Source organism: Trachypithecus francoisi, unplaced genomic scaffold (assembly GCF_009764315.1).
Source record: "Trachypithecus francoisi isolate TF-2019V2 unplaced genomic scaffold, Tfra_2.0 Lachesis_group5, whole genome shotgun sequence".
NCBI lineage: Eukaryota > Metazoa > Chordata > Mammalia > Primates > Cercopithecidae > Trachypithecus > Trachypithecus francoisi.
Window position 1 is genome coordinate 111,160,952 of NW_022681470.1, and position 144,179 is coordinate 111,305,130.

The 144,179-nt window shown below is 43.8% G+C and overlaps 3 protein-coding genes across 7 annotated transcripts; 2 read left to right on the forward strand and 1 right to left on the reverse strand.

Annotated features, from left to right (window-relative positions):
* Positions 1-17,786: 17,786 nt before the first annotated feature.
* LOC117075902 (lysine-rich arabinogalactan protein 19-like) lies at positions 17,787-21,516 on the reverse strand. Its single transcript, XM_033198698.1, has one exon. It carries the CDS (start codon positions 21,163-21,165, stop codon positions 20,752-20,754), a length of 414 nt encoding a protein of 137 aa, XP_033054589.1. The 5' UTR covers positions 21,166-21,516; the 3' UTR covers positions 17,787-20,751.
* KCNA3 (potassium voltage-gated channel subfamily A member 3) lies at positions 21,286-40,025 on the forward strand. 2 transcript variants are annotated; one of them, XM_033198691.1, is made up of 3 exons: positions 21,286-24,828; positions 27,950-28,071; positions 36,774-40,025. In XM_033198691.1, the coding sequence occupies exon 1, from the start codon at positions 21,504-21,506 to the stop codon at positions 23,229-23,231; it is 1,728 nt and encodes a 575-aa protein (XP_033054582.1). In that variant the 5' UTR covers positions 21,286-21,503; the 3' UTR covers positions 23,232-24,828; positions 27,950-28,071; positions 36,774-40,025. The 2 variants fall into 2 exon arrangements, with proteins under 2 accessions (XP_033054582.1, XP_033054583.1); XM_033198692.1 differs by having other exon boundaries at positions 27,953-28,071.
* On the forward strand, positions 27,958-103,285 carry KCNA2 (potassium voltage-gated channel subfamily A member 2). 4 transcript variants are annotated; one of them, XM_033198693.1, is made up of 6 exons: positions 27,958-28,071; positions 64,897-65,090; positions 77,305-77,419; positions 85,480-85,619; positions 91,170-91,505; positions 91,948-103,285. In XM_033198693.1, the coding sequence occupies exon 6, from the start codon at positions 92,109-92,111 to the stop codon at positions 93,606-93,608; it is 1,500 nt and encodes a 499-aa protein (XP_033054584.1). In that variant the 5' UTR covers positions 27,958-28,071; positions 64,897-65,090; positions 77,305-77,419; positions 85,480-85,619; positions 91,170-91,505; positions 91,948-92,108; the 3' UTR covers positions 93,609-103,285. The 4 variants fall into 4 exon arrangements, with proteins under 4 accessions (XP_033054584.1, XP_033054586.1, XP_033054585.1 ...); XM_033198695.1 differs by lacking the exons at positions 27,958-28,071; positions 64,897-65,090; positions 77,305-77,419; positions 85,480-85,619 and adding an exon at positions 88,960-89,294; XM_033198694.1 differs by lacking the exons at positions 27,958-28,071; positions 64,897-65,090; positions 77,305-77,419; positions 85,480-85,619 and adding an exon at positions 89,457-89,637.
* The last annotated feature ends 40,894 nt before the right edge of the window (positions 103,286-144,179 follow it).

The window sequence follows — 144,179 nt, forward strand, 5'->3', positions numbered from 1 at the left end:
ATTTTTTAGTAGAGACGGGGTTTCGCCGTATTAGCCAGGATGGTCTCGATCTCCTGACCTCGTGATCCGCCCGTCTCGGCCTCCCAAAGTGCTGGGATTACAGGCTTGAGCCACCGCGCCCGGCCCGTGTGTCTCTTTTCACACATACAAGAATTTGTATGTGCTTTTTCACACAACAATATATCGTAAGTATTTTCCGTTTAATTACATTTTATTCTAAACCATGACTATATATCAGCCCATTTTGTGGGTGCATACACAATAATGAATTTATCTACTTCTATTCTTGGACATAAAAGTTGCTTCCAACTTTTCAGTATTGTTAATAGTGCCAAAAATTATCCCTGTAGCTAACAATACTTCATACCAAAAGACCCTCTTGAAAGATCGTGCTAATTTCCCAGTAACAAGTCAAGTATAAGAGTGCCTGTTTATCTAAAACTCTTGCTAACTATGAGCATTTAGGCTGTGATATTTAACTAGAAAAAAGCAAATCTAATCAACTATACTGTATTTTGTATCTAATAAAAATAATTATTTTCAGCATGGGGATGGGGGTTAAGGCACCCATAAACAGGATGGTCAAAGATAAAATCTGGTGATGCATCTGAGCCCATGAACACGAGTATTCTGTTTGTACAGCAGGAACTTTCTGAAGAAGATGAATGCCTCAGGGTCACCATGTTTGATGGTCCTGCCTCTCATGATCATTCACTTTCTCCACCTTTGGTCTCTGCTCACCTGGCTACATGCAGCCTCCAGGAAAAGCATAACCTTCTACTAACAAGAGCCTGATGGTCTTGTTAGGCTAACAACAAGATAGTTCTCACCGTCAATTGTCACTCTGATCCATGTATCAGTCACATATGATAATTGTGTTAATGTGAGTCCATCTCCAGAAGACTTATTATCTCTGGCAAGGAATTTTCAGGACCAAAATTAGAGGTAAAACCTTAGATGGTTCCCAAACTTGCTGCCCAACAGTATCACTCAACCAAGAATATTTTGGGTTTTTTTATTTTTTATTTTTTTTTATGTTGACTTCCAAGACCTGTCCCTGGAGATTCTAATTGGGGAGGTATGGGATAAGACCTAGGAATCTCTATTTTTCAAAGCTCCACAGCTGATTCAGATGTAAGTCAAAGACTGACAACCATGGACCTAGACTGTGAAGACCTAACCAGGGTCCTTATCCTTCAAAGCTGGTCTAAGAGAGCAGCCGGTTTTCTCTAAGTAATAGCTTTAGTTTCTCTCTATGCCATCCTCAAATAGCAACAGGTTAAACCTAGGATAATAACACCTAATGTGTCTTGTTCTTACTGTGTTCCTCACAATAGTTCTGAGTCCTAAGGCTCAGTTTCCTCGTCTGTAAAATGCAGTAACAACCTACATGTCAACACTTATGAAACAAAATAACTACTATGACAAGAAATATTATTTTAGTCAGAGCTTTCCTTTTCATCACAACTCTAAGCCTGGCTCTAAGCCTGAAACACAACATAGACAGAAAGTAGTAGTAGTAAATGAACTTTTTTTTTCAATGGGCCAGACTCAGATGTTGAGTTTACAAAGCAGTTGGATGAGCTGTAGCAACTTTTGGAAAATGTAGTCTAAAATTCTTGTTAAAAGTGGAGAAAATCTCACCTCTCCAGGACCTTTTCCTTTACTCTGCTTTGCCCCTGTAGATCTCCTAGGGATTTTGCAAAAGCTGCTGTGGCTGTAACTCCCAGCTGCTTCTCTAATGGCGAGAGTATGGCATCCTCTCTGAGGGTGGGACTTGGTTGGAGAATCTCTAAACCAGGCCAAAGACAGCTGGGCTCTGCTGAAAATGAGGAAAGCCCAGTCAAAGCCTAATATCCAGCTACCACTCCAGCTCCAAGCCCAAGTACTCACAGCACCAGAAATAAAGAGAAAATTCAAAATAAATTCCTGCATTTTTGTCCTAATCAGAAAAGGGGTCCTTACGCCCTTGAAAAGATGGGGAGTTCAGAGAGAAAAGGGGGTGCTAGACAGCAATTCGGCAAGTAGAGAAAAGCAATGCATATGACTTTAGTTCTATCTTCGATCTACTTTGTTATTTTAACTCAAAGAACAAAAAGATGGTCTGATCATCTTATTATGGCCATCATTAGGCCATGTGGTGGGACCCACTGCTCTTGCCTATACGATGGCAAGATCTTCTTTCACATTAGGGTGCAACCAGGACCACTTCATACATTCTAAAAGGAAGGTAGAGGATCCTAGGGACCAACCCAGGGCATACCCATATGCCAAAGAAACCAGAGCACCCAAAGGCTCGAGATGGGGAGAACTAACCTACCATCCTGCACAACATGCTCATCCTCAGGATCAGACCAGGGCTGGAGCAGGCCTGCCACCTGATCTCCTTCAGCTTTGCTCTTACCTCAGGCCTCACTCTGAAAGGTCTTAACAGCAAAGAAGTTTCTAAGACTAAGAGCTGGGCACTGGAAGGTTCAGCACAAGTTCATGGAGAATACAACTCAAGCCTGAAGGAGAAGCCCTGCCTGCAGACAGCACAGTTATGCTGCCTCTCACAGCTACCCACCAAGTACCGGCCCTCCTATAATGATCCCATAGCAGTGGATATCAGAAGGCTGCCTTTTCTTAGGGTCCTGGGTTCCTCCTTTGTCTTCCCACATCAGCCCCAGGAAGGCTGGGAATGCTTGGGGACTAGAGTAGAGTCTGAAGAAGAAGGGTGGGGAATGAATATTCAGTTGGGGAGAGATAAACTTTTACAGGTGAGCAAAAAATTGTCAGTGAAATATCTGCTCTCAGTGGGCCAAGGTGAGCAGATTGCTGAGCTCTGTCTGTGACTAATGATGGCTGGAAACATAAAATCCAGATAATTTTGAATTTGTTTTTCTATTTCAATAAAGAAAAATATATATATGGACTTTTTTTCTCCCTCTCTCTTTCTGGACGTAGCATTAGCTGACTTCCTCCACAATAAGCCCCCAAATAGAACACATGCGTGAGAGGTGGGAGCATTGAGGACAGCCCAAAGACAAAATTAGAACCAAGTCCTGGGAGGCAGCAGAATCCTAGACTTTTCACAAAATCTGCACTCCAAATCCGGTTCCAATAACACTGCTCTTTTGCAAAACTGGCAACGGTTGCCACTGAGAATCTCAACAGTATATCATACTTGTCAATCTGGGTTCCTTGGCAATGATTCAACCTGTTGTGAAATTGGTATTTGCTGCTCTCCTGACACCCACATTAGCCATCTCCCCTAGATCTCTTTGATTTCTTGTTTACTTCTGTCTTCTTCTGTTTGTCACATTGTTAGGAGGCCACAGCCAAATAAGGGGAAAAGAAGGCAAGGCAGATGCTGCTTTTATTTTGCAGCTATTGATTATGTGAAACACACCATCTCTGGGAAAAAATGGGGCTAAATAACTGAAATGGGCAATTTGTAGAGACTAACCCTGTGTGGGCAGGGATACATTAGTTGAGCTCTAGTGTGCTCAGATCTCATTTCTGTGCTCAGTGATTCTCTTCATGTAGTGTGCCAATAAGTGAATCTCATCTTTCAAGACAGGCTATAAGTGTCAAATTATTTTTCTCTTCTTCTCCTGATAGGATACTTATCAGCAGCCAGCATCCTGTAAGTGAAGGTGACCTCAGCTGGGATGAAAAGTTTTCCCTGTCAGTTCCAGCCCTGTAGATGGATCTTCATCCCAAGTGGAACTGGATGCGAATGAACTTGTTTAGCTCAGCAAATCCAGGAAACTCAGCAGGTGGGAATGCTGCTATGGAAATTAACACAGTATAAGAATCTTAGTAGTAGACAAAGTGTTGTATGGGCACTTAATCATTGTCTCAAATACAAATAAACAGATCCAGAGCCAATCATTGATATATGGATGTCTCTGTCCAATGGCTATTTATTCCATTCAAGTGAGAGGTGATGCTGAGCACCAATTTTTTACTTCCAGCAAACCTGGGCAAACACTTTTAGATTATGTCAAATTAAATATATACTAAGCACTGCTAGGTATTCAAAGTATTTTATTTCATTTAATCCTCACAGTTGCCCTGTAAACTAATTATTGTTACCCACTTATCATAGATGAGGAAACTGAAGGCTCAGAGAGATTTAGGAACCCAGGGACTTAGAATTCAAACATGTGTCTCCAGACTTAGAGTCTTGAGTTCTCCCTATTACCCCAAAGCTCCTCCAGACTTTTACCTGCACATACACTGGGCGGATTTGACTATAAAAACTCAGAATTAGAGGGCAATCCAATGAAATAATCTGTAAACAAGTCAATGTCAAGGACATAAGCATTAACTAAGAGAACATATAATATTTTTCTGAAACATTATATTAGGCAAACTTGTGAATATGAAATTCTATATGTTTTGTTTTAAGCAATTTATGTTACTTCGTAAAATTAAAGAGTATGTTGTGGGAATTAATGATGTACATTTTAGAGACTTTTTTACAGTTTCAGTATTTTTAAAAATAAAAAACATTTATAAGAGGAAGGCAATTTTAAAGAGGTAACTTCAAAAAGTTCATAGAAAAATTGAATTAAAAGATAAAAACAAAAAATATAAACTTTGTTTTCAACATAAGCTCTTTCAAGTTCAAGACACTTTTGTTAAGCGATGATATCAGCCATTTAGTCCATCCCTAAAAAACTGAAGATCCTGGGTATTTGACCATCTCAATGCAGTCTTTTTTACATTATTTACTGAAGAAAAATGGGTGCCCTTTAAAGATTTTTTCAGATAAGGAAACAGAAGAAGTCAGAAGGAGCCAAATCAGAACTATAAGGTGGATGCCTAATGATTTTCCATTGACACTCATAAAATTGCCCTTCTTTGTTGAGAAGAATGAGCAGGAGCATTGTCAGGGTGGAGAAGGACTCTCTGGTGAAGCTTTCCTGGGTGTTTTTCTGCTAAATTATTGGCTTTCTCAAAATACTCTCATAATAAGCAGATGTTATCACTTTTTGGTGCTCCAGAAAATCAACAAGCAAAATGACTGGAGCATTCCAAAAAACTATTGCCATGACCTTTGCTCTTGGTCGGTCCACTTTTGCTTTGACTGAACCACTTGAACCTCTTGGTAGTCATCACTTTGATTGCATTTTGTCTTCAGGATCATACTGATAAAGCCATGTTTCATCTCTAGTTACAGTTCTTTGAAGAAATGCTTCAGGATCTTGATCCCACTTGTTTAAAATTTACATTGAAAGCTCTGCTCTTGTCTGGAGCTGATTTGGGTGCAACAATTTTGGCACCCAGAGTGGAAAGTTGCTCAACTTTAATTTTCCAGTCAGAATTGTGTAAGCTGAGCCAATTGAGACATCTATGGTATTGGGTATTATTTCTGCTATAATCATCTACACTCTTCAATTAGTGCATGAACAAGATTAATTCTTTCCTCACAAATCAATGTCGATGGTCTGGTACTGTGGGCTTTATTTTCAACACCGTTGCATCACTTCTTAAAGCAAGTTATCCATTTGTAAACTGATTTCTTTGGGGCCTTGTCCCCATAAACTTTTCATAAAGTATCAGTGACTTCACCATTCTTCCACCCAGGCTTCACCATAAACTTGATATTTGTTCTTGTTTCAATTTTAGCAGAATACATGTTGCTCTGATAGGCGCCCTTTTCAAATGTATGTCTAATCTTTCTTAGTGCCTCCAACTAGATCCTGTTCAGACATGTTATAACAAGTTAACATCAGGGTTTTTTTTGTGCAGCAAAATTTTGAAATCCATGTATATATAGTGTTTTCATTTTCCATGAACTTTTTGAAGTCCCATGATCTATAATTGGGAGTGATGATGTTGTGGCTAAGACAGTTAAAATATGAGAATATTTTAGAAGGTATCCATGAAGAAATGTACTGGAGCATAGGCAGATGTGTCCATTAGTCCAGACCATGCCACTTGATTCAAAAAAAAAAAATCGTGAAATGGAGTTTATTATACAGGAATTCTCCAGAGTAGAAATGTCACAAACACATATGCAGAAAAATAATTGTTGTGCTCTGGCAGAGGGGATGTATCAAACGTGAAAACTAAGAAACATCAAAGTAAAACCAGTTGTCTCTAGAACAGAGGTGGCTGACACACCCTTTTCAGTGCTTGGCAACCAAGGCTCTGCACTGCTCTGGGATCAGTTTAGAAGGTCAAACACTCATCATATCATTAGGAAAGGTTTATGCTAAAAATAGAATACTATAAATGCATTTGGCTAACAAGAATCTTGAATCAAAATGATTTAAGAGCTCCAGAAAACTATAATTATTACTGCTATTATTAGTAATCATCTTTTTAAAAAGGCTCAAAATATATACATGCATATATTATATATAATTATATAGACACATCGGTAATCATCTTTTTAAAAGAGCCAGTATTGCATAAAATACTTCAGTGCTTTACGTATATTATCTCTAGTCCTTTACATTTTAAACAACTGTTTAAGAATGTTATTAAACCAACTTCACTCCAAAAGTAGCTCTAATGTTCAGGTCAGTTTTCCCATTTATAGGATAGAACCTCAATCCGTCTAAAAAAGCGAGTATTCCCATAATCCATTACCACAACTTTTAAATGAAAAAAATATAGATACATTTTATATGACATACAATGTACAATTAGTACTTTTTGCTAATTGCCCAATTTTCAAGAGGTATAACGAGCAATACATTTTAAACAATCATTAACTAATTTAATTAATTCAGTTATTTACTTACTTATGGTATTGATTTTTGCGTTTGTAACAAATTACCTATTCTCACATTCTATTTTGATACATTATGCTAAATATTTGGTAGGCGTGTAATAGACACATAAATTGGTCTCCATATAGCTGGCCAAAATTATTTCTGACATCTCTTATACATAGCAGAACTCTCCAATAATCTGTTTTTGGAGTAGGAGACAACATTCAAGAAAATAAATCAGATAAATATTGCAATTTACAATGGTTCAGCATATTTACTGTGGATATTGCTATTCTTAGCATTGATCACATTAATACTTTCAGGCTGTATGAATTTATATTAGTAAGAACTAGAAATATTTAATCAGGATTTTTAAATCTCTTGTGCATCTTTAAAACATCATGCAGAAATGTGATGATAATGAGCTTAAAAAAACACTATCAGCAATTAGGATTATTATAATATTAATTGAAGTTCCATTCCTGCTATTTAATGCAGTCCTAGAAGAAAAAAGAAATGACCAAAGTCAACCCACAAGAAGTAAAGAAATCACTACTTAGCAATATTATGTCATTAGCCAGATAAAGATAGGCTAAAAGAGCACATTTATCTCCTGCCAGAGGCAGCCTGTTTGGCCTGTTCGCATCCTAATCTAAATTCTGTCTTTGACTGTATATGAAGGTTCCTATTAAGGGTCAGGTGATTCACATACACCAATTGATGATGTAGCTGAGGACGAAATCAGCCCCATAATATGTTTGTGTGCTACTAGTCTCTGGCTGACAAAGTGCAGTGGCCCACAGGAGTTGCAGAGTCGTGCATCATGATCCCTCATGCTTTTCCTATGTCTTCTTATCACTCAAGTAGAAGTGGCAGATAATGCCTTTCTAGCTGGTGTCACAGGTCCAGAAACCTCAGAATATTGCATCTTCAACGGGCAGTACACCAGGGACAGTATTGCAAATCAATTAGATATATTTCATATTTGAAATTAAGTTGTCTGATTTCCAACATGTCTTCTGTCTTCGAAGAATGATGCATTTATCTTCTTGCTTATTTGGCAGAAATTGGGCTTACTGGAGTTAAAGACTGTTTTCTGACTCTAAAGAATTAATCTATCTCAGCAACTGAAACTACTTTATATTCCAGCCTCAGAGCAGAAGGGTCCTGCTTGTCTCTGCCCTATATTATACAGCAGTGTTATGAATTTTATTGCATTTACACAGATCCGATATTATGTGAAAGATGCATCTAAATCAGTAAATATCTTGCTAAAGCTGCTATGAGGCTTGGGGAAGGATGGGTGGGGATAAAGCTGTAGGGAAAATGATTTAAAATATACATCAATCTGGCTTTATATAGTTGTCACATTGAAATACAAGTTTGAAATCCACAACTTTATTCTCAGGAGGGTTATATTTGTGTGCAAAAGAAGCATTAACTTTGCACTTTATACTCTGCCTCAGAAATTTCATAGACCTGGGACATAATACAAATTACAAAGATGTTAACATGGGAGGAAATGGCATAAATGGTTGCAGGCTATGACCAAGACTGCATGCAGGCAGCAAAAAAGTTATGTTAAAAATTTATCAGTGCAATGGCTTCTTTGGTCATCATAGAAAATGAATAATTCATTAAATGCTCAATTAATAACTATAGAGGCCTACTATGTACAAAGCACTATACAAGGCACTAAGGAAGGTAATCATGAAAAAGTTATGGCCCTGTTCTCATCATCTAAACAAAGAGATAATAAAACCAATCTATTTTGGATTTTCCTAAACATGTTGCTTTATTAAACCAAGAGATCATCATTCACCAGGTAATTTAAAAAGAAAACCTGGCAAACGGAATGTTCTACATTTCATTCTCATGCCGTCAATTTTCTGTTGTTATGTTTATTATTTTAGGAAAATGATCTCAGAAAACCCCACTTATAATAGATTTTATGTGGCATAGAGTTGAAGTTTTTTTGACCTCCAAAGTCTATTGGGATTTAGTAACATCTAACCACAAAGGAATATTCCAGTATTCTAATCATCCTCAACATTTCCTCTGACTCAGGCACACAGCATTATAAAAAGTAAGAGCTGTTTGCTTATTAGTGTCTCAATATCCAGGGTTGATAATGTAGCTCAACCATTTATGATGCACTAAAGTACTCAGATGCACTTAAAACACTCTCAGATTACATATTTCAACGTGAGCATCTGGAATATTCCCTTTAGTTGGCACCTTTGATTCCATTCTTCATGCTGAGGTGGGCCCAGAGCCCTTATGTTTTAGAATTAGAACTAATTAAGTTTCAGCCCATTTGTTTAGAAATCAACCTTGCAATGGGTATCAGGAGTACTTAGCGATGCATTATCTCCCAAAGCTACGCAGCCAGTGTTATCTGGGCACAAAAGGGCACTTATCTCCATTAATAATACGTACTACCACAGAACAGCCAGTTCTCACATCTCTTGGATATTGACATTTAGGGATTGAATCTCTCCTTTCAGATTTTGCCATTTTGTTCTACTCCATGCAGGAAAGTGATGTTCCCTGTACCTATCTCTGAAGACAGTAGTCTTATAGTGTCTAACCCAAAAGGGCATCTTCTCAACATGATAGCAGAGGAGGAGAGGTCAGCTACATCCATAGTGGGAAAAATGCCCACTCCCGTCCACACTGGGGTTGGTATAGCAGTAGAAATCAGGAAGCTTGACATTGGGTAGGCAACGGCTCCCTGGTTTCAGGACTGTAGCCCTTGAAGAGCAAGATACAGACAGGAGTTGGTGACACAGGAGCAGGGCTGGTCTCCCAAGGAGGATCCCGGTAGGAGCTGGTAGGGAGGTAGTCCAGTTTAAACAAAAGGAAAATGAGGCAGAACTTGTCTTTAGTCCAGTTTAAACAAAAGGAAAATGAGGCAGAACTTGTCTTAAGAACTAGTGGGGTAGGACAACAGGTAGGGTAGCAAATAACTTGCTAGACATGCAGATACCTTCATGCTTACACGGGCATATCGAAATTAAGACCTACTCCAGGTCTCATTAAGCTGGTGTAGCTGAGGCTTCTGCCCCAGTTAGAATAATTTCGAGAATCACATACCATTGATCTTGTCAAGTGCAGACTCCACATGCAGAGGTTGAGGAAGGCAGTGGAGACATGTATTCTCCAGCAGGGGGCCATCTGCAGAGCCACCAAAAGGATAGAATTTCAAGCTGTGTCTAAGACCTCCCACTGCACTGGGACACCACAGTAGGATGTAGGGGCCCAAAGGAGAGGAGGTCTAGGTAGGAAATCCTGTAAATCAAGAGGTTGAAAAATGCTTGTGAGGGTAAAAAGGCTAGAAGAAAAGGAAGGCAACCATAGATCTTGGCAGAGAAGTCAGCTAGTAGCAGTCAGGTAGCCATAAGCAGGCAGGACTGGGGTGGGTTCAGAGAGGTCAGCTAAGGCAGGATGTCTCAGGCATGTGTAAAAGTAGGAAACATGTCTTGTTCATTTTAGATTCCCAGTATGTAGGCGGCATAGGTATTGTGGAAAGGAAAGCAAGGAGAAACAGAGAGAGGGACAGAGAAAGGTCACCACACAATGAGTGAAAAAGAAAAGAAAAATGTAGAAATAGAAGTCAATTTAACTTGGCTGGAAATTAGTAACATTAGGTTCTATCCTGACTCTGCTACTGACTAAATGCTGGACTTTGGATATAAGTGACTTAATATTTTGAGACCGTACTTACGCCATCTCTGTAAAATGAATGCATAGACTAGATAACCTAAAAGTAAAGTTTACTGCAACAAATCTTTTTTGAATGCCTACTAACTGCCAAATACAAGTTTTGAAGAAACTGAGATAACAGGAGTAATAGGGCCGGGCACGGTGACTCACCCTTTTAATCCCAGCACTTTGGGAGGCTGAGGTGGACGAATCGCCTGAGGTCAGGAGTTCGAAGACAGCCTGGCCAACATGGCGAAACCCCATCTCTGCTAAACTTACAAAAAAAAAAAAAATTAGCCAGGCATGGTGGTGGGCACCTGTAATCTCAGGTACTTGGGAGGCTGAGGCAGGAGAATTGCTTGAACCAGGGAGGCGGAGGTTGCAGTGAGCCGAGATTGTGCCATTGCACTCCAGCCTGGGCAACAAAACTCCGTCTCAAAAAAAAAAAAAAAAATAGGAGTAATAATCAGGAAAGGCTGGAGTTCTGATTCTAAAGCCTGTACTTTGTTCTCTGACTAATTTTGTCAGCGCTGCTAAGTGTGGATGCTCTTGGACTATATATTAATTAAAGTCATAAGAGGCCTCTCTTCAAGACACAACAAAGATGAAGGATTTGCATTGCATATGGCCTTTTGCAATCAGAAGTATGAACATCTTAATGCATCTCACCCTCCCCGTATAATGCATTTATGTTGTATAGAAAATATAAGTGAGCAAGCAATTATTGAGCACCTATTGTATCTAAGGCAAGGAGTTGAATACTTCCACTTCTATAATCTCATTCAACACTCGCAGCATGTGGCTTAGATATTATTTTCTTCATTTTACAGGTGAGAAATTAAAACAGAGAGAGGTAAAATGAATTTCTCAAGGGCATTTTAAACTCCAGAAACAGTAGTCTCCCTTATCTGTGGTCTTGCTTTCCATAATTTCAGTTACTCTCAGTCAACTGTGGTCTGAAAATATTAAATGAAAAATTATAGAAATAAACAATTCATAAGTTTTAAATTGCATGCTGTTCTGAGTAGCATGATGAAATCTCTTGGGCTCCCACTCCATCCCTCTTGGAAGGTGAATCCTCCCTTTGTCCAGTGTATCTACACTGTATATGCTACCCACTCTTCGGCCACTTAGCCCATGAGTTGCTTAGTAGCCACTTGGTTATAAAGTCTACTGTTGTGGTATCACAGTGCTTGTGTTCAAGTAATACTTACTTTACTTAATAATGGCCTCAAAGTGCAAGAGAAGTGTTGCTGGAAATTTGGATATGCCAAAGAGAAGCTATAAAGTGCTTCCTTTAAAAGTGAAAAGGTGAAAGTCCGAAAAAACATCTTATACTGAGTAAGAACAAATCTTCTGTCTGTGAAATTGTGAAGAGGGAAAAAGAAATTTGTGCTAGTTTTGCTGTCATACCTCAAACTGCAAAAGTTATAGCCACAGTGCATGACAAGTGCTTAGTTAAGATGGAAAGGCATTAAATTTGTGGGTGGAAGACATGAACATGTTATGATTGACAGCAATTATATTCAGTACTATCAGTGGTTTCAGGCACCCACTGGGGGTCTTAGAATATATTCCCCATGGATAAAAGGGGGACCACTATAGTTTGAATCCAAGGCTAGAACCCTTCTAGTACACTACAGCACATCGTTACATTAGCTTGTTCTGAATAACATAATGGATAAACATGCTCATACTGTAAGCTTTTCCTGAAAGCTAATCTTCAACATAAAAGCATTTGGCAGAAAGTTCTGTTCATGTGCATGTTAAGGCTGGCATGCTACTGGTGGATTCCTAAGTTTGATGGGGGTGGGAAATCAAGACTATATATATATATATCCATTTATTCATTATATAGTTCACTTAAATGACTACATAAACAAGGAACCTCAGTGTAAGCTGTTTTAGTGTTTCTAACTGTGCATGCCAATATACATAACTCAGTCATGAGGCGTACTAGGACTTTAATAAGTTGGGAATGATGAGATTTGATGCTAGGAGAATGAATTTAGCTTTAGGACAGGTCCCCAATGGTGGCCAGCTTCTCAAATTATAAAATCCTAGAGGGAAGGATAAAATTTGGATGCAAGTTGAGAAAGCCTCATCACTCATAAGGTCCAAACCAGTGGAGGATGCAAGCCACAGAATGGCCATGGCAACAGCAATACTGGTAGTCAGGTGGGTGGTGGAAGCTGTGTAGCTCCAAGAGATTCACCTGGCATAAATAAGGACTCCAGCCCACGGCAAGGTTCAGCCTTTGAGGAGTCTACTAAGGGCTAAAAAGAAAAATGGAATCTCAAACAAGACAGTTGAGGTTTCAGAATAGGGCTTCAGTATCAATGGAGAGACTAAGGAGAACAGTAACAAGCTAAGACAGAGTCATGGTCTTATTGTCACGCAAAAGATGGTGAAAGCTCAGAACCAGGATGAACGTTTATAGGCAACAAGGGGCCCACTTCAGACACAATGAGCTTAGAGCAGCAAGAAAGATTTTAGATTTTCCACCAGGGATTGGGGTGAAGATCAGATTTTCTAATATATTCCCATAAGTTTGTTTAGAACTGGCTCTAGAATTAAATTGTCCTGAGCCTATAAATGAAAGCTTTCAATACTTGCAGCTGTGCCTGGGTCAGGCAAGGACAGATGTATCATAACACATTGAATTTTATTTGCATCCATTTTATAACTAAGTAATGTATCCATTGCATCATATCTCAGGTATGATGAAATCCCCAAAGAATTCTATTCATATTCTTTTGTTATTATAATACTCAGTATTAACTGGATCATTATGGGCCTTCATATACTTTCATTAACATTATTACCATTGTAATGAAAACTCAATAAAATTGTAATGCTATTCTACAGACATGTTCTTGAATTGCTTTATCAACATAATTACAAAACCTAATGACAAAGTAATAACACTGTAATACGATGCCTGCAGATTAATAAGTTTTGGGTTTCACCAGATGGTAATACAAAAACCTCAATCAAAATAAATCCTTGACCTTACACTGTTTCAATAATTTCCCATAGGTGTTTGCTAAAGCTTTACAATTTCATGTTGATTTATGTTCAACAGTTCACATTAGTGTCAACTCAATCATATAACTGAAATAATCCATTTTATTTCTTGAAATTAATTTTATTATGACTTACAACAGCCTTACAACAAAGTACCTCACAGAAGGAACGTGAGGAAATAAATTAATTTTCTAGATATTTTAAAACATTCTTGGCCAAATCCACTTTGAGAAAAATCATGGTGAAAGTATTATTTGTAGTGTACATCTTGCTAAAAGAGAGGTAATATGTTTGCTAGTGCTCCAAAGCCATTCAATTGTTTCTACAAATATTGAGAAGTTTCCCATCTGCAAATAAATAACTGCCATACATGGACTTTACAGCTTATCTCATCATTAATTGTACATCTTATCTATGATTAGAGGTGTGACTGTGCCTGCTTTTTCAATAAATTCAGTACAACCCAAAAAGGCTATGCAAGTGGCTCAGTGTCTGATTGCTGTCTCTTACATATAGAGGCTCAAGAAGAAAGAATCAGGCTTATGTAAATGCTCAGTCTAACACGATACTTTTAACTCTTTGGTTGGCATACTTGCTGATAAGAGTTCCAATCTTCCCTAATATTGTTTTTCTTTTTCTTTTGATTTATTTTATTTTAGAGACAGAGTTTCACTCTGTCACCTAGGCTGAAGTGCAGTGGCTCAATCTCAGCTCACTGCAACCTCCACCTCCCAGGTTCAAGTGATTCTCCTGCCTCAGCCTCCAGAGTAGCTGGGATTATAGGCATGCACCACCATGCCCAGCTAATTTTTTGTATTTTTCATGGATACAGGGCTTCTCTGTGTTGGCCAGGCTGGTCTCAAACTCCTGTCCTCAAGTGATCTGCCTGCCTTGGCTTCCCAAAGTTCTGGGATTACAGATATGACTCAATGTGCCTGGCCTAGAAATGTTTTTCTGAAAATCACTCTGCCATGTGAGAACAAGAACTTAGACTGCTGGGTCATTCTGAGGACATGGCAACACTGGAGAGCCATCTTAGTCCTAGTCAGGACCTATAACTGCATCTACTTCTGGAATAACTTTCTCTTTATACCTTGCATCTTTCTTACTTCTTAAAAAAAAATGTTTTTTTACTTCTTAAAAAAAAAAAAAAAAAAAACAGATTCAGGAAAGCCCATGTATATAGCCCTTGTATTGAGGAACAGGACTAATTCCTTCATCATGGTCTATCAGTTTTTTAGCAAATAGCTATTATGCTTCATAATTTTTCTTCTGTTATACTATATGAAAAGTATTTATCATATAGCCACACAATATTAGAGACTGGAAATACAAAGATGAATAAGACAAGCCCTCTAATCACCACAGAGGGCTTAAGGATGTGAACTTCTTGGTTTGAATCCTGGTTCTACCATTTTCTAGTTGTATAACCTTGTACAAGTGAATTCACCACCCTGCATTCAATTTCTTTATCTGTGAAATATTACTACTACTATTATAGTAGTAATATTACCTGCCTTACAGGGCTGTTGGAGGTTACTGCATATAAAGTGGTTAGCACCATGCCTGGCTTAGCATAGTGCATTCACTGCTCAATATGTTAGCTATTAGTATTATGAAGTTCACATTCTCATAGGGAGACCAATCATATCATACACACCTAAATATAGTACAATAAAGCCCTCTAATGGGGCTTTAAACAAAATACCATAAGAGCTCTGATGAGAAATAGTGTCACTGAATTTATCATTTACACTGAATCTTCTTTGAAGTGGTAATCATGACTGACAAGAAGGTGAGGCCCTCAAAAGAAGTGGTCTCTAAGCTGGGACTTGAAGATTGAATTTACCAGTGGGAAAAAGGTGAAAGGCGTATCCAGCAAGCTAGAGCATAAGCAGCTAGCATGAGCAATGGCTCAGCAGTGTGTAAGTGGATGACCTGTCCAAGGACCAGCAAGTAGTATGGAGATGCGGCCAAAATGACAGGTCAGAGCCAGGGTTTGGCCATCATTGCAGCAGTAGAGAGCGATGTGATCAAACCTACGTTTTACAGAAATAACTCAGCTATATCCTGGAGGATAAAATACATAAAAGAGAGACTGCAAGCAGGGAGCCTGTTACGAAACTGTCATGGCAGCCTGAACTGGGACAGTGGCAGTGAGAATGGAGAGGTATGGACAGAATTGAGAAGGGCTTGGAGGGGGAATGGAAAGCACTTAGTGACCGAATAGATGTGGGAGCAGAGGAATGATGCAGGGATGACTCCGTAATCTAGCGCGCGCACACACACACACACACACACACACAAACAGGAAGAGAAACAAGTTGGGGGGAAAAGATAATGAGCTCAGTGTTATAAATATTAAGTTTGGGGAACTGCAGGAAGAATATCAAGTGAGGGAGTTTAAAGTATAATTCTGGAGTGCAGGACAGACCCCTTCAGGATGGTTAGAAGGGAAGGTGAAAAAAAAAGAGGGGAAAAAAAGGGAGGAAGTGGTACTTAAAAAACAATCCTTGTGTATATATATATGTGTGTGTGTGTGTGTGTAGCCTAACTGGTTCTATGAACCAGAACTAAACAGATACTTCTTCAGAATAACTACTCAGCACACACACACACACACACACACACACACACAGAGTACTGTCACATGTCTGTATGTTCATTCTGTACCTTGTCTTTCTTCCATTAAGCATCTACCATGTGCCTGGTACTCTTCTAGATCTGGAGCATACAGAAGTTAAAAAGTCCAAACCCTGCCATCAAGGAGTTTTTTTTTAGTGCAGGAGACAGACAATAAAAAAGTAACCAAATAAATATAAAATATAATGTGAAGTAAATAAATGCCAGAAAAATAAAGCAGGTAAGAGACTAGAGAGTTACCAAAGGAGGGCCTGGAAGGATGGCTATTTGAAATAGTGTGGTTGTGGTCAGAGAAGGCAACTTCCCTGAAACTGACAGTTTTAATGGAGACCTAAAGTGATGGAGAGAGCCAAAAAAAAAAAGAAAAAAGAAAAAAACCCCAAAAACTGGAGGAAGAGTGTTTCAGGCAGAGGGAAGAGCAAGTATGAAGACCCTGAGATAGGAACTCATTTAGTACAACTGAGAAACAGCCAGGCATCCAGCTTGGCTAGAATAGACAAAATAGTCACAAGTAACATTTCTAGTACTCTTGTCATGTATTGTTAATAAATAACACTGTAAAAATTTTCATGGATTTATATCCTATCTTTTCAACTGCATGTAAGCCCACCGAAGGCATGATCCATGTTTAAACTCCATATCCCCAAAGTATCTGGGACAATGCTGTGCATGTACTAGGTGCTCTTTCTTTTTTATTATTATTATTATACTTTAAGTTCTAGGATACATGTGCAGAACATGCAAGTTTGTTACACAGGCATATACGTGCCAGGTGGTTTGCTGCAGCATCAACTCATCATTCACATCAGGTATTTCTCCTAACACTATCAGCCTGCCCCAGCCCCTCAACCCCCAACAAGCCCTGGTGTGTGAAGTTCCCCACCCTGTGTCCAAGTAATCTCATTGTTCAATTCCCACCTATGAGTGAGAACATGCAGTGTTTGGTTTTCTGTCCCTGTGTTAGTTTGCTGAGAATGATAGTTTCCAGCTTCATCCATGTCCCTGCAAAGGACATGAACTCATCCTTTTTTAGGCTGCATAGTATTCCATGGTGTATATGTGCCACATTTTCTTTATCCAGTCTATCATTGATGGACATTTGGGTTGGTTCAAAGTCTTTGCTATTTTGAGTAGCACTGCAATAAACATACATGCGCATGTGTCTTTATAGTAGCCTGATTTATAATCCTTTGGGTATATACCCAGTAATGGGATTGCTGGGTCAAATGGTAATTCTAGTTCTAGATCCTTAAGGAATCACCACACTGTCATCCACAATTGTTGAACTAATTTGTATTCCATGCTCATGGATAGGAAGAATCAGTATCATGAAAATGGCCATACTGCCCAAAGTAATTTATAGATTCAATGCTATCCCCATCAAGCTACCATTGACTTTCTTCTCAGAATTAGAAAAAACTACTTTGAATTTCATATGGAACCAAAAAAGAGCCCATATAGCCAAGACATTCCTAAGCAAAAAGAACAAAGCTGGAGGCATCACACTACCTGACTTCAAACTATACTGTAAGACTACAGTAACCAAAACAGCATGGTACTGGTACCAAAATAGATATATAGACCAACAGAACAGAACAGAGGCCTCAGAAATAAGGCCACACATCTACAACCATCTGATATTTGACAAACCTGACAAAAACAAGCAATAGGGAAAGGCTCCCCTATTTAATAAATGGGAAAACTGGCTAGCCATATGCAGAAAACTGAAACTGGACCCCTTCCTTATACAGTATACAAAAATTAACTCAAGATGGACTAAAGACTTAAACGTAAAACCTAAAACCATAAAAACCCTAGAAGAAAACCTAGGCAATACCATTTAGGACATAGGCATGGGCAAAGACTGCATGAGTAAAACACCAAAAGCAATGGGAACAAAAGCCAAAATTGACAAATGGGGTCTAATTAAACTAAAGAGCTTCTGCACGGCAAAAGAAACTATCATCAGAGTGAACAGACAACCTACAGAATAGGAGAAAATTTTTGCCATCTATCCATCTGACAAAGGGTTAATATCCAGAATCTACAAGGAACTTAAACAAATTTACAAGAAAAAAAACAAACCACCCCATCAAAAAGTAAGTGAAGGATATGAACGGTCACTTCTCAAAAGAAGACATTTATGCAGCCAACAAACTTGAAAAAAAGCTCATCATCACTGATCAAAGAAATGCACATCAAAACCACAATGGGATACCATCTCACACCAGTTAGAATGGCGATCATTAAAAAGTCAGAAAACAACAGATGCTGGAGATGATGTGGAGAAATAGGAATGCTTTTATACTGTTACTAGGTGTTCTTTCTCCATTCATTTATCTATAATTGTGGATCAGGATCTCTAACCCTGCCTCGTCCCACTCTCAAACACTACTGAGCTAATCCTAGATACTACTTACCATCTGGCCAACAACTGATGAACTATTTCTAGGATTGATGTGGTCAGTAGGAAACACAAACTATGCCTAGAGCAACATAGAAAGGCCAAACACCAAGATTTATTTACCCTTGCTGTTTGTAGACCTGATGGTTTTTGTCATGCTCTAGCATTGCAGACTGAAATATGAGGAAATCCTGCACATGCTCAGAGAAGCTGTTGGCTTTGCCACAGTTCTACGCCTAAACATTATAATAATATTATTATCCCACAGGGGTGTCATGAGGGTTAATGAGACATTTTCAAATCACTTTGAGCTACTCTGTTGGGGGTACTAAATAAACGGTATGTTTTCCTCTTGAAATGCCATTTTTGGCATTGATTTGTCGTGATGGGTTCGGCTGTCCAACAGGGCTAGAATGAGTCCACCAACTCATTTTCTATAGACAACAGACTAGCCATCAGAAGGAGTGGTTTTCAGTTAAGATAAATATGAATTGAAGTGAACTAGTCGGCAATCAGAAGCAAATAGGCTGCTGTTAGAAATCTAGTATATTAAGTACTCACAGTGATCAACATAAGAGTTGCACAGTGTGATACAGTAAAGCAAACACTGGATTTGGAAATGGTCCAAGATTTTAGGCCCAGCTCTGCTGCTAACTAGCTATGTGAGCTTAAACAAATTGCAAAATTTCTCTGGGCCTCAAATATAAAGTAAGGGCTTTATATACATCCTAAGAAGCTCCTAAGAAGCTCATAATCAAAGTCTTCCAGACAAGGCAAATACATGAGAGGAATGGAAATAGTCATTTATGAAGGAAAGATATTTCACAGCTGGAAGAAGCTTGTGACCATTCATCACAGGACTATCCTCTGCTCTGGTCTTCCTTGCCATTGATTAATATTAATTTCAGTACTAATTCCTGCAAAAGAAGGAATAAATCACTTTCTAAGTCAGACATAGAAGTACATGAAACATCTGGTCTTTAAAAATAGGGTCTTTGCCTTTCCATGAGCTATCATTGCAGCAAGCAGTCTGTCTCATTCCAAGATTTAAATATATGAATGATTGATTATACTGCTACTCTAATCACCAGCTCAAAATATATATGCAAAATAATGAGGTGGCTGTCACATTCCAGTGTTCTGGAGTTTTGTAAGAGAGAGAGTTTTACGTGGTTGCCCAGTTTTGCCATCTCACCACATAAGTGACTGCCTGCATTGCCTGGCACTGACCAGGAGGTGAAACGGAAGATGAAGGGACAGTAAAGGACATGGGTGCCTGTTGTGCCCAGGACAGCCAGCGGTGGAAACCCTATGGAATAAATGAGCAGTGTTTTCTATGGTGAGCTCAGTTTTTCCTCACTCCTCATTTTAGGAATCACAGCAGGATTCTGGGCTCAAAAAGAAGAAATGTTGACACTCCAGAACAGATAGCAATGCAAAGAGCCACTCCTTGGGGAATTCAATTTGACAAATATGTACCGAGTCCCCACCATTTACAAGGCACTTTGGTAGTTGCTAGAAATATAAATTGGCTAGGACCTACTCTGTGCCCTAGAGAACCTCATGGTTGGGAGTGGTGGTGTGAAGTATTGACCACAAATCACTTACTTAAAGTTGAATTGTCAGCTAACTTTGGGTGGGTGATGGGCTGTCTAGACAATAGTTCCTCTTCTGTAAATGATTTGAATGATACAATAAAAAAACGGACTTTTTAAAGCCTAGGGTTGAGTTATATTAGATTGCTAAACTTTCTGGAAACAAATTGCGTTCAAAGTAACCACAACAATTTGGAAAAATAAGTTTAAAGAAGATACATATAAGTTATCTCGGGACCCAGATCAAGCAAGAGGTACAAGGTGCAGAATGAATGTCCTTCCAGTTTAACAACTAGAGCGTTGCAAATTCCCTACCACAAGGGCAGTGCCAAAATATGAAGTAAAAAGTCTAGGTACAGGTCCTGCTCTCATCCCTTCCACGACAGGCTTGAGTCATAAAGTCGGACTTCCTAACCACACAACTTAGACTTCGTGAATTTCCTTTCCCATTTTTCCTCTTACTTCCCCGCCGATAGGAAATCTGTGTAGTGGGTAAAGACCAGGCACTGCTAATCCCAATCAGAAATTTGGTCCTTGATTCTTCCCAGTGGCCGAAATCTCCGCTGCGAAAACGGGTGAGAACTATTCTCTAAAGCAGCAGGGCCCGAACGCCTTTAATAATCCACTTCCTTCGGACTCCGTTTGCGAAGCCCATCAGCACCCATTACTCCCTTCGGCTTCGCATCCTAGCAGAAGCTAAATTGTTTAAACCCCCGCTCCTTCCCAGGGTTTGGCGGTCCTGGACCCTCAAGGGAGCTTGGGATGCCGGCGCCAGGCTTGCCTCTGGCCCAGGGCGCCCGCCTGGCCTGCACTCCCTCCCTGGACACTGGGCCCGCCTGCCCTCCCCGAGCTGGCCCAAGGGGTGTGAAGGCCAGGGGGCCGGCGCCCGCGGGGCAGCGGTGGAGCTCTCCAGGCTCACGGGCCGAAAACCCTGGCGACTGGGATGCGGCCACGCGGGCCGGGGGCGGGGGGCGCTGACCAGAAGCGGGCGGAGCCTAGGGGCCCGGGCAGGCAGCCGGACTCCCCGTGGGCCGGCTCCGCTGGGTGGGCATTGCCGCGGGGCGCCGAGGTACAACATGAGGGCACTTCGCTGACACGGAGGGGCCGTGAGGGCTGCAAGAAAGGGAGGCCCGGCGGCTGTCCCCGGGAGCGGGGCGCGCGCCCGCGCGGTGGGCGGGAAAACTAGGGGGACGCGGAGGCGAGCGCGCGTCCCGCAGGGGAGGGGGCGGAGAGCGCGAGGAGGAGGGAGGAGGCGTCTCCGTGCGGGAGCCCGGCTGACCGCGCCAGACCCAGACGGAGCCTCGCGGCTGTGGCTGCAACAGGCGGCGGGCTCGGTTCGGGGGCGGAGGCGGCGAAGGGGCTGGGAGCACCAGGAGGAGCGACCCGGCCCGACCACAGCCGCCTCTTCCCCGCCGCATGGACGAGCACCTCAGCCTTCTGCGCTCGCCGCCGCCGCCCTCAGCCCGCCACCGCGCCCACCCTCCCCAGCGCCCCGCGAGCAGCGGCGGCGCCCACACGCTGGTAAACCCCGGCTACGCGGAGCCCGCCGCAGGCCCCGAGCTGCCGCCCGACATGACCGTGGTGCCCGGGGACCACCTGCTGGAGCCGGAGGTGGCGGATGGTGGAGGGGCCCCGCCTCAGGGCAGCTGTGGCGGCGGCGGCTGCGACCGCTACGAGCCGCTACCGCCCTCACTGCCGGCCGCGGGCGAGCAGGACTGCTGCGGGGAGCGCGTGGTCATCAACATCTCCGGGCTGCGCTTCGAGACGCAGCTAAAGACCCTTTGCCAGTTCCCCGAGACGCTGCTGGGCGACCCCAAGCGGCGCATGAGGTACTTCGACCCGCTCCGCAACGAGTACTTCTTCGACCGCAACCGGCCCAGCTTCGACGCCATCCTCTACTACTATCAGTCCGGGGGTCGCATCCGCCGGCCGGTCAACGTGCCCATCGACATCTTCTCCGAGGAGATCCGCTTCTACCAGCTGGGCGAGGAGGCCATGGAGAAGTTCCGCGAGGACGAGGGCTTCCTGCGGGAGGAGGAGCGGCCCTTGCCCCGCCGCGACTTCCAGCGCCAGGTGTGGCTGCTCTTCGAATACCCCGAGAGCTCCGGGCCGGCCCGGGGCATCGCCATCGTGTCCGTGCTGGTCATCCTCATCTCCATTGTCATCTTCTGCCTGGAGACGCTGCCGGAATTCCGCGACGAGAAGGACTACCCCGCCTCGCCGTCGCAGGACTCATTCGATGCAGCCGGCAACAGCACGTCGGGGGCCCCCGCGGGAGCGTCCAGCTTCTCCGATCCCTTCTTCGTGGTGGAGACGCTGTGCATCATCTGGTTCTCCTTCGAGCTGCTGGTGCGGTTCTTCGCTTGTCCTAGCAAAGCCACCTTCTCGCGAAACATCATGAACCTGATCGACATTGTGGCCATCATCCCTTATTTTATCACTCTGGGTACCGAGCTGGCCGAACGACAGGGCAACGGACAGCAGGCCATGTCTCTGGCCATCCTGAGGGTCATCCGCCTGGTGAGGGTCTTCCGCATCTTCAAGCTCTCGCGCCACTCCAAGGGGCTGCAGATCCTCGGGCAAACGCTGAAGGCGTCCATGCGGGAGTTGGGGTTGCTCATCTTCTTCCTCTTTATTGGGGTCATCCTTTTCTCCAGCGCGGTCTACTTTGCCGAGGCAGACGACCCCACTTCAGGTTTCAGCAGCATCCCTGATGCCTTCTGGTGGGCAGTGGTAACCATGACAACAGTGGGTTACGGCGATATGCACCCAGTGACCATAGGGGGCAAGATTGTGGGATCTCTCTGTGCCATCGCCGGTGTCTTGACCATCGCATTGCCTGTTCCCGTGATTGTTTCCAACTTCAATTACTTCTACCACCGGGAGACAGAAGGGGAAGAGCAAGCTCAGTACATGCACGTGGGAAGTTGCCAGCACCTCTCCTCTTCAGCCGAGGAGCTACGAAAAGCAAGGAGTAACTCGACTCTGAGTAAGTCGGAGTATATGGTGATCGAAGAGGGGGGTATGAACCATAGCGCTTTCCCCCAGACCCCTTTCAAAACGGGCAATTCCACTGCCACCTGCACCACGAACAATAATCCCAACTCTTGTGTCAACATCAAAAAGATATTCACCGATGTTTAATATATGATACAAGTGACATGCTGTGCTCAGTATTGTGTGGAACATGCCCCCTTGGTCTGCCTATGCCCTTGTTTTATACATTTCCAGACCATTCATCAAGGAAAGGACCTGAAGAAGTGGAAAGCACACTTCATTCTCCCTCTCCCTACTGCTTCATACTGAAACAGATGCCTGTTTTGCAAGTGGGCTGCATTCTCTCAGCTCTCCTTTTTCCCCTTACCCTCTCTCTCTTAACATTGTAAACAGCAAACTTACATTAAACTGCATTTCTGGTACACGCCCTATTTTAAAAAGAGCAGTACATCCTGGGAGGAAATGAAACTAAAGAACAGTTAGAGTAACTGTTTAACCTCAGAATTTTAAAGGCAGTTGTTTCTTTCCTAAGTACATCAATTCACAGTAAATGATGCTTCAGTTTGATGGACCTTTCAACGTTATTTCCTGAATATGAATTTCGGTTGCCTACCCTGTAGATATGTGGATGAAGAGTCTAACTAGATAATGACTTGTAAACCCACCATGAGTTATTTGGTTTTTGACTGAAATTCCTATTTGAATCCTCCTTCCCGGAATTTTAAGGGTCTCTACAACTTTGAATAAAGGGAAGTGCCCAAGATGTCCTGATCTGACTAATCAGTTTAATTCTTTCGGGCTTGCTAAGCATTTCTAAAGCATTAGACTGACAGATTCCTGTGCAGTTCTGTGCATATGTCCCAGCCCCAATATCTATCAAAGTCTAGAAACAGATGTTTTCAGTGCTGCTGAGAGAAACAAAAAATTTCCTAATGTATCTGAGAGATAAGCTTCGGCAGTATCACAAGAAGATTAAAGTGGCAGACACCCCTTCCAGCGGAAGTTACTAATTCGGACCTGACTGATGCAGTTCCCATAGCAACCCATGTTTCCTGGGAAACCCGAAAAAGGTTGTCATGGCATCTCTTGCTCTCTAGCCCCACCTCCCAGCCCCTGCCGTTTCCACAGTAACCTTTCCAGATGGTTCCTACTTACATGATTTCATAAGGAAAACCACTGTTTGAATAAGCCGCACAAAAAAAGTTAAGTCTGAGACTCTAAGGAGGTGAAATGAATCCCAAATGCATTTTTTGACTATGAAAATCATTATGTCATTCCATAATGACTGAATCAAGAAGGAAAATATGGTGTTTGGAATGTTAGATATTAACCACAATAAGGCATGATCTGGATTAAATGCCATTTATTAGGCAATAATTTTAAAAGATGCTTCTCTACAGTTTATCCAAGAACCTTCAAGCCAACAAATGAAATTTAAAAGCAAATGTAAAAGTGTTCTGTACATAAGCAAATGAGAGATTCAATCAGTGTGCCTGAAACCTTACTACAAGGGACCTTCAGGCTTTCTCTTTAAAAAAAAAAATACAGATCCCTCAACAGCTCTGTCGTCATCACAGCACTTGACAAGCTAAATAAACTTCACATAAATAAAGGATGCACGTTTTAAACTGAGTGAATTGCAGACAATCAATTAAAAGGAGGGACAGGAAGTAACCAGATCTCAGGAGAACACCTGCAAGTTTCAGCCATATGCCAAGGGTTGCCAGAAGACAGACAGAATCAGGTGAGCACTATGTGATCTACTGGGAGCAGTCCCTTTTCTTATCCAGAGCCAGGGAACTGTCATTCATGTAGAGACTGATGGTATTTGCCAAACCAACAGTCTTATATTAGTTGCATGCTTGGTGTCTTTTTAAAAATAATTTTCACCTTTCTTATTTGATTTGTATGTTGTTAACTGTCCTTTAGTTTCCATTATTTATTACAAAAGGATGAAAAAACAGTCATTGCTCTTCAGAATAACCTTCACCCAAGCTGAACTGAAAATTATTCCATTCCTTTTACTAACCCACTTGGCCTCCAAGCAACCTGTTTCTTCTTATAAAAGGATAAATGGCAGAATCTACTGCTGTTCGATTATTGGTCCAATTTTAATTTACATAATTATTTAATAGTAAGCAGTGGTACAGTTCTTTGAAACAAAAAATGTTAAACATAAAATAAGAGTAACATTTTATTTAAACATAGTCATTCTGTTTTATATATATTATATAAATTATACATTATCCACAATTGTTTTTTGGTTTTGATGCATATAACTATTCTATCCTTCCAGAGTAAATGAGAATAACCTTATTTTTAAAGCCCCTGAAGTATTTTCAGTTAGGAGCATATTTATGATGCATGCATTGAAGAGAGTGGAAAATAATGATTGAGACTGTAAGAGAGAGCTGAGGAAGGAAAAGTCCAAACAAATAGAGGCAAGAAATCTAAATATACCTGGTCATAGATTTGTTGTTTGTTTTTATCTGTGAATATCTAACTAGGACTTCATTATCTAGTTTTCGTTGCTTTTTGTTTGAGTTAACCTTTGACATTGATCTATCTCTTGACCAAACTTTTGGTACCCTTAATGACCAGAAATTATTTTTACGACACATTTTGATAATATGTTAGATACATTGTAACAATTACATTAAAATAATTTTTGTGTCTGTTCTTAAAATAACATAGAGGTCAACAAAGTGCAATGACAATTTTATTCACATTTATTCAAGAGATGTAGAAACCTTGATTAGTTCTATAAGTAAATTATGGTTGTGCTATAATTCTTATGGTTATTAAATGGCAGTAATTTAAAGGGGACCTTTGTTCTTTAATCCAGAGAAATATCCTGGCTTTTGACTCATAACTTTGAGGTAATAAGATTGCTTGTAGGCACCACATTGTAAGTTCCCTAAAGGCTACAGGCTCTGTGTCTTGAAGGTTTTAGGTACTAGTGCCTAGCACAGAATGTGTGCCACATTTGTTGAGTGAATGGCTGTTATCTTACATGAATGTTATTTCCAGGCTTTTAATAAAGTGGCTAAAAGCTTAAGCTCTGCAGTCATATTGCCAGGATTTAAATCCTGACTCTGCTATATGATCTTGAACAAATTACTTAACCTCTCTGTGCCTCAGTTTCTTTGTTTGTTAAATGGGGTAATAAACAGTACCTCATAGGTTTATTGTGAATAGTAAATGTTAATATAGGTAGAACACTTAGAAAAAATAATTCCATGACATGGCATCAGAGATTTTGCTAAGAGATTATACTGTGATCATTACTCACAAACATTGTATAATTAATACAATGCTTTGTGAATATGAAATACATAAATAATCAGTGTCTTCCTATTTCCTTTCTATAATAAGAATAATAATAATTACCATTTATTAAGAGTCAACCATGTCCTGGACAGTCGTCAACTCCGCAAGGTAAGTGCTATTAACCTCATTTTAGGAGGGCAAAAAATAGATGCTTAAAGTTAAGTGATTTCCCTAAGACTTCACAGCTAGCAGGAGACTCCAATGATTTAAAGCCATGTTATTCTGGCTCTGAAATCCGTGCTACTTTTATTAGGTGACTTGAAAAACAAAATAAATCTCTTATGCTTTTAGGCTTGGCTTCAGCCTGTGTCACTAATTAATGAGTTCATGTAGATAACATATCTCCAGAAACCTGTTTCATTTCAGTATACTGAAAATTAACCTGTTTAAAATAATCAGATATTTTAACCAAATATAAGGATCAAATATAAGTTATTTAAATAAGATGAAGAGATTGACTTTTCTAATAACAAAAGATTATTTTCTTATGTTGGTTTATCTAAATTTAATCTTAGAAAGTATAACCAGTCGTAGTAGTGTTTAATGATAACTGCTACGACAATGGGTATTTTTCAGTTTTAGGATGTTCTGTTTTCATGTGTTTTAATCAACAATAGATGATAGAATTATGCAAATTATTTTTCTATCTCCTTATACTTTGCTTAAGTTACTGAAGAACCATACCAGAAAGTTGTGTAAATATTTTGACTCTCCCTTATTAAGAGGGAAGAAATTATTCAGAACAGAAGTATTAAAAGCAGAATGAGATCGCCAGTTCATTGAAACTTGTGACATTATTGCCTTACCTAACCACTCCATGGATCTTTAAGGTCATCTGTGCTCTAAAAAAATTAAAATATAATTTTTCCTACATAATAGCTGCAGACCCTTCTCTAAGTTCTTAAATCATTTATGAAATGAAAATGGATAGTGATTTGGGCTTAGAGCAAAATTCTAATGAGCCTATGTTTGCACATGCCAGCTACCTTTGCCAAACTACAGGCTTCACTGTTAAGCTTAGTTGCATGTCTTAGGTGTTGAGGAAATATACAGATGTCTGTGTACAGCAAGAGATTCATGTGAGGAGGTGTGACTGGATCAGTTCACATCCATCAACCCCCTGGGGAAAAATGTATATGCCCTACAGCTGATGAATCCAGATAGAAACATGGTAGTTACCATTGTTATTATTTTATTTCTTTTATGATGTTTTAAAATGACATGATGCACCAACTATGGTGACATAACCACAGACACCTACACGTAGGAGGAAGCATTATGTCAGTTTTTTCTAAACTTTGAAATAAACTTTCAGTATTGAAATTTTAAATGCACAGTATGAAGACATTTAAAGTTATAGTTTGTTGCCATAAAATTTGTTATTTACCTTTTTGGCATATAACATACTCAAGTATTTGTTTTGCTATAGTATATACATACAATGTATATAATATATCCTAGTAGTCTGTTCCTTTGAGAACCATAACTATAACTTATTGACTTCTATACATTTAAAATTTCAACATTTTCTACAGCAGTTCCAAGTCCTTCCCACCTCTCAGCTGTGAATAGAAGTGATAACCCTTCCCACTAAGAAATGCAAAGAAGCACACGTGCCCCATAATCTGAAGACTTATGGAAACACTGTGAGATAGAGGTGAGGAGCATAAGAATGTGGAAGAGGATATTTAGGGATGCATTTTTAGGGTGGGAGCTTTTTCTTTCTGTCTTGTATTAGGCCTTTTAAACTGAGGAAGATACAATTATTGGTTTTTGTACTATTCCGTATGGGTTTGGGGGGCAATTCTATATATATTAATGAAATCACTTGTTTTTTATATACCTTTAGGAAGTGGTTGATAGCCTTTGAGAGAAAGTAAATCAAAGAAGGCAGGAAAAGGGGAGCAGAAGCCAATCAGAGCCCAGACCTTTACTATTGTGACTCAGCTCTTAACTTTCTGCCAGAAAATGGCCATTGCTATATAGCATATGATAATAGTATTCTTTATGTACTCATATTCAGTTTGCAAGTATAATTTAAATGGTTCAGACTGGTTAGAAAGCTTTCAGATGTTTGTCTTGATTTTTAATGACGTCGTGAGCTAATTTTCAAAATTGTGAAGAAAAATACATTTTGAAAAGAAAACATTTTCATGATTTTACTGGGTTCTTTTGTGCCAGATGTGTTTTTTCTTCTGTTTTAAAATTTGCACCATTAGCCATCAAATGCATATTAAAAAGAGATCTGGAAAAGAGCCTCCCATCATTTTCTTGGGATCCATGTTGTTATTGTTGTAACCTAAATAGTGTGGAATAGGAACTCTGCCCTAAAAAATAAAGCCTGGAATTCTGGTTGCTAGCAATACAGCACTTAAATGGAGAAAAAAAATGATATTTCATCATGTCTAAAGAATGTTATGAATAAATTTGTTCATGCAAGACTCTGACTTTGCAGATACAGGGGTCATACTTTCCAGTATGGTGATAGTGATTGAAGAGAAGCTTTTTCTCTTACAGTGAGCTTCCAACTTCACACCCACTCCTAATATCATAACACAAAGGCTCTTGGGAATCTCTATGGAGGTCCCCACCAACTTTTTAGAATGAAAGTTAGCATCATGCCTACATGTTTTATATCAGACAGCACTGTTATTTCATTTGTCTTCCATTGCATTTATTTTAAACTTCCGTTCATTATGGAAGTCCCTCTGAATCCTAAGGTTCTTATTTTTATACATTTAAACATGTTCTTTAAATTAAACATAATTAATTTGGAAGAGAAGCAGTGGGGACAATTTATTACACACACACACACACACCCCTTACCTGTTCATAGATTACTTCCTATCCTGCAGTACATTTACTTTCTGTCTGTTGATCTAAATGTTCTCATTTTTTCTGAAAATTAGTGAATTTCCAAAATATTCGTTTTCATTCCATATGTGCAGCATAAATATTTACAAATCATTTTTCTTTTTTTCCAGCCTTACTTAAAATGCAGGTTTATTGCCTAGTGTTCTCAATGCATTTATTAATGAAATAATATTCATAGAAATAGTAAATATACTCAACCTATCACCAAATTTTGTCATTTAGCCTCCCAGATATCTCTAAAACCAGTTCACTTTACTATGGCACTGCCAGGACCACTCTAATCCACACTGTCATCTCTATCCTACATAAGCGTGAAGGTCTCTTCATGGCATCCTCACATTTCTTGTGGGCACTCTTTGACCCTTTCTCTACCTGGTAGCCAGAATGATTTTTTGGGACCACAATCTGATTACATAACCCACCCCTGCTTAAAATTCTTCAGGGTCTTCTTGTTTTTAGGATAGAGACCCAAAGGCTTAGCATAGCTTTTATGGTCCCACATGATCTCATATCCAGCCTTACCTCCTCTTTGCTTATGTTTCTCCCCTCCTCCTTTTGTGCTCCAGTCACCCTGGTCTTCTTCCAGATACAGGATAAGCTCCCTTTCCCTCTTAAGCTAATGGGGATCTTTGCAATTGTTTCGCTGCCAGCCTCCTCTTTCTCTCCTCACCTCTTCTATTTTTACTTCAATACTCCTCCAAGGCATCTCTCATGACACTGGTTTTTTTCAGTTCCCCTATTACAGTGTAGTAGTTCATTAAATTTAAGATGCCCTTGATTATAAGAAATACTATTATTTGTGTACTTTTTTTTAAAGATTTCCAATTGTAAGGATAAAGTACCAGTGATTTTAAGGTGCATCCCAATTTGATAGATGCTCAAATCTAAAAATGTATGTCTTAGAATACGTTAAATATAGTATGTTATCTTGACATAACTGTAGTTTTATATTTATTTGTGTTATATGATTAATTTATGTTTCTTCTATGAGAGTGGGAATTATATCTTTCTTTGTTCACCACTGAATCCCTTCCCACTCTCTCCTGAGTCTGCTCCAAAAGGCTGTCACCCCCCCATCACTCCACCAAAAGTGTATTTGGCAAGGTCACTGATAACCTCATATAACAATACCCAGTGGTCATTTCTCAGTTCTCATTTCAATTTGACCTATTAGAAGCATTTGGCATGGTCGGCTACCTCCCCATTCCTAAGAAGACTGTCTTCGTTTGACTTCCAAGATAACACACTGTGGATTTTCTTTCTACCTCTCTGGCCTCTCTTTAATCTTATTTACTAGTTCTTTCTCATCTTTTCATTCTTCATTCTGTCTTATTCTAATAGCTTTAAACTATCTATGTATGTACATTTGTATCTCCCACCTAGATCTCTCCCCTGAGCTCCTGATTGAATTTCCACCTGCCTACATGACGTCTCCACTTGGATATCTAATAAACATCTCAAACTTAGTATGTCCAAAACTGAGCTTCCCTCCTTCCCATCAAGCCTGTACTTCCTTCCCTCTTCCCCACCTCCACTACTGGCAGCGTCAATTTTCCAGTTGCTCAAAATAAAATCCTTGGAATTATCCTTGATTCTTCTTTTCCTCTTACACCCCTTATTTAATCCACTGTGTTGACACTACTTTTAAAATGTTTCAAGAGGCTTACCACTTCATACCACTTCTACTGCTACCACTTGATCTAAACCATCATTATCTTCACCTGGATTTTTACAGCAGCCTCCCGATTGGTCCTCCAGTTTCCATCCTTCCTCTTATTTGAGTCTATTCTCAACATAACAATCAGAGTGATTCTTTTAAAACATTTATCAAATTGTATTACATCTTTGTGTCAAAACCACCGTTTGGCACCCCATTTCACACAGAGTACCAGCTAAAGGTTTTTTTACAATGGCCTGCAAGGCCCTGTCTCGTTTTGCCCTCCTTACCCTTTTGGCCTAATTTCCAACTCCTCTCCCCCTTGATCCTGTGCTGCAGCCACATTGGCCACCTTGATCTTCTTCAAATACATCAGGCATGCTCCACCTTGGGGGCTTTGTATTTATTGTTCTTGTTTTCCCTGCCTAGAATGTTCTAGCATCTGATAGCTGCATGGCTGCCTCCGTCACCTCCTTCAGGTGTCACTTTCACATTGAAGCCTTCCCTAGCCACACTATTTAAAATTGCAGCCTCAAAACACTCTCTGTATCCTTTCTCTGCTTAATTTTCCCTCTAATGTATTAGGTATTTTATTTATTTTGTTTATTGTATGTTTTCCATTCCCTTCCCTGAGGACAAGGAGTTTTGTCTGCTCAGTGTGCTGTATCACCCAAGACCTGACATAGTACCTGAAATATAGTTGGTGCCCAATAAGTATCTATTGGAAGGAGCGATGAGAGGAAGGAAATTACCTTCCAATTTGAGGTGTTTTAACCTATACACAAAATTTTCATGTCATGCATCTATGCTTCATTTAATCACTATGTGGTTTACACTCCTCATCATGCTCTGAAGGACAAAATTCCTTGTAATCAATTCACTGTAGAAGGCTTGCATTTGTTAAAACATGCTCCAGCAAGTTTTCCACAAGAAGTATTATACCACCCAATTATGGGGATGGAATCCCTTAATGTAAGTAACTTCACTGTTACCTTATATGAGATATCATTGAGGGTACCTAGTCACTAAGGATACCTGGAAGTTATAATGCGTCACAAAGACCATGTTTTTTCATACATAATAGCTAATAGAGTGCTTTTTATTAATGATAACATAAACATGTTGACTAATTCACCAGGATGGCACAGCAAAATCAGAACAAACAAGTGATATCTCCAAAGGACTTATCTATCTAGCAGACATTCTAAGAAACTTCCCTGTAAGTTCAGTCTCAGTTTCAGTTAATGATGAGTCCTAAAAATCCATGAAATCTTCATTACTATGGAAGCTGATTGAATCAAACATTAGATTTCACTAGTGAATCACATTACAGAATTACATCACTGTAGATATGGCCTGACTGGGTATCTTTTGCAAAAGAACCTAATTTTAAAATGTAATGATAATTTAAAACGTAATGATAATTACATTTTAAAATTATGACATTTAAAAATTAGCTATTTTTTCTAATAAAAATTAGCTGTTTTTTGAAGTGATTGTTCATACATGAAAGGAGATGGGGACATTTAAATCACTTAATGAAAAGTAAGAGCAGATTTTTAGAGTGTTATTTATAAAATGGTAAAACTTAAACTACTTCTAAATAATTAGATGGAAGGTGAAGGCAATCCAGCAGCATTTGGTTCTTAGTATTGGGAGATTCCTAGCGGCATTGAAATACCAACACATATAGTATGGAATGACTGAAACTGATTAAAGCATTGATATGACTACTGCAGATATTACCATGATTTTTTTGTAATATTGTAACCAAGGCACTTTCCTCTGCAGTAGGAAATGAGGATTCTCCTAATAAGAATAGAGAGGAACTTTCCCCACACCCCTTTTGAATTTCCTCCTTTCCCTGGATTTCTCAGGCAAACCAGACCAGAGAATGACCTGACTGTTGCCTCTGCATACCCAAGTGGCACAATTTCCTTACCAAATGTGTCAACAAATTTGAAACTCACATATGTGCCTGAGTTTACATATGTAGATCAGCAGAAATTAGAAACTCTTTTCTCCTTACATCACTTTACACAGTTAAGCTCACATAGGATAAAGATCATTTTTCTCTTCTGAGAAAAATGTTGTGAGGGATTTTTAAAGAAATGACACAAAATATAGGATTGAAATCTATATTTGTGTTTTTTTTTTCTGGTTTGGATGAAGGATTGTGATACTGTTTATTTTTATGATTTAACTCACTATGGATTTTACTGGATTTTCTATTATAACTTTGTTTAGTCAAGGTATTAGACATTTAAGAGGCAGCCTTATGTGCCATTACATTTTGTATTTACCTCATGTCTGACTACAAAACAATAAAATATCAGATAGTCATGAATAAATTTCTTCTATAAGAAATTATTATGAAAAGCATGTTAAACAAGAGTGACTATGTGTCAGACTTCTAAAGAGCAAAATTTACTGGGTAACCAAAAAGTATAGAGAGAAATATTTTCTTCAAGTAAGACCTGTTTGAATTGCTTTATACCTAGATTCTGTAGACCTTTTGCCTGCAGACCTTTTAACTGATTTCAAAAGAGCATTTTACTGTGTGACCATATAAATTGAAGATACTTCTTATTAGTGGACCTAAATATTGCTCAAAGTAGTATCAGTTATACCTCACAGTTCATTTTCCCATGACTTTCTAAATTTTTTTAAAAACTCACATCTTAACATATTACCAACTTTAATTACTGAGTGAGATTAAAGGTTTTTGCTTGCTAAGAGTACATAATTTTCAAGACCTCAATCAGAGAATTGTATATAACCGAATAAGAAATCTTTCTAGTCCTTGAGCTTATTCATTACCATTTACTTGGTAGAACTGGTAAAACTTATTGGTGTGCAGCTAACGCTAAGTAATTTAATAGATGTCAAAGTATATAGACACATGAAAACAAAGTTCCCATAAAACTACATGCTATAGAACGGCTTCAACTCTTCTCTCATCAAATATAAGTTAATGAGACTAACAGTTAAGTAAACTAGGTTTCTGTACTTCTTTCATTTAGGCCTTTTGGAGGTATTAATTACTTCTTCATAAATTTGATAATTATTGAAATTTGACTATTCTTATTCTCTATTCTTGTTCTATATGTTGAAACATTTGTTTGGTAAATTATCTTCAATTATAGGTAACTATCTTCTATTGTACCTCCTTTCTCTCTTTTTATAGAATCGATTTTGAGTCCATTCTTCTAAGCCTTTCAACCCACATCTTAACCAATAATATAGACATTATGATTTTGGGTTTTTTTTTTTTTTTTTTTTTTTTTTGAGACAGAGTCTTGCTCTGTCACCCATGCTGGAGTGCAGTGGCGCGATCTCGGCTCACTGCAAGCTTTGCCTCCCAGGTTCACGCCATTCTCCTGCCTCAGCCTCCCGTGTAGCTGGGACTACAGGCGCCTGCCACCATGCCTGACTAATTTTTTTTGTATTTTTAGTAGAGACGGGGTTTCACCCTGTTAGCTAGGATGGTCTCAATCTCCTGACCTCATGATCTGCCCGCCTGGGCCTCCCAAAGTGCTGGGATTACAGGTGCGAGCCACTGTGCCCGGCCGACATTATGATTATTATCCTGATATCACTTTTATTTTTGTTTCTGTTGCATTACAACCCCCTCCACACCTATACTTTATTAGGGTGCCATGCTATACCATTCTTATTTAATAATCTCAAGAGCCTTGAGAGGCAGGTTTTAATACATGAGGTTTTTTTTAAGGCCCAGCCTTTTACATAAAAAGAATGTAACAGCAGCAAGACAAGAATAGCTTAATGCAGACCTCTCAAGGTAAACAAAGCTGCAGTAGCATTGAGCAGAGCCTAGGTACTTAGGAAATAAAATGGATGCTAGGTCATTCATGTTACTTGTGATTTCTTATAATTAGTAGTCATTAATAACTATTAGACCATGATAACTTTAAAACTCTGATAATGAAAATTAAGCATACTGTGAACATACTCTTTCTTTTTGCCTAAAATCAGTGTTAAGACTTTTAAAATCACTGATGGGCAGTGATCTGTCTGCGAGATCCAGGGGATGAAGTATATAATCCAGGCCAATAAAAAATTTTCAATAGATAGATAATTGATTGCCCAGCACACAGTAGGCATACAGTATTTAATTTAGCAAGTGAATGATTCTTCCATCAAAAGCACACTCAAATTCCAGATCACTATCTTTGGGCATTTACCACTGGTTTTGGGCACCTGCTAAAACCAGGAGTATATATAGGAAATAGTCTTCTCTACATATTATGATGGATGATATTCACATATGCAAATCCAGAGCTAGGTTTATAGCATCTTTTATTTTTGTCTTTATAATTTCTGTCTTTGTATTATATAGTTAGTAAATTTCTAGAATACATAAATCTAATTTTTATATATCCATTTATTTACTGAGTACCTCCTATGTGTCAGACACTGCCCAGGGTGATAGAGATTTATTCATTAATTCAGCATATAAAGTGTCTACTATATGCCAAACACTATTCTAGATTCTGGATGTAGGAAGTGAATAAGACTGTTATATTGCTTTATCCTCTTTTTAAGAAATATTTTGCATTCAGAATTTCTCAATAATTATTTTGGCAGTTAGGAAAGGGAAGCACCAAACATTTAACCTTTGTTTCTTGGTTTCCACAGACCCTCGTCAAGTGGTTATTATTGTCTTAATTTGAGAAATTTTAAAGTATGCAGAGTTATATTTTAACTATGCAGAGTTCATATTTTAAAGAATCAATGGACTTAAAGTTAATTATAATGAAGAGATCAATAATAGGAATGACATCCTATTAGCACATAGAACATGGTTTTCTCAGCACTCATTTGATGTCTCTTTCTCTCTCTCTCGCTCTCTCTCTCGCTCTTGCTCTCTGTCTGTCTTTTTCTCTCCATGACACTTAGCGTTGGATTTTTATTCACTTCAGGAGTTTACATCATAGATTACCACAGTAAGATAGCCAGCCAGGAAAAAAAAAAAAAAAACCCTTGGAAATGCACTGAGAAAATTAACACATACATTTTTCTAAAAATCAATAGGCACTCAGAACCTTTCAGATGATTCTAAGGCTGAAGATAAATTTTCTGCCCAAAAGCAAACTATCACACTAGTTTGGACTAAATTTCAAGATCATTATCAGTAGAAAAATGTCTATAATTTCAGCATACTCCGAAACTTTTTCTAACTTACAAATTAAAAGAAATATGTACTTAATACATTTAGACAATTAAATTGCTTGAGCTTTTCAGGGTAACAGTTTTTAAAAAGCAACATTTAAAAAATATATAATGAATGGAACATTTTCTATTTTTTTATTATGCTTTAAGTTCTAGGTTACATGTGTACAACGTGCAGGTTTGATACACAGGTATACATGTGTCATGTTGGTTTGCTGCACCCATCAACTCGTCATTTCCATTAGGTATTTCTCCTAACACTATCCTTCCCCCAGCCCACCACTCCCCAACAGGCCCCGGTGTGTGATGTTTTCTGCCTTGTGTCCAAGTGTTCTCATTGTTCAGTTTCCACCTTTGAGTGAGAACACACGGTGTTTGGTTTTCTGTCCTTGGATAGTTTGCTGAGAATGATGGTTTCCAGCTTTATCCATGTCCCTCCAAAGGACATGAACTCATCCTTTTTTATGGCTGCATAGTATTCCATGGTGTATATGTGCCACATTTTCTTAATCCAGTCTATCAATGATAGACATTTGGGTTGGTTCATGAATGGAACATTTTCTATTGACATAAAGTCTATAGTTTTTAAAAAGTTAAATATACCAGTAAATCATTGTGTTTACTCTGTCTGACAGATCCCTGAAAAGCCCCCCACATAAAGAACTGTAGAGCTGCACTGACCAGTAGGATGCTGCATTTTAAATTGCCTGGATCAAGAATGCAGTAGCAGTTATATCACTGATGGGCAGTGATCCATCTGCCAGCACATGTTTTTATTTCAGTTGACATTAAATAATATGTCTCTAACAAATGCTTTATATAAAGGGAACAACTCTGAAGTTGGAGGATTCGCTTCATAATGCATGCATGTAAAAGATATATTTGATCAAGAGATGAAGAATGCTAAAAATATTAAGGTATCATTGCAACCTTTTGACATTTTGATGAAATCGAATCATCCAAAAACTATAATCAGTGCTGCAGATAAAGAAAGCCTAAAATTTGTTTCTAACAAGCCAACTATTACTTTTTTTTTTTTCAATTAAGTAGTGGACTGTGTTTAATCATGAGATATAATCATGTTATATTCCATATTCTGGGTTATGTGCAACTTTATTTGTGAAGGTGTGTTTTGTACCAAAGGCTCTCATACATAGATTAGCCCATTTACATATAAATAAGTGAGTCTACACTGTGCCCAAATGAATGGTATTAAAGACAGACTTGCCTAAAAGAAATGTGCCTTGCTTGATTAAACATTCTTTTATTTTTTAATTCAAAATGATAGATTTGCAAATTAGTCTCATAGGTTTTAGCTGAGCTGAACTTGACAAAAATATATTAGTACTTATTACATGTTTTAGTATTCTATCTTAATTAAAATTGTAACATTTAGTTATACTTTCAACAGTTCGTATGTTATATATTCATTTAATTTTGTTTTCATGGGATGTTTGATGTGTTGAGACAAAGCACATTCTTAAAGATATACATAATATTTCATCTAATGTTTATAGCTTTTCCTTAAAAATTATATATGTAAAAGTTTCCTTAACTCATTTTCTATTTTTATATTCTTTAAGAAATGGAACTCTTTTTCAATTAAAAAAGTTTTAGTTGGAAAAGAGATTTAGGAGGTCATGAAGATGGTTTCCCATTTGGGGACATTTCACTTCTGTGCCATTAATGTATTTACTGTGACATTTCAGCAGAATGGTAGCTATTTGTATATTATTTCATAAGCCTTATGGAAAGTCAAACTGTGAAAATTTATTATATAGAACCCTTTTTTATTTCCATATTTTAGTTTCAAAATATACCTGAACAAATGCATAAATAACCAATCCTCTGTTATTTAAATGTATAACAATGCTATGTTATAAAAAGAGCACTTGTAGCATTTTAATTACTATAAAAATATTTCAGTAGCAAAGCCAAGATTATAAATTTTTTGATCCCCTACAGAATGGAATACAAGTGATGAATTGCCTTGTAGGAGAATCAGTAACTAAAACAGTCTTATTCCTGCAGCAAAACAGATAGATAAATTAAAGATACAATCTAGGTAACTTTCTTTGAGGCAAAGTCTACAATGAATTTCTCACAAGCTGCTGGTAATTTCTTTGTGTCAAAACTTTGAGACCAGATCACTACAGGAAGAATGAAATAAAAATCTGACAGCTATCTCAGATTCGAGCTATGTGAACTTTTAGTCAAGATGATTTGTGATTGAAGTGAAAATATGGCCACTGCCTTGTCTTTGTTCTACATTAGCCCATTTAGTAGAGACATGGGCCTGGAGAATAGTCAGTCCATTGCAGCCAACATAATCCTTATAATTAATTATCACAGCCTGGGTAGCGGTAAAGCAATGCACATCAGCTACTGGGATGATTGAAACAAACTGATCAACTGTGTTACAGGAGGTCTTAGATATTCAGATGTTTTAGTAAGCATCAGTAGGTGTTACAAAAATAGACACAAAAACGACCTTTATAAAACACCAATGAGACAACTGTATGCATTATAGTATATTTAATATCTGAATTATTGTTACAGATTACAGTTGCAAATAAAGACAAAACCTGGATTTTTGTTGTAAAAGCACAGGATGGTGTCAGATGAGTAAAGTGTCATACTGAATATGGTTCACAGAAAGGATAGTAAAAATGGTACTGGTTTAGATAACAGTAGACCAGAATTTTTATCCACTTTCTACCTGTGGGACCTTAGGTAAATCAGTTACATTACTAGACTTCAGTTTGCAGGCTTGAATTGCAAGATGCATGTGCTGGATTCAGTGATCTCCAAAGCCCTTACCAGTCCCCAAATTCTCATTATACACATTTGAGAAATGCTTTGAAGAAAATTTAGGGCTAGGTGCAGTGGCTCACGCCTATAATCCTAGCACTTTCGGAGGCCGAGGTGGGTGGATCACAAGGTTAGGAGTTCGAGACCAGCCTGGCCAACACAGTGAAACCTCAACTCTACTAAAAATACAAAAATTAGCCGGGCCTGGTGGTACATGCCTGTAGTCCCAGCTACTCGTGAGGCTGAGACAGGTGAACCACTTGAACCCAGGAAGTGGAGGTTGCAATGAGCCAAGATCACACCATTGCACTCTAGCTTGGGCAACAGAGTGAGACTTTGTCTCAAAAAAAAAAGAAAGAAAGAAAGAAAAAAATACCCAGATTTTCTTATGCAGGAAAGAATACATGAAGTAAGATTTAAGCCTTGAAAGTATCATAAATACATCATTCTTCAAATTGATTATGATGAAAGAAAATAGGATTCTTTCTCCTCAGAATTTTCATTGATCTATAATGGGATCAAAAAAGTAGAAAAATCAGTCTGCAGAGTAAAAACAGATTAATTGAAATAGAAAAGAGGGGAGAGCATTTGTTTAATTAAATGTTAAGGTAACTTGAAAATTGTCTATGAAATGCTAAAACCGTACCACAGCCTTATTGCACGCTCAACATTTTAAGCCTGGGAGCAGGGGACGGTGGGAAAAGGCTGGAGTGATAGAAGTGTTTGCCTTATGATCTCTTGACTCCTTTTACACAAGAAGCAGATTGGTAGAGCTTACGCAGGTGTCTGTGCTGTGGTGCTGGCTCTGCCAAAAACTCTCATGTGCCCTAAGAAAGTTCATTTAACTTCTCAGAGCCCGAGTTTATCTGTAAAGTGAAGATGTTTTAAATTTAGTAATCTGTATGTCTCTTCATCTCAGAATTCTATAACGTTTTCAGATTGTTATATGTGCACATGTACATGTTGCTCCCCTCTGGTCACTAAGATGCCACATATTTCTACTTGAGTGAACAGATTGCAAGTCCAAATGTTCTTGTTTCTAATATTAATAATTGACCTCAGCAAGACCTAAAAAAGTAAAAAAAAAAAAAAAAAAAAGTAAAAGTCTTACCTTTTATTTTGACCTTGGCTTTAAATTATTATGATTTACCATTTCATCTTTGAATGCTGAGTGAGTTACCTAAATAGAATGTCTGTTCCAGTTAATCTTCTCTTTAAATTTTTGTAGTTTAATAAACATGTAGCAAATCAGAAGCAACTATATCATGCTTATCAATGAACTGTAGCAGATTGTACGGTGCATTTTTGTCACATTAAAAAGTTAATGCCCTTTTGGTCCCAGAAGCAATGACTATAATTTAAAATAATATTCACAAAATTTTGTGAATGTTTTTGAATACAGAGGAGGCCTAATCGAGCCATATTGTAGTTCATTTTGCTCAGGAGTGAGAAACAAAATTCAGGGATAACCCAAACATGTCTGTTTGGCAATAGTGGATAGTTAGGTAAAGAAGGGTGATAGCTTTTGCACATCACAGATAAGAAGTGACTATACCTATTGAAAAACAGGAGTATATTCTGGTTCCTGGTTTTATGATGTAAAGATATTAGAAGGATACTAAAATTTGGACGCTTGGGAAATTGAATAATACAGAAATATTTTGTCATACTGAGATTATTTGTCCAGAAGTTTAGTCTTATATCCCTTCCATTCAGCAAAGGGGGCAGTTTTTAAAGGCCTCTGTCATATAGGAAATGTATATTTTGACTAGTGGAGCAATTAGTTAAAACATTTAATCTGATCATTTTGGTTTTATGAATCTGAATTTTCACTTTAGGTGTAATTGAGTCACATGTATTACTGTGATCTTTGTGAGAAGTGATTTCGTCCTTTTTTTTTAAGTTGATGAAACTTGATAAATGGTGATTCTAGCATATTGTGTTAATACTGTATCTTACAATAATTTGTGAACTGGCCATCATAAACAAATCATAGTAGTATCTCTTCTGGTAAATTGTTTCCATGGTGTGATCTCTTAATGCTGTGTTTGGGGGTGGGGATGGGTTTAAGTATTTTGTTGACTTTAAGCTGTCAAAGTGTTTTTCTTAAATGCTATAAAATTGTATGACTATAAGCCAAATAAGAATATTCTCTTTTTTCACTTTTAAGGGCACTGTATAGATCATTTTGAAAAACTATCCCACAGAATGGTATAATTTAAGTTTTAAAGCTCTTACACACATACACACACAAATATAAATATATATATACACGTACAAGGGAAAGCAAACAGTGTATGTAGTATTTCTATGTGACATGCTACATGTTACAAGAATCCATTTTCGAAATCTTACACAGATTATGCAGAAGTCAGAATAACAAATACAACACCTCAATTTTTTATAGAGTCTAGCATTAGTTTACTTATAAGATTTGCTTACATCATACTTCGCAAAGATCATTTACATCATTTATTTAATGTTGAAAATATTTATATGAAGTACTAATGTCATCTGAAGTTTAGAGATTAAACAACCAAGGTTTAGAAAGATCAAATGACTAGTCCAAGATAATATGGCCAATAAATGACTCTAAACCTCCTATGTTCTTTATACTATTCACCTTTTGTCATATTATTTTTATCCTGTCACTGCCATTATCTTTAAAACTTTGACAAAAATTTACTTTTAAAAGATACATTGGGAATTTTCAGATTTTAGTGCAAAGACATTGTTGCTGTTCTTGTCAGAACTTTTCAGATACTTCCAGACTATAGCCCTTCCACAGGGTGATATTCAAACATTTTCCATCTAAAACATGTTAGTCTGCACACCCTGACCACAGACACTGAATTCACTTGATATCAGAATGCTAGACTAAAAGTTGATCTTCTTGACTGACATTTCTAATCTCCCTTTTTAAAAATTCATCATAATGACTGACTTCTGAACAGCTGAATAAAGCAGTAATCAACCCAAGAAACTGCATCCATTCTGATTCAGAGGAAAAAAAAATCCAACCTAGTAACCATTTTTCAGCATATTGTATTTCATCACATTTATTCTGTGATTAGTGGAGGACAGAGAAGAGAGACTGGGGAGAAAAACTGCCTTTATTTTAAGAAAACTCATTTCCTGTAACTATTCAAAAAGAATTGATTATCAAGTGTTAGATAACAATATTACTAACATTTATCATAGTTCAAATATTTAGTAAAATTTCTCCACGTATTTAAAATTTTACTTAAGAATTTTCCCAGTTAAAATGTCATGACTGCTTAGTTTGAATAAGGAAGATATTCGTTTCAATTCATGACACAATATTACATTTTTATTCTTTTCTCAGACAACAGAGAGACACTGTTACTGCTTTCCCTTGTAAGTCAACAGTCTGTGATACACGCTGTACTTTTACTGATTAGCAATGCATTGTTACTGTGAATATTTAACTAGAACTTATTATATTGGAATTTAAAATTTTCTAACATTGAATTTAATTCTCTTCATCAAATAAATAAGCAAGCATTATTTTTTATGAAATGAAATCATTCTTAAGCAGTGATAATAATGGAATTCTGAATAAGATATAAAATCAAACATATTCTATTTTTTCTATGTTTATCCTTTGACATTGAGTTGTTTTAACTTATCACATATTATTGTTAAGTTGAAATAAGCTTTATGCCATGTTCTCTGATGTTCTTGTCATAATAATTTTGGCCTTTGTTAATTAATATCAGAAAATATCTGTGAGTTTTGATTATGTGATATTTTCATCTGATTCATTTTTAAAATTTGTCATTGGATTTAAAATGTTTTCTTTGCTAATGTTATATAGAGAATTCAATAAAAGACCAAAAAAGGAAATCCTGTTTCACATATTACTAATTAGTTCCAAATGATTTCCTTCCCTTTCTTTCCTTTCTTCCTTCCTTCCTTCCTCTCTTTCCTTGTTTTCTTTTTGCAAAAGAGGAAACATCAAAAGCTGGGCAGTTGTCAGTACCTCAGGCATCAGCTGCCTTTGAGACTAGCTCTGCAGACTCTTACGTATTCTCCCACATGACTATAATGAAGACTTCTGTGTATTACACTTTGCAAGCCTTTTGAAAGCCAACATTCCCTAGGTTTCTTCCAGTATTCCCTATCTTATACTGTTGGAGACACAGTAAAGTCTCAAGGAAGGAAAAACTTATTCACAATAGTCTGTGCCTTTATGCTTTGTGTTAGTTATATGAGGAAATTATGGCACAGCAAATGTACATTATTTCATGCAGAAATAAGTATTGGACATCAATTGCGTGCACTGACCTGTTCACAGCAATGTCAGGGATATGAATGTCAATATGTAGATGACCCTGCTCTCAGATATATGCATGTGCATGCACACACACACATATGTATATATACATATATACACACATATATACACACACATATATATATGTATATACATACACACACATATTCCCAAGCTAGTAGGTTAGGATCCTCTTTAGATCCAGAATTGGTCAAATATTAAATAAGAACATTCTGTTTTCAATATTTATTCTCTGTGTATGCCCAGTGTTTTTGTATCATAAGAGAGTATAATTTCTAGCAATCACCTTTTACATACCCATTGTTCTCATTTTGTGCTTAGCAATGTTGATCCTAACTCTTTCTTTTTCCTAATAACAGCTAGTTACTCAAATGTGTTTTTACTTTTGGAATGTCAACAAATGATACATCATTAAAACAGAGGTCCTCTCTCTTGTTTCCACCTGGAATTTTACTTTGTCTAAAAAAACTAAGTGCAGATTTAGATGGCTTTACACATGTGGTGATTAGTTATTAGAGACAATAACAAAACATATTTTTCTAATCCTCCAATTGACATGAGAAATGACTTTTTAAGCTTTCTTGTCATAGAATTTTGGTAGTGAACTCCATTAGTGACTATTTGTAAAGTTTTTCTTTTTTTTTTTTTTTGAGACGGAGTCTTGCTCTGTTGCCCAAGCTGGAGTGCAGTGGCATGATCTCAGCTGACTACAACCTCCACCTCCCAGGTTCAAGCGATTCTCCTGCCTCAACCTCCGAGTAGCTGAGATTACAGGCATGTGCTACCACACCCAGCTAATTTTTGTATATTTAGTAGATATGGGGTTTTACCATGTTGGCCAGGCTGGTCTCAGTCTTCTGACCTCAGGTGATCCGCCCACCTGAGCCTCCCAAAGTGCTGGGATTACAGGCGTGAGCCACCATGCCAGGCCTAAAGTATTTCATTTTAAGGGACCAAATCTTTAAGTCCTTTGGAAATGGTCACAGAGTAAATTAAGAGATGTATGTTGTTTCCAAGGGATTACCTGTATCCTCTTTGAACCATGCCTCTATTCAAAAGAATTCACACTTTTCTGCTGGATTTCAACAGAGACAAATTAGTATATAATTATTGCTGCACACCTCCTATGAGTTAGGACCCACTCAATCATCCATTCACTTTTCTGTACTTTCCTTTGTACTAAAAGCCTTATCAATCTTGTGATTTTCTCTCCCTTAGATCTACTGTTTATAGGTTTCATTAATCACAAATTGGTTATTTTGTTTCAAAAAATCCTTTTTACTTTCAGTGATATCTGATAACTTGAGTCATAGAGGAAGAGACTATATCATGGAATTAGAAAAGCCAAATGAGGAGCTAAAACTCTAGTGACAAATACTATCTTAAAATGTAAGGTCAGTGAAGTAATTTTTTTGGAAATGGAGCCACAAGAGAAGGAACAAATAGAAATCTGATTTCAAAACACACAATTGACAAGGAAATGAATAAATGTGGCACAGTCCCTCACCCATGCCTGGTCTGATTTGGCATAAAAAATGCTTCTAAATGAAGGTGAAGAACACAAATGAATTCATAGGTACTATTCATTAACCTTTGCAATGTAGATGCCAGGTATTACTAGTTCATACCCATATGCCAGCCATGAAAACAGACAGTTGTTTCCGTATAACCTAAATCTAAAAGTAATCAGAGACAGCATGATGTAAGTTAGTCAGAAGGCCTAGTAGGAATCTGGAATCTGGAATAAACGATGATAAATATATCTTAAGTCTATTTTTCATTTACCTCTATAGAGTAGCTGAGGACTTCTGCAGAGGAAAAGGCTTGTGTTGTGTCTTAATTTGTGGCAATAGAGATGGAAATAAGAGAGAGGAAAGTGACATTCATAAATGTGGATGTAAATTTTTGAGGTAGAGTTAATTTTTGCCTTTATTCCTGGAGGCAATTTATAAGGCTATTTTAACTTCGTATGTCCTAGTCTCGAGAACGTATTGAATTTGTGATTTTAATATGCTGCTCCCTGCAGGCACTTTCCATGCCAGTAGGAATCTCTACACTATCAGGCCAAGCTCTCAGCATGTGTAGTAGCCAAGAAAAAACCTAGCAAACAGAACTCCAGGGGCATGCCATACATGTATGTATAGTTAGACAAGATTAGACAGCTCTACAGGGCACCCCTCAGAGGCAACCCACATTCTCAGAATGGCTGGAATATACATTAATGGGGCATTATATCTGTACTGTGCTTTCTAATATTTATAATATTTTAAGTAGGTATGTATAGTTCAAAGCAACTCTATACTTAAATATATAAAGTATACATATATATATTCTCTGAAATAGGCAGAGGAGGTAGTATCACATGCTTTTTATAAAAGAAGAAATGATGCACAGTTATGCAATTTACCTAAGGTCATGTGGTCAGCAAATGTCAGAAAGTGACTAGAATACAAGGTTTTCTGACTCCTGATCCGCAGTTCTTTTTGTATAGCCACATTTCCCTCCCCCCAACACCCCTCTTATCTCAAATTCTGGCTTCCCTAAGAAGTGAAGAAACTGAGAGCATTATTATCAGAAAATCTTAAGGAAGAGCAGAAGCCCTTGCCGTTGTATTTGTCTTATACTGTGTTCACATTGGCGAGCCTAGTCCTGCCTCAGCAAGTCTCAAGATCCAATCCCCTTACCTTAAAGTGAGACACCAAGATAAACAAAAACCCAAGCTCTTCAAACTGAATCAACCACCATTCCCTTCGTCTATTCATTTATTCTTTCAAAAATGTTTGAGTAGCTCTTACATGCAATTTCTCCTTCTCACTTCGGTGGAAAAGTTATCCCAGTCTCTGGAGCTCTGTTCCATCCTGTTCAACCTCCTCCAGAACCTGACTGTATTAAATATCATCTGCCTTTTCCTTATCCTCAGTATGTCCCCACCTCAGAATCTATGATCGGTGGATATGTTTCCTTGACCATTGTTAGCTCTCTTTGCCCCCTTCCACTCAAAGCCAAACTTCTTAAAAAGTCTCTACTTCCTGACCCCTCATTTATTTGACATTCTTCTGCAGTGTTATTCCTCTGTAATCTGGCTTTGGTCTCCACTTCTACACTGAACATTTCCTTAATACTAGTTTCTTTCTCATACATCAATTCTCAACTTCCCCCACTCTGTAGAATATGACACTGTTGATCCCTCCCTCCTTCTTGGCTTTTGTGACATTTTCTCTCATTTTCACTGACTTGTCTTTCTCTTATCACTTTTTAAATACTGCTGCTCCCCAAGATTCTGAACTCAGGCCTCACTTTTTCTGAGTCAACACTTTCCCTAGGTAATCTCATCCAATATCCTAGTTTCAACTACTTCCACAAATTTTTATCTCCAGCCCAGAGCTACAACCTGACTGCTAGTCTTACCATATTCCAGGTACCAGTCACTTTCTCAGCCAATCATTTCTGCCCTTTTTACCTTTGAACCTGCCAACCCACAGTCTAGAAGGGACAATCCTAAAACCCATGTCAGCCCATTCTCTGTCCACAGGTGGTCACCTAACTCAACTGGGCCAGGTGATTCTCTCCTTGGAATTTCTATTGAAACTTGGAGAGTTAGAAGTAGAAACAATTAGGCAAAGAGCTATGAAGTTTTAGCAAGTTGAGCCAAAGTCAGCATCATAGCAACCCTAAGTCCATGTAATCTATAATCTGGTGAAATAGTAACTAAGCCTAGCAGAGAAGCAAAGGGAAGAATGAAACACAACGCAAAACAAGCACACTGCTCCTGTGAACGATTATTATCAGAAAATCTTAAAGAAGAGCACAATTTACAGACAATTTCTGACACAAGGGAGGCCCAACTCTACTCCCTGTCACTGGGTTCTATGAGATTCTTCTAAACCCTCCAAAAATCCATGATTGCATTAGCCAGCTTGATGGAGTCTTCTGGCCCACACAGACAACTTATCTTTTGTGTACTAATCACTTTGCCATAAATGTCCTTTTGGATGGTCTCGAAACTATTTATGATATCTCAAACCCAACATGTCCAGGACAGAACAACTCATTTCCCACACTCAGCAATGTCATCTCAACTGTATTTCTTGTCTTGGGTAATCATACCACCTCTCTTTAATGCTACTGTTTGGAAATCTGGGGACCAACTAATCTCAAACTTCTCCCTCACTCTTCACAGCCATTAAATTCTTGATGCAACTTTAGCTGCCTTCTTCACCTCTGAGTTATTTTTGTATCTTATTATTTCTTGCCTATGTTACTAGAGTAGTCTTGTGAATTTTTCATACTGCAAAGTGATCTCTGAATCACAAATACACTAATAAGTCTCCCAGCTAAAATACTTCAGTGACTCCTCCTTTATCCTTTTAGAATAAAGCCCAAACCTTTTAGTATGACATCCAAGGATCTTCATGGTCCAGCTTCTGTCTACCTTTCTAATTTCATCAATTATCACTCTCCAGTATGTACTCTCTGCTCCATTCACCCTGAATTACTGTGAATCCCTTATATACAGTATGCCCTTCCATATACCTTCACATTTGCTGATCTCTCTGCCCAGAAATATCTTTACACCTTAATTTTTCTTCCCCCCTTCACTCATCCACATTGTTCTTCTACTCAGTTGGATGATAGCTACTTATCTTCCAAAACTTACGTTTTCTCCAGGAAGATTTCAGTTAAGTATCTATCTGATATTTTATACCAAGGGCCCTCCATCAAAGAACTTGACACAAAATATAACTATCTACTCTTTTTTTTCTTTTATAAAACTGTGAGTAACTTGAGAGCTGACTCTGTGTCCTTGTCATCTTTGTATTTACAGTGCCTGGCATATAAAGGATACTCAATAAATATTTGTTGAATAAATAAGACACTGAGAAGATGTAACTTCTATCCTCAAATATCTCATAGAAATAGTGGGAAATTAGAACACCTATGATTATGGCATAGTGACAATTTCTACACCAGGTAGGCTCAGGGAACTGTGAGAAAGAAGGAAGAGAAAATTAGCTTAGGGGCCTTCAGGAAATAAGAGAAGGATTTAGGCTTGACGACTAAGTAGAAAGGACTAAGCGAAGCCAATGAGATGAGGAAGGATTTCCAGCTCCTTGTAGCTAGTGCCAGTCTACTTTTATAAGTTACAAGAAATGTTGCACATTGATATACCACTGTTAAGAGGCTCTCAACACTAAATTGGTAAAACAAATGCAATCTGAGGAAACTAGCTAATTGTTTTAGCAGTGTAAAACCTTTAAAAATGTTTCAAACTATTGCAGCACTTAAAACTATTTTGGGTTCAACATGACCTCAGATATGTCTCTCTCTTGGAAATTTTCCCTCTTAATTTTGAAACATGAGTAGTGTTGAGAAAATTAATCTGTACTTTCTAGTCAACCACACTTACCTCATCCAGTTGCCGTTTTAGAAGAGTTGTTTATTATTCCAGGAACCTTCAAGGTCCTTGTTGTAAGCTTTTTGACTTAGAAACAGGAAATCAGATTTTATCTCAAGTGTAATTTTAAACCACAGTATTTAAACATTTCCAGTAGTTTCTAGACTTCATCAGAGGGCTACTTCAGTCTCCAACCCTTTGAAGTATTCCACTCGGATAAGAACTCTTATGTTTAAACTGTACTGGATTTGCCCATTTACATCTCTGTAGATCCCAGTCAGAATGTCTCCCAGTTCAAAAACATACACACATTCTCTCATTCTTATGGAATCTACTGGAAATTAACCTACATGAGGCTGTGGGCATCAAACTTTAGATCATTATAATCATCAAGAACAATTGACTAACTTAGAGTAAGATTTTAATAATTCTAGGCAAAATTCTTATCAAAACTGAAAACATGAATTTTCCTAACTGCATTAATAGATAAAAATGTCAATTATTGGAAAGTAAAACACTAACTCCAAAGGTTGCAAATTGTCTCAATCCTTATTCATCACAATTCCTTTAGGTCTATTAAGGAGAAATTTAGGGAGCTGAAGAGTAAGATATAATTAATGTAACTTGGTGCTGGTGATTTATTCAGTGACAAATTATAAGGCTGCTACTATAACAGACAGGCTCCCACAAGCTTAAACGGAACAAATCTCTTCTGTTTTAAGGATAGGTTATGATAGCCATTCTCAGATAATTCTCATTTCATCTTTTCTCACTGGTTATCTGTCAACTGAGGAGTCTTTAGTCTGGAGTCCTATTGTGTGGTTGCTACTTGAAAAGTCTTTTAACATCTCCATGACCCCTAATGCTGCAGAAAAGCTTTGCATTTTGAAAGTGTTTTCTTGTCCATCTTAGCTGCAGTCTCCCATCTCCCATCTGAGTTGTTACTGGTTGATTGAACTGGCATCTGCAAAGGCTGAAAGTGCCACTAAAAGGGCAATTCCTCCTCCACTGATTCAACATATCTTGATCTGTGGGTCTTTTTGAGAGATGATACAGACCTTGCTTAATAATCTAATAGAAATGACAATTTTTCTGTACTAGCCTAGAGATAATCCTGCCTGCAAAAAGAAGATGGATTACATGGATAGAAGTCTAAATCCAATTGAGATGACCTTTCTAATAAAATGAACATATACAAATATCCTACCGTGCTCTTTCAGTCATGACTAATCTAGAATTTAAAGAGGAAGTCTACTTCACATTTCTTTCTCTAATTTCACATATTTCTTCACAGTTTGCCCAGTCCTCCAAAGAGAAACTCATAGTCACTGAGATTTTTGAATCACATGACTCGTAATTGTGAGTCACTGGCTGATTAAAGTAGCTAAACCTCTCATCTTCTAACATGAACCTTTAATTCCTCCATTCGGAAGTGAGACTGCAGCTGTTGTATATCACCATTATTGTTAGTTCTTAAAAACGTGTCAAAGGTTTTGTTTTGCTTTGTTTTAAAAAAAAAAGACTTAAATAAGATATTGACAGACATTTAGATAGGAAAGCGATGCTTTCAAACAGAAGTTGAAATTTCAAGTTAATGTTTTAATAATTATGTCTTCTTTTGGCTCAGTTTCACTTGGATCTTAGTCCAACAATCATGTCTTCAAAATATTCTGAATAAATCACCACCAAAAAAAAAAAGCCTTAACTCTCATTCAGGAAAATGATGAGTTTTATTGGGTTCTGAAAATGCTTCAAGAACAAAATTAAGTGAGTAATCACATCTGACTTATAAAACAAGAGAAGAGCCTGAATACAATGCAGTCAGGCACCTCTGAGCTTCCTGGCCAAAAAAAATTAAAATTAAAATTAAAAAAGTATGTAGCCTTCCCTGACTTCTCTTGTTAAAATCTCAGAAAAAGAGAAGTCTTCTGGCTTCCACTGGTGATTCTTCACCTCATTCTATCATGAGGGCCTAGTTCTATTAATATTGGGTAATTCCAGCTTTAGGTCTAACTAGGAAATTGGAGACCCCCTTCCACTCAACCCATACCTTTGTTTTAAAAGTGTCTTTAGGAAGAGCTGGCCCCAAAAACCTTAAACCTTGCTACTCAGTGGTCCTCAGGGACCAGCAGCATCAGCATCATCTAAGAGCTTGATAGAAATGTAGAATCTCAGGCTCCACCCCAAACTCACTGAATTAGAATCTGAATTGTAATAAACTTTCCAGGTGATTTATATGTACATGAAAGCTTAAATAGCACTACTACCAGATCATTACTGTATAACCTCACTTGGAGATTGTCTACCTGTGAGCCCTTTGAATGAATAAACAATATAAGTTCAAATTAAGCTAACATAATCTGCCTTGCTCCTATATAAAATTTGTTTTTATAAAGTCCCAAAACATTTTAAAGAATGAATATTTTCGTTATTGAATACTAAGAATTTAAAAGCTACTCCTTCATTCTACTCTTCAATGTAGTCTAAATGTTTCATTCCATACAAAATAACCACTCCTAACCCCCTCCACCAGGCCTATCCCTCAACAGCTATAAAACCTTTGTAAAACCTCACATTTGGAATAGTCTTCATGGATGTTAATAAGCTACTAAAATGATAATTCAAATGCCTATAACAAATGACAACAGACGCTCTTTTAAGTCCTTGTCTATATTAATTTACTGGATCCTTTAAAAAAAAACCCTAAAAGACGGTTTTTGGGGTTTTTTTTTTTTTTGAGACAGAGTCTTGCTGTGTCACCCAGGCTCTCACTCTGTCACCCAGGCTGGAGTGCAATGGTGCAATTGCAACTCACTGCAATCTCTGCCTCCCAGACTCAAGTGATTCTCTTGCCTCAGCCTCCTGAGTATCTGGGATTACAGGGACGTGCCACCACGCCCAGCTAAATTTTTTTGTATTTTTAGTAGAGACAGGGTTTCACCATGTTGCCCAGGCTGGTCTTGAACTCCTGACCTCAAGTGATCCACCCGCCTCAGCCTCCCAAAGTGCTGGGAATTCCATATTCAACATTTATGTGGTATATTTTACAAGGATGGGGTTTCAGCCCTGTCAACTGAGGTTCTTCATATATGCAGGCCAAGCCCTGCATACATGCTTAAACAATGTCCTAAAGAACACATATGTCTCCCAATGTGATTGCTCTGGAGGGCTTCCTCACTTCCTTACTGGAAAGCCATGTTTTAGTCATTAGTATTCTGGTCAGACAGAAAACCTCCCTTGCAGAGCTGCAGTGGAGGGGAATGCAGCTTTGTGCACTATAAATAGTAATTTTATTAAAATGTAGAAAAATTGTTGAGAAAGGAAAAAGAGGTGGGGGCAGAGGGTTGCCATGGCAACTCAACCATTCCTTCAGTTTTGAAAGCATGGGGAGGGCTACAGAATAGTAAATAAGGAAGAGGAAATAGAGGAAGTCGGAATGGCACATGATCACAAGCGGAATGAAACAGCTCAGACAGCCTAGTTTCAAACTGAGTGATGAGCTGAGAGGCAGAGGGTGGGCCTCCCAGGGGAAGAGGGGATGCCTTTCTTCAGAGAGCAAGAAGACTGGCAGAGTGAAATCTTTGTTATCAGCTTTACCTCATGGCTCAGCCACAGAGGCCACCAAACAACATAGCCCCCAACAAATGATTTATGGATAAATGAATATGGAAGCAAGAATCCTCCTGGTAGCCTGCCAAGAACTCCCTCCCTGCCCCCACCTCCATACATATTTTTAGATATTGGTTCTAGAATCTCCATTCTTCATCCCGCTCCTCACTCCTGGACAGTGATTGACTCCAGGCAGATAGAGAAAGATCAGGACACACCAGAACTCCACCCTTACAAGACATTAGATTAATTCACATGTGACAAATCCAAAATATATTATTAAAGGAAACTAGGATAAAAGGATAACCTTAGTTCAGCACTTTACAGGTTACTGATCATTACATATTATCCCACGGATGCACAAAACAGCCCCGGCAGTTTGGGATTACTCCACCTTACAGTAGCCCAGGAAATTCTGTGCGCAATTCAGACTAAAACAGAGCGACTAATATCTCCTGCATGCAAGAATTTTCCATCTCTCCTGGAGAATGGAATTACTATTGATGGTTTAGAGGACTTTCAGTCTGTCTTGATCACACACTGTGACAGCTTAAACAATGCACTATCCCCATTAACACTTCAGTATTTGGTGGTGGAGGGTGAGGTAGGGTGGGAGGTGAGGGAGGAGGTGAGAGAGATCCAAGCAGTTCTACGTCGTTTCTGTTAATGGAGGGTAGATAAAGAAAAGATCATCCAGAAGTCATGTTTAAGGACTTTGTAATGCACCAAATATATTGGATTGTATGGAGGCTACTAGCAGACATTTGGGATAATTTTTAAATAAAGATTTAAAGGGATAGGAAGAGAAGCTAGTTAAAGAGAAAGCAGGCTGGGATTAAACAATGTTCCGTAGAACCCACAGATTGCCTTGCCAGAACAGCAACCATACTGCCTACATCTGGGACACAGTGTTGACTCTAGCTCCCTCCCCCCGTTGGACAAACCTCATGCACAGGGCAGAGCTCAAGAACACTCACATCGTGGCTGACAGGATGGGCATTACCAGAGAGAGAGCAGCCTCACCAGGCAGAGTCAGGGCCTCCTCAGACTGGGAGAAAATGAAAAATGAGAGCAAAGGTTCTGGGTGAGGTTCTGGTGATCCACTTGATCACCAGATCCAGCAATGTTGTTCCTGAAGAGCATTCCCTGAAGCTGAACACTTGGGAAGTAAATTTAAAATGAACAAAAGAGGCCGGGCGCGGTGGCTCAAGCCTGTAATCCCAGCACTTTGGGAGGCTGAGACGGGCGGATCACGAGGTCAGGAGATCGAGACCATCCTGGCGAACACGGTGAAACCCCGTCTCTACTAAAAAAATACAAAAAACTAGCCGGGCGAGGTGGCGGGCGCCTGTAATCCCAGCTACTCGGGAGGCTGAGGCAGGAGAATGGCGTAAACCCGGGAGGCGGAGCTTGCAGTGAGCTGAGATCCGGCCACTGCACTCCAGCCTGGGCGACAGAGCGAGACTCCATCTCAAAAAAAAAAAAAAATGAACGAAAGAAGCTAAGTAGTCAGCATATGAAGTTTATTGCCCAAAATGTGTTACAGATTACAATGTAAACAGGTTCAAACCAACTTCAGATAAATTCACATAGAACAAATCCAAAATAAAATATTAAAGAAAACTAGTATAGAAAGATAACCTCTGGCCGGGCGCCGTGGCTCACACCTGTAATCCCAGCACTTCGGGAGGCCAAGGCAAGCGAATCACCTGAGGTCAGGAGTTTAAGACCAGCTTGTTCAACATGGTGAAACCCCATCTCTACAAAAATACAAAACTTAGCCAGGCATGATGGTGGGTGCCTGTAATCCCAGCTACTTGGGAGGCTGAGGTAGGAGAATCGCTTGAACCCAGGAGGCAGAGGTTGCAGTGAGCCAACATAGTGCCGTTGCACTCCAGCCTGGTTGACAGAGCGAGACTCTGTCTCAAAATAATAATAATAATAATAATAACCTCTATTTAGCACATTCCAGATTACCAAGTACTTAAACATATCCCCATAGACATTCAAAAAGGTAGACATTAGGCGATCATCACAGAGAAGAAAATTGAGACTTGGAGAAGACAGAACACAAATCCAAACTGTACACCAAATATTTTGGTCTAATATTCTCAGTATTCTTTGGCTTTACTGAGTTTGGATGTGGGTAGGATAGAGAGTCCCTGATTAGGATGACTTAGCTACAAAGTCAAAATTAAAGAAATCTGTGGTTCTGGACTGTATATTTGCAGTTTTGACTGAAGGGTTTGATAAAGAGCACCAATGTTCACAACTGTGAATTGTGAAACCACAAGTTTCCTATGCCTAAGTCGACCATGCAGTGGTATCATGGAACCCATTTCTGCCAGTCATGAAATGCTGCCTTTCTCCTGGCATTATTACCACCTTCTCTCCCTACACACACACACACACACACAAACACACACACACTCACTCATAAATGCACTAAACCTCTCCTTTCTCTTCCCTTTTCTCTTTTGTTTAGTCACACATGATCTTTCACTTCTACTTCAGCTGCATTTATCCACTCAAGGCAAGTATTTGAGCATCCATCCAGCTAAATATCAGGGCCCAGAATGCCAAACTGTTCTCTCCAAGACTGCACTACCGACAGCCAAGAAAAGCTAACAGTGATGATAGTTAATACTTACTCAGCACCTACTCACCATGCACAAGGCATTGGGATAATAACTCCTTTACATTCAGATTCCTCAATAGCTCACTCAGTCCTTACAACAACGCAAAAACCTTGAAAAGCGTTAGTATCCCCATTACACAGATGAGAATGTGAAGCAGAGGGGTCATAACTCACAGGAAGTCGTGTGGCTAGTGATGGTGCAGTTGGAGAAGTGCATGCTTCTCCCCCTTCATAACCATTGCCTACCCAACATTTTAAATATATTTGATATTGTCTAAGTTGTTTTCCTCAAGAAGAAATGTCTTATATTAACATATTATAACTGATTTGTATTTGGTTCATAATCAGGCAATTCTATTTTATAAACAATCTTTGTCTTCTTAGTGATCCATTTATATACACCCTCTCACACTCGGCATTTCTGCTACTAATACCAATTTCTTTCTTTCTTTTTTTCTTTTTCTCTTCTTTTTTTTTTTGTGAGACAGTGTCTCGCCCTGTCACCCAGCCTGGAATGCAATGGCACGATCTCAGCTCACTCCAACCTCCACTTCCCAGGTTCAAACGATTCTCCTGCCTCAGCCTCACAAGTAGCTGGAATTATAGGAGCCCGCCACCACACCCAGCTAATTTTTGTATTTTTAGTAGAGACAGGGTTTCACCACGTTGGCCAGGCTAGTCTCGAACTCGTGAGTTTGTGATCCGCCCGCCTCAGCCTCCCAAAGTGCTGGGATTACAGGCGTGAGCCACCTTGCCCAGCCCAATTTCTTAATATTCTGGCTTCTGGCAGCCATCCAGCCTCTTTCTCTAGTTCTCTTTTCTGATCTTAATTCATGCATTAGGAAGACAGGCAAGACTTAATGTGCTTAGTATCTCATCTCTTCCCTTAATTCTACAAAGCCTCTCAGGTCTTCCTACAACCCTTTGCTCTACCATGCTCTCTCACCCTGCCCATCCCAGAACTCTATGCAGATGGCTCTCCCAGGTCACCAGGAGCCCAAAAGTAGCCTTTCTTTGGGTCTTACCTCCTTGACTTCTTCATCTTTAGGCCTCTATCACACTGAACTGCCTTGCTTCTCCTCAGAAGTAGTTATACCTCTTCAGTCTTCTTCAAGGCTCATCTCAGCTGCCTTTCCCCTCCACGTCCTGTCTCCCAGGCTCAACCCTTAGTCCTTCTTACTTCTCCTATAATTTCTTCTCAGGCCATCATATACATTCCCATAGTTTGACTCTATTTGCCACTAACTCCCAAATCCATATCTCTATTCTTAGACTCTCTCTCTTTAGCTCTTCCATTTCCAACAATCTGCCAGTCATTGCCACCAGGATGACTCACTGGAACTTCCCATACAGACTGTCCAAGCAAAGCATTTTCTTTCTCCAGTGATTTGGCCCTTCCTTCTGACTTCCCTATCTCTAGCAAATACCATCATGCAGATAGTCACCCAGGCAAAACAAGCAAACAAATGAACAAATGTTGTCGTCTTTCATCCCTCCATCTTCCTCACCTGCTATAGTCTGTTAGTTTTAAAATATAAAAAGATTCTACTCCTGCTCAGAAAGCCTTCAGCGGCCTTCCATTTTCTGTTGATGAAGTGCCAACTCACCCTGCCTTTGCATCCCACACTCTCCATTGATAGCCCAACACCCTTTCTCACCCAAGCTTGCTCCAACCAAAATAGACTCTGTCCTGTTCTCAAATATATGCCAAGCTTTTCTGCCTCCCTGTTCTGATGTATGCTGTCCCTGATATCTTCTTCTCCAACACTCATGAGGGCTTTCCTCCCTTCTCACAACTTAGGGTCTTCCTGAGTGTTTGTGATATTTATCATGTCCTACTCTTTGTTTGTATCTGTCTGTTCCACCTCCTGAGGTAGAGGATGGGCTCCATACTTGAAGCACCTGTTTCCCCACAATGCTTACATACCTTGTGCACAGCAGATCCTCATTATACTTTTGATGAATTGAATTGAGTTGGGGCTTAGCAGCTGTGTAAGAAGCACCAAGTTTCCAGGACCCTCTCCTCTCCTGAAACCAAGCAGATATTGTATTATTTGTCCCACTTTCTCATCCTAAAAATGGGCCTCTGTTATTCCCTTATGGTCTGAACATCTACCGTTTACCTCTGCAAGTGGTGAAAAGTGATCAGATCTTTGGAACAACAGTCATAGCCACTGAGCACAGTCCATGTGCCAGACACTGTTTGAAGCATGTACATGTTTTAACTTATTTAAACCTCTCAGCAAACCTGTGAAATAGACACTGAAATTCCCATTTTACAGATGAGGAAACTGAAGCACAGACAGGTTAAGTGGCATGTCCAGGCATAAACAGCTAGTATGGGAGGGAGCCAGATTCTCAGGCAGGCCTTCCGGCTCTAGGACCTGTGCTCTCGCCACTTTGCTATAAGGAAATGCAGATTTGAAAAGAGGAGATTTTACCTGTAGGTCTTGATGACCCCAGTCCCAAAACCCAGAGCCTGGTTTGGTCTTCACAGGTTTGGCCAAATGTGTACATATATGTATTTGATTGTGGGTGTATGTGCAGTGGAATAGGGGAGAGCCACCTGTCTTTGCACTCTGCTCTTTAGCTGGTGTTGTTGTGTTTGCTGTTATTTCCCCAACATAAGCTTCTTGAAAGAAGACAGTATCTTCCATGATTTTACTCTCCCACTGGAGTCTGATCTCGTGCTTGTCATCTAGCAGGTGACCCACAAGTTTAAGGCTGAATCACATTTTCACATATAAAGTCAGTGCCCAAACCATGCCTCTCCTTTGAAGTTTCTGTTGTCTGCCCCCACTTCTCCCAGGCTCCTGACACACCCACTCTCTCACAGAGCAGGTGCACTTCAGCAGAATGTAAGCAAATCAGTGCTGAATGTCAAAACGGATTTTACTCCATTATTAATTTGCAAGAACCAGGAGAAGAGCAAATAAATATCCCAACAAAATTATGCTATGAAATACATGAAACCCACTCGGATCTAATATTTAATTTAGACCCAACTGTCTCAACAGCTTTCTACCATCCCAGATTCCAGCCAAAGGCCATCAGACATGGCTTGGGGTGAAAACTCAGCAGCAATACAGGCCTAATGCAAAGACCAAGGCTGAATGATGGGCCACCCCTCAGGGACAGGTGCCCACAGGCCAGAGGCTGAAAAGCTTCTCCAAAGACGCCAATTAGCTCAAGTACAAGAACCAAAGCCTGAGCTCTGACAGCTGCATAAGTTAGGCTGCCTGGAGCTTTGCCTAATGATTCTGCAAGAAGAGGGGCTCTGGACCAGCACCTGCCTCCTGCTGCCCTGCTTCCTCAGTCAGCCAGAAGGGAGATACAAGCACCACCTAGTGCTGAGACAAGGAGATGGGTCATTGACAGCTGCTCACTGACTGTGATGATATTCTAAGTATCAAAGCTACAGTGAATGCTGAAGACGGGGAGAGAGAACAGAGGAGTAGAGAAGCAGTGGGGGAAATAGATTCAGAGCACGAATTCCCAGCTCATTTAACTCACCCCACTAGGCCCACCAGTCCTCAGCACTGGTGTCATGGCACCATCCTCAGAGCCCAGGAGGCTGGCTTCCTGCAGCCTCCAGGCCCGGTGAGCCCTCCCTCTCCCTCAAGCTTTTTCCCAGTCTGTCTGGCAGACATGCAGCATGTACTGCTGTGCTCATGGCCAGTAGACCCCTGCTTCCTCCCCTGTAGTGGCTCTCTGAGAATAAGGATGTGTCTGCCCTTGGCTCAGCATCTCAAGCACATAAAGCAGATTCTGCTTCCAGAACCAGAAAATACATGACGGCTTAAGACACAGAACTGACTCTCTCAGTCACTTCATGCCGCTCTAGCAGAGGGCTTCTCAGGGGCCAATGGAAACCAGCCACCAAAGGCTCTCTCATCAGGCTGAGTCCAGACCACCCAAAGATAATCCATACCACCCAGGCCCCACCCAGGGGCAGACCCAGGACCCAGACAGGTCCTGAAGTGCCGGACCACTCTGTCACAGTGCCAAGGTATGGGTATGGGTTTAGCTGTCTCCCAGGGCTGCTCAGCCTGCAGAGCTGACTGAGGGGCCTATCCAGCTACCAAGGGAGGACATGCTGCCAGTGAGCTCCAAGGAGCCCTGTGGCAGAGCAGGAAGGGGCAGGGGAATGCTCCCACCCACCATCAGCTGGGGCTGGAACTCCAACTCACTCTGAGCACACAGCAGCCTCCCAAGTGGACGTATATTACTCCAGGTGACATTCTTTTCTACAAAATTTCCTTCCAGCTCAAATCAATTTTATTTTATTTTACTTATTTTTGAGACAGGGTCTCCCTCTGTTGCCCACACTGGAGTGCAGAGGAGCCATCACAGTTCACAGCAGTCTTGACCTCCCTGGGCTCAAGTAATCCTCCCACCTCAGCCTCCCAAGAAGCTGGGAATACAGTCATGGACCACCATGCCCGGCTAATTTTGGGGGTTTTGTTGTTGTTGTTGTTGTTGTTTATTTGTTTGTTTGTTTTTTGGTGGAGACAGGGTTTTGCCATGTTGCCCAAGCTGGTCTCAAACTCCTGGGCTCAAGCAATCTGCCTGCCTTTGTCTCCCAAAGTGCTGGGATTAAAGGTGTAAGCCACCACATCCGGCCTCAAATTTGATTTAAATGAGCATCAAGAGAAGCTCTACACCAACACCTTTGACTTGGTCACTGGGAAGAGCCCAAGGAGTACTGCTGCATGATCCACTTATTTCAGAGTTCTTGATGGCTGTCCCTCCTCTATAGTCCTGGCTACTGTCAGGTCATGCAGCCCCTCTGCAGGCCCAGCATTGGTGATAGAGCTCCCAAGGCTACCTCCTCCACTGTTGGACAGCGTTCCACCAGCTAAGAGTTGGTGAGCTCTCATGCCGTGCTTCACTCCTTGCCAGCCATTCCTTCACCCTCATTTCCTGATTCTCACTGTCCAGAAAATGCCACGTGCCAGACTATGAGCCTGGCTGTAGCCTCCACAGTGATGAGTTCTTTAACTCATGGTAAGTATTATTATGATTCTCATATTCAGATAAGGAAACTGTGGCTTAGAGAAATTGACTCCCGTCCTTAAGGTCACAGTAACTTAAAATTGGCAAAGCCAGGATACAAACCCTCGGTTCTTAACTAGAACAGGGTTGCAAACTACAATACCTACGGACACCTGGGAATCCATGAAACTGTGCAAATGTAAGAGAGGTGGAGGAAGTAGCACTTGTGAAAAACCACAGTGCAATTGTTTATTCAGAAGAGGCAGCTGCCACCCACGTCCCATTTATTGTTACAGGAGAGAGTAGAAACATGGGTGATCAGATCCTCAGATTTTTAAAAAGAGGCTATCCATATAGATTTGTAAGCATAATCTCCCAATTTGTGCTGATGACTGATGCAAGTTTTTAAATCCCAGGGCAGGGCAGGCCGACACCAAGTGGGTCGCAGACCCACATCTGTGGGCAGGATTCAGGGTGGTGCCCATTGTGACTCTACTCTAGAGTCCGAGATCTTAACCATTAGACTTTGCTGTCTTAAAATATCAGCTAGCTTTATCTCTGGTGAGTCACAATTTTTCTTCCTGTTATCTCCATCTATTGGCCTCAGTTCTGCCATCTGGAGCAACAGGGATTCCAAAAACACTAGCTTCCTGTGCCCTTTTCTAGGCTAAACATCCCCAGCCCCACAAGCATCCCCATTTTGGCTTGGTTTGCAGGACCTTTACCATGCAGGCCCCATGATTCTAGGCACGCTTCAGACACACTCCCACCTGCTCACAGGACTCCCCACATCCATTGTGGAACTAAGTCCTACCCATCATGTCTGGTCTGCGTCAAGCAGAGCAAGACAGGCTTCTATCCCACTAGGACTCATCTGAGACTAGAACCCAAAGTCACCTGGTCTCCTTGGCAGCTAAGAATTTGCCTTACTTTAATTGAAGAGATAGTGACCCCCCAAACCCAGTGGGAGGCTTCTTGGCCTCTGCAGTGATTGCCACTTTGTGGGAAGTGACATCCCAAACACCAGCACTTTCCCATCATGGTCCTGATGGTCCACCCCTATCCTTGCAGGGACTGTTTCAGGGTCAGCCCTTTAACACCTATGGCTTTCAGGCCCACACTCGGCCGATCTTCCCTTCTGAGAAGGCAGCCATGACACCAAGAATCCCTCTTGTTATAAAACAAATCTCATCCTCCTTCCAGTATCTCTGTCTCACTATTGAGAGATTTTCCCATGATTCATCAGACCCACCCTAAGAAGTGGGTCACCCCCATTTCCTGATTCTCACTGTCCAGAAATGCCATGTGCCAGACAATGAGCCTGGCTGTAGCCTCCTGTGGGTCAAAAAAAAAAAAAAAAAACGGATGATGAGTCAAAGTAAGGACCCGAGGGTCAGAGGAGTATCTCTGGTGGCTCAGCCAAAACCTCCACACCCAACAGCTACGGGCTTCACCATCTGAGTACTTCTTTTGATTCCAGTCCCACTCTCAACTTCCTTCACGAAATGAGGAACTGCAAATATGGTAACCTGCTATGGAAACTGAGAAAAGCAAAGCAGCCTATCTTTTATTCTCACTCTGCCTTCTGGTCCTTCCCCGGGGCCACTGGGGCCAGGGCTGCGCTGAGCAGTTGGGTTTTCTGCTGAGCAGTGACTCACAGATGTAGTTTCTCTGGCACAAATCTTCAGAACAGTCCCAGCTGGGAAGGCTTCCTGGTGGCCCAGTGATCCCTCACAGCTGCCAGCCTGGCAACAAGAGATCCCAGCTGGTGCTAGGTAATGAAGAACAAGTCTGGGCTTCGTTCCTCAGCTAAAGAACCTGTCTGTTCCACTCACTGGATCCCGGATATAATTCATTATCAAGGTCACTGAGGAGCACCCAAGCCCTTGGCCCATCAAAACCACTTCAGGAAAGTCAGATTTCTGAGAGGCATCACAACTACCACTAAAGAGCATCAGCTCATTGCCAAGTGCGTTACAGAGGTCCTGGCACTGCCCATGTTCCTGCCAAGCGCTTAGGCATTAAAATTGACAGGGGCGAGCAGCAGGGGCACACCGCCAAGGGTACTCCTTCCAGTACAGGAAGGCAACAGGCTCACGCAGTGTCAGGGCTGGGCAAGATCATGATTTTTCACACTGTTTTAGGCAGCAGAATCCTCTTTCCAAACAAAATCTCATGCAGAAGTCTAGGATTCTGGCAGGTTCAAGGGTAGCTGCTCAGCTGGAGACCAAGGCAGGGCCAGGAGCTGATCCCCTACAGATTCCCTGTAATGTCCTCACCCCCACCTCTGCAACACCACCCAGGTACCTTTAGCCTCTTCCACTGAATCACTGGGGCTCCACCTGACAAGGCTGAACACTCGCCGCTCTGGTCAGCCTCTTGGCATTCAGAGGGGGAAACTGAGGCTGGTAGAATATGACATGCACTTCCAAAGGTCACATGGTTAATATGTACTACAAATTCAGGAGAATAAAAAGTCTTGTCAACCAAGCTTTTAGTGAGCCAGAACATCTGTACAGACCGTCAGTCTGTGAGGATTGGAAGAGTAAGTGATTACAGACATAAAGTTAATTTTTATTTTGTCTCAGCCACTTTCTTGCTGCCTGTCCTCAGGCAAGTCACCCAAGCACAGCTGACCTAGGGCTGGACTACACCCAGTGACCTTTTGAGGCATCCTCTGCTCACTTTTCAGTATCTAGAACATGACAAGACCCCCTCTCAGAGCTGCCCACCCATTCACTCCTCAGCCATCCAAGGCCTTGGCATCTGGCTCACAGCCTTCCCCTCAAATTCATTCCTCACCCTGACATCCAGAATCCTGGAGACCAATACCTTTGACCTTTTCCTCTCCAGGCTCCTACACCCTAACTCTGCTTGGGGACCCCACTCAAGGCCACATCCTGAACTTTGACGGGACTTGCACTCCTTGGGAATTTTAAGCTCAAACATCCCACTCTCACCTCTCTGCCTTCACGCTTTCTTGCTTCTGAATCCCATATGCATGGTCTCTGGCATGTTTTTGATATCTTCCACCCTTGAGCACTGTCTTCTCTCCCAGCCTATCAGTGTCCTACTGTCAGCACTCCCACCACTCCAGTAGCCCAGAACCCTTAGGCATTGCTTTAAGTACCTTCTTGCAAGATTTCCAGCTCCAATAACCCCTTTCCTGCTCCCTCACCAGCACAGTCCCACCCTGCATCAATAACATGGTGGCCTTCTCACTCCTTTACCCAGTCTAGGGGTCCTGATGGGGAAAATCCCACAGCCACAAAGAGAGGAATTACTGCCACATCCTTCCTTTTCACCAGGATCTGGGCAGAGTTCAGTCTGTCTTAGCGAAGACCTTTCAGTTCCAGGCGCCTGAGGACCCTCACCTCAGCCAGCCCCTGTACTCTCAGCCAAAGCCAATTCCAATCCATTCTCACCTCCTATCATCAAATAAGTGTTCCAGGTCTGGGCCAGGCGAGGTGGCTCACACCTGTAATCTCAGTACTTTGGGAGGCTGAGGCAGGTGGTTTACCTGAGGTCAGGAGTCCGAGACCAGCCCGGCCAACATGGTGAAATCCCATCTCTACTAAAAATACAAAAATTAGCCAGGCGTGGTGGCGGGCTCCTGTAATCCCAGCTACTTGGGAGGCTGAGATAGGAGAATTGCTTGAGCCCAGAAGATGGAGGTTTCAGTGAGCCAAGATTGCACCACTGCACTCCAGCCTGGGCAACAAGAGCAAAACTCCATCTCAAAAAATAAAATAAAAATAAAGAAATGCCCCAGGTCTTACCGAGCATGACCCCTCCACCTGTGCTCTGAATCCCTTCTTACTTCTCCCCTCCAGGAATTCTCTCTCCTTATTTTCCTGGATCTTCAACTACTCATTTTGTATCCATTTCTCCCCATAAGTCTCTTCCATCTTAAAACAAATGAAAACCCTTAAACAAATAAAACCTTCTTTAATCCTACATTCCCTTCACTTACCACCTAATTTCATCATTTTATTTGCAATCAAATGTCTTCAAAGAGTACCTACAGGCCCGTTCCTACCTCCTCATTGCCCACTCACTCAACCCACGGAGCTCCACCTCTGCCCAACACAGCTCCACTGAGACTGTGACCTCCGTATGGCTTCTTCCAAATGACACATTCAGTCTCGTCTTGCCTGACCTCTCAGCTGCCTTTAGCCAGCCTTCACCCGTGGCTTCCAAGACATCACTCTCCCCTGATTCCTCCTCTATCTACGGCTGTACCTTCTCCATTTCCTTTTCTGGCTCCTCCTTGTCTTTAGGCTTTGAAATGTTCCCACTTTCCTCTCTTCTCTTCTACATGCACCTCTGCTCCCTGCATAATCTCATCCATATCAGAGGCCTCATCCATACAGACTTCTAGATCCAGCCCAGGCCTATCTCCCAAGCTCTAGGCAGGACCATCCAAATCCCACTGTACTCCCCACTCAGGTATCCCACAGACCCCTTAGACTCAACAGGTCTACAGGGCTTGTTTAGCCTACTGACTCCATCCCTGCAGTATCTCTTTTTAGTTCATACCCACATCTCTGTCTGGACCACTGCAACAGCTTCCTGGCAGGTGGTCTCCCTATGCCCTGCAGTCATTGCCCGCCCCCCCCCCAAGTAGTCTATCCCCCACAGCAGCCAGAGTGATCTTCCTTAATAGAAAAATCCAGTCATGTCACCCCTCTGGCTTAAAATCCTTTAAGACTTCCCTACCTCCAAAGTAAAGTCCAAATAACATTGGCAGAGCCTTCTAGACCTTGTAAGATCTGGTCGCTGCTACCCTCTCCATACACTTCTCTTTTATTGCTTGTACACTGAGCTCTAGTCGTAATGAATTACTTATACACAACTCCCTTCGCCTTCCCTGTTGTCTCCCGCCATGTTTTCCAAGTGCTGATTGCTCTTCCTAACTCTGCCTGGCTCACCCACCCCTGCTAGTCTGCCAGTGCTCAGTTTCTGTTTTAAGAGAAAAACCTGTTCTTGCAGTCCCTGGCTGGGGTGACAGGAAACACCTGAAGATTACTGATGAAGCATCATGCAACCAGGTCACCTCAAACCTGAAACCCTTTGAACACTTACCAAGAAAGGAAGTGGTGATGGGGCACATAGAAGAGTAAGCCATCATCTGGTTTCTAGCGTGAAGACTTCTGCAGGAGAGCCTCTGCTGGGCTTTCAAGGAGGTGAGAGAAGAGGAGGGGCAGCAAGGGTGAGCATGCATGTGTGGACATAACAGGCAGGGAGTGATGTGAGCAAAGACAGAGAACAGGAGGTGACTGGTAGGCCGTTGCTGGGGTGCAGCAAGGAATGAGGTGAGCTGCAATGGTGAGACACCTCAAGCGCCAGACAACGGATTTGACACCTTCATGAAAAGCAACATGGGGGTCAGTAAAGGAATGGAGGCAAAAGGAAGGCACTCCAGGTACTCTGGGAAGGATTGTGAATGAGGACCCTGCAGGTGTGAGGTGACTCCAGGGTGAAGGGATGGGGTCAGAGGCTTGGAAGTGGAAAGGAAGGGACCAATCGCAAAGCATTAAGTGTTGACTCCCAAACAGCCGACCAAGGCCAGACCTGTGCTTGAGACAGCAGCCCTCCTGCACGGAGCATTGTCCATCCGTGGGCTTTGTGCTGCCATCTGGTGGTTGTGGAAAGGAAGACCAGGCTTAGCGGTTCCGGGGCTGGCTGCCCGGGGTGTGGCCAGGTAGATGATTGTGAATGAATACTGGAGTTTGCCGAGGCTCTTTGGGGAGTGAGCAGGGGGAGGCAGTGACAATGGGGTCCTCAAACCCATACAGCTTTTAAAAGATGCAATTTCTTGGCACTTTTGATTGTCCCTTTTTGCACGGCATTTAACATAAGGTCTCTTTCAAAGTAGGTGCTTAGTGTCTATTGTTTTTCTCAATTATACTAATGACTTAACAATCACTGAATGCCTACCATGTGCCCAGTGCTTATATATTTTATCTAAGTTATTCCTCGAAACAACTTTGAGATGAAGATGACGTGATGATTTTGGGTAATAGAAGAAAGAACTGAATCCGTGAATCCATTGAATAGCTTGGTAAATATTTACTGAGCACCCATTGTGTGTCATGCCGTGCTGGGCGCTGGGGACACGGAGGTGAGTGACACAAGTAGGATCTGCCTTTGTAGAACTTGGAAGAGAAAAGGGATGGTATGCAAATAATACATAGTAACTCATTTATTTTACTTGTGACTAAATATCCTAAAAAGGAGAAAAAGTACAGAGCACTGGCCAGGCGCGGTGGCTCACACCTGTAATCCCAGCATTTTGGGAGGCCGAGGTGGGCAGATCACCTGTGGTCGGGAGTTTGAGACTAGCCTGACCAACATGGAGAAACCCCGTCTCTACCAAAACAAAAATTACAAAAATTAGTCAGGCGTGGTGGTGCATGCCTGTAATCCCAGCTACGTGGGAGGCTGAGGCAGGAGAATCACTTGAACCTGGGAGGCAGACGTTGCGGTGAGCCGAGATGGCACCATTGCACTCCAGCCTGGACAACAAGAGCAAAACTCCATCTCCCCTCACCCGCCCCCGCAAAAAACAAAACAAACAAACAAAAAAGTACAGAGCACTTACAGATGTTAACTCTTTTTTGAGTCCATTTGATTTTTTAAAAATGCTTCTTCCAGTCAAACCTACCCACCACTGCATTACATGAATTCAAATGATAAATGAATACCCTTTTGTTTCTCTTATTCTTCAGCTTTTACTTCCCTGTGTTTAATTCAGTCTCCTCGTTTTGCCCTCTTCTTAATTAACTCCTGTTCTCTGCCAATACCATACCTTTCTGTCTGTTACTATCATCATTTGTTGAATGAGTATATAAATGAGTGAGTGAATTCACTCATTTATATTCACACATTTATGTCACAAGCAGGTGCCTGTCATACACCGAGGGTTAGACACCAGATGCTCAGTGTGCTTATGGATACACAGTTCCTGCCCTCAAGTTGCTCACAACTAGTGAGAAGAAAAACATAGCAACAAATAATTTAAAGTGCTGAATAAACACACAGGTGAAGGAGAGAGTAACTGTGCTGAGGAAGAGGTGCCTCACTGAACTACTTCTCAGGATGATCTACAAACGTTAACAGCATCTGGACAAATTCCAGCTATCACACCAGATCCTTTGATAAATGTTCTACAGTGGCACCTCCATTTATGTTGTGTCAGGGACACAGGTCTCATTAATTTTCTGATATATTGCGACTTACTCAATTTCTATAATAAAAATGCATTTCCGAAACCAGTAGTTCCCAAACTTTCATATCCACTGGGGATTGTCTGCAATGATGATCTTGGGGCCATTGGTGGGGTCCTTAAAAATCACTCACTGGGGATCATTTGGTCATTTGGTGGTAATTGGAGATCATTAACAGCCACTGAACTCAGGCTCTCACCCCAAGACATTCTGATTGAATTTATCCAAAATGTGACCTGAGCACTAGGATTTAAAAGCTTCCCTAGGCAAATTCTACTACACAGCCAACATTTGGGAGCCATTCTTGAGGATCCTCAGGGATCTGGCCTGGGAGATGAATGATATCAAATGCAAATTTGAAGAGAACACATCAGGTCTTGCTGCCAAGAAAGAGGTAAAACCAGGCATGGTGCAGCACCACCATGATTCCCAGGGGAATTAGCTCTGCTGAGCTCTAAAGCAATCTACAGGATTATGAAGTTGTGTCCGTGTATTCAGTAAATAATCGTCTAGCACCTGCTTTTAGCACAAGTCAGTCCATCTCTGCTTTGAAGGATCTGGTTGGGGGAGAGAGGCCTAAAATGTACAGAATTTTGTGAGACTGGTGATAATGTGTGGGAAGTCCAGGGTGTCACAGAAGCACTACAGTGGGGCATCTAATCTGACCTCCTGCATTCTTTCAAGTCATCACCTCTTGTCCAGTCCTCTACAGAGATGCCTCAACAAACAGATATTTATGGGGCACCTGTTTTAAGTCAGGCACCAGGTGCCAGACACTGAACAAAGCCCCCATCAGGCAGTACAGAGATGAACACAATGGCTGTCTGCTCTCAAGGAGTTCCCAGTCTGGGATGAGGGAGTTTTGCTCTCTCATTTCTCTTATGAAAATAGCTTTGTGTGAGTACTGTCAACAAGTGGAAACCAGTGGAATATGGAGGATGGTCAGGCCCATTCTAACACCCAGGAGGCTTCTTCACAGTGAACCTAACAGGATGAATGGGGTTTCAGAGGATGATCATGGACGAAGGGGACAGCATTTCATTCCCCAACCACTTTGCTAGACTCTCCCACTGCTCCCCCCCCCTTTTTTTTTTTTGAGACAGAGTCTTGCTCTGTCGCCCAGGCTGGGGTGCAGTGGCGCGATCTCAGCTCACTGCAAGCTCCGCCTCCTGGGTTCACACCATTCTCCTGCCTCAGCCTACCGAGTAGCTGGGACTACAGGCGCCCACCACCTCGCCCGGCTAGTTTTTTGTATTTTTTAGTAGAGACAGGGTTTCACCATGTTAGCCAGGATGGTCTCGATCTCCTGACCTCGTGATCCACTCGTCTCCGTCTCCCAAAGTGCTGGGATTACAGGTGTGAGCCACCGCGCCCGGCCTGCTCCCTCTTTTTATAAAGTCCATGGATCAAAACTAGATGCAAACTCCCAATCAAGACATACCCAGTGTGGAGGACAGAATGGAGGACTGCTTCCTGGCCTTTGTAGCACCCAGGCTCACTAATGCTCGGGGCTACATACTGTCTTTTCCCCCGTCAGGGCACAAGAACAACTTGTGATCAGTTAAAAGCCCTTCTACCATCACCATCATCTCCAAACAATAAGACTAACTTGTGAGTTAGCGGTGGCCTTTTAATCTCATTTTAATCATCCACATCTTAATGAATTCAAGAAATGAGGAAATTCAATGTTGCCCAAGAGTAGTCCCTCTAAATGTGTTTCCCTCATTGCATTGCACTACTTTCAGTACCCTCTTTTCCCACTTCCTATTCTTGCTATTTCACTTCCTGTCCACCTCATAGGAGTTTCTCCCTCTTCACTTTCTCCCACTTCACTTTCTCCCCATCAAGCCTGGCTTTTTTTTTTTTTTTTTTTTTTGAGACAGGGTCTCACTGTTTTTCCAGGCTGGAGTGCAGTGGTGGGATCGTGGCTCACTGCAATCTCGAACTTCTGGGCTCAAGGGTTGCATTAACATTTTTTATAATTATGTTAGTCCTTAGATGTCTCTTGCTTTATTTTAGATTCCTTCTCCCTTTTTGTTTTCCTTTCCTACCCATTTTCTTCAGACAAAATCAATAAACATTTATTGAGCATCTACTAAGTGCTGGGTCCAATGAGGGAGCACAGAGAGAAACCCAGGAGCTAGTCCTAGCCCTTGAAACCGTTATGATCTAACAGATGAAATAAAGACAAATGAAGATAGAGAAAGAGAACATAGCATTGACTGGCATGGTGTTGTCTATATAAACAAGAGGCTTGGGTGGTTAGGACTTCACACTTCAAGGGGGAAAGACTTCAGCATGGGCAGTGGATAAAATCTGGTACTATAAGGACTTTGTGACTAGCCAATAATTGAACACTTACTATGTGCCAAGCAGTATGCCGAGTGTTTTCTTTCCAGTGTCTCATTAATCCTGAATAACTCCATGAAGTAAGCATTTTAATTATTACCATTTTACTGATGATTAAGTTAAACCTTCCATAGATGATGTCACTTTCCAAGGTTACCAAGCCAGAAAGGAGCTGATTTGGGAGGCTAGGCCAAGCCTGTCTAACCCCAGATACCAAGGTTTGGGTTGTGGTGCTGTACCATGTCTGGTTTTACCTCTTCTGTTTTCAGTTTCCTGTGTATGTGAAACAGAGATAGCAATTCCCCCTTCACATGGTTGATGGTAAGATCAAATGAGATGCAATAAAGCACTTAGTGCAATGCCTAGCACAATAGGTGCCCAGTAAACAGTGGTGTCATCATCATCATCATCCTCATCATCACATTCTTCTTATACTAAGACTTCACTAGAGATGCAGGAAGAGGGTCTTGAAAGTTATTAACTAGTAGGGTTGGGAATTCCATGCAGGGAGGTGGAAGAAACAAAGACTCAGGTCCCAGAGCACATGGTGTTCTCACAGAACCAGAACCAGCCTGGTCTGGCTGGTGCCTGAGGCCTGTGTAGAGGTGAGGGCTGAGATAAAGCTGGGAAATTGAGACTCTTGAGGGCAGGTGTAGGAGTTTACACTTGATTGTGTGGACTGTGGGAACAACATTTCAACATGGTTGTGCATGTATGTTTTCTAACACGCGTTAATGGTGAACTTCAAGAGATTTTTACTTTTTGTTTTGAATAGTAATATTTCACATAAATCAAAAAACCAAAATAATAAATTATAAAAGATACACGCTGAGGTGTCTCATTCTCACTCTGCCCTGTCCACTCCATTCCATGATCCCTGTAGATAACCGCCGAGATTCATTTCTTGTGTATCATTCTAGTACTTTTTGTGCAGATATGAACAAATACAAATATATCTTTCCCTTCCTCTGATTTTTATACTCAAAAGTAGCATACTAAATATACTGCTTTACCTTGCTTTTTTTCACTTTATAATATATCCAGAGCTTTTTTCTATATCCAAACATAGAAATACTCCTGTTTCATTTTTATAGTGGCATAGTATTCCATGTATGGCTCTAATACAGTTTATTTTACCAGTCCTCTAGTGATAGACACTTGGAGTGTTTCCAGTCTTTTACTATTACAGATCATGCAGCAATGAATGACCTTGGGCATATGTCATTTTAATATACTCAGGTGTATTCATAGAATAAATTCCCAGAAATGTGATTTCTGGGTCAAAGGGTAAATGTATTGGCAGTTTTGAAAACTGTTGCCAAATTGGCCTCCATGGGGCTGAACCAATTAACACTCCCACCTGCTATATATGAATGAGAGGTCCTGTTTCTTGAGAGCACAGTAAAAACAAATATACAGTTAAACTTTTGAATGTTTGCCAAATCAATAGGTCAAAAAATATGATGTCTCAGTGTAGCTTTAATATGTATTTCTCTTAATTATGAGTGAAGGAGTGTATCTCTTCACATATTAAGGAGCACATGCACTTCTTTGTCTGTAGACTGATTGTTCATTGCCATTTCCCACTGTTCTATTGTATTGCTTACCTTTTACCTTATTGACTTCTTTCAGCTCTTTATATATGAAGGAGATTACAGATATTTTTCCCACTTAATCATTTTTCTTTGAATTTTCTTACCATATTTTTACCATGCAAAAGTTTTGTTGTTCTTGTAACTGAATTTATCAATTTTTAATTTTATGGCTTTAGTATTGTGAGTCATATATTGAAAGATATTCTTTAAGATTATACAATATTTCCCTGAGATTTCTCCTAGTAATAGAATTTTACTTTTTACATTTGAATCTTCAGTTTATTTGGAGTTTACACTGGTAGAGGGTGTGGGATGGCTATTCAGTAGTCGTTACACCATTTATTAAAAAGCCATCCCTACTCTCATTGTTATATGAGATGTCACCTTTATCTATACAAATTTACAAATGTACTCAGGCTATGTCTGAACTTCCCATTCAATTCCATTGATCTGTTTATTCATGTAGTGGGACTACCACACTCTTCTGATTATTGAGGTTTTACAATATGGAATAAGTAGTGGGGCATTTCCCTACCCATTACAAATAATGTATTTACAATGCTAGCAGACCTGTTAGAATGCTTCTGCAGTGGGACAAGGGCTGAGCAAGGGCTGTGTGGCCAGAATGGAAAGAAAGAAACTGAAGTATCCCTACTCTAACAGAAGAATTGCCAAGACTTGGAGATGAAGTCTTAAAAATGAAGGAGGAAGAAGTCAGGATGATGCCAAGGTTTTTTTATTGGCAGCCCCAGTCTTATTGATTTTATTACTTCCGAATGGCCATGGGACCTAGAACGAACCTTCAAAATAAGAATGCCTTTCCAGTCAGACTTTTCACCAATATCAACCTCCATCTCCCAAGACTTGCCACTATTTATGGTCTTACAAAATAGTCCTGAATTCACTTTTGTTTAAATTATTATATTTTTCATGATAAATGTATTGCAGATTATTGAAAATGTAAGAAATAAAAAAAATCCACTTGCAACACAATCTCATCATAACCATTTTTGGTATATTGGCACATTTTTCCCATCATTCTTCCCAGCATGTGTAGTAATAGTTGTATTGTGTAGTTTTAATAGCTTTATCGAGGTATAACTTATACTGTACAAAATATATAATTTTTAGACTAAGTATTAATGTTTTGGTAAATTTAGAGATTTATATATCCATCACCCCCAAAAGTTCACTCCTGCCGGTTTTCAGTCAATCCCTACTCCCACCCCAAGCCCCAGGCTACCACTGTTCTGCTTTATTTCTCTATAGATGTGGCATTTCTGGAAATTTCACAGGAGTAGAGTCATACAATATGTATTTCTTATGTCTGCCTTCTTTCACTTAGCATGTTTGAGGTTCATCCATGTTATAGCATATACCAGTAGTCTATTTCTTTTTTATTGCTGAATAGCATTCCATTGTATGGATATAGCACATTGTGTTAATCCAGCAGTTGGTGGACATTTGGATTCCTTTCTGTTTTTGGCTATATTGACTATTCCTGCTATAAGTATTCTTACATAAGTCTTTGGACGTATGTTTTTATTTCTCTTAGATGGATACCTATAAATAAATTGCTAATATGGTAGGTGTATGCTTAACTTTTTAAAGAAACTACAAATTATTTGCCAAAGTAGATTCGCCATTTTATATTTTCACCAACAATGAATAAGTGTTTCAATTTCTCCCTATTCTCACCAACAGATGTTATCCTCAGTCTTTTATATTACAGTTTTGTAGTGTATATGATATCTTCTTGTGCTGTTTTTTTTTTTTTTTTTGGCTTCACTGTTCTGATCATTGTGCTTTTAATTTGTATTCCATAATGACTAATGATGGGAATATCTTTTCATGTGCTTATTATCCATTAGTATATGTTCTTTGGTGAAATGTCTATTCAATTATCTTGCCCATTTTTAAATTTGTTTTTCTTTTTTACTGAGCTATAGAAATTATTCATATATTCTGCATGTGAGTTCCTTGTTAGATGGAGTGGAAAGAGCAGAGAGGGGCCGGGGTGCGGTGGCTCATGCCTGTAATCCTAGCATTTTGGGAGGCCAAAGCGAGAGGATTGCTTGAGGCCAGGAGTTTGAAACCAGCTTGCGCAATATAGCGAGACCTTGTCTCTACAAAAAATAATTTTTTGTAGCATTTGCTAATACGTTTTCCTAGCTTGGATCTACATTTTCATTTTCTTAATTGTGTCTTTTAAATACAAATGTTTTTAATTCAGTGAGGTTTAATTTATCAATTTGTTCTTTTATACATCATGCTTCTTTAGTGTCATATCTAAGACATCTTTGAGTAACAAAGTCAAAACATTTCCTGGTTTTTTCTAGAAAGTGTATAGCTTTAGCTCTTTTGGTTAGGTCTAATGATCCATTTTGAGCTGATTTTCGTTTATGACATTAGGAAAAGGTCTATGTACATGCGTTCATGTTGCATATAGCTGTTCAGTTGTTCCAGTGCCATTTGTTGAAAGACTTCTTTCTACCTTTGCGTCTTTATCAAAAATCAATCGTCCATATATGTGTGAATCAATTTATGGACTTTCTTTACTACTCCATTGATCTATTTGTCTATCTTGACACCAATACCACATTGTTTTTATTACTGCAGCCTTGTAGTAAGTCTTGAAATAACATAGTGTTAACCCTCTAACCTTTTTTTTTGTCAAAATTGCTTTGGTTATTCTAGGTTCTTTGCAGTAATGTATAGCTCAATTTGTCAATTTCTGTTAAAAATTCTGCCAATTTTTATTGAGATTCTATTGAATATGTTGATTAATTTGAGAAGAAGTGATGTCTTGATAATATTCTGACCTTGGAATGCAGTCTATTTTTCCAATTATTTAGGTCTTTCATTTCTACCATTAATGTTTCATAATTTTCAGTGTATAGGTCTTTCATATCCTTTTTCAGATTTGTCCCTAAGTATTTTATATTTTAATGCTATTGTAAATGGGGTTTTTAAACCTCAATTTATAATTGTTTGTTATTAGTATTTAGAAATATGATTGATTTTTGTACATTGATCTTGTATTCTGATATCTCTCTAAACTCACTTATGAATTCTAGTAGCTTTTCTGGTAGATTCCATTGGATTTTCTACATAAATAACCATGCCACCTGTGAATAAAGGCAATTTTGCTTCTTACTTTCCAATCTAGAAGCCGTTTATTTCTTTTCCTTACCTTATTGTACTGGGCACAAGCTCCAATAGAATCTTAAATAGAAATCGTGAAAGCAGAAATCCTTGTCTTCTTGATGTTAGAAGGAAAGCATTTCATCTTTCATCATTAAGTATAATGTTAGCTACAGGTTTTTCATAGATGCATTTTATGAGGTCAAAAACAACTCCCTTTTTTCTTAGCTTGCTGAAAGATGTTATCACAAGTGAATACTGAATATTGTCAAACATTTTTCTCTATTAAGATGACCATGTGGTTTTGCTTTTTTATATTTTTCATATGGTGAATTACATTGATTTCTTAAAGTCAAACCAACCTTGTATTCTATGATAAACCCCATTTGGTCATGATGTATTATTCTTTTCTTGTTATTTTGTATTTGATTTGATACGTTTTTATTCTGTTTGTACGTCTATTGTTCATGAAGCATATTGTCCTATAGTTTTCTTTACTGGTGATGTTTTGGTCTGGTTTTGGTATCAGTGTAATGCTGGTCTCACATAATGGATTGATAAGTATTATCTTTTCTATTTTCTAAAAGAATTTGTGTAGAATTATTTCTTCCTTAAACATTTGGTAGCATTAGTCAGTTTAGCCATCTGAACCTGGAATTTTTATTCTTAACGAAGAAAATTAGTTAAAACTAAGCAGGTTTTAAACTACGTATTTATTTTTTAAATAACTATGGGGTACTGGGTTATTTGTTTCCTTTGTCTGAGCTTTGGTAGTTTATGTCTCTCACAGAATTTCTCCATTTCAACCAAGTTGTCCAATTTATTAGCATAAAGTTGTTTAGAATTTCCCTTATTGTCCTTTTATGGTCTGTAGAATTAATAGTAATGTCATCTCTCTCATTCTGGTATTGGTTATTTCTCTTTTTTCTGGTTAGACTGGCTAGACACTTATCTATTTTATTCATCTTCTCAAAGTACCAGTTTGATTTCATTGATTTTATCTATTGTTCTCTGTTTTATCAATTTCCATTCTAATCTTTATTATTTCCTTCCTTCTGCTCATTTTGGGTTTCATTTGCTCTCCTTTTTCTAGTTTCTTAAGTTGGAAAAGAGGTCATTGATGTAAGACCTTCTTTTCTAATATAAGCGTATAATTTTATCTTCACTCTGCCATGGCTAGAAATCCTACCCCTTGTTGTTGCTTTTTAATAAAGTCATAATCAGGCTGTATATACAATTTTATGTATTTTATTGGGCTAAGGCATTATGCCATGTGAAAGCTATGGTTAAAATTAGCATACTAATCCATTTTTTATGGACACCATTAAAAAAATAGCTAATGAACCCCTACCCAGCCAGAAAACAAGAAGTGGGACTCTGCAGGACAGAGCAAGTCTGACACCAAAGCCAGTATCTGCACCCAGGAATCTCCAGAGATTGGTTGTCCAAGAGGGTCATATGGAGGCGCTTCTGTTATTTTAGAATTTCAAGAAGCCTGAGAGAAAGTCACACTATTACATGTGACAAGGCTGCCCAGGCAAAACAGAATGTCAAGTGACTCTACTTGGGGCTGAATTCTCACACTTTAGTGAGAGAGAGACAGTCCACAGCCTCTCGCTCCAGCTAGAAGCTATGTTGATTGTTACAAATGTTTAGGTTGTTAACGGTGGATAGACGCACTCACTCATCATTACATAATAAGAGCAGTTTGTTTTGCAGGCAAGATGATCCAACATGCAGGGCCCCTGGCGGTGTGTGGGGAGGATATTTTAAAAGGAACTTTCAGTGAGAATGAACAAAAATCAGGAGCTATGTGGAAGATAGGAGCACCTAGGAAACTGACTTTACCCACTTCAAATGCTAGCTTGACCCGGTCCTGGCACTCATTCCACCCTGCATCCTCACCTCAGACCATCCGTTGGTTAGGCCAGCAGCTCACCATTCATTCATGCCCTGCCTAGACCAACAGCTCACCGTTCACACCCTACCCTGCCCTGCCCAGCCCTGCCCAGCCCTGCCCTCTGGCCTTCTGCCAAGTCAGGTTCTTAGCAGCACACGCTTCACCTCTGAGAAGGCGCAATGGGAAAAACAGGTGAGACGATGGGCAGCCATGCCTGGGAGACAGAGTTTGCTTGCTATGGTGGGCAGATGTTCCCACCAATCACAGTAGACCACAAAACAACAGGAGGACCTGGGCTATGGATGGGGCAGTGATCAGTGAGCTCCTGGGACCTGTGTTTGCTGGGTGCGCCCAAGAACAGTGAGGTGATCTCTAAGACGCTGTCCACACTGAGAGCCTCCAAGGCTAACCTGCCTGACAGGGTTCACACAGAGCGAAAGGAGAAGAGAGAGTCTGGAAGGAGAGACTGGGATATGTGAGGACAGGGCTATGTTAGGGATATCCAATTTGGTCTGGGGGCTGAGAAGTCTAATAGGAGCCTCCTTGCCCTGCATACACACCAAATCTCTATCTCTCTCTCTCTCTCTCTCTGACTAACCTGCTCTCAGGAAGCTAACACAATCGCAGTTCACAGCACCATTTGCTGCTACAGGGCACTTGAACAGGGAAAGGTGGTCTCCTAGGACATTAAGTCGGCTTGGAGAGACTGGGAGCTGTCCAGAGGAGGGCTGAGGGGTTTGTCAGGCAGAGGGTGTAGGTTACTTAACCTCACTAAAGCTTCTGTTTCTGGGTTCTGTATTTTTAGAATGCGGAAGGGGAGGTGTTGTCAGAGATGTGACCTCAGGTGACTGAAGGTGCTGGGGTTTAAGGCCTTAACAAATAGGTGGCGAAAAAAAATCATACCTTCAAAATCTCCCCTGACCTTTTATTTAAGAGCCCTCAGGACCTGGGATGGGGGATGCGCAGGGAGCCAGGCGCGGCTGGTTCAGAAGCCCTGCCAGTGGCTGTCCAGTCCCGGTCTCTCCCTGCTGCGTGGGCGTTGACGGCTGCAGCCCTCCCAGATTGCTGCAGCGCTGCCCGAACGCAGTGTGCAGATGCCGCTGCATGCGGCGCCCTCTGGCGTCTAGTGGCAGCTCGTGCGTCTGTCCTTTCTGCAGAGCTGATTTCCACCTTCTCTGTGTAGGTGGGGCCTCCTTTACAAAGAACCAGCCATGCCTTTGGGAGTGGAAGCAGATTTCATAGCCGAGACAAGAGAGCTTGCAAGAACCTCCCATGTGCCAGGCACAAGGTTAAAACAGGTATTATCATACATGCATTCATTCGTTTTCCCAATGTATTCCAGGCATCTCCTAGGAAGTAATGTGTAAGCAGAGTCCCCATGAAGGAAGTGAGCAAGTCATGAGCATGTTTGGGGTACAGTCTCCCAGAGTGGGGACAGCCAGACCACAGGGATGCATTCTCTGGGTGTGGAGACCAGCAAGGAGGCAGCTGCAGAGGGTGGTTGGAAATAAAGTCAGAAAGATGTCCAGAGAACAGACGGTACAGAGCCTTCTGGGCCATAGGACTTCAGGTTTAGTTCTGAGAGCAGTGAACAACCATTGGACTTTGAACAAAGACATAAAACAACTCGATTCATGTTGTTTTTAAAATCACTCTGGCTTCTGCGAGGGCGTGAATAGGAACAGGGAGACCTGTGAAGAGACCAAGTGAGAGGAGAGTGTCTGGGGCCAGTTTGCTTCGCCTGCCAGAGGAGATAAGACATCTGGTTCAGAAGATGGTCTGAAAGCAGAGGCCATAGGAATCCTTGTTGGATTAACCAAAAGCTGTGTCCCAGGGTTTAGGCCTGAGCAACTGGATGAGGGAGAAGTGATGCTACCCAGAGGGATGGGGGTTCAGGTATGGAGGCATGGGAAGGAAGCAAGAATTTAGTTTGGGATATGCCATGTTTGAGCTGCCAATTAGACTCCAAGTCATGATGTTCAGTGCACCTGAGCAGGGCTCTCTACCCTCTCCATCCTCTCCTTATGTTCCTTTCATGGCTCTCCTGGGTCTTTTTGTCATCTGAGGGCCACCCAGACCTCCCCATCCTACCTCTGAAAGGAAAGGAACCCCACACAGAGCAGCAAGTCCACAGGGAAAGAACAGAGGAAAGGCACTCATATTCCAGAGGCACACCCCAACTGGATGGCAAGGTCAGAGGCAGTCAGGGTTCTAGGCTCCACTCTCCAGAGAGGAATTAAAAGAGGACAAAATGCCTTTTCTCACACACTGACAGGTCACTCACATCTCAGCCAGGAGTGCAGTGGCGTGATCATAGCTCACTGTAACCTCAAACTCCTGGACTCAAGTGATCCTCCCACCTCAGGCTCCCAAGTAACTAGGACTACAGGTGGTTGCCATCCTGCCCAGACAATTTTTTAAATTATTTTTTGTAGAGACGGGGTCTCACTATGTTGTACAAGCTGGTTTCAAACTCCTGGCCTCAAGCAATCCTCCCGCTTTGGCCTCCCCAGATGCTGGGATTACAGGCATGAGCCACTGCACCTGGCCCCTCCCTGCTCTTCTCACTCCATCTACATTCTCATCCTAGGGGATCTCGTTCTCACCCTTGGCTTCAACGACCCCTCCATGACGATGACTCTCAACTCTCCATTCCCTACCCTCAACCTCTCTCCTGAGCATCAGGCCAGCATTGCCATCTGCCCTGTTGACAAGGAACAGGCCCATCAGAGCAGCCCCACAAACCCCCATGTATGCCAGAACTGCCCACCATGTGAGCTCCATCCCTTGACACATGCATGAGTGCACACACACAGGTGCACATGCACTGCACACACCACCCCTCTGAAGCCCTGCGAAGGCCCCTCCACAGTCTCTCTCCCTCTCCCATCTCACTGATCACTGAATCCTACACCCCCTATAATGTTTCCCTTTTGGTGCTTTTCTCTTCACCACTGCCTTCATCCGTTCTACCATTCACCCATTGAACAAATGGCCGGAGTCCAGACCCTTGACATCTCTGAGGTGAAGCAACCTCCTCCTTACCCGTTTCCTGCTTCTGCTCTCAGATCCATCCTTTCCACTACACTCTACATTTCCCAAGTTATCTTTCTGAAACATAGCTTGGATCATGTCTCTCCCTCTCGGAGCTCTCAATGGCTCTCTGTCACCTACAGGACAACCTGAACTCCTCAGCATGACTTCAAGGCCTTTCTCAGCCTTCCCCCATCGACCTCTCATCTCACCACGTCCTCCCACACTGCTCGCTCCTAGCACTCCATCTGGTGCAGAGTCCCTGGCACAGATGAGGCTGCTTCTCTGGTCTGTCCCTGTTGTGCCTTTTTCCTGGAATCCACTCACCCATTTGGTATTTATGTATTAAGCACCCAGAGTGCTCTGGGCACTGGGGGTACAGGAGAGAACAAAATCCTCAAAATCCCTCCTCACACAGTGTGAGATAGGCTATTCCAGAGAGCCCTTCTCCAGGTAGTGAATGAAAGAAGCAGGCGGCGAGGCATGCAGATTGCACACGCAGAATGCCCAAACCTCACCTCAACACCTCTTTCGGGGTCTTTGGACATTCTGCTCCTCCTTAAAGACATCTCTCAATGTCCATCCTTGATGAAGGCTTTCCTCTTATTAGGTGCTTTTGTACTTTATTCTTCTATTTAAGCCAATTCATTCTGCCTTGGGTTAGAGTCAATTGTTGACAATTCTGCTTCAGTATCCATCCTTCTAAGGAAGGAACTAGTATTTATCAAGCACCTCCTCTGTGCCACGCTCTGTGTGTCCCCCACAGTGCTTGGCTCAATGCCTGGTTTAGAGCTGGGGCTAGAGGACAGACCATGACTCAGCTCCTGCCTTTTGCACCCAGCTGCTGGCTATGTGGCTACTGGCAAGCTACTCAACCTCACCAAGCTTGTTTCTGTAACTGTTGAATGGGAGTGAACATAGCACCTGCCTCTGTTAGGAATTATCCTTCTCACATAGCCTGGAGAGTTTCAGTTAGACCCTTGTTCCCAGGCTTTGTTGTTTTTTTCTTAGGAACTATGCTGGCTTCTTTATGATCTAACTCTGGGGTCCCATGTTTCTTAAAGAAAGAACTTTTGCTTATTTCCTGAAAGCTCCTGGACTTCGGAGAGGTGCAGCTGGAAGAGAAGGAAATGGTATGAGGCCCCCTAGGAAGTCACTCTTCTGACTTCCTGCTCAAGGTTGCATGGCTCTAGTGAGTGGCAGAGCTGGGATCCCAGCCCAGGCCTCACTGATCCCCATATCAACGGTTCCTCCATCACATCTCACTGCCTATTTAAAAGGGGAAAAAGGACTTTTGAAGATGCCAAGTCAAGAAGAAGGTGACTTCAGAAGTCACCTTCTGACTTCCATCCTCTCCACTGCTGTCCGACAGAGCTGACCTGACAACTGCCACGGCCCCTGACCCTGACTAGATGAACCTGGGTGGTGGGGGTATGAGTGGGGCTGCATTCCCAGCCCCTCATCATCTCAGGAAGTGAAACCTGGGCCAGGGGCTACAGATGCCCCATCTCTCCAGGCCGACCTGGGGATCTGCAGGTTATGAAATCCCTGGTTTAATCCAGCAGATTCTAATGGCCAGAGTTCAGAGAAGAGAGGGATTCCTTTGGGGCATGCAGGACCCTTAAAGCATGGCTCTGCCCAGGTCCAAAGACCCCTGGGGAGCCCTACACCACACCTGAGGGCAGAAAGGAAGTCAGTTTTCTCTTTTTCTGAGTTAGTGAGGCCCGTTTCTCCTCCCATCTGGTTTCCACTTCCTTGGGCACGTCCCTGCACCGATTTGGCCACTGGGGGGCACTGTTGGATGATCCTGGAATTTCAGGTGACAAGCAAGCATCCCAAGACTCCTGGTCGCCAGCCAAGGAAACCACAGGGGTTCTCCAACCCAGGCGCCCCCAACCCTCTGTCCCTCCTCCTTGTTGTCCTTTGTGCCCCAGGCTCTCTTCTGCTCCTAAGTCATCTTCCCTGTACTCTTCCAGATACACGTTGGCTCGGCAACACCAGGAATGCCAGGATGCTTTAGCCACCTTCTCAGTCCTCTACCTTTCCCTCCCCTGCTTCAAAGACTTTGGTCGATCAAAGCACCAAAGCATCACTGCTGCTGACACTAACAAGTAGTGCCAAGGTATTGCCTTTAAGGAAGATCAGGAGCGGAACATCTGGTGGCAAAGAAAATCTTTCTAATAGCACCATTCTAGTGACCAACTTCAACCTCCTCCTAGCAGGAGAGTTCAGGAGTAGGGGACTTAGAATGTTTTGTTCTTTTAAGAAATTCAGAACATATGTACGTTTAAAATAAAAATAAAAATATTTGAGCCAGAGAGGCTGAGTCACTCCAGAGCCTCAGATTTGAGTTCCCAGGGCAAGCGCCACTGCCTCTCCACACAAGGGCTTACTCCAATCAACAAACACATTTTTTTATCCAATTGTTTTCTACCTAGTCTTTTGTGCCTCTAATTCTACTTCCTTAGCATTCGGGTAAGGCCCTAGGTAAGTGGTGCATGGCAGGCAGACCCTGCTCTGTTCTTACAGGTCACCTGTGGGTGCTTTAGGCCATCAAACTTCCAGGAAAGTCAGTCATTTTCCTCAGATTCAACTTCAGGAAACTCCTCACTGCAGTTTCAGCCTCCTTTCTGCACGGCCTCAGAGTCAAAGATTCCCTGTGTTCCCTTTGTAATGACCCTTCTTGGACTCAGAGAACATCATTAAGATGCACTGAGCATCAGGTTTGCACTGTTTCGAATGTTTGCAGGATTCATTTTCAAAATGATTTGGCATCTTCGAAAGTCCTTTCTCCCTTCTTAAACAGGCAGTGAGATGTGATGGGGGAACCGTTGATGTGGGGGTCAGCAAGGCCTAGGCTGGGATCCCAGCTCTGCCTCTTACTAGAGCCGTGCGACCTTAAGCAGGTCCTGTGACCTCTGAGCCTTGGTGTCCTCTCAGTAAAATAGTGACAGTAGGAAGACCTATGGTGCCAGTGGAGATAAGGGAGATACATGCATTCATCTGCTTAGGGCTCCCGTTCCTCAGCCAGGTAAAGTTGAAGAACGAATCATAGAACAAGAAGTAGCCCAGTTTTCCCATTTTACAGATGAAGAAACGAGGGCCCAAAGAGGGGAAGTGACTTACCAGGTCACCTGGTAATAAAGTCAGGACAGGAACTGGCAGGTCAAGGGCCTTTCCATGATATCAAGTTGCTTCTTGTTTTTCTGTTCTATTCCTCTTCTCTACTGACCAAAGGCCATAAAAGGGAGAGAAGGACCTGGGGCTTAGAGTAACCTTCAGGCCCAGCTAATTCAGCCACATAACGCAGACACTAAGGAGTCAACCTGCTTTAGGCTACGTTTATGAAGCAAAATCAGTGATACTGTCTGCCCTTCTGGGCTAACTGGGCCACACCAGGGTCGAAGTGTTCTTCTCTGGAGACTTTGATACATGGCCCACTTTGAAGTTAGAAAACTTCAGAGGATGGCCAGGGTGGTGCAAGACCTCAAGCCACAGCATGTAAGGAAGAGTTAAGGACCTGGGAATAATGACCTCAAAGAAGAGAAGCCACAGAGCTCCTGGCCACTGTTTTCGACTTTGTAAAGTGCTGATGTCTGCAAGGTGCAGGGGAGGGAAGGAAGAATTGCTCTGTATGGCCACAGGTGGGTAGAGAAGCCTGAGTGAAAGCTTCAAGAAGGATAATTCCTGGTCCACAAAGGCAATTGAAAAGTTAGCTCTGTCCAAAGTTGCAATGACCCCTGGTAGGAGGCAATAAGCACATGTGAGCAGAAGCTGGAAGACCATGGGTGCTTAGGAGACCTTAAAGCACAGAGTGACTACTGGACAGGACCAGGTTCAGCCCACAGAATACCCAAACTCTCCATGAGAACAACACAGCAGGATGGATAGGAGCATGAATTCTGGAGCCACAGTGCCTGAGTTCAAACCCTCGTTCTTGACTGGACTGGCTGGGTGACCCTGAACAAGATACTTAACCTCTCTGTGAAATAGAGAGGGAGCCACCAGCTCTAGGAAGCCCTCCTCTCTGCCCTGCTATCCTCTGATACAGGGGCTGCCTGGTGCATCCTCCTCCTGGCAGTGATGACTGGTACAAGGCTGGTCTTCCCTCTTGACCCCCTCAGCCTCTTGGGCAAGAGTCAGAAATAGCCCCTGGCTGGCCCTGTGGCAACTCAAATTTCTTTGTAAGTGAGGGCCCTCTAAGGACACCAAGTCTAGGGGCTGAAAGGCAAGGAGAGGCAGTTAAGCTGTGGGCACCATAGAGGCCGTGCATCTGCTGGTGTTTGCTGGTTCACAAACACTGCCAGGGCAGCTTCTCTGTGCCCAGCCTAGACCAGACACCAGTATGCAAGGTCAGAAGAGACATGGCCCTGCCCTCAGGGTGCTTCCACCTAGTGGAAGACCACGTGGGGATGGACACAGGCCCCTCAGGACTTGGTGTGACAGATCTGTGTCTGGAGCATAGAGTTGGTGGGTGGAGACCAGGAAGAGGGTTGAGAAAGCCTTCATGGAGGATGTGACATGAGTTGAGTGTCAGAAGAAGTCATTGAAGTGACAGGAAAGGAGGAAGGCAGGGATTTCTGGCCAGGGGGCTGCTGGAGTCAAAGCAGAAACACCTGGAGCCACCTGGAAGCTCACATTTCTGGATACCTTCCTGGAAGTCACTGAGATAAACACCTTGGGCACACTATCTCATTTAATCCTCAGAGCATGCATTGGGCATTATTAATCCCATTTTACAGACTGGAACCTGAGACTCAGAGAGGAAAAACACCCTACCAAAGGTCATGTGAGTGGCAAGCAGTGGAGGAGGGGCTCCACCCCAGGCCTGTCTGACTTCAAGTCTTAACCTAACCTGTCTGTTTTCAGCCAGTTAGAGCCTTCAAGGCCGTTTAATGTGATGCCAGTGTGGACTTCCAGGATGGGGATCTAGAGGGAAGACAGGGGAACATCAGATCATGAAAGACTTTGCTCGCCTTTTAGGAAATGCAGGTTGATCCTAGCAATAGGGCGCCAATGAGGAGTTGAAGAGGTGACAGATCCTACCTGCACTTTAGCAGGGTCTCTATAGCAATTGTGGGGAGAAGAGACCAGAGGGGAGCAAGTCTGAAGACAGGACCAACAGGGGTTGCAGTGGCCCGGACTGTGCTTGCTGGTGGCTTGAACCAGGGTGACATGGGGACGGAGAGGGAATCAGAGAGAAGCAAACAGACACCAAGGCCAAGTGATTGACTGCATGTGGAGTATGTCGGGTGAAGGAGGAAGAAAAGTGTTGACAAGGACATCCAGGTTTCTGGTTTGGGCAACTGGATGCATGTTGTTACCACTGTGTTACAATCACCTGCACTATTCAGCACAGTAACATGCTGTACAGGTTTGTAGCGTAGGGCAAAAGGCTCTACCATACAGCCTGGGTGTGTGGCAGGCTATACCATCTAGGTTTGTGTAAGTACACTCTATGATGTTTGCACAATGATGAGATCACCTTAAACATTTCTCAGGGTATATCCCCATCGTTAAGTGACACGTGACTGTATTTCCACCACTTTGTTATTCTACCTTTGAGTATGAGTAGTGGGGGCCTCATGGTAAGACAACCAGCACACTGCTTGAACCAGAGCAGCAGCTCCAAACCGTGAGGGAGGGACTACCCTCATTAGCCATTCCTTAACATGTTCTTTTATTTTATTTATTTATTTATTTAAGACAGGTTCTCACCCTGTCACCCAGGCTGTTGTGCAGTGGTGCAATCTCAGCTCACTGCAGCCTCCACCTCCCTGGGGCTCAGCTGATCCTCCCACCTCAGCCTCCTGAGCAGCTGGGTCCACAGGCATGCACCACCATGCTGGCTAATTTTTCTATTTTTTGTAGAGATGGGGTTTCACTATGTTGCCCAGGCTGGTCTCAAATTCCTGGACTCAAGCAATCTGCCTGCCTCAGCCTCCCAAAGTGTTAGAATTATAGGCATGAACCACTACACCCAGCCTTTTTATTTTTTATTTTTATTTTTTTCCCAAGACAGGATCTTGCTCTGTCAGCCAGGCTGGAGTGCAGTGGCACGATCATGGCTCACTGCAGCCTCAAATACCTGGGCTCAAATGATCCTCTCACCTCAGCCTCCCGAGTAGCTGGAACTACAGGGACATGCTATTATGCCCAGCTAATTTTAAAAAAATTTTTTAGAGGTGGAGCCTTATGTTGCCTATGTTGCCTAGGCTGATACTGAATTCCTGGCCTCAAGCAATCCTCCCACCTCAGCCTCCCAAGTTACTGGGATTATAGGCATGAGCCACCCTGTAATAAAAGAACATATTCTTTTATTTAGCCAATATTGCAGTGGGATGAGTGTGTAGCAGCTCATTCAAGACAGGAGCCAAGGCCCAGGCGTCCATGAAGGAGCCCCTTAGAGGCAGCTGAAGTTAATCTGAGAAGCCTTCCCGCAGGAGGCTGATCTTGACTTTGGAGGTAAGTAGTGGGCTGGAGTGGAGGCCCATGCCACTTCCAAGGGAAGTTCTCAAATGTCAGGCAGATGCAAAACCACAACATCAGCAACAACAGTGACATTAACAGAGTCCTGTTCCACACTGACCAGGCTTTGCTTCTCCATGCACCTCCATGGGTATTAATCCTCTGTAGTCCTAACCAAAGACATGTTAACACACACTAACAATGAAGGTCCATCTCCCTCCTTCCTTCCCTGCCTCGCTCCTTCCTTCCTTCCTTCCTTCCTTCCTTCCTTCCTCACTCTCTCTTTAAGCCTATGAAGCAAGGGGGTAGGGGGGCCTAGTGTCCTACCTATTTTATTAGTAAACTGCTACACAGAAAGGTCAAGTGAGTGAGCTTCGGTCACACAGACTGCAGTCCTGGTCAGATGCCTTGCCTTGTCCTCCCCTTTGGTAGCCTTTGGGTCCTGACTCTTGCACCACCACTGCCTCAAGGCCCTCAGTTAAGGTATGAACAGTTAATCACCAGCACCAACTCCCTTCTAAACCAGATTGGCGTGAAGTCAGGTTGCCTCCAGGAGAGACGACCCCTGGGGAATCTCTGTTCCTGAGACCAGAAATTGAGCCCAGAGGCCTGGCACCGAGTTAACAGTAAAAGTGGGCAGTAGAATGGCATGGTGACTTATAAAGTCACACAATCTTGAGTTCTGTTCCAGCCTCACTACTAACCAGCTAAATTACCTTGGTCCTCTCTGAGCTTCAGTATCTTCATCTGTAAAAGAGAGACAATGATATATTTCCCATTGGCTGGTTGCAAGGATTAAATCAAATGATCTCTGGAGGGCTGTCAGTCCAGTGTCCTCCTGCCCTGCCTACCTATGGGTGAGTGTGGACTGTGCCAGCACATAGGTGAGTGGGCTGGTGGGGAGCATCAAGCAGAAGTGGCAGTCATGCCAGGAAGGGGAGCTGGTTCCCTGGGAGTGACACCTGAGAAGATTCACAAATGGGAAGAACTAAGAGATTCTGCCTCCAGTCCCTCTGTGTGGGTGTGGGTGTGTATGCACACACAGTTATAAACTCTTCTTTTAGATGACCGTAGTCACCAGTCACTCACTGTGACAGCCACCACAGCCCTTCCCTCTGCTGAGGGCAAGGCCTGGCTCTCAAGCAGGAAACCAAACCAAAGGGAAGGGAGTGGTCTTTGGGGATTTTTACCCTGCCCAGGGAAAGGATCAAGGGACACTCTGGCTGCTATTGTGTGGCCAAAAATCAGAAATGGAGCCCACCACAGAACTGGAAAGGGGGCTCAGTTAAGTTAGCTGGCTGTCCATTCTTTATACTAATTTTGTCCTTATTACCCTGTAAAGTAGCTTTGCTCTCCCATTCAACCAACTAGGAAACGAACAGTAGGAGGCTCAGAGAGTGTCAATAACTTGCTCAAGTTCATACAGCTAGCAAGTGTCAGTGCTGGGAATACGGCCTGAGTTCTTTTCCTACACAGCACTGCCAGACCAAGGTACTGACAGAAGCCCTGAAATGTGCCTGAACAACTGTTATGATGGTTCTTTTTTTTTTCCTTCTTTAGTTAATTTCTTTTGTTGTTGTTGTTGTTGTTGTTCACACTTGAGTTTAAAGGATGGAGAGAGGACAACATACCCCTGAGGCCAAATCACAAAATAGAAGCAGAGGTCAAAGGAAGATCTCAAAGAGGGAAATGAAATTCAAGGGCTACTCATTCCACCTGCACAGTGTGGTGTGGGAGCTAAGGGCACATGTCCTGGAATCACAAAGAACTAATTCCAGTCCTAGAGTCACCACTTATTAACCTCAGGCAGGTGATTTCACCTCTCACTGCCTCCATTTCCTTTCCTATAAAATGGTACTAATGTATACACTAACTTCTAGGGCTGTGAAGATTAAATGTTGCCCTGGGTTAGAAGTGCTTAGTACAGGGTCTGACACATGGTAAGCCCATGTCACCAATTATGACGATTGATTCTCCTTCAAGAGCTTTTCTCTGTCCACAGCTTCTGTTTTCAAGAAGGAAGGCAAAGGAAATGTATACATATGATCAAATGGATAAAGTATCTGACTTTGGCCACACAGGATTATCTGACTTTAAATGACAGGAGAATTCAGTGTGCCAGGTAGGAGAAACAGAGCCCCTTGGTGCTGGTCAGGGGAGGCTTTCAGAAAGAGTATATGGGGAAGGGAACTGGCAGTCAATTTGGTAGAAGGGTGGAAATGGTGAGATCTCAGGGAGAGTAAAGGGTGGGGCAATCTGGGAAGCAGAGGGAATAGGGCAACAAGGACCTGGTGATTGGGAGCCTGGAGAAATACCCCAGAGCTAAGCTGGAGGCTGAGAGCTATGAGGAGAGTTTCACAAGGAAGCAGAGCAGAGAAATCCTCATGTATTCAGTGTCTGCTGGATGCTAAACTGATGCAACAATTAAAACCTCACCACACCCTTAGGGGCATCCTGATTTTTCAGAGGAGGACACTGGTGCCCAGAGAAGTGACATAACTTACCTAGTAACTGTTAGGGATTTACGCTTCCATCTGGCTGCCTCCAAAACACCCGAGCCGTTCACTGACTGGGACACTGACAGGCCAGGTTCAAGGGACTCTAAACCATACCAGCCCTTCTCTATAGTCATCTGTCATCCTTCAGGCTCCTGGAGGCCACTGCCCTCCCAGACCACCCCCTGCAGCTCTAGGCAGGCTCCCAGTCTTCAACCACACCTCACAGACTACCACTAGGAAATGCCAGAATCCGGAGTCCAGCCTCATGGGCTTTCGGGGCTCTCCCCATGAGGTACACACATAGAGAGGAGGGTCTCCTGGCGGGAGGGTGGGGGAGGGCCCAGTGGGGACTTCCCGGTGCTAGAGCCCCTCTGAATCCAGAGCTCCGTATCTACCGCAGTCTGATCTCAAGGAACCACCACTGTTTGGCACACCTGTCTAGATGACCCTGACAGGGACCTGGAGAACAGAACTAGCAGGGGCTTGAGGCTGTCTTATGCCTCCCCAGAAGCACCCTAGACCTTCTCGGATGCCCTATCTAGGCAGAAGGCAGGCTGGGCGTCCCACACACATTTCCCGAAAGCAAAGGGCATCCTCGTCTGCCCACCTAGGGTGCTGTAAGCTGCACTCCCAAGTCCAGAGCCCCGTGGGCCAGCTGGCTTTGCAAGTTCTGCCAGAGGGCCCGTTTTGTGAGTAGCTGACCCTTCCCAAGGGTAGCAGCGTGTCCCCCAGCCTTCTCTGCCCGGGCCCTGGGGGAGGGAGTGGAGAGGGCCAGCCCTGCAGTGCTGCCTGTTCCTGCGGCTCCTGTCGGTGGGGGTGAACACAGCAGAAGAGTTTCTGCCACACTGCGGACCGCACCTGCTGCATTTCCCTGCGAAGCCAAATCTTTGCTAGCTAACAGGGAGGTGGGAAACCGATCTGGAGAAGGGGTCGCGACGGCGGGAGAAAGGGCAAGAAAGGGGTCTGCAGATCCTGTCTGGCGGCACCACAATAATAGCAACACGTCTCCCGCGGGGCTGGATCCCGCCGTGGGCCTGGGATAGCTGCTATTGATTATCTCCTCCTTGCCTACTTCATTACGTTGGCAGGAGCCTCTCACCAGCGCCCCTCAACTTCTGCCCTCCCCAGTCTCCCCGGCCCAGCAGCACCCAGCTGAGCTCTCCTGGAGGTTCTGGTTAGTAAGCCGGGCTCTGCCAAAGAATGTTTTCCTCGCGGGGCGGGGGCTGAGGCCCGGGGGCCAACGAGGTGACGAGCTCGGTGGCGGCCGCTGGCAGCTTGCCGCCCCAGCCCTGGCCCCCGCAGGCCCCTTTAATTCGAGTTCGCCGTGGAGCCAGGTGCGGCGCTGCGTGGCGCGGTGCGGCTGCGGGCGGCGGCCGGGAGCTCCGTACGCGCCGCCCGCGGGACTGCAGAGCCGGCTCCCGGCTGGCCGCCCGCACCCCGCCGCCGCCCGCTGCTGGGGTTCTGCCGGCGCTGGCCGTAACCCAGGAACATGGAGGCCCCGGTGCCCATCCGGAAGGGTAAATCCGTGTAGGGGCGTTGCGTGGCGCGTGCTGCCTTGCCTGCCCGGCGGCGGCGCCCAGAGGGGCTGCGGGGCATCCGGCGGCGCAGCCTGCAGCGCAGCAGGCTCGGGCTGAGTCCTGGGCGGGCAAGCCCTTGCCGACCACTGCAGTCTGCTCGGCAAGTCCCGGACCGGGGAGATCAAGGGGAACTTGCACCCTGCTCAAGAAGAGTGCACAGAATGGGCTCGGGACCCTCTGGGGTTTGCGTGGCGCGGGGCGGAGGGCAGGGAGAGGAGCTGGTGGGTGGTGGGAAGTGCAGCTGGCAGCATAACCAAGTCTGGTAAATAGCGCGGGTTGGAGGACCTGAACCACTTGGGACGGCCGGGCTGCATTCGCCTCTTCCGCACAGAATAACAGCTTTGCTGCAGAGAGGGCTTTCCCCTTCGCTGGGGCCGTGGGCTGCAACCGAGCTCCCGCGCTTAAAAGGAAGCTGAGATCTGGGGCAGCAGCCTGGCGCCAGCTACTCCCCACCCCCAGAGATCAGGTTCCGGGATTTTTGGGTGGAGACTGAGCCTCGGCGGTCCCTCGGCTGGACCCCGGGGGCTTAAGAGCTGACCTGCTCTCGGGCCCGCAGCAGGAGCCGACCGCGCGGGCAGGAGGGGGTTAAGGTGGCGCTAGCGGCCGCGGCCAGCGGGAGGGTCTGGTCCTCTGCGCCGAAGCGAGCGGTGAGCGCGCCGGACGGAATCCCGGCCGGAGCCCGGGGCGATGGGAAGGGGGCCGAGACCTCTCCCCGCCCTGGGGCCTGCGGGATTGGGTCGGCAGGGGGCCAGTCCGGAAGCCGGCTTCCTCCAGGCTCCCCCTCTCGCTGCTGCCAAGCAGCCTCGCAGCTAGGCAGGCTGAGCGTTTGTTCTGTGCTCCCTGCTGAGGAGATGTGAGGGATTTTCTCTTGGTGGAGAAATCAGTGGTCGAGCGCCTGCCCAGCTCAAATGCCACCCGGCTCAGAGGGAGGCCTGCGGCCCAGGGATCCTGGAGGGAGAGTAAGTTCATCCAGCTTTCGTACAGTGGCGACTTTGTTGTGTGGGGTCTCCCTAGATGCGCTCTGAAGCAGTCTGTGTGTGCTGGGGGCGGGGCGGGGGGGTGCTTCTTTTCCAGGACTGGCTGAGGTCAGAGCTTGTAGACAGGCTGCAGTGAGCTAAGCCCTCCTCTTGGGAGCTGCTGTGCCCTGACATGTGGGGGTAGGAGTGCTTCTTCCAGAGTCCTTCCTGAGAGCAGCTGGGGACTAGGGACCTGGATCAATCCAGGGTGGCCCCTGGATAAGGCAGGCCCAGCTAAGCCTGAGTGTTGCTCCCTGGGAGAAAGTGCTTCAAGCTGATGGGAAGCCTGCCCAGAAGAGGCAGGAAGGCTGAGGGATAGTCCTCAGGCCTGGCATCAGAATGGAGGGTGGGTATGGGGGCCTGTCACCTCCCATGAGGGAAGCTGCTAGACCCTCCTAAATCTTGGCACCAGCTGCCCGAATGCCCTGGTTCTACCTTGCTGCTGTTTTTTTCCAGGTAACGTCACACCTCCTGAGGACAGCCAGGACTCCAGCTTTTGCTGAGCTTTGCATCTTGCCTCCTTCCTTTAAAAGGCTCCAGGCCCATGCTCGGCTGTCTTCAAGTCCCGCATGCCCCTGGCCAGGCATCACATCGCCCCTCCAGCCCAGCCCAGTCCTAGAGCTCACCTCCAGGACCCAGAATCTGCCCTCCTGCCCAGAATGACTCACCATTATTTCTAGCTGGAGTGAGAAGCCGTGATGGGGAGTTGGGCTGCCTGTTTGTGCATCTAAGATTCCTGCAGCATCTGATCAGCTCTGCAAGGAAGAGAGCTTCAGGTTCCTGTCTGGTCAGGTAAATCAGTCTATCATTTAATAACAGTCTTGTGTAGAATCATTGGGGTAGAGGCCAATGAGGAAGACCCAGGCCCAAGATCCCCCACCATGAATACCTCCCTGGGTATGAGTATCTGAGACATTAGTGCAGCACCTGGGAGAGGGTCCACTTTTAACCTATTAGCATGGGGTTATGCTCCACGAAGCCTGTGTGGTACAAGTGGGCCTGTACCAGCCACCTTCCCCCAATGCAGGGCATTCCAGAGGTTCCTTGAGAGATTGCTACCTGCTCCCCCTGATTCCCAGACAAGTTACAAGGTGAAAGTAAATTTTGCTTTGTTGTGGTGGTGGTGATCATGTTTCTGAACTCTTGGCTGAGAGATGGGAGACAAAAAGTGGCATCCCATGTCGGGCTGCCAATGCTGAGTAGCCGCATGTCAATAACTGCCTCTGTCTTTCAGCCAAGCGAGGCTGTCTCTCCAGCTCTCAGAGAGCTCTCGGGGCTCTCCTGCAGGAGACCAGGCCAATGCTCCTGTGCTTCCTGGGGCCAGTAGCAGCACCCTGAGCTCCCTGCCACCAGGCAGCTGAAAGGCATAGCGTGAGGCGCTTCTCAGTCCCAATTATGACAGTGGCCACCGGAGACCCAGCAGACGAGGCTGCTGCCCTCCCTGGGCACCCCCAGGACACCTATGACCCAGAGGCAGACCACGAGTGCTGTGAGAGGGTGGTGATCAACATCTCAGGGCTGCGGTTTGAGACCCAGCTAAAGACCTTAGCCCAGTTTCCAGAGACCCTCTTAGGGGACCCAAAGAAACGAATGAGGTACTTTGACCCCCTCCGAAATGAGTACTTTTTCGATCGGAACCGCCCTAGCTTTGATGCCATTTTGTACTACTACCAGTCGGGGGGCCGATTGAGGCGACCTGTGAATGTGCCCTTAGATATATTCTCTGAAGAAATTCGGTTTTATGAGCTGGGAGAAGAAGCGATGGAGATGTTTCGGGAAGATGAAGGCTACATCAAGGAGGAAGAGCGTCCTCTGCCTGAAAATGAGTTTCAGAGACAAGTGTGGCTTCTCTTTGAATACCCAGAGAGCTCAGGGCCTGCCAGGATTATAGCTATTGTGTCTGTCATGGTGATTCTGATCTCAATTGTCAGCTTCTGTCTGGAAACATTGCCCATCTTCCGGGATGAGAATGAAGACATGCATGGTGGTGGGGTGACCTTCCACACCTATTCCAACAGCACCATCGGGTACCAGCAGTCCACTTCCTTCACAGACCCTTTCTTCATTGTAGAGACACTCTGCATCATCTGGTTCTCCTTTGAATTCTTGGTGAGGTTCTTTGCCTGTCCCAGCAAAGCCGGCTTCTTCACCAACATCATGAACATCATTGACATTGTGGCCATCATCCCCTACTTCATCACCCTGGGGACAGAGTTGGCCGAGAAGCCAGAGGACGCTCAGCAAGGCCAGCAGGCCATGTCACTGGCCATCCTCCGTGTCATCCGGTTGGTAAGAGTCTTTAGGATTTTCAAGTTGTCCAGACACTCCAAAGGTCTCCAGATTCTAGGTCAGACCCTCAAAGCCAGCATGAGAGAATTGGGCCTCCTGATATTCTTTCTCTTCATAGGGGTCATCCTTTTCTCTAGTGCTGTCTATTTTGCAGAGGCCGATGAGCGAGAGTCCCAGTTCCCCAGCATCCCAGATGCCTTCTGGTGGGCAGTCGTCTCCATGACAACTGTAGGCTATGGAGACATGGTTCCGACTACCATTGGGGGAAAGATAGTGGGTTCCCTATGTGCAATTGCAGGTGTGTTAACTATTGCCTTACCGGTCCCTGTCATTGTGTCCAATTTCAACTACTTCTACCACCGGGAGACAGAGGGAGAGGAGCAGGCCCAATACTTGCAAGTGACAAGCTGTCCAAAGATCCCATCCTCCCCTGACCTAAAGAAAAGTAGAAGTGCCTCTACCATTAGTAAGTCCGATTACATGGAGATCCAGGAGGGGGTAAACAACAGTAATGAGGACTTTAGAGAGGAAAACTTGAAAACAGCCAACTGCACCTTGGCTAACACAAACTATGTGAATATTACCAAAATGTTAACTGATGTCTGATTGAAACCTATTACCATACTCACAGCTCAATGGAACTAATGCAGATGTTGCATAATAGCCTGCATTGTAGTCAGTGTGTTCTACAGTGTGTATCTGGTTCTGCATGGAAAGCAATAGTTGTGCAAGTGACTTTTGATCTTTTGACTTTGATTTAGGACACAGAATATCTATCATGGCTTTCATGCACATCCTCATCACCGGCTTATGAGTTTCCAAAGACGGGAGTCGCCTATCAAGCTAGGATTTCAGAAAGACATTGAGGCCACCTCATAGCCAATACACAGTGCACCATATCAGTGCCATCATTCCTTCCTAATGAAATGCACACAACATCCAGGAGATGCACTCCCCTCCCCGCCATCCCACCACCCCATTTGAGCCCACCTGCCCTTTCACAGAGGAACACAATCATGGTTTAGCTTTAAATAGCTGATGTTTACTCAAAAGGTCATTCTCATTTTTGCATTGAAAAGAACACACAGTCCTGTGTGTTGGAATTACTTTCTGTGTCACAGGCTGAGGTTTGTGAATTGCAATTGCCAAGTAGATGCTCCGGAGGCTTGTGTTTCATAACGGAAAATGCTGCATTCTGCTTTTTCTCTGCAGTGTCGATGTGAGGGAAGCCCGGGGGAGGGACAGTTGGTATAACCGAATATGAGTTGTCAAGTTTCACATTTGTTCCCTTAGGCCTATGGGGAGAAGCTAACAAACCAACGGACCTCTAAGCCTCTGATTCACCATTTTTGCAGGCTCCAGGGTCACAAAAACATGTCTGGTTTCTTACTGGAGTTTGCAGACATCTGCTTTCCTACTGATGTGGCCCGGCTACACTGACACTGCAGTGAAATTTACCAGTGATGCAATAGAGCTGCATGGGTGTTTGTTGCATGAATCTCAATATTTAAAACACAGGACATAACCTGTTTTCCTAGTAGCCTACACAGTATTAATATTTAGAGTATTAATAGGCTTGGAATGGTCTTGAACTAGGGTTTTTTTTCCCATCAGAAGGCAAAATCCCTCCATCAGGGGAAAAGATAGACTATTTGGAATGGAACTAAAACTTCTGGCCCCCCAGCCTAGCTATCCCTGTTCTTCTAAACAGGAACGCAGACCTCTGCAAAGCCAGGAGAGTAAGCAGGGAAGGCAGCATCTGAACACCTCACATGACTGCACCTTAGGAATAACCTAGTCACGGGCATGACTGTACAGTGGACCAGGGCATCTGGTCCTGATGACAGGCAGGTCTGTGGATCCAGTGTATATAAATATATATTGAGTATCTCTCTTTCACGCATTCCTCTACCTAGCTAGCGATAGAAAAAAATTGCATTTGAACATTGTACAAGCTTATGCAATATTTTTGACACAGGGCAATTTATGCATGTGTTTGACTATGTGCACTAGGGTGTATATATATACATACATGTGTGTGTATATGTATATACATACACACACATATATATATATTCATTTTCTGGAGTTCAGGTTCAGGAGCAAATCCACTGCTTGGTGGGTTGGCTGTCTAAGAGGCCTAACGGGTTAATTTGTCTCATTGGTAACCCCACTGGGCCTGGGTTTGCTGCCATTGCCTCAGACACTCCAGTATCCATGGATTCCTAGACGTTAGAATTGTCTTTCTGCCCTCCATGTGCTGCAGCTTCAGTTCCCATGGCTGAAGCTTGTCTTACTGAGTGCACAAGGGCCCTGTGGCCCTCACAGTTCCAGCTGTCCTGGGCCAGACCTACCCTGGGCCTCCTCTCTACAGTTCATCCTGTTCATCATCTCCATTTTCACCTTTACCTATGCCACTTGGATCTTATTATCATTTGGCTCTGCATCTGTCACTTTCATGAACCTTTCCCTAAAGAGCCAGAATGGATCCCCTGCTTTGAAACCAAGGACACCAAGGAGTAGGACTCCCTGAGACCAAATTCTGCTGATCTGGACTTAAAGAGAGCCTCCTCTATGTGGAAATGTCTGAAGTCCAGGACTAAGGGATGGAGTCCCTAGATGATCCAAAGGCATCATTTTGATCTCCAGACCCAAACTCTCTCCCCGTTAAACTGGCAACGAGACCTGCTTTTTAAAAAGAACCAAAGGATGGGTAAAGAATCATTTCCCACCCCCCAGAACAGGTAGAGTGCAAATGAGCACTGCACAGCCTAAAGGTAGACAGTAGGTTGACCCTGAAATGGCTTCAGGTAGGAGGCTTTTAACTTACTTCTTTGCCTTTTGACAGAGTGGCTGAATTTTCCCAAACAGTGAATTGCAGGGGTCGGGCTGTGCAGGGGTGGCTCCAGCCCAGGCCTCACTGCTGCCTAATCAGTTGTCTTGGGGCATGGGGCACCAGCTCAGGGTGCTAGGCCCAGGGTGCTCATTAGTGCCTGGTCACCCACATCCCCAGGTATCTGCAGGGCATCCCATGCCCAGCACAAAGCCTCTGTGCTTCTCTTCCTCTCCTTCATGGGAGGTGGTGCTGAATTTCCAAGACATGGGGTGGGAGGGACACAGACCTTTGGAAAATGGAAGGTAAAGCAACCCATATCTGAGGCCTAGGTCAGGGTAGATAGTTTATCACAGTGTCGTTGGCCCAGGACTCTAAAATGTTCACACACGGTCATGTACATTCACCACAAAATAGGTACACTGTTGTCACACACAAACATAAAACATGCAACATGTGCAAAATACAGACAGACCAAGTTAACATAAAAGCAAACACAGAAGATAGATGGTTATAACTGTATACAAAATGCACTCTCTGCACAGATACAGAATTTACACAGAACATACACAAAACACAAACATATACCACATACAAATACACAACCTGCAACTCAGATGCAAGATACATAAAAAGCTACACGGACAAAATGCATATGCATATAAGATACACAAAGGCTTCTTTACCATTGTTTCTACACATGGAATACACGTAAACTCACTATATACACACAATGCATTTACTTATAATAGGCACACAAGATACATAGCACACATGCGCAGAAACATCACACAATACACATGAAATGCAGACATATGCTCAGACCCATTGCCCTGCCGCCAGAGCTGTGAATTAACAGGGACAAACAAAAGATCAGATTTAATCACCTTTCCCTGGCCTGTGTTTATATCCCTCAGTATCCTTCCCGGAATCTCTTTCTCTAGTCTTTTCTCTCACCACCAGATTTCAGTCCTGAGAAGTAACTCCTAGGTTTCAAGCAGAAGGATGGGCCACCACATCAAGCAGATATCTAACTCTAACTAAGACCGGGAATTGCATGGGGTCTCTACCAATTCATCTTCCTCCCACCAGAAACCTGGGGGCAGAGTGTGGAAGTACCTGGGACAGCTGGAAGCCTAATATATGCCTCCTTGCCATGACCCTCACTTCCTTCCAGCAAATCCACACAGACAACCCAACAGCCCAGGCTCCCCTTCTCCCAGCACCTGGGATCTCCCGATTCAGCCCATTCTCTTAAAAGCAGTAATGGCTCAAGAAACTGCAGGATCTTGAGCCCAGGACCAGGGTGAAAATGTCCCCAACATTCTCTAAGCCCACAAATCTTATTGCCCTTCCATCCTTTGCAGCTTTGTTGGGGGCAAGGTCAGGAAGTTGAGACCCTATAGAGACCTGTCTCTTAAAATGAGCCACCTTTACCTGCTTGTGGCATTTCACTTGCTCTTGGGCATAAGCCCAAAGGGGCCAACTCCTGATTCCCCTCTGGGGATGTTCAATCCCAGGCACGCTCTTCCTTTCCCCCTTGTTGGGCTCCCCTGGATGCCCTGCCTCCCATCCAATTGCTATGCAACCCGGTTCAGCTTAAGTAAAAAGTGATTAAGAACATACATCTAAGGCTAAATAAGCTAACACTTTTTCAAGGGCCTGACTTTATCCAATATTCTAAGGCCATATTTAAATACTTTCTAAGATTACCCCACCATTTTGGGTTACTTTTGGAGCCGGTTCTTCCCGTCAGTAGGACTAGCTGAGTGCATTTTAGCAAAGGCTTCACCCACATTTGAAGTTAGGAGTTGCAGTCAGGCCTTGGATCAGGCCTCACTCCTGATTTCTACTCCTGCAGCCACCCCATTGTGGCTCACCCTCCCTTCCAGTGATGGTCACAGCTCCCAATCTCTATAGAAAAGGCAACAACAGCAAGGAGTGGACATGAGGGTCCAAAACTTGTGCATTGCTGGAAACTTGTGTTTCCAAGTCAAGATACCATTCCCGTTGGCATCATCAAGTGCCTCTGTGGACTCATTTTCAAGAAAGTTGGAGTTTTCAGGAGGCCGAAAAGGAAGAGGCCCGGGAAAGGTGGAGAGATTGTCAGGAAGAAAGAGTGGCTGAGCAGGTCAAATGTCAGAGTAAACTTTTTAGGAGCCAACATTTAATTAAGAAAATAATTAAGGCTCTGTGCTTCCTGAAACTTCAGTGATACTTGGCATGAAGTATACATGAAGTATACTTGACATACTCTTCCTTCTTCCCTGCTTGCCTCTGTCCCTCTCACCTGTACTTCTGAGGCTAGTGTTGGCATGTCACCAGGAGGTTAGCCTTTTAAAAGGGGCCCCACGGGAGTGTGCCTCTAGATTGCATTAGCCCAGTATGGAAAGGGCTCCCATGGAAGTTATGATGGCCTGAGACCCCAGCCTGGGTGTTCATGTTGCTGCTCCGTGTTGGGAGTGCCCGGGACTAGCTTATCCTACCTGTTCTTTCTGGATCTATCACTATATTGTAGTGAGGACTCTGTCACTGTCAACCCAAGTGGAGAGAGGACAGCACCCTCTGAAGCTCCTCAGGCTGAGGGTTCCACACTGCCCACAATACTAGAGTCATAGAGGCTGACTCCCCCCAAAGGAACTACAGAACAGTGTGCAAATCGCATATGAAGGTGGCACCACTACCCCTATGTCAGGCAGGGGAGCACAGTGCTTTAACTTGTTTATTCAAGAGAGGGGATGATGGTGCTGAGCTCTGCTCCCCAGGGCTTTCCTGGGGCCCATTGTCATAACAGCTTGTATGTAGGTGATGGCTGCCTGGTCTGTAAGGACTATAATGTCCATGGTGCTCCTTGGTTACACAATGGAGGTTCCCCTAGCCTTGGCAAGGTATCCATTGCCAGGTTTGAACTCATGACCTTAACCTCATTAACATCATCAGCCACCTGAGCCAACCCGCAGAGAGGGGGATGCTGGGAGCTGTCTCAGTAGCTATTGTGACCATCATCTATATCTTCAGACTTGACCCTTGTTGAGTCCAACCCCGTTCCCCTATCAAAGCAACCAGCAGGGACAGATGGAGGTAGGGGCCCCCCTACATGCAGGAAGGTTCTCTTCCTCAAACTAACCTAGTTTACTTTTCCTTTCTTTCTGCTTCCCTTCCCACCAAATCTCAGCTTCATCTCTCATAGTTTGTGTTTGAATATTTTTAAAGAAGAAAAGTGCAATAAAATAAATAGTGACTGTTTTCTTTAGCAATAGCTCTTTCAAAATCTTGCTCTCAGGACTGAAAAGTGATAGATAGTACCTGGATTATCAGATTATGCCCTTGACTTCTGGGGGCTTGTTCACAGTCTCTGTAGTTTCTTCTTCCCATGTGTTCACATGACTCCTGTCCTCTGAGATCTGATCTCCTTCTGGAATGGACACATATGCTAAGATGCAGTGTATGCACAAGGAAGGCCTGTGAGAGGGCTTTGTCGCTCTGTCTCTTTCCTGTGTGCATCTCTCTGTCTCCATGTGTGTCTCTGTCTCCTCTCCCTCTGTCTCCCCATTTCTGCCTGCTGTCACACAGCATCCTTACAACCTCTAGGCACAAAAGTCCTAAGTTTATATGACCTCTTCAGCCCATTTTGTTGACTTTCCCTCAGTCTGGCAGATGTAATGGAAGCCTACAGGAAAGCACTTCCCAATAGATAAGAATAAAGCATCCTGAGCCATTACAGAAGATCATTTCCATGCACTAAAAGCCATTACTTGATCCTTTTGCTGCCCTTCCTCCCTTCCCCAGGGAGATGGATGCTGAGGGAATGTGGCCTGGAGGTTTGCACTTGGGATCAGTCGCCTGGGCAGATTTGGGAATTGCCCTCTAACTCTCCTTCAGAATAAGCTGACTTGCTCGACCAAAGGGACTCCATGAGAGCTGCAGAAGGAAGCAAGTTCTTGTGGGTTTCAGTAGAAGTCTACAGGGATAGAAGTTTCGGTGGTTAGGGCATGACATTAGTGAAATAAAGACTCTACCACCCGCTAGAGTGTGCAGCTGCACAAATATTTGCACACATAACCAGGGGATTCAGAAGAGTCCCCTTTCCTAAAACATCTGTGAGGTTAAATGTTCAGACTGGACAATCAGGGAAGGCTGGCAACCCCAGGGTCCCATTCCATTCTTTTTTGATCTACCTTGCTCTATACACACGTGTACAGCAAAACCTCAGTTAACTGATGGGGAAACCTCAGGGACGGGAACATCCTGGTTGCTTTGCAATTCTGGTTATTTGAGTGGGAATAGGAAAGCATGTCTGGTTCAACCTTTGTTATTGAGAAAAATATTTCCTAAGTAGGTTAGCATAAACTTTCCTGCCTTAGTTAAGTAAAGTGTTTGAAGATAACATGGACCTTGCCTTGCTCAGGGTCAACACTGTAAACCTCAGTGCTTATTGTACAGAAGTGGAGATAGGTGGAGAAGACCAAAGAGACAGGCTGAATGACTGCTGGCTACAAGATAGACCTGGAAATGGGCCACTGGGGCACATCCTGGCTCATCAGATAGAGCCCTTGCTGTCATTTGCCTCTTTCTACTGAAAGTATAGTAAGAAAACATAATTCTTGTCAATCAAGGTTTTGGTTGATTGGTCCTGAGTTTTTAGAGGTTTTCCATATATACATATATTGTGTGTATATATATATAGTATATGTATATATGTATACTATTTTTTAAATTATAGAATTATACATTGACTAATCTCCTTAGTTTCACTCACGTGGAATAAATTTGGCAATCCAAGGAATAAACTGCATTTATGTGCATTTTTTGAATGACCTCCTTTGCATTCTTTTCACCTCTCCAGTTCCACTTTTTTTTTTTTCTGCTTAGGGACCGCTCTAGAAGGCAGATCTTTCATAAAGAAAGAACAGGCTCCAGGATCACTTTCCTTTCCCTCCCAGGTGGCTGCCTGACTCAGGGATAAAAGGGAAGTCTGATCTAACAGCCAGGTGCTTTAGCCTTTCTTCTGTCTGCCCCGGTTGGCTATAACCTCATCACTGAGGACCAGATAAGTTATTCCAAACTTTGTACTCGAGGGGAGTGGAAAGCTTGATGACCTGGCAAAGGATTGATCTATTTAGCATTCTCTTTGTCATGGGTGGTGCCCTAGGTATGAGGTTTGTGAGATCTGAAAGTAACATTCCAATGAAGAACTAAAGCACATCTCTGCCACACAGAAGGCGAGGTTTGTGGCAATCAATGGAACTAACAAATCCATTCTGTTTTTTATTATGACTAAACCTAAGTTGAGGGTGTGGGTATTAGAGCAGCTGAAATTCAGTTGCCTCTTTGGGGGTTAGCTGTACACATCACTCAAGAAACAGCTAGGTGCAAGCTAAAACCTGCTCTCATTCTCCCTCTTGCCTGCCAGTGTGTTAGATCCATGGGAGACAGTTTCTCTCAGCCTCGCCTCTTGCATTTGGTTGTGTGCTTTCTACCTGGATGGAAGTGGGAGGAATTTTTCACTGTATCTGGAGCAATTGAGGTGGTGCAGTGGTGTCTGCCATCTCCCCACACCCACAGAAGCCCTCCAGTCTGACTATGTTAGTTGTGATTAGGCAGCAGAAGCCCAAAACCCAGACTTGGCATGACTATCTGGTGAACTGAAGCAGTTGAGGTGGCCTGTCTGGATGGCTACTTCTTGTACTTTATGAACCTCAGCGTGGAAATGGATATAACTTTCTGTGCTCCTGTGCACTCCTAAAATAGTCAAATGTGTTCCAGATGAGTTTGCAGCTGAGAACTCCCTGCATCATTCCACTGATGGATGCACACGGCATGATTATGTAATAACGTAGACAGCTACTGCAACATCTAGATCATTGAGGGCAGTGTAGATGTGGCTGTGTGCTAGGACCCTTGGTAGCTATCCAGAAGACTCAGTCCTGTGTCTTTCTGAGTCTCTGTGAGAAGCCTCTAAGCCCTGCTTCTCCTTGAAAATGATTCCCTAGACACCGAATGCCTTGTTTGTATGAGTGAATAAATACTCTGGGCTGCTAGAGAAAGCAATAGGAGGAGCTGGGAGGAAGAGAATATTCAGGGGCACACTTTGCTACCAAACAATTTCCATGTCAGCTGCTAACATTACTGCCTTTTTAGCCTATGAAGTGTAAGGCAAGGACTTTGACCTGCCAGGTGGGGCTGGAAAGGAGCACATCAGCTCCAGGCTAAGAAATGGGATAGAAAAGCAAGAAGAGAGACCTGGCTGGCTTTGGCGGGGGTGAGTCTCAGCTCCTGAGGGTTTGAACATGCTCTGTGCTTGCCCCAGTTCTGCCTTCACGTGGGATCCAGCGACCCAGTTTCCTTTTGTTGTCGTGCTTGGATGGTTCCTTCATTTGAAGGGCCCCAGGAAGCTGGAAAGTCCCATGATCAAGCTCTAGCCTGCTGAGCAAACAATACCCCAGCCAAATTGGCCTCTTCCTGGTTTTCTGCATCCCTGCACCCCTCTCTCCACTGAGGATAATCTTGGAACAGTTGAGATTAATGGTGCCAGCAATCAAGGAAGATTCTCTTAATTTTCATCAGGGACATAGCTGTAAAGCTCATGAGTGGAGGATGCTATTTCCTTTTCCAGACCTGTGTGCTTATGTGCTTATATAGGGTGTCTCTGGAGATTTTATATTGTGTATATGTGTGTGTGTGTGTGTATATATATATATGTGTGTGTATATATATATATATAGAGAGAGAGAGAGAGAGAGAGAGAGAGAGGAAATGACTGCCGCTCACTTAAGCTCATGCAGCACAGACTCCAATTAGGGTTTGCACTGGCTTCCTTGCTGCTTGTGCATGACTCTTCAGCTGCCCTCCCGTGTCCTGTCTCTAATAATTGCTGAAAACTCAAAGAGGTAGATAAATAAGTCTCCTTGGGATCAATAGCAGAAGGAACTCCAAGGCTAATGGTAAAGCTTCGTAAGGATGATGCCGAAAGGGAACTGGGGTCTCCATGGTGATAAGAGGCTGGGGACCAATGAGAGCTGAAGGCGGAGCAGGACTTGTGGGGAAGACTCATGGGAGTTGGGAGTCATTTAACTATTTGTTTGCTTCTTGAAAATTTAGACACCAGCTGTAACTACATTGCACAGGATGTATTGATATTATCATTCTTGCTGACATATTCTGGAAGCTTTCAGCCCCACCAACACTGCCCCGCCCAGGACTTCTGCAGCTGAGAGTTCCTGTGTCAGTAGGGTCTGATATTTGTACATAGGTTATACATATATGTGTACATATGTGCCTCAATGAACATTGCCTGTCCACCTGATCATGGGTGTACATAGACTTCATAGAGCTCCACAGTCTTTTGTAAATATTGACACAAGTAAATAAGTATATAAATATATATTACTGAGGATTTATTTTAACATCATTCTGTGTGATATGAAAAAAATAAAATTTTTGACAGACACTGATGGTTTTCACTTCTTTCTTGCCTGCTGGAATTATCGCCCCTACAACATGCAAGTGTGCTTGCCTTACTCTCATCCTAGTTTCTGTGACCATGAGGGTCCAGGCAGAGACCAGGCAGGACGGGAGAGGGTCCTCCTGGATGCACTGGGAATCATCTTGGCGTGTGCCCACCTGCCCTTGACTGGGAGCCCTGCGCAGACAAGGCAGAGTATGTGAATGGGAGGGTAGGTGGGTGCGTTTGAGATCTCCCCAATTACATCAACACTTCCTGTAACTTCCATGGAGCTGGAGGATGTGTGGGGGTGGGGTACCCAGTTTGAAGACCAAACACAGTCTGGGAATCATTTAAATGCAGCTGCACCCACATTTGCAGGTCTTGTCCTCAAACCCACCCCCATCTCCGCCCATTACTGCTTGAAAATGATTCCCTAGACAGGAGTCTGGACCAACCATGCTCTCCACTCTCAAGTGAGGAGAATGTCTATCTTGGCCTCCAAGATGGAGACACAGAGCACCTCCGTGGAGAAGATCCTAACACACACACACACACACACACACACACACACACTGCTGAGGCACATCTGTCTGATTTCCTCTGAGGGCTAATCTCGTCCTGAACTCCCCCAGATTTAGAAGGCTCAAAAGAGGCCATGGTGTGGAGTATGACTGCAGGGAAGTCGGTGCCTCAGTCACTGGCAGGCACATCCCACCCCGACAACCCCCCTACTCCAAATATCCAAACACCGAGGTCTCTTATTAAAGATCTTTAGTTTTACCCCTTAACAATCTACCATGCTTTGCCCCTAGGAAAACTGACCAGCCAAAGCAGCTGGGCTCCTCACCCTGACCTCACCTTCAGAAGGATGTGTTTCTGGGCGCAGGTACTGAGGTGACAAGGGAGAGGGTGGCAAAGAGACAAGTACCATTTGGGACAGCTGCTGCTATGGGCACCTTCATATTGGGCATTTCCCCCACCACAGTGGGGCTCTAGACCTCTGCAGAACAGCCTCAGACTGACTAATGGAGTGGGGCTCCCTACTCCAAAGAAATGGGAAACTGAGGCAGCCTCCCAGGCCTGGTCCCTCCTGCTGGGACTACATAAGGAACTCCTGCCTCCAAGAAGCTGGGATGCTGGGAAGATAGGAGCTGGGAAGAATTTCGTCTAAGCAGTCAGGGACTGTTTAGATCTTGTTAGGTAAATTGTTAAGTTAGCTCTTGTTAGGTAAAAGCAAGGAGGAAAGGGAGGGAAAGGTAGTAGGGATGTGTGGAAGCTGCAACATCAAGGTCCCCATTCTTCTCTCCACTTTGGGGAGGAGAGCTCAGCTAGTTCAAGTGCAGCCCACCCATGCCACTATGCACACCAAGCCCTTCCCACCTGGCCTGAGGCATCTGCCCTGTCCACACTTGCCCACCCTGGGCTCACCCCAGCCAATAGCTCCCGCTTAAGAGGGGCACTTGATGGGGTGGGGGTACAAGTGGGGAGCCCTCCTAGTCCAGGGGGTCAATGTGGTGGACAGGGGGAGCAAAGCTGACTGGCACAAGTGAGAAAAATATTAACCCTGGAGAAAGAGAACAGCTCTGGAGCCAAAGGCTTGGGTTTGAATCCCAGCTCTGTCACTCACCAGCTCTGTCACCCTTGAGCATACTCTCTTTGATCCTCAGTTTCCTCACTTCTATAAAAGGAATCATGACTCCTGCCTTATCTTGTGAAGATCAAATGAGCACCTGGCGCATAGTGGGAGCCAATAAAAATATGTGAGTGTGCCCTTTCTCTTGGATTCCCATGTCCTAAAGATTCATGTGGGACAGGATACTCAGAAATCTGAAAGTTGAAGGATTTTCAACCTCTCTGGCCCAAGGGTTTCTAATCTGGAACACAGGGTACAAGGATCAACTCCAAAGGGTCTAAAAAGCCCCTGAAATGATGTACGACATGTTGTGGTATGGTTATTTTTCTGGTGACATGTCCACAGCCCCCAAAATTAAAACTGTTGGTCAAAAGTAGACACCTTATCTTCTCCTCCATATCCAGGAAAGAAAAGTGATTTGTCCAGAGTTATTTTCATTTATTTAAAAACAATCATTTATTCAAAAAAAAGTTGTTGCATTTGATGCTTAGGATATTCTGCCCTTGTGGGTTTTCCAGACAGGAGAAGAAGATGGGAATTTACCCACACCTGAGTTAGTGGCCGGCACCGAGCTAGACCTGGCTCCTGCTCCAGGACTTCTCTTTCTATTAATCTATCCCATGTGCCTGAGTCTCAGGCCCTGGAATCAAGACCTGAAATATCCCCAGGCTGGTTTAGCACAGCAGTGGGGGAAGAACCACATATTTTGAAGTGAAATGCTATTTAAATGACATGCAAATGAGGCAGGTCTACATCTTTTTAATCCATCAACGGGGGCATTTCTCAGTCTATCAGCTCTGGTTATCCTCTCCTTTTGTTCTCTTAGGTTACCCCCTCACACAGACTCACACACACTCACTTAGGTCAGTAAACAACACATTCACAAATCACTGGCTTATCAAGATATGGTCAAGACTCTGGCCTTGTACCTATTCCAACCTGAACACTAGCCAGTACTCGTAGTCACAATAGTGCCCAAAATATCTATGTCTTGGAAAAAGCAGAGAAATAGCCTTGTTCTAGGACCTTTCACCCTGTATCTTTCTCTGGTCCTAGAGGAGACCTCTCATCTCAACTTCTCGGGTCAGACTGGCCTTTAGGTGCAGCCACTGCGCGTCACCTGAGTTAAATCACCTGTGATCAAGCTGCCACACATCTCCTAATGCCCTGTCCCACAGGTCCCATCGAGATTGCCCTCCAGCTTGCCCTACCCCACATCAGCCCAAGGACCAAACCCCTCCTCAATTCCAAGAGACTAGAGCTCCAAAGAATTCCTACAGGCTTCCCAAATTCTAAGGGTGGTGAGACTTGTTGCCTTAGGAAATGCTGGGCCTTGGAGTCGGGGTTAGGTTCCATCTCTGGTTTTACAGTATAGGCTATTATCTATGTGACCTTAACAAGGGAGTTAACATTTCTAAACTTTAGTTTTCCTGTCTCAACTTAAGATTAAAATGCCTACCTTTCAGGGTCAGCATGAAGATTTTAAAAGGCATTAATATCTATATAAATACAAAGTGCCGTACATGTTATAAGAGCTGACTTTGTGCCAGAAGCACTGCAAAGTGTATGCCATGCATCATCTCATTGCTTATCACAACAGTCCCATCAGGTGGGTGATATCGTTTGGTTATTTGTCCCCACCTAAATCTCATGTCGAAATGTGATCCCCAATGTTGGAGGTGGGGCCTGGTGGGAGGTGTTTGAGTCACAGGGACAGATCCCTCCTGAATGTCTTGGGTCACCATCCCCTTGGTGATAAGTGAGTTCTCACTCTTGCATTCACATGAGATTGTTGTCATTTAAAAGTGTGAAGCACCCACCCCGTCTCCCTCTTGCTCCTGCTCTTGCCATGTGAAGTGCCTGCACCCCTGCACCATGAGTAGAAGCTCCCTGAGGCCTCCCCAGAAGCAGATCCAGGTGTTATGCTTCTGGTACAGCCCACAGAACTGTGAGCCAATTAAACCGCTTTTCTATACAAATTACCCAGTCTTGGCTACTTATAGCAATGCAAGAAGGGCATAATACAGTAGGTGTTATATCTATATTTTAATCAGATTAAGAAACTAAACCTCAAAAGAGTATTATAATCAATAGATATTAGTCCTTCTGTCATCATAGGCTTCTTCCCCCACTTCCCCCAGGTGATTCAGGGTACATAGATATGTCTTTTTTTTTTTTTTTTTTTTTTTTTTTGTGGTGGAGTTTCACTCTTTTTGCCCAGGCTGGAGTGCATTGGCGCAATCTTGGCTCACTGCAACCTCCGCCTCCTGGGTTCAAGCAGTTCTCCTGCCTCAGCCTCCCAAGTAGCTGGGATTACAGGCGCCCACCACCACGCCCAGCTAATTTCTTGTATTTTTAGTAGAGACAGGGTTTCGCCATATTGGCCAGGCTGGTCGCAAACATAGATATGTCTTAAAAGAAGGCAAGCAAGAGAACCTCATCTGCCCTAAGGAGGCTTAATACAATCAAAATAGTCCACTTAGCCTAGGTGAACTAGGCTTGGAATGGCTTCAATCTTGGCTCTAAGCTCCATCTTGCTGAGCCCTGGTAAGTGGCATCTGAGATCTGTGGGATGGAGAAAAGTGCCATCCCAGGGAAGAACTGTCTCACTCTTCTTGTAGTGGAAGAAGCCAGGCCAAGCAGAAAGTCACTGTTCTAACCCCAACCCCAGAGGTGTTAAGTGAGTAGCCTCCTCCCAAATGCTAGTGGACCCCAGCCAAGCCCCACCCTGTTCCTAGAGCCAATGCTCCATTTCTACCCCAGTCACCTAAGTGTCCAAGGTAACAGTTATCAGGCACCTTGCCAACTCATTTCACAACCCATCCATCTAGGCCTTGCTGTGCCCAGCATTCTTGCTCCAGGTGAGACCAAACCTTTTAGCAACTCTGTCCCACCTCCCCTCACTCCCCTCCATCAGCTCCTAGTGCCCCTTCACACCCAAGGTGCTTCAGATGGTGGCTGTGGCTGAATGGAGTTCTCTTCCTCCTCCGTCAGGGAGTAAAGAGGGAATAGACCTACTTTAGGAAAGACACACACACACATACACACGTGTGTGTGCACACACAAGCACAGTCAGAGAAATACGAAGTCTCAGGACCTGATTTCATCATTCGTATCCTAACCTTGCAAGCTACTAAATCAAAAGTAAGATATTTCTTATACAAAGTAGGTATTCAGTAAATACAATGGCTAAAGAAATGATTCAGATTCAACTAAGAGATAAGGACCATAAACCATGTGCAGGCATTGCATTGGGCAGTTTGCCTGTATTATCTCTCTTAACTCTTGCAACAACTCCATGATATCATTGTCATTATCTCAATTTTCAGATGAGAAAATTGAGGCTCAGGGAGGCAAAGTAATTGCCCATCCCCAAACAGCTAATAAGAAGTAAATCTAGGACTCAGCTTCAAGACAGCAGGAATCCATCTATGATGGTTACTATTAGGTGTCAACTTGACTGGATTGAGGATGCCTTGATGGCTAGTGGAGCACTTTTTCTGGGTAGTCTGTGAGTGTCTGTCAGTTTCCAGAAAAGACTGATGTAAGTCAGTGGACTGAAAAAGGAAGACCCGACTTCAGTGTTGGCAGGCACCATCCAGTGAGCTGGTGGCCCAGCTAGGACAAAGAGGGCAGAAGAAGGGGCTATGCTTGGGTCTCCCTCCCCCTTTTCTCTCATCCCACTCCCTCTCTACCTCTTTCACTCTTGCTCTCACTCTCTCTCTCTCTCTTCTAGAGTAAGAGGCCTTTGTTTCCTCTTGCCTTTGGACATCAGACTCTAGATTCTTGGGCTTTTGGATTCGGGACTTGCATCAGAGTCCTCCCAGGGTCTCTCAGGCCTTTGGCCTCAGACTGGGGGTTACACTGTTGGCTCTCCTTGTTCTGAGGCTTTCAGAGTTGAACTGAGACATGCTACCAGCCTCTCTAGGAACCACACTACTGACTTCTGTCATCTTCCAGCTTGCAGAAAGCCTGTCTGGGGACTTAGCGACTATGTGAGCCAATTCCCCCTAATAAATTCCCTTTTATATTTATCCCAGTGTTCCATCCCTCTGGAGAGCCCTGACTAATACACCGTCAAAGCCCTTGGTGTGAAACCAGAGCCACCACCCTGGTGGGGTCAACACTCGGCTGAGCCTTGCAGGGACACTTCAGCAAAAATCACCAAGGACTCTAACTCTGTTTCCCCAACCTCTGACCCCTTAGACTCCAGGAAAATATAGGAACAAGGCATCCTGGGGAAGATAAGGAAGTCTAGGGATTATGAGGTACAACGGAACAGGATCACCCTCTTCGGGTATTTTTATCAATGGGATTCATGAGGCTGCAAGGTGTGAATGAGCAATTGCTATATTAAAAGTTCCTGAAAAAGCTGTCTTCCCTTGGGCCTCAGCTCCTGAGAGAGAGAGAAAGCCTGGGGGGGGGGGGGGTCTGAACCTCTTCCCCAGCCCCCTTCTTCATTCCTCCCCATCAGAAAGGAAAGGTGTAGAAAAAATTAATTGGGAGAGGGGAGGAAATGAACCCTGAACCAATAGTAGCCCATAAATAGGCAGGAGCTTTTAATAAATGATTGCAAAATAAATGAGTACTTCTATGAATGAATAATAAAAGAAAATGCTTATATATGGTACATGCTCTATGCCAGGCCCTGTTCTAAATACGTTTATCAATCCTTACAACCATCCTATGTCTAAGGCCCTAATTAGCCCCATGTTATACTAAGGAGAACACAGACACAGAGAGGCTTACCTGACTTGCGAGGAAGTCGTACATAACATCCAAAGGCAGGATTTGAACCCAGGTCATCTGGCACCAAAGCCCATGCTGCTAACTCCCCCTTTTATTCATGACCCAGACTCCAAAGCAGTTTCTTATCCACTGACCTTCACAGTATATCTGTGTGGCAGCCATCGGGTTAGGCATTACCATACTCAGTTTATAGACAAGAAAACCAAGGTGCTGAGAGGGTGGAAACTTGCCAAGGACACATAGCTGGAAATGACGAAAAGAACTCGGGTCTCTTGTCACCTGGTCCATGCTTCCTTCTGCGACAGTTGCCTCCCAAGAATAAGGCGAGGGGTGAGGAAGTTGGGGGCAATAGAATCCTGGCTAGTCCAGTCTGGAAAGGGTCTTGGAGATCAACTAGACCAATTGCCTTATTTTGTAGGTGAGAAGATTGAGGACCAGAGGGGGCCAGCAGCTTGCTTAAGGCCACAAGTAAATTGGCAACTAAAATGCCAGTCTGCCTACTGCCAATCAAGCCAATTGCACCATGCTCTTCTTCCAAAGAAGTCAAGGGTCATAGCATTTGGCAAGGGAGAGATGTGCTAAGTCAGGCAGCATGAATTAAGCCCCTATTATGTTCCAGCACCTATTGCAAATGCATAGAATGCAAATAATTGTATCCCCTTCCTTGCTATTGGGGAATATATATCTGTAAACAAAACAGAGCTCTTGCTTTCATGGACTTGACTTTCTGGTGGGGGATAAGTGAGAAAGAAAATACTATTAATAAAATCAAAGCAAGATTGGGAGATGAAGAGTGATGGTAGGCAGCGTACTTTTATGCAGAGTGGACAGGGAAGGTCTCTTGGATAAGGAGATATCTAAGCAGAGACCTTTAGGAAGTCAGAGAGTTAGCAATACAGATTCATGTGAGAATATCATTCCATGCTCAGGGAGTGCAAGGGCACAGTCAGTGAGGCGAGGTAGAAGAAGGCATGCATCAAGGCCAGTGTTGCAGGAGCAGAAGAAGCAAGGGGGAAGATAATGGGAAATTAAAGAGTAAGGTTGGGAAGGGGACTTACAGATTATATAGGACCTTGCTCTGGGTAAGGTGGGAAGCCATAGGAGGCTTTTCAGCACAGGAGAAACTTAACTGGACGTAAGTTTCAGGTGATCTGATTTTCACATCACCTCAGGTGCTGTTCCGAACAGACTCTAGGGGGCAAGGATAGAGTCTGGGGCCCAGTGAGAAGGCGATTGCAATCATTCAAGCAAGGAGCATGGAGGCTGAGATGGTAGCAGCAGAAAGTTGGGGAGAAGCAGTTGGACTCTGGATACACACTAAAAACGGAGGCAATGGGATTTGCTGGTAAATTGAGTACGCAATGTAAGAAAGACACAAGCATCCAGCATGACTCCAAGTTTTAGGTCTGAGCCCCTGGCATAACAGAGCTATCCATTCCTGTGATGGAGAAATTCATGGAAGCAGTTGATTAAGAGTTCACTTACCCAAGATGTTCACCTAAGGATTCTCAACTTCTAGCCTCCCCAAAGTCCTAACTTTGAACAACTGAGCACTGAGAAGGGGGCTTTTCTTCACCATCGACTGAATCAAGATAGCCCTTCTCATGAGATCCCACCCTGTTCCACCCCACCCAAGTATAAACCCTCTGCCCTCAGCAACAAACCCTGGCCCGTCCCGGGAGCCAAGGGCCTGAGCCCAAGTAGGCAGGCCTGGCCCTGACTTAATTACAAGATCAATCCAACCAACTGCCCTGCCAGCAGGACTGCCCTTGGGCCTCAGCTTGGCCAGCCCCTGGGATGTAGCTCCTGGACTTGTCAGAGGGAGTTAGCCTCACACCATGCCCTGGGTCCCATCCAACAGGCCTGGCTGGCCCTGCCACTGGCTATCTGGAGCCCAAGAAAAGTCCAGTCCAGACTAGGCCTAGACTATAAGATTTGGGGCATTGAGCCTACTGGGACTTGAATATCTAGGGCTCCTGGGAAGGGAGAAGAACTGTGAATAACTGACCTGACTCTTGAGGAGCTGACCGAGCTGCTGGGCTGGGGTGGGGGAACACTGAGTGCTGATCCATAGACTCAAGCTAATGCTCATTACCCAAACTAGGGAAACAAGGTGGGCATTCCAGAGAAGGCTGATTCCAGAATACCCGGGCTCATTCCCAGCATGATAGACTGGAAACACTGCTCAGGGACTAGGTTGGGTCAAACCTGCAGAGTGCAGAAGCTCAGCTCTCCCCACAAAGATCAGGGTGGAAGAGGAGGACACCAACGACTGCGGTTTGTATGATGGGGCACCTGCCTTGAGTTCCTCCCTGAGCTCCCTGCTGCTATTGTCCAAATGAGCTTACTGGGACATGGCATCTTTCTCCAGCTCTAAAACGGGGCCATACATAGTTCACAGGGCCTTCCCAGGGTTAGATGTCATGCAGATTTTCCAGGCAGAGCCTCCCTACTAGGCCCACAGCTGCCTCCCTTCAGAACTCCCCCAAAGATAACTCACATCCCCTGTGTCTCCCCAGTTGTAAAACTGTTTCCAGGCTTAGGTGAGCTCTTGGAGCTTAGGTGAGTTGGCCCAGCTGAAGAAATAGAACATCAGGAGCAGGTAGGGACCTTAGAAAGCATCTGATGCATTATACAGATGGGAAGGCTGAGGCCAAAAGTGGAAAGGAATTTGTCCAAGAGCACAGAGTAAGTAGATGATAAAGCCAAGAGCCCAGGGACTGGACTCCCAGTCCAGGGCTGTCTCTATGATCCGTCATTCATCACCAGAGCCATGTAACCCCTCCTCACATCCAACATTTCTCCCAATTCCAATAGCCTCATGGAGCTGAGAAGCTTCTCAGTGCTACCCGCCTGCCAGCAGTTCCCTCAAGCTTCCCACAATCTTCTGAAACGGAGCCATCCTATTTACAAAATGGGTGTGGGGATTCGCCTACATGCAGTAGGGACCCCGAGAGTGTGATCGCCCCATGTTCTTTCCAGTTCTACGATGCAGGTGGAAACCCGAGTTCAGGTTTCCTCAGGATGAATGATCCAGACACGGACTTCAGCAAGAGTCATTTGGCTCCACTGAGTGCACCTTCGGAAAAGCAGCTCAAGAGGTCCCTATCCTCACCTTGGGAGTGGCGCCAGTCTTAGCCCATGGCCAGTGTGTCTTCACTCTGGGCCCCGCTATTCCCCACTAGTTCTCCGAAAACAAGCTGCTTTGGGATACCTCTCATCTGCTGGCTGGTGGGAGGTGGGGATGAGGGCCATCCCTGGCCCAGGAACACAAACCTTCATTTCTGCCCCCACTTTGCAGCACTTGGAGTACTCCCACATTCTAATCTCATCTGAGCCTCACAATGACAGAGAGGTACGTATTGTTATTCCCTCTTGGCAGATGATGAAACTGGGCCCAGAGACACAAAAAGACTTGTTGGGGCCATGCATCTGGTTGGACAGAGAATTGGGTCTAAGCAGAGTTATGGAAAATAGTTTTTTATGCCCTGATGTGTCACAGCCATCCTGGAAGACAGAATGACCAAGTGGTAGGGAATCACCAAGAATCCTTGTGTTCCCCGACCTGCCAAGGTCACTGAGCATCAGGTAGCAGGGCCAAGATTGGAACTAGGACCCTGGTTCCCAGCTTGGTACCCGCTATATCTTACCAGTCTGGGTGATCTTTGGGGTTAGCCATAGAGGATCGTATCTATGCAACCTCTTTATGAAAAGTAATGTAGGCCCTAGGCCTGGATCAGAAAGCACAGTGACAATAACCATAACAGGGGACATCTCTTACCTGCCAGGCATTGCACTGGGTACTTTGTATGCCCTGTTAACAATCCTCTCACCACCCTCTCAATGGAGATATTATTAGCTCCGTTGCACAGATGAGGAGACCAAAGCTCAGAAAGAATTAGTGACTTGCTCAAGGTGACACAGCTAAGAGGTGCTGAGTCTGGGACCCAGAGCAGCTGGCTCAACCTTTATCACCGACAGCATTCCGTTCTCAGCTTAGACATCACCTTCTCAGGCTGGTCTTACCTAAACAGCTCCTATTTAAGTGGCATCTGCCCTCTCTTCGTTTTCTTCAGAGCATTTATCACAACCTGCAATTCATTTCATTTACTAATTCACCTGTTATCACCTGTAGATGCTTCTGAGTTTTCTAAGCAGAACTCAAGCTCATAAGCTCAGTTTGCTCACTGGTGAAGTGGGCAGATTGGACTGACGGCTCTAGCTAGGGCTTGGATGTACAGAGCAGTTGCACAGGGCCTCATGGTCAGAAGGGCCCACTCTTGGTTTACAGCTCTGCAACTGCCATCTTGAAATTATTAGTTTTTGAAAAAGGAGCTCCACATGGTCCTTTTACACTGGGACCTGCAGATTATGTAGCTAGTTCTCTTCATCTAGGACTATAAAAGAATCCATTTTATTTTTATTATAAGCAAAAACCATTTGATAAATATTCCTTCTCTCCCACTGGAATGTAAGCCCCAAGAGGACCAAAACCATGTCTGTCTTGATTACTGCAGAATTCCTAGAACAGAACCTAGCACACCATAGCACTCACCAGGTATTTACTGAATGAACAAAGGCTTTCAACATTGGCCAACAAGAGCATGCCCAAATAGCAGTGAGTCTGGCATTGCCTGGATGTATAGAGGAAACTGCAGGCCTAGTGGTGGAGAGAGCATGAATTTTGAAGTCAGCCTAACCTCAACATTTACTAGTTGTGTGGCCTTGGGCAAGTTCTAAGCCTTGGTTTTCTCATTGGTTAAAAGGCAACAGTAATACTTGCTTTCAAGGACTGCTGTGAGGACTAAATAAGATAATAGAAAGCAAGCACCCAGAAAGGATCCTGACATATCCAGGCTCTAGTACAAAGCAGCTCTCTTCCCCGTCCCTGCTAACAGTGAATCTCAGGACTCCAGGCTGAGAAAGGTCTGGGACCCCACTTGCATTAGAGGCAGTGGCTGCTGCCCCAGCCTCAGAGCCTGTCACTGCTCCCCCACCCTGTGCATGCAGCAGCCAATTTCAAACTATGTAAATATGCCAGGCTGCCTCCTCAGCAAGGGAACAGCTATACTTAGTGCAATTTGCATGTATTTTAAGCTGACTTGTTCCAGGCAAAGAAGCCGATTCATGAATTTAATAACATTCACAGAGTCCCAGAATGTCAGCACTGGAAGAGACGTCAGAGACCATCTAGCCCAGCCCCTCCTTTGGCAGAAGAGGATGCTGAGGGCCATGGCATGGTCCAAGGTCATGCAGCTGGGAAGGAACAGGGCCAGCATCAGACCCTTGGCTTCTGATTCCATGTGCAGGGTTCTTCTCAGGGCCATCTGTATTTCGCTCTATCCCCTCCCAGCACTCATTTAAGCAAGGAATGAATGTTCAGCCCTCAGATCCTCATGCCGCCTGGACCACCTTAGCTCAAGGGGAGAAGTCTAGCCTCCAAGGCTACCTTGAAGGTGGGAGTAAGGCTATGGGTATGGTCTGGAGGCAAGCTGGGGACTGGCCGTGTGCAAAGGACAAAACAGATCAATGGAGATCCAGTTCATGAATCCTTCCCTGGCAGGGCACTGAGTGACCCACAGAATGAAATCTTGCAAAGCATCCTCACTCCCCACAATGGCCCATTAAGATGATGCATTAGGTCATCCAGGGATTTACTTAGAGCGTATTTTTAACTCTAGTTGACAGCTATTGGAATCTGCCTGCCCAGCGAGCCTTCTCTCTTCTTCTGGTAATAGCGCACATCTTTGTTTTATGGGAACAGTCCCCCTGCATTGATTCCAATGGAGCTGTCCATCAAAGGGCCCTAAGACCCTGCCGCAGGGCTGGGCATGTGACCTGCATGGAATCTGGTTGGAGGTTCAGGGATAGTCATGTCATCCAAACAGTCCCTTTAGGAGAGTGAGATGCCTGCCCAGGGAGAAAGGGTGTTGCTCTTTTCTCTGAAGCGAGCTGTGGAATGATGCAAGCCGGTGTGGACTGTGGCTAGCTTTGCCACTACGAGGAGAAAGCCTGGCTGAGAAAGAAGTTGGCACAATGGAAAAGAGAGCTCGATGTGAAGAGACCGTGTACTGATGCCATTACTGAAATGTTTGGATCCAATCGTGCCTGAAGCCCATCTGAACTCCCTTAGGTTTCCCTATTTTCTCGAGCTGGTCTAGGTTGGATTTGTTCCCTTGTGACTGAAATATTCCTGGGGAAGGCACTAATCAATATCATCTCCTGGGGTGATCCATCCCATGAAGTGCCTCCCTGACACAAAAATCATACTTCTTTGCAGGAATTGTCCTAAACTGTCCTTCTTAAGCTTTATGAGAGTCTGCTCATTCTAAGTGTATTTGGAGCCTACGCTGTGCCAGGTGCTAAATGTTTACTTACCCCACCGATCTTCTGACAAATATTCTTATTGACCCTATTTTAGAGGTTAGGAAACTGATGCTCATAATGGTCAAATAACCTCACCAGGGTCACACAATAACTAAATGTTTGAAGTAGTTTCAAATCTAAGTATTTTGACTCTCAATGCATTAATTAAAGTATCAAACAATGATGATGATGATGATGATGATGATGATGCTCATTGCTACAATTATTGAGCACTTATTGTGTGCCAGACAGTATGTTAAACACTTCTCATGTGTCAACCATTTCTCCCAAAAACCTTAAAACTTTACAGCAGAGGAAACTGAAGCTTGGAGTTTTATGTAACTTGCCCAGCTAGACTGGGGCTGGCCCTCACCACAGCTCTGCTGCTTCTCATTGCAGGATCCCAGATGATAACCTCAGGGCTAAGTGAGTTCATGCTGCTCAGACCCTTCCTGAATTCACTGACTGGATTCTCGCTTCCTCTCCCCTCAGCTTCTGTCTCTCCAGGCCAAGGAGAGATCCCATTATTGTAGGGACGGCTCCAGTTCCTCTGTGTTGTCCGGCTTCCCCCTAAGTCAGACTCCCTGAGATGCTGTCATCTGGATCCCCACCCTCAGGAGCCAAACCAAGCCAAGGGCACATTTAGAGCCCCTCTTTTTATTGCTACTCTCAGGGAGGGGTGGACAAAGGACCAAACAAGGGGGGTAGAACCCTTGCCAGGGGCTACCTGAGGTTGGTATGAGTAGACTCCAGGTTCTCCACCTCTCTGGCCCTTGTGGCTCTGCTTCCACCTCTCTGGGAGCCCCGCTTGGAGGCATACTGGACTGCTGGTCCCCTGGGGGTAGAGGCAGTGGCTCCACTGCATTTATTTACAGAGCAAAAATGGTGCCTGCCTGGAACACTGGCACACTGCCTACCTTCCATGAATAGCTCTGTGACCTAGGCCAAAGAGTCCCCTTATTTGGGAGAGGGAAGAAGATCTTTACACAGAACAGCAGAATGGTCCAGAATTGTTATCTTTTGTCAAGACCTCCTCTCCCAGACTCTAGGCCCCATTCTCTCAGGACAGGCACTTCCTGCCCAATGCCAGGCCCTGTAGATATTCCTCAGCGTGACAGATAGTCAATGATGGGTGGGGCTTCTGTGGGCTGTGCCCTACCTGAGACGCCAAGGGGAGACATGGCTACTGCCCTAGGTGGAAAGGAACTTGTCTTTTCGCCACTTAGTCAGCCAAATAGCTTTCCAGGCTGGGACTGGCCTAAAAATGCCAAGTCAGCCTTGGGAGGAAACACCCAGGACAGCAGGCACACATGGCTCCACCAGGGCTGTATCCCTGAGCTTCTCCTTCAGGGTCCACTGGGGCCATTTTGTCCAGTCCTCTGCACTTGCTTCTCCTGTAAGTGAGAAGTTACATACACTGTTTCATAAAGCATCACAGGGAGAACAATTCCAGGGATTCTCCCAGCTCCTCATTCAAGAGGTGATTATCCTTTGGCCTCAGAGGAGCCTGTGTTTGACCAAACTTCAGCCTTCCTTCCTCCTTGCCCTTTTTCCACCTCCACCCAGTGTCCCCTGAGCCCTGAGTCATGCAGGGCAGCTGTTGGAGTAGACACAGAACCAGCTTTAGCTTCCAGCCTGGGTTTAAATCATGGCCCTCCCAAGCAGTAGCTGTGTGGCCTTGAACAGACAACTTCTCTGAACTTTGGTTCCCTCATTTGTATAAAAGGGATAACTCTCTCCTTGCCCAGTGCCTGTAAGGCTTAGAAAGTATGTATATAAATTGCTGTCCTAACTGTTTAGTAAAAGATAGCCACTAATGTTTTAGCTATTATTTTCAATATCTTATCCCTCTAAAATCCCAGGTCCTCTTTCCCATCAGATATCACACCCACAGCTGCTTTTCTGGACAAACACTCCCTGATACCCTGTTCTTATGCCCACCCCAAGCTCTCACTTCGCTGAGGCTTTCTGGAGACAATGTCCCAGTCCCAGGTGTCATGCCCAACAGTGAGAGAGTTAGAGCCACTCATACCCCTCAGGATCTCTGGCATGGAGATTTGATTTCTTCTCTCTGTCCTCCTTAGATCCCTAGAAAAAGCCCCATGTGGCAAGGGAAGGCCTACAACCTAGTCTCAAGCAAACTCCCTCAGAACACTCCCGAACCCTCACACTGTATGCAAAATTTAACTCAAAATGTATCATAGTCCTTAAGGTAAAACATAAATCTATAAAATTTCTAAAAGAAAACTGGGGAGAAAAATCGTTATGACCTTGGGTAAAGAGTTCTTAGAGATGACACAAAGGCACAATCCATTTTTTTAAAATGATAAATGGAAATTTGTCCAAATTAAAAACTTTTGCTCGGCAAAAGGGACTGTTAAGAGAATGAAAAGACAAATCACAGACTGGAAGAAAAATATTAGGTTGGTACAAAAGTAACTACAGTTTTTGCCCTTGAAAGTAATGGCAACCTAATATTTGTAAATTACATATTTGACAAAGTACTTGTATTCAGTATATATAAAGAACAACACTCAACACTAAGAAAACAAACAATTTTTTCTCAAGATGGACAAAACATTTGAACAGACACTTTACTGAAAAAGACACATGGGTGGAAACTAGGGACATTAAAGAAATGCAAATTAAAACCATAATGAGGACCTCTAAACACCTATTAAAATGGTTAAAATAAAAATTCCTGACAATAGCAAGTACTAGTGAGAATGCAGAGCTACTGGACTCATATATTCCTGGCCTCCAATTTCTACAGCCACTGTGGAAAACTATTTAATAGCTGCTTATAAAGGGAAACATATACGTAATATATAACCTAGTAATCCTACTCTTAGATAATTATTCAAGAGAAATGAAAACTTGTGTTCACAAAAGAAAACATTACATGAATGCTTATAGCAGCTTTACCGTAATCACTAAAAACTGGGAACAACGCAGATGTCCTTCAGTAACTTAGTCACTGGATAAACAAACTAGAACACCCAAACAATAGAGTACCATTCAGCAATAAAATGTAATGAACGATGCATACACACAATGACATGGATGAATCTCAAGTGCATTTTGCTAAATGAAAGAAGCCAGATCCAAAATATATCCTTTTATGTATAGAAGTTTCTGGAAAAGGAAAAATTATGGGGTTAGAGAACAGATCAGTGGTTTCCAGGGATTACAGATAGCAGTAGGGGACGAAATCAGCTACAAAAGGATCACGGAAGAGATTATTCAGGGTGATGGAACTGTTCTGTATCTGGACCATTGTGGTAGGTATACAACTCTTTGCATTTGCCAAGATTCATAGGTCTGTAATCCACAGAAAGTGAATTTTACTGCACATCAATTTAGAAAACTAAATATAACAAAATGCTTTCAAAAACAAAAAGAAGAGACTAGAAGTAATAAAAGTAAAAATAAACTAGCAGAGTTCAGGAAATAAATGAAAGAAAAATAAAAATATTGTAAAGATGGAAAAAATAGAATACACATAACTAAAATGCTGTCAACAACATGGTAGACAGGATAGAAGAAACTATAAAACAATAAAGAAAAGAATAAAGATATGAAAATATTGCAGAAAACATTAAAAATACAAATGACAAAGAAGATCCAGAGTCAATAGCATTGCTGTTTGTGGAGAAGGGAACAGATAATAGGATAGATGAAGTATTCAAGGACACACTAAAGTAAAAGAAAACATTCCTGAAAAGCCTGCATGTTAAAAAGGGTACACTGTTTCAGGAAACAAAAAAATCTATGAAGAACAATCTATATCAAAACATTTTGCTGAAAGTATTCAACTTCAAGGATAAAGAAAGAATTACAGGGACACTACAAAAGAAAAAAGGTTAAATATAATGTGAAAAATATTATTTTGTTAGTTAACTCATTAGTTTAACCAATACATATGGTGTACCTACAATGTGCCAGGCACTGTGTTAGGTGTCAGAGTGATAAAGCAAAGTCCCTAATCTCATGGAGCTTAAATTCTGGCAAAAGGACAGTCAATAAAAGACATTTATCAGTTATGGTATAAGTTATGAAGAATGGCAAGCCAGGATATGGGGAATAAGACTGGTAAAGACATTTTATTTTTATAGGTGGTCAGAAAAGATTTCCCTGATAAAGTCACTTTGAACAGAGGTCTGAAGGATGTGAAGACGGAGCCATAAGGATATCTGAAAGGTAGAACATCCCAGAAAAAAAAAAAATCAAGTGCAAAGATCCTGAGGTGGGAATCTGCATAAAGGCTCAAGAACAACAAGAAGATTGTGGCTAGAAACAGGGAGGGAGGGGAGGGAGGGAGTGATAGAAATGATGTCAGAGAAGTCATCTAGTCAAGATCTTGTAAAGTCTTCTAGGATATAAACACTAAATGTGATAGAAAACCATTAGAGGGCAGAGAACTGGAGAGTGGCATGATGTAATTTTAAAAGAATAACTTGGTATTGTATGAATTACCTGTAGAATAGAATTCAATATTCTATTGTGGGGTGGGATGGGATGGGATGGGATGGGATGGGATGGGATGGGATAGGGTGGGGTAGGATAGGATAGGATAGGATAGGATAGGGTAGGGTAGGGTGGGATAGGGTAGGGTAGGACACAACAGAATTGGATGAAACAGAAGCAAGAAGTCTGTTAGGAAGTAATTACAACAGCGCAAGAGAGGAATGTGATGGCTCATGCTAGGGTGGAATCAGTGGAGGAAATGTGAAGTGGTGAGAATCGAGATATATTTTGAAGGTAGAGTCACCCTTTTTGCTGAAGGACTGAAAGTGAGATATGACAGAAAGGATAATTCTAAGGGTTTGGCCTGGACAACTGGGTGAATGGTGGTGCCATTTGTTGTATTGGGAAACGATGGAGGAATAGTTTGGGGGAGTTGCGCTTTGGTCATGTGAACTCTGCACAGCCCATTAGCTATCTCAGAGGAAATTCCTCAAACTTCCCCTTAACAACACAGTCCCAAAGACAGGGAAATGATGCCTACAACATTCCAAGAGAAGAAAAGCATAGCTTAAGATACACAGGCATGTCACCTTCATGTGTAAAGCCAGTGAACACATATCATCATACGTTCAAAATAAGAAGGCTCCTAGAAAAAAATTACTTGACTATAAATCTAGCCAACCAAATAGTGAACCAAAATAACTTGAACATCAAATTTGTGGTTTACAAAAACCAACAACAACTAGTATTAAGCATTCCATAATCCACAGTCCATAAAGATTTACATAGAACAGAAAGTAAATGTTATTACTTTGGACAATGTGAAAGTAATGCATTTAATAAATATCTTGTGTTGTGGAGGAGAGGGGAAGAGCAACATGCTAATTTACTCTCTTTCATAGCAGAGAGTCATTAGATAGTGTCTAAAATTTGAAATTTCACTTAAAATTTATTCTACTCTCTTAATACTTATTTTCTCTTAACTCTGAGGGCTATTTTAGGAACTAATATTTCTTGTGAAAAAAACATTTATCTGATGTTCAGAAATTCCATGTCAATTCCTTGAGTTTCCTATTATCCTAGTAAAACTTCCAGTTAAATTAAATTTACTACATTTTAGCTAAAATGCTACATATGGTATGATTCCATCCTGGTGAAATTATTTCTCTCTCTATCTCTTTGTGCCCATCCATCTACTCCTCTCTATCCATATATACACAAAGACATGACCAAAATGTTTACCACAGATTTTTAATGATGATTCCTTTCGGGTAATATGAATAGGGTGATTTTTTCCTCAATCAAATATTTTATTTTACAAGCTGGGTGCAGTGGTTCAGGTCCGTAATCCCAGCTACTTGGGAGGCTGAGGCTGGAGGATTGTTTGAGCCCAGAAGTCCAAGACCAGCATAGCCAACATACCAAGACCCCATCTCAAAAGGAAATCTTTTAAAACTAGCTGTTTACATGTAAATACAAAAGGCAATTAATTTTAAAAACTGAATAGCAAGCACAAACTCAGCTGGGTAAGTAAAGAACAATATGTGACATCTCCAGAAAAAGGTCAATGGAATAGTCCCGTGGTCACGATCTGGTTCCAGCTTCCCTAAGCATTTGCACGAGCCCATCGGGGGAGGTCAATGGTCAAGGTCATGACTGAGTCTTGGAGAACCTGGGGCTTCCCAAACTAGGGGGATCTGGTGGCACTGAGGTTTGGGCTAAGGACTAGCATGTAGCCAGGACACTGTATGTGCAGGGTGGGGGAAGGAAGAGAGGGTGGTCTATTTTGTTTCTGAACTCTCTATGGACAATTTCCATTTCATGTCCTCAGCTACTATGTATGTGAGCTTTCAGAACAGTAAGAAGCATCTACTAGAAACCAAACAGGATCTCAGAAAACAACACTGCCTAACTACCAAGGCTATTTTGTGATGGGCCAGAAGAATCAGTATGTTCTGATATCAGGAAGGCATGCAGCAGAGCTTCTCTCACAGACCTGTGGATAATTTAGAGAACTCTCAATGAAGGGTAGTCAGGGAGGCTGCAATAGCACCCAGTGTTGACACTGTCCTGATCAGCATTCCCACTGACAATTTGGATGAGGATATGCACAGCATGCTGATCAAACCTGAGAGGACAGATGTCGCAGTCCATCTTAAGAGATTCTTCAGGCAAAGACTTTGGAGCTTTAGTTGGCTTGTCTCCATATTAACCAATCATGTGATATTGCTCCAACAAGTCATTACGTGGAGATCTCCACACTGTCCTCACTTGTTCCTTGTAGAACATGTTGTTTCTTCTGCTAGCTATCCTTCACCTTCTTTATTAAGGTATGGCTTTCTCAAAACTCAGGTGTCAGTCCTCGATGCCAGAAAAGCTGCCACTTCCCCAACTACACCTCTGTGCTTTCCAAACCATTAGTTCAAACCTACCATAACTTTTACCAAAGTGCCCTGTAAACATGTATCTTCTTTGTCTGTCTTTGCAACTAAACCCTAAGCTCCTGTTCTGAGCCCTCTGTATTCCCATCACTGAGAAGACTGCCCAGACATAAATGCTTGATAAATAGAAGAATGAATGAAGTACAATGGACTTTCCAGCTAGAGTAGCAAAACCTAGGGACAAATAAATGGACAAAGATCTGTGACTATATCCTCTCTAGTTCCAATCTCTGAATGTTCAGTAACCTCAGCACTAATTTAAAGCTTGGAGAACCCAGGATTGCAGATGCTTCTGAATTTTCTAAGCAGAACTCGAGCTCATAAGCTCAGTTTGCTCACTGGTGAAGTGGGCAGATTGGACTGACAGCTCTAGCTTACAGCTCTGCAACTGCCATCTTGAAATTATTAGTTTTTGAAAAAGGAGCCCCACATGGTCCTTTTGCACTGGGGCCTGCAAATTATGTAGCTAGTTCTGTTCACCTATGACTATAAAAGAATTCATTTTATTTTTATTATAAGCAAAAACCATTTAATAAATATTCAAACCTATGGCAACTTGCATTCTCATCTTCATCAATTCATTGAACAAATACAGGTCCATGTTTTGCATAGTTGTCATCAGAAAATACATACTTCTTAGCCCCTTTGCCACTTATTATTTTGCATGTACACATTTGTCCATGCCTTGACGTAGTTCCCATATTTGTCATTCTTAATCGCGCTATCATGTTCTAGAATGCAAATAGACCATGAGCTTTAAACCAAACCCCAATGGTTGGGCATCTGGGTGGCTTCCAATTTTTAAAAATAGTGTTCCTAAGAACAACTAAATACAAATTACTTTCTTTTTTCTCTTTTGGGGTATTTCCTTGGAGTATATTCTCAGAAGTGGAATTCTCAGGTCAAAAGGCAGGAATAACTTCATAGCTCTTAAATATTACTGGATTGTTCTTTTGAAAAACTGAACCAATTTATGGAGCCCTCCTCAATAGATACATGTAACTGCTTTTAAAGTTCTGAAATAATTATGTTCTACTAATTTAATATGCATATAATGATATCTTAACATTGAAAAGAGCCTCAATGTTCAACAGTAAGGGATTGAGTTTTAAAAGCTTGGTAAGTTTGTATATTTTTCTATATGATCAGTACAAATCAATTTTTAAAAGCACCCAAGTCCCCTGGCCTGGCTCATGGTCAGTCCTCGCTCTCAGCGTTGGCCATTCTGTGCTCAACAAGGTGACCTTAAGTATGGATCTCCCACTGGGCAGAAGGCTTTTGCCCAGATCTGCGCTAGAGGCAGAGAGGACAAGCTGGGTCCTGGAGCCACCAGTTCAAGCTGTGCACCTCCATGAGCCTCTGGCTTTTACCTGGGAGCTAGGGGTAATAACCAAGTGCCTTGCAGGGTTGAGAAAGAATCTCATAAAATAATGTAGAAAGCAGGCTCCCGAAACGCCTTCAAGTCAGTTGCTGTCATTATTTTCTGAGAAAGTTGGCTGTGCAGAGCAACTAATCAACACTGACTCGCCCTGTGGAAACTTGGCCATCCTCAGAGAGAAAGAAACAACTGTGAAGCCCTATCACATGCTACAAGCTGTGCACCTTCCAGGTGGGAGGATTACAATCTGGTACCCACTCCCACCTCCCCCAAACTTAACAATAATACATACTTATTTAGCAAACATTTAGAAAGCACTTACCATGTGGCAGGTACCCTTCCAAGTGTTTCACCGAATTAACCCACTTAATCATCCTAACAATGTAGTGAGGTAGGAACTGGCCCCATTGTACAGGTGAGAAAACAGAGACAGAAGAGGCTGAGTGACTCACTCTCACCAAGTCACACAGATGGCTAGTGACGGAACCAGGATTCAAGCCAGGCCTTCTAGTTCTAGCTTGTCCTCTAGAGTCCACAGGCATGTCCTCTAAGCTATACTGTCTCTAAGTGAATCAAGGGACACCAAAACCAAAATAGACCCTGAAATCCATTTGAAATAACCCCTAGAGTCTATTTGATGATTCTACTCCAACTCTTCATTTTTAAGATAAGGAAACTGAGGGCTTATCAGCGATGATGACACACACAAAAGCACACAGTGTGCAGTGGCCAAGCCGGATGGAAACCCAGGCCTCCTTATCCTTGGGGCAGCTCTTCCTACCACATTTCTCTGCAGCCCATCTGCAGCCCTTGGATCAGTGACTGGGCAGATCCATTTCTGTGGGATAACCCTCGCGGCCCTCTTCCCTGAGGGCCCAAAACAGAGAACTGAGCAATTTCAATGCTGTTAAAAAAGCAGAGTGGACAGGTCAGCCCTGGAAAAATTAAGCTGAGACCAGTGCTTTCTAGAGAAACACCAAACCCACCCTTTGTTCTGACCAACAGAGCAGTTTTTCAGGTTGTTTCTGTCCAGAGGGAGTCAAGGGCTAGGCACAAGAAGCAGCTAAATCACATTTCTTTTAAAGAACATAATGCAGAGAGATGGAGGAAAAAGGATTCTCCATCGATCCAGGAGAAGCACTTTCTGCCAGGATGGGTGCCAGGAGGGGCCCTCCCCTGCCCCCTCCCCCCAGTTTTATCCACCCTCTCCCCTCCCGATCCCCATGCCCAGTCGCCCCCACTCCCACATCAGAACTCCACTTGACTCCTTCTGAGATGAGTACTGTTGCTTCCTCTCCCTCCTCCACCTCTGCTGATGTGCACCTTCTTTGAGCTTCTATGGTTATAAATAAATGATGTCTGGATTGATTAGAGGATCAGCTTTCCCTCTAGCAACAACCCTGAACTCTCATTTCTGAAATCTTGCTGCCCACTAGCATCACTCAAGTTTCATTTTGCATTGAGACTTTAGTGGAAAGAGTCCTCACCTGGGAATGCAAGACGATCACTAAACCTGGAGTCAGGAAGTGTGGGTTTGAATCCTGGTCCTGCCACTGACTCTCTACGTCCTTGGGCAAATCACTCAATGATCTGCAACTCAGTTAGCGTCTTTAAAGGGGATGGTAATTTCTGGCCACGTTCCTTACAGAATTATTGAAAGAGGTGAGTAAGTGTGAAAATACAGTAAACTATAATGCCCAATGCAAATGTCAGCAGTAGAGCCACTCCACCCTGCAGCTGGCCAGCTCCATGACCCTGACACAGCTCTATTTATTGCTTTACTCTTCACTTTTCACCTCCACATTAGGAATAGTCACACCTACTCTTCCCCAATGCCTTCTAACATTGTTCTGGGGACAAAAATGACATGCACATGCAAAGACACTTTTAAACAATAAAATGTTTCTTCTCTCTGATATGAGTGACTTTAAATGATGTTTATGGAGAGTTTTAAGTGAATAATTCAGGACACAAAATTGTGTATGTAGTTAAAAAAAAAAAAAGCAAATCCAGAGACTAAAAGAAAAGATAACAAAATGCTAACAGTAGATGTCTCAGATTTATTAGAATTATCTGCCTTATGAATTTTCTTTTTCCCTCCAATGAGCATGTTTAATAATTAACAGAGAATTTTTTAATCAGGCTTTTTTTCAAAGTTGGGAAGTCTTGTTCTCAAGTTGCTCACACAGAGACACACCAAGAGCAGCCAGATGGATGCTGTAAAGCAGTTATGCCCAGTGTGTTAGAAAGGGGGTGGAAGAGGGGCCACCTGCAGAGAGAGAGGAAGGAAGGCCACCAGATAAATGGCCAGCCAGGAACCACAGAAGCACCTACCTGTGACTCACATGGGCCATCACAGAAAAGCAGAGCTGGAACCTTTAGTCATCCACAATTCCCCATCCCCATTTTCCAGATCAAAATTCCAAGGCCAAGACAGGGACAGTGACTCATCTAAGATGCCAAGTCTCCCATCCCCTAGTACTACAGCCCTTCTGTGCCATCTCTCGGGGACTGCGAACTGTTTGCCTGCCAGGCTGGTGCTTTCTGTTCTTTAGCTGATATTCACCCCCACTTCCCAGTTCACTAGTTGCCATATGCACCAGGGAATCAGAATCACTAATACGGTTGGGCACTATATAATTCAGGATGTGAATCTGCCATACTTTGGTTCAGAAAGTAAGACCATTAAAGATACAGTGGCTGAATAACAAAAATCATAGAATTCAGGGATTTTAGAGCACTGTTACATTATCTTGCAGGCGAGGAGGCTGAAGCACAGAGACTTTAACAGCATCCACAAGGTTACACAGCTAGTTTGTGGATGTACCAAGTCACACACCCAGCTCTTTTTACTCCTGATTCAGTGCTCTTTTCCATTCTATTGTGCAACTCCTCAGAAATAAATGAATGAAAGAAACCCAAAAGATGATCATCAGTGTTATAATTTAAGAGCTAATCATTACAGACTGGAATTTCCAAATTATTTGGAACTTATATAAAAGTCAAAGAGTTAATGTCCTAATGTACACACAATGCCATCAAATAAGTTTTTTAAGTGACAGCCCAATTTTTAAAATGGATAAAGGGTACAGAGGTAATTTATAGAAAAAGAAATACAAGGCCGGGTGCAGTAGCTTGGTCCTGTAATCCCAGTACTTTGGGAGGCCAAAGCGGGCAGATCACAAGGTCAGGAGTTCGAGACCAGCTTGGCCAATATGGTGAAACCCCATCTCTACTAAAAAAAATACAAAAAATTAGCCGGGCGTGGTGGCGTGAGCTTGTAGCCCCAGCTACTCGGGAAACTGAGGCAGAAGAATCGCTTGAACTCGGGAGGTGGAGGTTGCAGTGAGCCGAGATCGCACCACTGTACTCCAGCCTGGGTGACAGAGAAAGAAAAAGAAAAACAAATACAAATAGCCAACAAATTTTTCTATGTTTATAAAACATGTTTGTCATAAGAAATTCAATTCAATAGAAGTAGAATTAGAAAAGGAAGCTTGAGGGACCTTCATTTTTTACATCCTATATTTCTTCATTGTTTAAATTTATTGCTAAAAACATTTTGCCATTTTTAAAAACTGGCCCTCTAAAATATAAAACTCTATAATCACATGATTTCAAAGGTAAACATTTTTTGATGTTTGGAATTATCTTTACCAGTATTTGCCTTTGTCTACCTACAGGACTGACATGCCCCAGCAACAATTAAAGAATAGATTCACCCCATTGATCAGAAATGTGAAAAAGCCAAAAGTGAAAACAACTTGAAAATATTACATAAAAATATAGGAGAATGTTGTTTTTAGCCTTGGACTGAGAGAGGCCTTGCTAAATAAAACATGATACCTGAAAGCCATAAGGAAAGTAGTTGACAGATTTGACTACTTACAAATGAAAACTTTTACATAACAAAATACTTACAAATAAAGTTAAAAGGCAAATGAAGAGTATGGAAGGAAACGTTTTTAATGTATTTAACACAAAAGGATTAATATTGAACTTTATGTAATAATTTCAAATCAACTATAAAAGACCAAACATCCAATGTACATTAAAATGGACGGAAGTTATAAAGAGTCAATTCAGTTTTAAAAATGAAAAAATAAAATTTAAATGTCTCACAAACCATTTTTAAGATGCTCCACTTCACTCGTAATCAGAATACCCATAAAAAGTTGTTTAAAATTATAATCCATTTATATTATAGACTACTACGGAGGCATTACTTTTTAAATCAAGGTCTATTTGTATGTACAGACATGGAAAGATCTCCAAATGCATTTCTTGGAAAAACATGCTACAAAACAATGGAAATTGTATGATCCCATTCATGTTTAAAAGCTTTATATCAGCCAAGCCTGTGGCTCATACCTGTAATCCCAACAGCTTAGGAAGCCAAGGAGGGCAGATTGCTTGAACTCAGGAGTTTGTGACCAGCCTGAGCAACATGACGAAAGCCCGCCTCTAGTAAAAATACAAAAATTAGCTGAGCATGGTGGTGCATGCCTGTGGTCCCAGCTACTCAGGAGGCTGAGGTGGAAGAATTGCTTGAGCCCAGGAGGTCAAGGCTGCAGTAAGCCATGATCATGCTACTGCACTCCAGACTAGGCAACAGAGCCAGACTCTGTCTCAAATAAATAAACAAAGCTTTGTAACGGTTTTCATTTATGTACATATAGCTGTAAATGCATGGGCAAAATCCTGAAAGAGTACACATCAAACTGTTAAGAGTGATGTCCCTCTGGAACAAAGTGAGAATGAAAGAGGTAGCTTTGGAACCGAGGGGACTTTCACCATTTACTTTATTTGCTAATGTGTGTGTTGTCTGAATCTTGTAAAACAATATTCCTGTATTCCTGCATTTTAGAAAACAATAAAATAAAACAATAGAGAGGTCATCATGGCTGTGATTTCTGTGAACCAAACTAGCAGGAGTTGTCTAAATTTTAGAAATAATTTCCCGAGATAGAAATGAGACAGGCAACTTTATAGAAGCATCAGGAAGTTTCTTCTAAGTCTATCCTCAGCTTTCTTGGTGCGTAGTCTTGTTTCCACTTGTTCTACCCTCAGGGTGCACTTAGAAATCAAGTCCACTGCTGGCAAGAGAAACGTTCAGGCTCTCATAGAGAAATGTCCCCACCTCTACCTGTTCCCATTTTCACCGCTCCACCACAGCCTCAGGCCAGAGCAAATCTCTGCCTCTAACCAGTCTCCCTGCCCCTGGAACCCTCCTGTCAGAAGGACAGCTTCAGGTCCTTTGCAGCAAAGTCCAGTACAAAGTAAGCTTATGCAACCCCAAAGAGAAGGTCTCCCAGAATCCCTGGTCAATTTCCACTACCCTCACCCAAGGGATGAGAATTTCTCCACCACAAAATGTTAAAAGATGTCAGACTCAGAAAGTCATGCATTCACCAGAGTATGTGAGCACCTACTTATGTGCCAGATATTATACAGGGTCTTTCATTTATGGTGCTTATTTCTTTCAAGCCATACCATAATCCCAGGGTGGGTACTATTGCTTGTGCACATTTTACCAGTAAGAAAACCGGGATCCAAAAGGTGACATCACCAAAGGTCAGTTCAGTTCCACAAAAAAACATTAATCAGGTGCTCCAGGCACGGCCCAAGGTGTTTGGTTTTTATAGAAAAAACAATTGTACTCCCTACCCTTGAGACTCTCAACAACAATGAAGAAATATTGGCAAAAATATAATACCCTACAGAGAGGCCAGTGTCAGGCACAGCAACTTCCTAATGAAAACCAGCTTGACAGTTTGCCTCAGAAGTGTGTAATTTCATCATATTTTGCTGTGCGCAGTTCAGAGATGGAGATAAGCACTGGGTACCATGGAAATGCAGGTAACCTAGGCTCAGGGTTCAGCAAAGTCTTCCCCAAAATGGCAAGCTGGGATTTAGACCCAGGTCTGTGTGACTCCAAGCCTCATGCCCTTTCCACTATGCCACAGTGCAAAACCCATTTCTCAATGGTGAAGAAATCTCGGGGTGCAGATACACTCAACAAGAGAGGTCAGTCAGACCAACATATCATAATAAAGACCAACTGGACACAGTGTAACTCAAAATTAGGTCCCGTAATGGGGTACCACAAGAAGATCAGCTTTCTCCTTTAGCTTTGAGCTTGGGAAGCTCAGCTCTTCTTCACTGTACCTCAAGTGCACCCTTGCATTCTGGGGGCTAACACTCACTGCTCTCTCCATGGCTTCCAGAACCCCCCAAATTCCATGGTGCCATCTCCCCTTCCCTGACCATTTACAGGCATCTTCCTTCACTCTTCTCTCTCTGCTTGCAACTTTTGAGCCGGTCCTAATGGCTACTTCTTGCAACCTCAATTCGTTTATCAAGTAGTCTGATCTAATTTCTCCACTCTCCATCCCTGCCTCTGGGACTTCTCCCAGAGTCCACACAACTAGCAGCCCTCCCCACATCCTGGCCTCCCCCTCTGATATTGGTTGGGCCTGTCATATAATTCTCACTCAGTGGACACATTAGCCCGCCAAGGTGCCTCAGCAGGGGCCACCATGCCACCAGTATTCATGAGTTAACTCATCACTAGTTACTTTCACTACAAAACAAATTTCTGGTTTCCCCTGCCTCAGAGTAGGTACACTTCTCTTCCCGGGTCAGGCTAAGTGCACCAGCCACATAGTGGGCACTTTGAATACCAGAAAGGGAGGAAGTTTTCCTCCAATTACAGGCTAATCAGGAGTGGGTCTAGACTACTCTGGGGACTTACAGGATATTCTCTGCTGTCCCTCTTCCTTTGCATGCCCCTCAACACACAAAGCACATGCCTGCCACACAGACATAGCCCTAAACAGAGAGGGGCATTGTACTTTGAAACAGTGGAAGTCAGAGCTGGCCACAGAGGCTCTTTCTCCCCCAAATGCAGATGCTAGAGATGCAGCCACTTGGCCGCCTGCCTAGGAAGCTCCCCATCCTCTCCATACCCTGCCCACTTGGGTCCTCCAGGAAACAAGAGCCTGAAAAAAAGACAACAGCCACAGGCCACCCCACATCCCCCTCCACAGCCCAGAAAATCCTGTTCGAAGCAGACTGGGCTTTTTAACAAACAATTAGCTTGAATTTTTCATTAGCTGCTGCTTCCTCTGCAGTTCCTGCCTCCACCCCTTTCAAATCTCCAAGCTACGTATATAGCTGGGGAGGCCCCAGTCAGAGGAGAGTCTAGCGGATGTTCAGGATGTAAGGCTACCATGAACCCACCTCTGAAGTGGACCCTAATGAAGCTGATTGTGAATTAAATCAATTACCTCCACAGAGCCCATGTGTGGCCTACTTCAGACAGGCGTTTCGCAGCACAGCCACGAAGCCAATCCTGCCGTGAGAACTCCCACTCTTCCCTGCTGATGAGGATGATCATGGTAATGAGATGAAGATGAAAATGACAAAACTGGTAAAGATAAGGTAGATGCCTTATATCTGTATCTTCTATCATTTGCAATGCCCTTCCACTGGCGGACTCTCATTTTAACTTTGGAACAACTCCATGAGGTCCCTGCGATCCTTATCAGCCTCTGGTTTTTAGAAGAGGAAAGTGAGCTTCAGAAGTGAAGTGACTTTATCTAATTACACAAAACAATCATATGACTGGGGCAGGATTGAGGATATCTTCCGATGGCAATTTCAAGCTGGAATTTCAGAAAAAGGAGGCCAATTAGTTCCCTTTTCTCACTGGGGTCCAGATCTGGAAAACACTGTCTAGATGTGTGGACGGATGGATGCTCAAGTACTGCTACTCTGACCAGTTATTTTGGAGATGGTTGAAAGGTGAGGTGAGACAACAACCTCTCCCTACTGTCGCATCATGAGGTCCTATTGAAAAAAAGAACCTTTCTTTGGTTCTAAATCTATATGCAGACCATGGGGAAGGAGCTCTCACACATACATGTACACTCTGCATGCTGACCTGTGGAGAGGAGGCATCTAGCCTCTTACTTATTCTTGTCTCCATCACCACTGCTAAGGATGTCTACCCATTATCCCAAAGACAGGGCTCTCCCAGGTATACTGCTTGCCCCATGTGAAAGGAAAATAAATCTTGGGCCCCCAAAATTACTAAGCTAAAAGGAAAAAATCAAGATGGGAACCGCTTAGGGCAAACTTGTGCCCCATTCTATTCAAAGTCATCCCCCTTCTCACTGAGATAAATGCATATCTGATTGCTTCCTTTGAAAAGACTGATCAGAAACTCAAAAGAATGGAACCATTTGTCTCTTATCTACCTATGACCTGGAAGCTCCCTCCCTGCTTCAAGTTGTCCCGCTTTTCCGGACGGAACCAATGTACATCTTACATATGTTGATGTATGTCTCATGTCGCCCTAAAATGTATAAAATCAAACTGTGCCCCGACCACCTTGGGAACATGTTGTCAGGACCTCCTGAGGCTGTGTCACAGGTGCGTCCTTAACCTTGGCAAAATCAACTTTCTAAATTGACTGGCACCTGTCTCAAACATTTGGGGTTCACACCCTTTAGGACCAGCAGGAAGGCAGACTGTCCTGGAAGGAGGAAGAAAGGCCACCTCTCCAGCCCTGCTCCCCACACCCTAAAGAGAGGGCCACCTGCCCACCTGTCACCCCCCGTCAGATCTGCCTCATGCCTGAGTTGGTTCCAAGTCACCTCTGGGCCCAGGGTAGGAGCAGAAGAGCTAGTCATCTTCAGGTTCACCTGTTTCTTCCTTGGCACCTAATAAATGCTTGATAAACAATCATTTATAAAAGAAGGGGGCTGGCCGCGGTGGCTCACGCCTGTAATCCCAGCACTTGGGAGGCCAGGGAAGGCCAGTCACGAGGTCAGGAGTTTGAGACCAGGCTGGCCAACATAGTGAAACCCCGTCTTTACTAAAAATACAAAAAATTAGCTGGATGTGGTGGTGGGCGCCTGTAATCCCATCTACTTGGGAGGCTGAGGCAGGAGAATCACTTGAACCCAGGAGGTGGAGGTTGCAGTGAGCCAAGATCACGCCACTGCAATCCAGCTCAGGCTTGGATCAGGAGATCCAAGGCTCTATCTCAAAAAAAAAAAGAAGGAAGGGAGGGAGGGAGGGAAGGTATGTAGATAGGGTAGGCAGGTCGGTCAGTCAGGGAGAAAGTCACAGCTCCCACTCCCACTACACAGTCTCCTCCTCCATGAGCCTCAGCCTTAGTCTCATGGTACCTACCCTACTCTTTTGCTCTTCTCTTCTGTCTCCCGGCCACAGCTCCAAGTGGCTTTGAACTTGCCTAAGTAATTCCTCAAGAAAGTCTTTCTGTGCAACTGTGGATACAAGTGGGAACCTGCTCAGCACACATGCCTGTGTAATCCATAAGTTCAGGAAACCAATACCTTGGAGGTAACCCTCTACCAATGGGGGTGGAGATGCCAATACAGAAATCCTCCTTTGGGCTGATGCTCAGATGGACCATTGGGAGATGCATTCTATGTTCTCCCCAGACCGTCTTGGTGGGATCTAGCTCCCATTCCCCACAGCAGTGTCCTCCATAATGCGCCCTTATAACGGATGTTCCTCTTTCTCTCACTTTCCCTGGGGTCTCTCAGATCTACTGCTTATCAGAAGACCTCTCTGAGGGTTCCTGGTACCCCTCTGCTGTTTTATTTCTTCCTGTTTTACATAATAATCTCAGTTTCTACCTCCTTGAGAGAAAATCCGCAGCCCAGAATCCACAGAGGGCGTAATAACAATAGCAGCTGGCATGGCTGGGGCACCTATTCTGCATCATGGACTGGGCTTTGTACATTACAGGCCTTACTTCAAGCCTCACAACTCCTCCCTGAGGTAAGAATTACTTTCCCACTTTAGAGATATGCATACCAAGGTACAGAAGAATATGACACTGGTCACTATGACAGATAAGCAATTGGTAGAGCTGGAAATTGGACCCAGATGTGTCAAGTGTCTCACCTTGACGTTCTATAGGCCTGGTCCCAAAGCAGCTGAGTGACCCCTAGAACAGCTGAGAGATGCACACAGCCCTGAGATTGGTGTCTCCACCACCTCCTGGCAGAGGTGCAACTAAAACAGAGGCTGGATGGTGGGAGAGAGCTCAGGGGTGCAGAGAACAATGAGCTGACTGCAGCACTGGGGAGCAGGTTGCGGGGGCTGGAAACTGAGGCTGAAAGGCCCGGGGACCAGGTTATGCAAAGCCCTGTGTGTGGGCGTGAGGCAAGTGGATCTTCCCCTGAAGGTAACCTGGAGCTTGTGAAGGCTCTGAAACAAAGGAGTAGCTGGGCCACATTGGTTTTAGAAAGACTCTTTAGGCTGTGCGGAGTCACAGAGTGGCTGGGCCAATTGTCCAGGAAGATGATCAAGGCCTGACCAGGGCAGGTGACATGGAGAGGGCAGGTTGAGGAGAAGATAAACCCAAGACACAGTGTGGGAGGTGAGGAAGAGAGTGGAGTTGACAACAGCCTCCAGGGCTGGCTGCAGGCAGCTGCACTCCTTCTGTTCCTCAGGATCTACTACACCAGCCACTTAAACCAGCCAGTCTGCAGAGCATGTGACCCAGCACCCACATCCTCACCAGAGGCTGCAAGGCCATCCCAGTCAGTAGCAGCTCTGGACAACCCACCACTCCCCAAGCCTAGGGCTGGGCTCCTTTCCTGCCAGGGAAATGGTTGGGGGCCTCTGGGAAAGGGCGAGGCCTCCTCAAGCCCCATCCTGGGAGTCTCTGCTGGGCCATCTCTGCCCCCTGAAGCCCGTGAAATATTTACGACTAGCCAAGCAGGGGAAGTGAGGGGAAGCTGGAGCATGAATTATTGACAGTTTCACTTTCATCCTGGCCCAGGCTGCTGGGCGGAGCAGAGACCCAGGGGAGCCCCCAAGGCAATCCATGGGCATTAAGCAGAATTTTTGAGGAAGCTAGGGGTACAGTTTCCTCACTATCAGGAGGACCACAGGTGACCTGAGCACCGCACCCTGTTCTGACTCCTTGGGGTGCCCAGTGCTGGTGAGGGGGATGTGAGCAGAGTGACTGGAGAGAAGCCCAGTGGCCCCAGACTCTCTTCAGCAAGCCCAGCTGAGCCCTCTTCTCCCTCATTGGCTGCCTCCCAGACACCCCAGGACTGGGCCTGCCAGGCTAAGTTCCTGCTAAGTTCCTGCAAGCTGCTCAGCTACCTGCCGTTGGCATAGGTCTCTGCTTCTTCTGAGAAGATTCTGGGATATTGTCTCTAGTCCTGCAGGGTGCCAGTCCAGAATCGGCCCTGATGGACAGGCCTCTTCCACACAAACCTCCACAAACATTCCCAAGGAAATGTCCTCTGGGTCAGTTTCTCCCTCCTCACAGATGAGCAGCATAAGCTCCTGTCTGCAAGGAAAGGGCCGGATGGTGCTGCAGAGGAGAGAGCACTGGACAAGTAGTCAGAAGACTTGGGTCTGAGCCATGGCACCACTAGCCAGGCAGGGACCAGAGCCTTCGTTTTCTTGTTTGAAAATGAATCATAAGGGTGGCACCTCCCCAGCCTACCCCACGGGGCTGGAGGGCACCCCAGGAGATCGCACAAAAATGAGCTCTCCAGACAGAAGCGTCATTTTTGCCAAATCCAGTTCTCCCACAGCCCTGGCTGCAACCAGTACCTCAGCCTTCTTAGAAACTGACAACTCGACAGCCAAGGTGACAGGCCAACCAGCCGTGTGATCCATGTGATCCGGCCCCAAGACCAGAGGCTTTTTATATTTTTACATTTGTCCTTCCAGGACATGTGGTGTTGGGAGCAGCAGCCTCTGCAAGGCTCCCTCCCCACTTGCCTGCCTGCACGTGACAGCTCTGATCTGAGGTGAGGGAAGGAACCAAGATGGGGGTAGGAGTGGGAGGATCTGGAAGCCCTCGCTGGACCCAGGCAGCATCTGGGTGGCTGCCCACCTCATCGCTGAGCTGGGAGCCTCACCCAGCACCAGCAGGCTCCTGATGTTCTGCTGGGAGGTTCCCAAGGGCCTGAGTGATGGGCACATGGGAAGCTTCTCCCTGATGCGCTCTCCAGAAGCCCGCCTCCTCCAGCCCTGGGATCCAACCTCTCACTGCAGAATGGAGCCAGACCCACAGACCCACAGACAGACAGTGTTGCTACTTCTCACTTGCTTGCCACCTTCCTCCCCATGAGAGAGCTCACAGCCCTCCGCAAACTTTCAAAGTTGGCAACTCTAGTGTCTTCCAGAGGAGAAGAGAGGGAAGGGAGAGAGGACAGACCTAGAGGTCTGAGTGTGTGGAGGAGAGCAAGGCTGGAGACTGTTGCAAATCATTAGCAGACAATGTTCCCTCTGAGTAAGCCCAGCATTTCTCAAAGGAGCGCTGCTTGCCTCTAGAGTGAGATGACTCTTGGCTGTGCAGGCCTGGCCTTCCTACAGGACATTTGGCTTCCCTGGTCCCAGGCTTTTCATGCAGCACTGCCCCTCCCCCACTCCCTCCCTGCTGTACTATTACAACCACCACCCCCCATCCAAATTTCCAATCATCTCCAAGGGTACAGTACTGACCCCTGAAGAACCAACCAGTGGAGCCGCCCCAAGCAGGGACCCTGCCTTGCTCTTTAGTACTCATCTCATCAACCAAGTGCACTCAGAACGCACCAACCAGCTGACTGACCCAACTGTGACCCCAGTGACTGTTGACAAACCTCTGCCTATCAGCCAGGCTTTTTTTTTTTTTTTTTAGAATTTTTTTGGGACGGAGTCTTGCTCTGTCACCCAGGCTGGAGTACAGTGGCATGATCTTGGCTCACTGCAACCTCCATCTCCCAGGTTCAAGCGATGCTCCTGCCTCAGCCTCTTGAGTAGCTGGGACTATAGGTGTATGTATACCTGGCTATTTTTTGTATTTTTAGTAGAGACGGGGTTTCACCATGTTGGCCAGGCTGGTCTCAAACTCCTGACTTCAGGTGATCCTCCCACCTCGGCCTCCCAAAGTGGTGGGATTACACGCGTGAGCCACTGTGCGCCACCTATCAGCCAGACTTTAACTGACCAAGTATCTTCTTACCTGACTGGCAGAAAAAAGCCAGATTTTTCCAGAACAAGAGTTCCCTAATCCTGATGCAGATCTGCACTCAGCCATGTGCTCTGGGGTGACAGATCCTCCACCCTCTCACAAGGTGATCTCACTCGCCCTGATTCCCCTCAGGAGTTCTCTGCCAACCCCCTTCAGGAACAGAGATCATTGCCTCTGGCTCCAAGTTCCCAGGCTTTCTCCAGTAAAGCCCCACACACCAATAGCCCATCTCCTCCCCTGACTCAGCACCCTGTAGCACCTCCACTCTGCTGCCGCTATACTGACTTCAGGGATATGTCAAAATGAGTAATGGTCCCCAGCACCTCCCCTGCAGGTATGAACATGCAGGAGCAGCACTTCCTGGGGCTTCACTGGGCAAGATGGGAAGGGCTTTCTTCAGGTGCCCCTCCCCAATTCAAGCCTAGTTGGCTTCTCCTATCTCCTATCTCCTGCCCAGACCCTGGCAAGTCCTGGCCTTCTTCCACACATAGCAATGTTCATCCATCAATCCCTTTCTCCACTCATCTATCTGTCTACCTATCTGCCTGTCTCATCAACAGTCCATCCATCTCTCCACATATCAATTCATTCACCCAATATTCAGTATTTTTTGTGCAACAATGATGCCACACCTGGCCGTTGTTAGTGAATCCCACTCAACTAGTCCCTTATTTAAAAACTTCAAAATACATTTTGTCAAAATGTATCCCTAGACACCTATTTCTTCCATTTATTCCGCACACATTTATTAACCTCCTACCATGTGCCAGGCACTGTACTAGAGTCTATGGGTACAAAAATAAAGGAACATGGTACCTGCTTGCCAAGAACTTACAGATTGCTGAGAACATAAACAAGTCAACAAGCCATTGAAGCAAAGCATGGTCCATTTTAGGATCATGCACAGCACAGTGTGCCAAAGAATGGAGTTGCAGGGAGAGCTAGCACCTACCTAGAGCTCCCCATGTGCCTGGCACTGTTGTGAGCACTGTACATGCATTAACTCATTTAATCAGAAGAGGGGCACCTATTCCAGGAGGTGGGGAGAAGTGATAACTGAACTGGATCAAGAAGGATGAGCAGCAGCAAGTAAGGGGAAGGAAGGGGAGGGGGCAGTTCCAGACAGAGGGAACAGTCTGTGCAAAGGCAAGGATGTCACAGTGACTGCAGCATAGAAAACAACTGAGGGAGCAGCAAGAGATGAGGCTGAGGACAAGGGCGAGGGTCACATTCACTCTTTTCCCAAACATTCCTTCACCACTGTGCAGAACAGAGAGAACCCCAACCTCAAGGAACTTACAGTTTAGTCTTAGTGGAATGGCAGAGGTCAGTGCACATCAGAAGCTCCTGTGAGTGGTTTGAAAAAGCCCCTGGATGATTCTGAGATGTATCCTTCTCCCAGGCTGAGGATAATTGTATTAAATGGTCTCAAAACTCGCTTCTACCTCTAACTTTCTATAAAAGGTTATATTAGAGAAAGGGATCAAATCGTCCTGCCCTAGAAGAATCTGAGGGGCCAGCATTGGTCTCAGAGGTTGGCCAGGTGCATCAGACACTGCTGGGGGCCCTTCCCTGCCTCCATCATGGGCGCATCACCCAGACCTCCCCTTCAAAATGAAGGCACACACTCCCACAGCTGCTGGGAGTGTTGGCTGCTGACAACTCACAGCTGAGTCCCTCTCTAGGCACTGCCCTCCAGTGAAGGGAGCAGCATCCCCTAAGTTTATACCCCAAGGGCAGCCCACATCTAATAACTGATCAATTAGAGGACATAAAAGACTTGACTTCCCAGCCTTAAATAGGAATCTCTTGGAAGGGCCATCCCAGCTCCAAAGCTCCTTGTGAGATCAACTGAGACCTCTGCTACAACTGCATCACAGTACAACCTCCCCCTCTGCCCCATCCCACAGATGATGACACCAAGTGCCCTCCCCTACAAACCTCCTGCATGCAAATCTCTGTCTCAGAGCCTGTTTCCCTGGAAAACTGACCTATGACCAGGGGCCATACTGAGCTGGGCCCTATGCTGATGCAGCCTTGACAAGCCTACCTGTTTGTTTACCCTCCCAACCAAACTCCAGTTCTGACTTGACAGCCCCAGGAAGGAGACCTGCTCACTATTTCTTACACATCACTTACTCTTTCAGGATCTCTATATACCAAGCACTATCACCAAATCTCTCCTACTTTCCACCAGTTATAAATTTGGCTGTCACGGTCTGAAGCTCCATCATCATCACCACCACCGTAAACCTCTTTCCTCAAAAAAAAAAAAAAAAAAAAAAGCTGATTCTTCCTTCAGGAAACCTTCCTAGACTACCTTCTCCTAAATTTGAGGAATTTCGAATCCTGGAGGACTTGAACTTTCAGCTGTTGTTTTGAAACATTTATGTGTTTATAGGTGGATATTTAAACCATGCTTGTGGGTTTCTTGAAGCCTGTATTTTTACATTTCTATGCCCTCAGGAATGTGTACTCTGATTCTCCAATAAAATGAGGAGGAGTGGAGATCCCCCAAGATCAAGGTCTTCCTTCATCTGTGTCTTCCCAAACCCTTCTGCTTGGCAACCACTTGGCTGCTTACAGAAGTGACCAGTGCAGCGCCTGATGACAGCTCAATCACAGGAACTACAGCAACCTATGTTAGCCCTTTATTCCTATCAAAGGCTGGGATGCACGGCCTCTGCAGAACCTCTGGTAGGGGGCAGGCAGGACAACTATCATGATCTCCATCTTACAAATGAAGATCCTAAGATCAGAGAGGTAAAGTGACTTGCTCAAGAACCCAGGCCTGCCGACTCCCCACCCAGGGAGTGGGCAGCCCAGTGCTGGCGAAAATGGCAGCATGTGGGAGCTCAGGAATCTGGTCTGCAGTCACCCAAGGGCTGGGAGATGCTGGCAGGCACTTGCAGGGGCACCCCAACTGCCACTCTTTTCCCAGATGGCCATGTACAAAGAGCCCTTTCAGTAGACACAGTCCCCAGGGAGGCCTGGGGAGCTACAGCTGCAGGAGGAACCTGTAGAGTCCCCTAAGGACAGCACCAGAGGCCGGGCCCATCTGCAGAAAACAGGGATGTGATCAAGTACGTGGGACATCACGGCACTACTCAGCAAAGTCTCTGGCCCTTCCTGGCCTTGTCCAGACCCTTGGGAGGACACTGAGGGGCACCAAAGGCTTACAGCATCCCTGGCAGTGGGACTCCAGAATCTTACTGAGCTACGAAGAGGGGCGAGAGAGTGCTGGGTCAGGACCATTCTCTGGCATGAGGTCCAGGAGTGGGCGGGCATTTGGCCCTGGCTTGTGGAGGAGCCATCAGAGCAGCTTCTGAGAGCTCAGGGCTCCCATCTCTGCTGCAATAAGGAACACTGAAGGCTCTGTAGCCTTGTCCTGAACTTGACTTAAGGAGCCTCACCTTGCCTTTAAGGACTTTAGATAGGACTGGATAATAAGGTTAATAATAATATAGTTAACACTTACACACAGCACTGACCCTGTGCCACGCTCTGCCCAAGCCTTTACACACAGCGAAACTCATGAAGCTTCCGGGCAACCCCATGGGGCAGGTACGTACCCTCCGGTGTAGGCCAGGAACCCAAGAGGCAGGGAGGTGGGATAACTTGCCCAGCAGTGCCCAGCTACAGGAGGGAAGGGCAGGGTTCAAGCTCAGGCAGGCTGTTCTTTTCTCGTGGTCTGGGGTATGCTTGCCCTAAAACTCAATGCCTAAGGCACGCTCTCCTCCCCCAGCTGCACATGGTGATGAGATTCGGACGGCAATATGGATCCCCGTGTCCCAGGCAGCAGAAGCCCCCGGTTGGTAGCCTCTGGTCCGGCCCGCCCCGGCTGCCAGGCGGAGTCCTTGACCAGGAAAGGGCATCCCAGGCGGGCTCCGTAGAGCGGGCGGGGCATCCCAAGAGTGCCGCCCGCTGCGCCGTACCGCCCTGGCGCCCTCCACACCGCGGCGGCCGCCCACTGGCACCCCGGCCTCCCTTTGGTTGCAGTAGCCATGACCTGCTGCAGAAGCCCAGCCCTCGGAGGACTGCGGCAGAAGGCAGGCCCCTCCGCGGGGACGCGGGGGCAGTCGCCGGCTGGGCTCTGCGCGGGTCGGCGCCCCACTCTTTCCCACGCAGTGACCTCTGCTGGTCCGACTGGGCCTGTGCAGCTGGGAAGGCGCCTCCAGGGCCCCCACAGCCTCCCGCCGACCTCCTTCCCCAGGCTAGCGAGCGAGGGCCCAGGTTTATTTCTGCAGTGCTGCAGAAAAGTGGAGCCACGTGGAGAGACTCAGATACACCGGCTTCCACAGCGGACAGGCCTGAGTTCCGACGGCCCCAAACAATACAAACGCTTGTGGAAGTCCCATTGTTCTCTACAATGGGAATGATGATTCCTAAGCCCAGGGTTATTTCAGGTTGAATGTGGCGAGGTTTGTTAAGGTTCCCACTAATGCGTGGTGGTCATGGTTTCAGGTCCCCATCCCAACACAGGCAAAGACCTAGCCCAACGTGCGGGGGCTGTTGATCCAGGCATATGGGGCTTCCAGTCCTGCTGCTCCTACAAGGTTTCCTCCCCCTATATAAGGATACCCAGAAGGCGGGGTCCTCAGACAGGTCCTCCCAGGAAGGTTCTCTGCGCACTGGGTAGACCAGTTCTCTAGATTAACTTGAGTAAACTAAGTTCCCTCTTTGGGTTTCTCTCTCCCCGTCTTTTTTTTTTTTTTTTGAGACGGACTCTCCCTCTGTCGCCCGGGCTGGAGTGCAGTGGCCGGATCTTAGCTCACTGCAAGCTCCGCCTCCCGGGTTTATGCCATTCTCCTGCCTCAGCCTCCGGAGTAGCTGGGACTACAGGCGCCCGCCACCTCGCCCGGCTAGATTTTTGTATTTTTTAGTAGAGACGAGGTTTCACCGTGTTAGCCAGGATGGTCTCGATCTCCCGACCTCGTGATCCGCCCGTCTCGGCCTCCCAAAGTGCTGGGATTACAGGCTTGAGCCACCGCGCCCGGTCTCTCCCCATCTCTTAAATGTAGGGGATGGATTTGTGGTTCCCAGGTACTAGACATCAGTATCCAAAATGCCTCTAAGCTTTTAGTAATCCAGATTCCTAGACCTCCACCTCCTGGAATTCTGATTCAGGTGACGGTTGTGGAGGCTGGGAATTTGTATTTTAACACCCTCCCTAATTTACTCGGATATCCAGCCAGATTTAAGAACCACTGATTTAGATGTTCATAAAGTCTTCTCCTGCTCCAAGATTCAATAACCTTAGACTTAAAGAAAAGGCCTGGATTGATGCCTGAGCCCCAGTCTCCAACCTAGAGCAAGTCACCCTCCTCTCAGAAGGACAGTTCAAAGACGTTTCTCCCTGTCTGCTTGTCCTTGGGAGGATTTTGGAAAATGACCCCTAATTAATAGACACTCAGTTGCCCTCGCAAAATTCGCTTCCCTTGCCTTTCTTGGTGAGAGAATTCCAGTTTTGTTAAACTATCTCTTAATCAGAGAAGATGATATTAATTCTGATTTATCTCAGCCAGTTGTGGTAATTCCATTTCCTTGCCAGCCATTTATTCAGCAATCATGATGTGAACCAGTTTGGGCCAAGGAAACATGAAGGGAAGTTTGTGGAAAGGGGTGGGGGATTAGAAAAGGTTACTTTAAAACAGATATAGGCCAGGCATGGTAGCTCAGGTCTGTAATCCCAGCACTTTGGGAGTCCGAGGCAGGTGGATCACTTGAGCCTATGAGTTTGAGAACAGCCTGGGCAGCATGCAGCATGGTGAAACCTTCTCTACAAAAAAAAAATATATATATATATATATATACACATATATATATATTAGCCAGGCATGGTGGTACATGCCTGTGGTCCCAGCTATTCAGGAGGCTGAAGTGGGAGGATCACCTGAGCCCAAGGAGGTGAGGGCTGCAGTGAGCCATGATCGCACCACTGCACTCCAGCCTGGGCAAAAGAGTGAGACTCTGTCTCAAAAAATAAAAATTGTTTTAAAGAAAAAGAGATACACTCCCTCTTATTTACTCAGATAACTCATGACTGGGCATGATGTCCAGAACTTCAGCAGTTATCTTTCCAGAGTGAGGGGATAGTTTGAGGACAAAACCCCTAAGCAGAATGGAAAACTGGAAAGAGCCTATTTCTTTCATTACATTGTAAAGCTGCTAACTTAGCCAACACTGGAGCCATTTTTACTCCAAGGCTGGGTTTTCTATTACAACAGAAAGCATCCTCACTGATATACTAATCTTCTGTAAAACGCTTTGCACAGTGATTGGTGAACAGGTTTTCTATACTAGGAATCATTCATCCTTCATCCAATCCATCTCATTCTCAAAGCCTGTCCCATTTATCTCCTAAATAATTCTCAAATTCATTCATCTTCCTACATCTCCACTGTCACCATCACTCTGGGAGCCATTGCACTGGCCTCATAACTTGTCACCAGTGTGCACCCTTCTCTCTTCCCAACCATTGTCCACTCCAAGTCAAAGTGTTGACCATGTCACTCTCCTGCTTCTAACCCTTGAATGGCTTCCTGTTCTTCTAGGACAGAATCCATACTGTCTGCAGCCTGCAAGGGCCTGTGCCATCTGCCTCTTCCCCAACTCTTCAGCCACACCACTGTGTATTGTTTCCCCCTCAGTCTCTGCCTTCCAGCCACACTAGCCTCCTTAGCACTTCCCAAGCCACCTTCACTGAGGAGCCCCTGACGCGATGTACCCTCCACCTGGAATTCTTTTCTTCACTCCAGTCTGCTTCACCACCCCTCTCAAACATCACTCCCTTAAGAAAGGAATCCACACTAGACCAGGACCCCCTGTTCTCCCTGCTAAAT

Bases quoted from the DNA above. Each gene is read 5' to 3' on its own strand.
- KCNA2 (XM_033198693.1), top strand. From the start codon at position 92,109: ATGACAGTGGCCACCGGAGACCCAGCAGACGAGGCTGCTGCCCTCCCT.
- KCNA3 (XM_033198691.1), top strand. From the start codon at position 21,504: ATGGACGAGCACCTCAGCCTTCTGCGCTCGCCGCCGCCGCCCTCAGCC.
- LOC117075902 (XM_033198698.1), bottom strand. From the start codon at position 21,165: ATGTTGTACCTCGGCGCCCCGCGGCAATGCCCACCCAGCGGAGCCGGC.